The sequence below is a fragment of the Loxodonta africana genome, chromosome X (assembly GCF_030014295.1).
Source record: "Loxodonta africana isolate mLoxAfr1 chromosome X, mLoxAfr1.hap2, whole genome shotgun sequence".
NCBI classification, from domain to species: Eukaryota; Metazoa; Chordata; class Mammalia; order Proboscidea; family Elephantidae; genus Loxodonta; species Loxodonta africana.
Window position 1 is genome coordinate 151,490,372 of NC_087369.1, and position 108,531 is coordinate 151,598,902.

General features: G+C 38.9%; 1 protein-coding gene across 3 annotated transcripts; it reads right to left on the reverse strand.

Annotated features, from left to right (window-relative positions):
- Window positions 1–12,560: 12,560 nt before the first annotated feature.
- Window positions 12,561–81,822, reverse strand: SMARCA1 (SWI/SNF related, matrix associated, actin dependent regulator of chromatin, subfamily a, member 1). Of its 3 annotated transcripts, XM_064277565.1 has the most exons (25): window positions 81,557–81,822; window positions 76,570–76,656; window positions 74,337–74,503; window positions 73,944–74,044; window positions 73,727–73,827; window positions 71,001–71,180; window positions 67,125–67,280; window positions 65,815–65,946; window positions 64,788–64,856; window positions 61,090–61,199; window positions 59,572–59,798; window positions 58,440–58,561; window positions 55,683–55,718; window positions 54,613–54,765; window positions 50,740–50,872; window positions 49,355–49,503; window positions 47,518–47,637; window positions 41,471–41,581; window positions 40,921–41,034; window positions 31,367–31,489; window positions 27,089–27,221; window positions 25,353–25,471; window positions 25,025–25,237; window positions 14,092–14,202; window positions 12,561–13,024 (listed from the first exon to the last, which is right to left on the reverse strand). In XM_064277565.1, exons 1-25 carry the CDS (start codon window positions 81,725–81,727, stop codon window positions 12,953–12,955), a joined length of 3,210 nt encoding a protein of 1,069 aa, XP_064133635.1. In that variant the 5' UTR covers window positions 81,728–81,822; the 3' UTR covers window positions 12,561–12,952. The 3 variants fall into 3 exon arrangements, with proteins under 3 accessions (XP_064133635.1, XP_064133636.1, XP_064133637.1); XM_064277566.1 differs by lacking the exon at window positions 55,683–55,718; XM_064277567.1 differs by lacking the exons at window positions 54,613–54,765; window positions 55,683–55,718.
- Between the last annotated feature and the right edge of the window lie 26,709 nt (window positions 81,823–108,531).

Here is a 108,531-nt window from a genome sequence, read left to right on the forward strand (position 1 = left end):
GATAGAGTGCTAGAAGATAAGCCCTCTAGATTAGAAGGCTCTCGAAATACATAGTGGCCACAACAGTGAATCAAGCATACCAGTGATCGTGAAGATGAAGCAGGACTGAGCAAGGTTTAGTTCTGTTATACTTACGGTCACCGTGAGTCAGAGCCAACTTGCTGGCAACTAACAAAAACATTACCTCCCCCCTGCAAAAAAAAAAAAAAAAGTGGCCTGAAAGCCTGTTCTGAAGCAAACAGGATAGCAAAGGTGGAAGTTTTCAGTCTTGGGAGGGCTTGTCTAAGTTCTGGCCCAGTGCCAAGATAGGAGTAGCAGGACCAGCCCTTGGACCTCAGTAAATGTGTTAGACCTTGGAGCCTTCTCAGACAACACAGGTCATTTTGATTTCATTGCCTCTCTTGACCCTGCCATTTTGACCACAAGGATATTTCTGCTCTGCATTTTGCTCTTTCCTCCACCCAGAGTATAGGCCATTTTGGTTATAAAGTTTTGTCTTCAGTAGAAGTTTAATTTACTACCACTTCTTCAACGTAAATGGAACTTCTTTGAATCTATACGTAGGAATCTGGCTTTTGCACACCTTGAAAGCAGCTGAGCCCATGAGATGAAAGACATTGTGTACTGATCTCCCCAGTTACACAGGTGGCACATGTTGAATTAGGATCTCTTCTCATATCACTCCCGGTTTACCAGTTAGTAATAATAAAAACCTGAAGCAGCATGCCTAAGGGGGAAAAAAAGAGGCCCCTGAAATCGGAAAGCTGGCCTGGCGCTCACAGCTAGGCTGTGTTATTCTCCTATTGGACAGAAAGACTCTCATATAAAACCAACTTCAGACAAGGTTATTCTGAGACCGTGAGAATGTGAGACAAAACAAGGTCACCGTGCTCCCCACAAACTACCAAACACCTCCCCCCCAGCTACACTGGTGACTGCTACTTCTTTACAAATTATACCTTTATTCTGACTGTACCGTACAGTATCCATTGCCGTCAGCTGATCCAGACTCATAGCGACCCTATAGGACAGAGTAGAAATGCCCCTAGGGTTTCCAAGGAGTGGCTGGTGGATTCAAACTGCCAACCTTCTGGTTAGCAGCTGAGCTTCCAACCGCTACACCACCCGCGCTCCCTTTGGAAACCCTATGAGGCATTCTACTTTGTCCGATAGGGTCACTATGAGTCGGAATCCCCTTAAAGGAAATGGAGTTTTTGGGGGGGTAAAGTAGTAGTAACTGCAACTTTGACTTAGGAAAATTTGCAATACAGGAAAAAATCACTTGGAGAAAGACTGTAGTCAGAAGTATTGGGTGTGCAACAGCATAGAGTTATTGTGAAGACTGGGACAATTCTGGAACTCCTGAGGGGAAAAGCTAACAATTTCCTTGTGGAATCACCAAAAAGTTATTATCAACTTTCCAAATCATAATAAATATAACTGGTAGAACTAGTCAACACAAAATAAAATGGTCAATGTCTAAAACTGCACAAGGAAAAATTTATTGGAAACAAAAAACTGAAAAACTGCATGTCGTTTGTAACATTAGAAACTGGAAAAGCTGACCTGAGAAAGTTCACATTTGACAGAAATAACCACCATAGGGGGAAAAAATGGCAAGCGATGAAACTGCATACGATAAAAATTGTTATCAACTAAAATTTTACCAAAAAAAATCACACTTCCTTGAAAAACTTAGATATGTATAATTTGACCCAGGAACATAGACCTTGATAAAAATTATGTCCACAAATAAAAATTTACAATGGCAAAGTGAAATTTTAATATCAAAAACAATTTATTGGTAAATCAAATCCTTAAAGTTAAGATGGAAACTAATCAATCCCAATGAAAATACTTTCAGTAAAATACAAATATGGAAATGGTTCATCTGTACAGTTTAGAAAACTGATGAAGGACTTTAACTGGCTTAATGGAGTTCAATAAAAATTTGCTCAATAAAAATTCATCAATGTTGGTGTATCAGGATACAGCTGCATACACCAATGACAACCAAATTAACAACAGTGGTTTAAACAGAAAACTATTTCTGTCTCAAGAAAAAGAAGTCTGGAGGTGGAAGAAGTCCACGGCTGGTAAGGCAGTTCCGTAGTCATCAGGGACCCAGGCTCCTTCTATCCAGCTGCTCTACCATCCTTGGTACGCATCCACATAGTTCAAGATGGTTGCTTAAACAAACTTCAGTCCACATTCCAGCCAGCAGGAAATAGGAAAGGATGAAAGAAATCTTGCCTTTTAAAGATACATTCCAGAAGTTGCAATGTCATTTCTGTTTATAACTCATTGGCCAACTTAGTACATGGCCACATCTAGCTGCAAAGGAAGCTGTGTAATGCAGTCTAGCAACAAAGCGTGCAGCTGAAAATACATGTTCTTATTACTAAACCCTGGTGGCGCAACGGTAAGTGCTTGGCTGCTAACCAAAAAGTTGGCGATTTGAGCTAACCCCCAGTCCCGCAGGAGAAAGACCTGGCGATCTGCTTTTGTAAAGATTATAGCCAAGAAAACCCTATGGGGCAGTTCTACTCTGTCACCTGGTGTCACTATGAGTTGAAATCGAGTTGATGGCACCTAACAACAACACAATTACTAAAAAGTGAAAGATGTTTATTGGGAGGCAACTAGCAGTTTCTGCCTCTGTTGGCATAATTGTAATATTCTCAGAAACAGGGAGTGTAAACGTTCTTAGAGCCAAACAGACGGGGGAGCCAAGAGTCAGCCAACCCTCAGATCCAGAGTCACCCAGATGACCAGTAGTTGACCACAGAAACGAGTGAGCCAAGCGAAGGCCAGAAGAACCATTCACCTGAGCCCAACCCAAATTGCCAACCAACAGAATTGTAAGCTAAATAACTGGTTGTTTTATGTCAGTAAGTTTTAGGGTGGTTTAACATGCAGCAAAAGCTGACTAATATAGGCCCTAACTAAAATAAAGCCAAACCGAGCTTAGCTGTTGTCAAAGCCTGAAGCTGATGATTCTGAACACAACACTGAATTGTTTTCCTTCATCATACTAAATCCAAATCTCTGCACCATGGGATATACAATCACTAGTTAGGGTTCCATGAGGCTCAGACAGTGCAGCTTGTCACGCAACTGCACCTATCTAATATTGTTGAAGATCTCCACATGAGGAAAATTATGGCATGCAAATTATTCACACATAGTTTAACTGGCTTTTTTTTTAAACTACAAAGCAAATCTTTTAAAAACACAGTCCACTCGAATTCAAATTTCAGCAGGGGATGTGCATATGAAAGCATCCCTTTTTCTCCTAGTATCTTCATCAGCAGCAGTTGTCCTTTCCTGAATGAGAAGACTCAAAACACAGTGACACTGCTGGTTTCACTGCTCTCAAGGACACAAGTTTCACCAACAAAGAGCCTCACCAATAATCACAAAACACAGTAAATAAGAAATCACATCTAGGAAATATTATTCTCACAGAAGCCATCAAGTTCGCATCCTATATGGTACCTTTTTGTGATACCTTTTGTACTAGTCAATGTTTTAGCCAGATACCAACACATGATGAACCAGAGCCTGCAGGAAACTGGCCTGGCTACGGAAGCTGAGCATCTGAGCAGTCTAAGCACTGTCCCTATTGGCCTCCAGGAAAAGAGTTCGAAGCTCCGCCCTGGTCTTCTCCCCATCCACCTGCCTAAGTAATGGAGGAGTGCTGAACTGATGCTTAAGATTCCTGGGCACTCCTTGAACCACGTTTTCTAGTGGGTGGTGACTTGGGAATATAAATAATCCCGTATCGAAAAGCCTCTTTCTGGATTCAATCCCTCTGGAGCTGGTAGGTGTGACTTTTTCTCTCAATGAGATGGCAAATTCTGAGATTTGATTTTGGATTAAAGGGAAGCGGCGGCAAGATGGCGTAGGCAACCCAACGTCCCCACCCTCTTACAAGAACTACGGCAAAATAAAACCAATTCTAAAATAAGCAATGTGTTGGAATTATCGGACTCAGAACTCTGGAAACCCGTCAGACCGGCACAGCAGCTAACCGAAAATTGACCGAGGGGCAAACCGACAAGGTAGGAAAGTTCGGCTCTCTTCACCGCGCGCCCTTTTCCCCGCCGAACCCGACAGAGGCACCTCCAGGCCCGGCGGGCCGGATTTGCATCCCGCCACTTTTTTTTTTTTTTTAACCCGCAACCCTCGAACCGCGCCCCCTTTGGTCCGGGAGTGTGGGGGGCGGGGCGGGGGGAGACTTAGCTTTGGCCAGCGGGCCGTCGTCTCAGGTTCTCCTCATCTTTCGGGAGGCAGCCAGAAAAACTGAGGAGAACAAGGATCCTCGAGGAAAGACCAGCTCCCGGCTCCTGGCAAGACTGAGGAAAAGAATAACCCCATGCAAATATCTCCAGACACCAAACAACTGGGAGCAATTTACCTTAACGACTGTGAACATTAGACTTTCAAATGCTCAAATTTGGGAAAGAAAGGCCTGCGCGGGAAGGGGAAGAATTTACCATAAAAGGTAAAATTCAAAAAAAAAAAAAAACGCCACCAAAGCATCTACTGCCCCGAAAGAGTCCCCGGAACTACTTAGGGACCTTGAAGGGCATCGAACAATTACGGAAGTGCCATCTGAAGGGACAAGCAGCTGATCTTTCCTAGGGGTACCACATGTACCACCGCCTAGCAACCCCCATTCCGCAGCCCCGCCACGGGAGGTGGGGAAGGTGGCCCGTGTTCCCCAAATCAGATGACTGGTGACAGAGCGGACAGTGGGGACCTTTTCTTCCAAGATTTGGGGGTTTCACAGGTTACAAAGAAGGCGTGGTACTGGGAAGCTCTGAAAGTTCAAACTAGAGGCTTGGCCTTTACCTGGCGTTGTGTCATCGTTTGGAGCCCTGGTGGCGCCGGGGTTAAGACCTCGGCTGCTAACCAAAAGGTCGGCAGTTGGGTTCCACCGGCTGTTCCTTGGAAACCCTATGGGGCAGTTCTACTCTGTCACATAGGGTCTCTATGGGTCGCAACTGACTAGAGGGCGACGAGTTTGGTTTGTCTTTGGTGTAATCGTTGGTAGACTCAAAGGGTCAGAGCGCCCTCTAGTGGAGTCCGCCAGACTGATTGATTACAAAGATAACAGGATTGGAACTCACACCTTGTTAATAGTAGCTTGGAAAAGGTACTAAACAGTCAAATATAGCCTACATCAAGTATTAAGACCAATCCCTGAGGAGAGGGAGAACCAGATACTTCCTGTACTCTACTGTTTTTCTTCCTGAAATACAAGCATATCTTCTTTGAAACGTTAGAAAGACAAGGGTTTTGAAGCAGAGTCTTCAATATCCACACATTCAGGAGGGCAATCTCTACAACATGATTTTGGATTAATGGAAATGTTCAGTCATTCATCTTGCTTTGGTTCTGAGTTCCAAGCTGTCTCTAGCCTAAGCCTCCTTGTGGTATGGAGTCAGTGTCCCAGTTAATAATAAAATGTTAACTTTGCTTCCCTTTACCACTCTATGCACATGCGTCCCTTTCAGAACACCAGGGAGTAAGAGTTGTAGAGTCAAGACAAGATTTGAGTATTCCTATATCCCCTGGCTGTTTACCAGAAATATAGAAATATTTCTATCCCATACTACTACCTGAATCTCACCTCCACTCCTAACACTGACATGGTCTTGGCAGACAGCAAATATATGCCCTGAAAACTAATACTTGGGGAGTAAAGTCTGACAAAATGTGATTGCATTTCAGTTCTCAAACTAGAAGCACTGCTGCTGTAAGCCTAGTATAAAGTCTCCCATGTGTAGCAGGCAGGTTAGAGACAGCTTGGAACTCAGAACCAAAGCAAGATAGCCTTGTTCATGACTTCAAACTACAGGAACAGCAAAGCCCCACATGAGCTAGGTCTCCCCAAAATACGCGTAACTCTGATGTGTGACATTTTCATCTAGTGGATTGTTAGATCCAAATACTCCTACAGTCAATTAGGTGGCAGGCCCAGATTCTGTTCCTCTTGATCTTGTTCTTCTTCATCTTGATTGAACCCATATCCAGGAATAGAGAGAGAATTCTGGGATGTCAGCTACCTTCTCTAAAGTTTTCTCGAGTCCCTTCTCCACCATGGGTTCTCATATATTAATTCTGATTTGGACATTCTATAACCCTAATCTCAGGAATTTGTGAAGAAAGGATAGAGGGATACAGTAACAAAAAAATAACCCTAAGGGATTTACAAGGCCTAATCAGGAGACATTATCTTTCTCACAATTGCTTTCCTGATCACGAATCTTCAGGAAACACTGGCCAACTGTCTAATCATAGTTGTGGATTTCAGAGACCTCAGAGTATGGACACAATCTGAAGGGAGGCAGAGTTCACTAGTAAAAAGGAATGGGAGCCTTTATGACATGGGGAAAGTAGCTTCTTGGACTGAGGTGGTGAGAAAAACTTCAAGAAATTACAAGCCAGTAAGTCATTACATAATGCCTTTACCCAAAAATGCCTTAGCTTTGAGAATCAGGTTGGCCTGGAAACTGGGAAAGCTCTTGGTCAGAGTGAATATAGCATATTTTAGATGAACTAAAAACTCTTGACCAGGAGATAGTTTTTGCTTTAGAAGTGCTGAGAGGCAAACTAGGAGAGAATTGCAAAATGAAGGAAAAGAAGAAAGTTTGAGATCTTAGACGCTAGGCTAGACAAAAATGAAAGGAGAAAGAGGGCTGTGCCTATAATGATACAGCCAAACAAAGACCCTAACTGCAGTCAGCTCTCATAAGGGAGACTTCTAACATACACTGGGAAACAGGAGATGGAACACTACAGCAATCTCAGTAGAAAAGGGATAACATATTTCTGCACTCTGCAACGCTCCGATACAGCCAGTAGGAAACCCAAACAACTTTTCCAGACACAGGCTGACCTTACTGTGGGAACAAATGCTGTTAGCTATCAATTCCAATGGATGATGATGGCCAAATATCACATATTTTAGCAAAGAGAGAACCTTATGCAAAGATCCCTTCTGTCTTAGATATTGCAAATAGGCTTTGTCTCTACCCCTGAAGGAGATATGTTAGCTCAAAACTGTATTCATGATGGAAGGTAGAGTTGGACATGAATAGTACTCACCATCAACCTCCATAGATATATGGAGAACCTTAAAAATAGACCACACACCCAGACCTTCTGTTGGCCCAGGACAGCCCAGACCTTCCGTTGGCCCCTGACAGCCCAGACCTTCTGTTGGCCCCGGACAGCCCAGACCTTCTGTTGGCCCCGGACAGCCCAGACCTTCTGTTGGCCCCAGACAGCCCAGACCTTCTGTTGACCCCAGACAGCCCAGACCTTCTGTTGGCCCAGGACAGGAACCATTCCCGAAGCCAACTCTTCAGACATGGATTGGACTGAATAATGGGTTGGAGAGGGATGCTGGTGAGGAGTGAGCTTCTTGGATCAAGTGGACACTTGAGACTATGTTGGCATCTCCTGCCTGGAGGGGAGATGAGAGGGTGGAGGGGGTTAGAAGCTGGCGAAATGGACACGAAAAGAGGGGAGGGAGAGATCGGGCTGTCTCATTAGGGGGAGAGTAATTGGGAGTGGGTAGCAAGGTGTATATGGGTTTTTGTGTGGGAGACTGACTTGATTTGTAAACTTTCACTTAAAGCACAATAAAAATTATAAAAAAAATAGACCACACAATAGGGCAGTCTAATATATTAATGAATTTCAATGTCTCTATCAGAGGAAGATCAGAAATTACCCAAGCATGTCTTCGAAGCAATAAAGAAGGGAAACCAAGAAACCAAACCTGTTGCCATCAAGTCGATTCCGACTCATAGTGACCCTAGAGGAAGAGTAGAACTTCCCCATAGGGTTTCCAAGGAGTGCCTGGTGGATTTGAACTGCCCGACCTTTTGGTTAGCAGCTGTAGCTCTTAACCACTGGAAAGATATATCTTGGATATGACTACAGTGGCCTAGATGAAGTCTCCCCAGCAGGAAAGCAATGGATCAGGAAAGGGACAAATGATCTGGTCACTAGGCTAACAGGTGAAAAAAGCCTGGTGTCACAAAGCTTCTGTAATGGTCATGTGCCACAATACGGTGTGAAAGGCCAACAATTGGTCCAGTTACCTAAAAGGGACACTGGTACAGGGCAAGGGGCACCAACTAGCATGGAGAATACTTCAAGAAGCAATAGTCTGGGCACTAGCTTTGGCCTTACCAAACGCTTGAGAACCTTTTAACCTCTAAGTTGACAGTTTGAACTCATCTAGAGGCACCTCGGAAAACTGGCAATCTGCTTCTGAAAGGTCACAGCCTTGAAAACCCTATGAAGCTCAGTTCTATTCTGACACATACGGAGTCGCCATGAGTCAGAATCAACTGACAGCAAGTAACAACAGTATTAATTCCCAATTCCATAGTTTTTTTTTTTTTATAGTTATTGGTAGTGTGAGAACATCTTTGTTAATGGAGAGAAATCAACCCAGTACTTTGTACTAATGTAGAGTGTCCTGATCCTGCCATTCCACCCACTAACTGCTCAAATAGATGTAGATCTTGTTAAGAACAGATCGATGACTTGCTGTCTAGTCAAGATTCTCCTTCAGCACCCCATACCTTTTTATGAACTAAGAGCTAAGAAGAGTTATGTATACAAGGTGAGTGTGTTAATTTGGGTTCCCTCAGCAGCAGACTCTCAAAGACTCTATTGCAGGTAAAGTTTATTTAGGAGTTGATCTCAGGAAACGCCCATCACTGAAGTCTAATTGTGCAGGTAAGACTCTGGGGAACCAAATAAATTGATTATCTTAGAGTTATCTTGCTCAAGGAGTGAGAGAGCTGGGGTATTTATACACCAACTCCCATCAATTTTTGGTTGATAGCTGCTCCCAGAGGTGTTAACCCTCTAGCTATCCAGTCTGTCAGGCAAAGAGTAGAGACGCCTTCCAATGCCTCTGAAAAGACCTCAGACAGAAGATGCTGGCAGTTTTAAATCAGCTGGAGCACACTAAAATGGTAAGGCTGAGGGAGATGGACATGACAGCCAGTGTCAGCTAATGTATTTGAACCCTAGGAAAATTCTACCCCTCGTCTATCGGGGAGGGTAGCTTAGGCAGACTAAATAAAGGAGACACAGGATGGAATACTGATAGGAGTTTGAAATTTGATGGTAGCTTGAAGATTTCAGGAGTAGGTAAGGTTAGCATACCTGGAAAGAAAGCAATGTGGATACCTGCATTATCAAGGGCCTTGAAACTGGCCCAGAAATCTGAACTACCTGCCTTGGCTACAGCACCAGAGAGACATAATAGACCACAAGTGGGGACCTTTGTGAGTAACTGGAAAATAACAGCATTTTTGGTGACAGTGGATAGTTTCACCAGTTGGGTAGAGGCTTTTCTTACCAAACAATCAGCAGCTGAGAAAGCTGCAAAGACCCTAGTTCAATAGCTTCTCTCTTAACTGGAAGTTTTCAGACAATGGACCAAATTTGGAGGCATATTTCATGAAAGAATTGTGTAATCTGACAAGTACTCAGGTTGTCCACATAGCAGAACACTCAGGCCAAGGAGCCAGGGAAAAAGAAGGAATTCTGCAATAAAGACTGAAATACAGATGACTATGATGAAAACGAGAGATTATCGAGCTCACCACTTTCTTTTGATTCAAAGGAAATGAGGGTATCCCGGTTGCCATGAGTCAGAGCCAACTCAACAGTAACTAACAAGGAAATCTGAGTATCCAATGCATCAAGATACATGCTTTATGAAGGCCTCTGGAGAAGCCCTAGGGTTGGTGGAAAATTTATTGATCCCTTGTCTTCTGTAGTTACACAGAAGCCCTGAGTGGAGGGAAACTCAGGGTCCCTATTCCTCTACTCACTTCATTCCTTACACAGTCTCCAAACAAGGAATCAGGTGGTCAAATTACAAGACATTGATTAGGCCATTTTTACTGGTGGGCAGGGTCATCGTGGTCTTACAAAATTGCATTCATGGATGCAGCACTCCCTCCTGCTTCCTCTGGCCTCTAAGCAGCTGACACAGTAAGCTATCCTAGGTTTACTAGCCCATCACAGTCTAGCTAGTGTCTGAAATGGAACTTCTCTGTGGGGACTGTTAAAATCTATGGGACTTTAATTTCTCTGTGGCAATTTGACACTAAGAGGAGTTTCATATTCAGACTTGGGGCATTTTGTATTTCTAACACTGTATTATTTGGACTATCCTGTCATCTGGGGTTCCTTACATGGGCCTCCTTCGTAGACTAGGTTCAAAAATGTAGCACACATAATTTGAGTAATAAAATAGGGGGTGAATTTTTCACTAAATATATAGAGATCTTTAACTTAATGTCCTGAACAAAACCATTTCACAAGTTTCTGAAGATGACACCAGAGGCACTCATTAAATGTCTTTGGGAGCTGAATTTCACATCTCTTTGGTCCAAGAAAGAGCCGTAATATGGATCAAGGAAATGGCCCCATGAAAGGGCTAGAAGAACTTACCTGCAGATCTTCTCCCCTAAGGTAGACAGTCACATACAGCTCAGCTATTAACCCTTTCAGATTAACAGAGAAAGAACAAGAAGTAGAGATTGTAAAATTTCCATGAAAAGGGTTCAAAGACCCTAACTGTACCTGCTCCATCTTTATTCTTCCCTAAGAAAATAAATGCTGATTTGAATGATCAGAATCCAGGAGCCTCATTGGATTGTTTTCTAGTGCATGGAACTGTTGTGTGCTGTCGGTCGATTCTGACTCATAGTGACCCTACAGGACAGAGTAGAACTGCCCCATGGGGTTTCCTAGGCTGTCATCTTTACAAGAGCAGATCGCCAGGTTTTTTCTCCCACAGAGCAGCTGGTGGGTTCAAACCACCAACCTTTCAGTTCTCAGCCAAGCAGTTAACGGTTGTGCCACCAGGGCTCCTATGCATGGAACAAGGGTATCAAACAAGACCCTCTTAGGTATAATTTTCTCCAGCTCAGGTGACTGCGGCTTTTCATCTCATTGGAATCCAAAATTCCAGGATTGTGGGTTTAAGAGCTGTGTATTGGGGTTTGGAGCCAACGCCCCAGGTATTGAAGTATTACTTACTTTCACCTCCTGTGTGGGCCCTACAGAAAGACCAGCTAAGTTTTGGTATCTCTGGGTACCAGGATCTAATATCATCCTAACCCTGTCTCTTAATAGCATCCCAATTTCACCCCAACAGGGTACAAGGGTCTAAGTCCTATGCTGAAAACAGAGAAAGGAATCCAATACAGGGCACAGGAGTAAGAAACAGGAAATCTGGACAATGAATGAAGACTTGGAATAGTCCAACAGACAGTGGGCTGTCATTCGAGAAAATCTATTCCTACATGATAGAACTTCTATCAGAAGATTGAGGATGTGACCGATGTGGACCTGGGACAAAGGGGTGACCCAGAGTTTGCCAGTGATACACTAAATAGAGTCCGATACGAAATGTAAAAGACCTTCGTAGTGGAAGGGGCAACTCTTCAGTGTCGTAAAGCTTGTCTTCATAACTGACACCACTATCCTGTGTTCCCAGCTTTGCCTCTTTGCTGTTTGTTTCACACTAGATTCTGATCAGTTTTCCCATTCCTTTCCAACCTGACCTTGACTCTGATTAATCCCCCATGAACAGTTTTATGTGACAGACCCAGGTTCTTTCCTCTGACAGCCCCTGAGGCAAAGGCAGTAATATAAAATATTCCCTATATCTCTTATTTTTGCCAGCCCTCTTGCAGGTGCACAGGACCGTGTGACTAGTTTGGGACAATGAAACATAAGTGGATGTGACATGTGGCACTTCTGAGCTGAGGCAGTAAAAAGCCTACATGAGATTCTCCAGCCTCTCTTTATTTTTCCCTACAGCGGCAACTGAAAAGGCCACACGTCCCAGGTGGTGTGGTCAGCCTGGAACCTTGAGTGACCCTGTGGAGCAGATTCCCACCTCCCCACATCCTGCTGACCTGCAGGGACATGTAGTGTGAGTGAAAGAGAAGCTTTTGACGTGTAAAAACTGACACTTTGAGAATCTTTGTTACCTGAGCATAACCATATTCCTAAGAAATGCAGCCTTCTTCTACACACATAGCACTAATTTTATTCTCTTAAATTAGTTGCTAATAAAGCTACACGTTTCACCCAGACTTCTCTGCACTGGCTCTCTGGGACAGAAGATCACACACAAGTTGGCAAGCACAGCTTTAACATTCTTCCAAATACACAGTAGTGAGCAATGCAACTCAGCAAGCATGACTATTTTCTACTGCACAAAAAACAGGAAATAAATTTCTTATAGACATTTCTTTATTATATTTTCCCACTTGAATATTTAGAGAATAATTTAAATGTAATGCATACTGACAGCAAGCACAGTATCAAATATTAGGTGTTTTTTTTTTTAATATTTTTTTTCTTTTCTCACCCTTTATTCCTTTAGGAAAAAAATATTTAGATGACCTCAAAGAAACAATTATTATGCTAATCACAGTATGCAGTAACACATACAAGCCCATACTCAATAGAAAAGAAAGCAACAAAGAAGTGAAAAGTCTTTCTCCTCAAATCATTTTAATTCATTTTTCCACAGCCATATAAATTTCAAGTATGAAACAACAATAATACAGCTATAGAATCTAGGTTCTCTTTCAAAGCAGCGGCATATAAAACATAGAAAAGCTAAAACCTCAGCACAAGCTTCGAAAAGAACAAGGACTGAGAGGATTTGGATGAAGACGTGAAATGCACAAAAATACTAGAAAGCATAAAATACAAAGCTACACACTTCAGGTAGAAAGCATTGTAAAATATATCAAATATGCAAGAAATCAAAACCAAAGAGATTTTTTTAAGAGTACCATGAACACACTGGAACTGGCAATTAGCATTTGAAGATGGGAACAAGAAAAGAGCAGTTTCCCATTTAACACTTTATTTCTAGGCTTTAGGATTTCACCTTCTTGACATCCTTCTTTCCAGAGCTCTCAGTAGCTGACTCTGCTTTTCTTTTCTGTGACTAAAATGGAAACAGATTTAATGTTCTGCTCCAATATGCACATTTTTAAATGGCCCAACAATGTTAAATCTAGGATGTAAATGCATTAAAAAAAATTTTTAACATGAATATTCACTTAAATGTTATACTCACAGTCAATGTTCTAGATAGCCCAACAAACTATATAACCCAATGTAAAATAACCTTCAAAGATGTTTCTTTTTAAAAGACACAAAATACCCATCAAAAATAGCCACCAAGTGTCTTATACATGTCTTATACATGGCACTATAAATGTACTCTCATCTTAAAGAACTACTTAATACGTAAAGTTTTCTGGGCAAAGTTTTATTTATGAGTATATTATCTTTTAAAAACTTTCATATACTCTATGATGCACATTTCTTTCACATTTTAACATCTCTGAAATCAAGATGCATCTTATAATTGATGACAGCATTTTTTCTCAGTGGTACATAAAATAATGCTGTGTCTTACAACGGAAGGCATCTCAGATTTGACGACATACGGTAGTTTCTTTAACCATGCTCAAATAATCTCATCTATTAAAGAGTATTTTAAATTGTCACTATACAAGGCAACCTGGCTGGATTAAAATCCAGGTATCTTATCATTAAACACTTAACTTATTACCAAATAGAGTATCACTGGCTGCTCTAAGTTCCTATTTGCACTCATGGTTTCACAAAGATCAAAAAACTTACGTGATCAAATCAGAACTCCCAGTTTCAACCTTGGCCCCACCCCACCCATCCCCACCCCTCTCCTATCCCCAACAATATCTCTAGTCTCATTTTGAAGTATTTTGCTTGCATTACACCTCTACTTAAATTCAGGAGAAATTTTTTGTTAATACTGAGTCCTGTTACTAGGGAGTTCCTAAGCATATGTTCCACAAGCAAATAAGAAACATGTGGTTGCGTTCTTATTCTTTTTCTGTCGAACACAAATTAGCATTTCATAAAACCAGTCTTTATATCACTATGGCATTGAACATAATATAGGCATTTTAATTATGTAAAAAAATGGGATCTACCTAAAAGTTAGGAAAATGCTGAAAATTTTACCATTGGAGTTTTAGTTGCCCGTTTCTTCTTTTCTGCTCTCTCTCTTTCCTCAATTTCCATGTTTTCTTTCTCAATCAATGAAATCAGAGTATTACAGCGTCTCTGGAACTCCTAAACCAAACAGTAAAAAGGCTTAAACTATGTAGCCCTGTCATAGTCTTTTTTAAATGACAATTGTTTAATTGTATCATTTCTGTGGTACAGAACGTCCGAAACTGGTATTCTTCAGAACAGTATTTATACAGGGTATTAATAGATGCTGCTGAAGATAAGGGGGAGGAATAAATGCCATTCAATGGGTCAATAGTTAAACTGTAGTACATTCATACCATGGAGTACTACTCTGCAATAACAAGGAATAAACTATGGATACACACAACGACCTGGATGAAGCTCAAGAAAATTATGCTAAATGGAAGAAAAAACAATCACGAAATGGCTACATATCATTTGTGTAACATTGTTGAAATGACAAAATTATAGAAATGAAGAAAAAAGCAAATGGTTGTCAGGGGTTAAGGAAAGGCAGAAGGGGGACAGCGTGACTATTACAGGGATAATATGAGGGACACCTGTGGTGGTGAAGATTACATGAATCTACGTGTGTGATAAAATTGCATTGAAGGTACACACACACACACACACAAATGAGTGCATGTATAACTGACAAAATCTGAATAAGCTCTGTGGATTGTACCAATTCCAATTTCCTAGTTGCAATATTGTACTATAGTTGGGCAAGATGTTACCACTGGGGAAAACTGGGTGATGTGTGCATGAGACCTCTCTGGGCATGTCTTTGCAACATCTTGTGAATCTATAATTACTTCAAAATAAAAAGTTTACAAAAATCACATAATCAAAAGAATTTTAAAGGAGGTGTCCTATGATCAAAATACATTTTGGAAGTACTAGGTTTACAAAAGTTGGACAGATTTCTTTCCTGCAGGGCTTCTCAGAGCCTGTAAACTCCTGGTGAGCCCTGAGAACCAAGCTGTTTAACCAACAGAACTCTCTTCTTACAGGACACCTTGTGGGACCAGTGTTTTGAAGAGCAATTTCAGAAAACATTGTTGTACTGTTAATTCAGGGCAAACAATAACTGAAAAGATTTTGCATTAACCTTGCCACTACCTACATCCCCCTGCCAGCAAATCAATACATCCAAGCTATAATCAGTTTTTATGAATGTATGGTGAGCATTGAACACATGACGCATTAATATGGAAACTCATATATTATTAACTGTATACTCAGCTACATTTTTATCAAAGGGTAAATTAAAGACTAAAAATCATATATAATTCCTTTTCTGTGTAAGTAAAAAAGTCTGACAAAATAGCTAAAACACTCAAATGAAAATGTAGGTTTTTTGGCAGTTAAGAATCCCAACAAAAAAATGGTCAAAGCATAGAAATAGAAAAATTACCAAAAAATAAAAATACCCAAATATTAAAAAAAAAAGTTCCATTCAAACAAATGATCAAAGAAGAAATACAAAGGAAAGCAGTGCGCTCTTCATCAAATGATGATATGGTATGTGCGTGTGTCTCCAGTGTTGGCAATAAGTGAAATGAGAACTCTCATTCACTGAGGATGGCGTGTCAATTTTACTACATTTCTAGAAAGCTGTTTGGAAATATCAATGAAGCATCTGAAAAATGTTCATACCCTTTGACCTACCAATTCCACTCCTAAAAACTTAGATTAAGGAAACAATAAGAGATGTATACAGATATTTACAAAAGAATGTTGAGGGCAGTATTATTCTTAACAGGGAAATACTGGGAGCTAATTAAATTTGGGGTAATTTAGAAACAAGACACGCAGATACATTTTATTATTTACATATATGTACACAGAAACAGCTGAAAGAATACTGACTACAATGTTACTAGTGGTTAGCAGTAGCTATTTCTCTGAGTAGGACCAATGGTAATTTTAATTTTCTTTTTTATACTAGTCTGTATTTTCTAAATTTTTAAAGAGGCAGAAAACCCAAAGACAGTCTAGCCAGAAAAAAAAAATCATTAACAAATCATTGTTTACCTATTAAAAATAGCCTTCCACAACACTGGTGCATTTAAGTTTCTTGGGCATCCTCAGTTACTCAAGGCTAAATAATTTTTGGAAAAATAACACTGGAATTCTCCTTACTTATCCAAACAATGACGATATCTTTAATATGCAGACCAAATACTCCTCATAGCTTCATTCAATAACACACATACAAATTAAACAGCATGTTATTCAATTTATCTATTATAGAAAGGTCTAGGTTGACCCTGATGAGATTTGATCGTTGGTTTCTAGGGAAACCAGATACAGTCTTTATGTGAAGCTGATCCTTGAATCATTAAGCTATCCCCTCTGGCCATTATTATTCTCAATAAGTCATAGTTGCCTGTGACTGCAGATATCTTTAGATACATATTCATGGTTCATATGGGTGATTCAGGACAAAAGACTAATAGTTTTTAGAAAGCCTCATCCACAGGGAAGTAGCATATTTCAAAATGACTATAAATAGACTATACAGTAAGTTCTTACCTTCATCCCTTTTAACCTGTCACTAACTACTCCAGACAGAAAAATAATCTAACTCCCTAGAGAATGGCACCAAGGAATGGGGGAGTATGAATGCTACCTTCCTCGCACAGTAATGTCACTTTCTCCATAGATACCAACCCTATTTTTGATCCACATGCTTAAAGACTGCGTAACTAAACAGACGGTATCATAAACAGAACACTTAGCAAAAGCCAGAAGTTACAAGGGGGGAGGCCAGATTATCAATAAAACAGTGATTCACTTTTGGAATAACTAAATGACTGATGAGAAATTTCATGTCAAAAGCACTTTCATTTTGTATAATTTCTCCTTTTATATATTCTCCAAGATTCTTGTACCCCTTTGTCTTCCTATTTTCCAGGGCTGATAGGGAACGGTTCCTGGGATCTCCACAGTGCTGCCGTCTATTATCGTCTCTCAACATGCTCCACACTGGAGTTAGGAATGAAGTTGTGGAGAGGAAAACAGCACAGAAGAAAAAGAGAGGAGATGCTAAACAATAAAGACAACAGAAGAGAATAGGAAAGTGACAAATGGAAAATTGTTCTGCAGTGTTAAGAGCAGAAACAAAGGAGGCTTCACATTACATTTCCTATGTACTAAAATCCCTAGCTAAGCCTACTTAAGTCTGAATGCCAGAAGGTCTGGGCCAGTTAAGGGTAATAAGTCAAAAGCAGATGAATGAGCAAGGACAAAAGAAAAACGGCACTCCACATTTCTGCGACTGAATTTGGATGTAAAGTTCTAAAAAGTCAGAGGTTCTTGTTCTTCTACAGTTCTTTAGCAAAACAAGATGGGTGTTCTGTCCCCTTTGTTTTTATGCACGCCCTATACTTCTACGCACACCCTATACTCAAGAAATGTTTTTTAATCCACACCTTCAGTATACCTTCAGTATACTTCAGTATACCATGGCATATTTCCCAGGTTGCTAGTATTCTGACCCTCTTATGACTCGATGCCACTGGGTTTTTTATCTATACTAAAGGAGCCCTGGTGGCGTAGTGGTTGAGAGTTTGGCTACTAACCAAAACGTCGGCAGTTCAAATCCACTAGCTGCTCCTTGGAAACCCCGTGGGGCAGTTCCACTCTGTCCTATAGGGTCACTATGAGTCAGAATCAGCTCCATGACCACAGATTTGGTTTGGTTTGGTTTTTTGAGTTTTATCTATACTAACAAGAAGCAATGCCTTTCTATACCCGAATCTCAGGGCCCAAGCACAGTAGCAGTTAAAAAAGTGGGAGTTAATAGTCAAATAAATATATCCTACATTCCTCACACAAGTATCAAATGTCACAATGCTTTTATTTAACTGCTGCTACCTAAATATTGTTATATATAAAATATTGTCACCTCCTTACAAGACAACACATAAGGACAAATACCTAAAACTAGCTCCTGTTAGTGCATTTATAGTATTTCAGACTGTTAGACCAGTTCAGGGTCTTAAATCAAGTACTAGAGAGCCGCATAATGAAACACATGAAATTTACAACTGGCTATTCAAACTTATGAATAAGTAAAAGCTGCAGGGACGACAGCCAAATGAAGTCTATCATTAGAAAAAGGTAGATTAAAAAAAGAAATGAAATGAAATGAACCCAGGCTTGTTGGTACATTTCCTGACATTCTATCCAAATCTGATTCAACTTCAGGAGTCTACCGGGATAAAAGCAAACTGAATACACAAGTTTCGTGCATATTTAGTCACTGTATGCCGGTCACTTTAGAGATAACCAATTGCATATGAATGTTAAGAGAGCGGTAGTAAAAAAATGACTCAGGGCAGATGGTAACACATTAACCAAGGGAAGGAAAAAAAGATGAGAAACGGAATTAAAAGATACAGAGATAAATTTGGGAATTGTCAGCCTACTTGGCAGTTGAGGTAGACATTTGCCCATTTCCCACCAGAACAGCATTTTTAAAATGTGAATCTGATCGTGCCACTTTCCTGCTAAAAGCTTTCAACGACTCCTCATTTCCTATAGATAAATGACTAAAATCTTTAATACAGCATACAAGGCCCTCCATAATTTCACTACCTGCTACCTTTCCAGCTTCATCTTCCTGTACCTCCCTACTCACACAGTACCATACCAAGCTCCTTGCAGCTTCAGAATATGCTGTGCTTGTTTATACTTTTGCATCTGCTTTTTCCACAACCTGGAATGCAGTCCCATGGCCAACTCCTTCTACTCTTTCAAGACTCGGCTTCTGTGAAGCCATTCCTATGACCTGACCCTCAAGGCAAGGTTAAGCATGGCTTCCTCTGTACATGCCTCTATTATCAGACCATTTCAAAACGAAGACTGAAAACAGACATCTCAGTCTTTAAAAGTGCAGGAAGAAGTAACATAACCCTAGGTACACAAACACATTTGGCTTTTACCAGTTTAATTCTATAACCAAGAAGAACCCACCAATATATTTTACAGTAGCAATTTTACCAAAACTGTATTAATTCTTACTGTTCGCATTTCGTTAATAAGTAACGCTCTAAAATATGTTAGCTGTTACTATTCCAGTAAGTACCCAAAACGTACTAGCAGATACAAAATCAAAAAATCATCAGTAGCCTTCCTTCATTAAATTTCCTAGTTTTGTTTTATAAGCAACAAACAGAATTGTTACTGTGACTATGAAACAAGTTGTAAATTTGAATTTGTCTTTCATTTTTCTAAAATGTCTCTAAAGAAAATTCTTCTCACTGGACAGCTGATTTATAAATATCCTGTGCTAAACTAATAACCTAATTAACATTTATTACACACTGATCAACCTATAAAACAAGACATCAAGTTAATTAAAAGCCACAGCAATATTTTCTTTAAAATATATATATTTTTTCTCCTACAGCTCAAATGGGGAATGTCATTTTCTTAATTTTAATTGAGGAACACGTTCATTAATAACAGAACTGTGACTTGAAGACAGTGATAACATGAAATTTTTAGTACATTGTATACAATAGTGCCCGATTCTCTCTCTGAAATTCCATCAGAAAAATTCATTTAAACTACTACAAAAGACAGGTAATTGTAATAACTAATTATTACTTTGATTCAACTCTAATGTACATGGCCACAGGCCATACACACACAGCTTCTTGAGCTGCCGAGAAGAGGAAAGAAAAAAGTTCCCCAGAGGTTAAGAGGTACAAATTTTTTTTAATTAAACTTAAGAAAATGGGCCAATCACAGATGTCCAGTAAATGATTATATCAAGAACTGTCCTTTCAGAGAGTTTAAGTCTGCTTTTTCTCCTTAAGTACTTAAAAGGACCTAAGTAGGTCCAAGGAACGACCGATTGAACTTTGGGTCCTTTCCATATGTCCTTTCCAGTAAACTAAAGTGTTGGATTTTCTGGGCCTCTCAGGTTCTTCTCAAACTCCTCAGTCATGTTAGTCTGTCACTAAAATAAACGAACAGAGATAGGACTCTGACATTCATTCCCTAGAAGGAATGGCATGAAAATTAATGAGCTAATGTTAGTAAAGGGATTGACAAGTATTATATAAAAGTACTACATCAATACAGAGTATTAGCATTTCCTTCTAAAGTCATTGGTAAAGGTTTTTTTTTTATTCTGATACAGTTCTTGAATATCCTAAGACTAAGACCCCATTACTATAAGCTATTTTTCTGAGAAGGGAAATGCTGAAGACATTCACATGCTCTGGGCTTTAAAATGTAACAGTTGATCATATCCTTCCTACTTGTTTATGCAGTTCAATAGAGACTGATTACTTAAAGACCACACAAGTGCTCAGAGAAAGAAATCAAAATCTTTTTAACCCAGAGAAATGGAACTGAAACTCATTTTCTCCTTTGTAGAGCCAGCATTTTTAAATGGAAAAGAACCTCAAAGAAATCTTCAACCTTTAGGTGCGGGCTTTCAAAGTGAAGCATATTGAGAAGTAAAGGCTCATGCCTTTAAACCCTTTAAGACTGTTAGTTAAGTCAGAAGCCATGAATTCAGTACCCTAAGATCTCTGAATAAAATGTAACTACTAAGGTTTCATGTTTTTTCCTAAGAAGGGTTTCACACTATTTATTGGTGTCTCTGGGAAAGAAAATAAAGTCATCTTTGAGCAAGACTGTATTTTTATTAAATAGCTTCTTTTGTAAGCTAAGTTTAAGTTTAATAATCCTTAGTAAGATTTTAATTTGAATACACTGACAAACCCAAATAATGAATCAAATTATATCTGCTGTATTACTAAGATGAGATTTTATCAATGGAACAAATTATTTTTATTTCAGAAATCACAACTGCCTCTTTCAAAGGGATAGTTTCTCTTCCTAGACTGTGAAGCAATTAGCTATACAGGAAGGATTATTTCATTCCAGACAATTGATAATTATCATGAAATTCCAAATATACTCGTATTTTACAATATATTACCTATACTCTGAATCCAGAAATATAAACAAATATTATCCATTAACTAGGAGGGAAATCAAAACGAAAATGACAGGAAAATTAACAAAAATACTTTCAATTAAAATACTGAAATATGAAATGAACCACTATATGATAGGGGTGCTATGAGTCGGAACCGACTCCACAGCACCTAACAACAACAACGGTTTTAAAGATTCTTTTAAAAATCATAACTGCCACCTTACAGAAAGTAATCAAAACAGAGGTGTCTTTGTTTCTAACAGACAAAATAAAAGTTTCAATTTGCAATCACATATATAGTTTATATTTGCTCTTTGGAAAACATACATTAGAGATTTAAATTAAGTCTCTTGATAAAGAAAGAGTGCGCTGTATAAAGAAGATGGAGGAAAAACACATTCTTTATGAGGGTATTCAGAGACATCTAGTGGTTGTTGATAATACACACCTATAGTCATATCACAAATCGTTGATTTTCCTTGCAGGTTTGAATCAGTTTCATACTACTGCTTTAGTAGAATGACTACCAAAACCAAAAACAGCACTGAACTCTCAACCTTCTAAAAAATTAGTAAAATATCACTGAAATAAAACTCAAAATTCAATAAATGTTGCACTACATAGAAAGAAATGTATGATGTAAAATACGACTCGCCGACAAATGCAGGCAGGCATGTCTTTTACAAGTTGTTGGTGCTGCTCTGAATTATATCATTACACGGCCGAAAATTTGAAATGCCTGGCTTTTGAGAAGAGTTCTCTGCTAAACATGGTCACAGAGATATTGAGCTAAAAGGCACCGTAAAATGCCCATTAACTCATTGCCAAAGCCTCCAGAATCTCCGTTTCAAAGGCCAAAAGAAAAGCTATTCTGCATTCTTCTACCATAATCTATTTCAGTGATACAAACAACCCTGTCAGACCACTCTTCCCTACATCTAACCTCAGTCCTTATGCTACAGATTAACTTTCTTTTCTGCTTATTCTTTTAATTCTTCCTATTCTTTTGTACAAGTATATAATAGCACTTTAGTTTTTTTTCCCCCTATTAAATGTCACGTTGCTTGATTGACTCCAGTTGCTCTAGTTCCTTTTGGATCCTGGTTCAGTCCCAAGTATTTGCTAGCTCCTTCAGCATTATGTAATAATCCATAAACTTGATCCATGAACAAACACTCTTAAATTTTTCTTAATGTTTTAACAAATATCTGATCTTCTAAAGCATCCACCAACATTAATGTCTCCAGCTTAGCAACTCAGATTTTTTCTTTTTATTCAACTAGAACTGAAAATATAAAATGAGTCAAACAAAATATTCAACACTGTTTCATACCCCTATGAACTTTTGGCCAAGAATACATTTATGGTAGACAGCAACTAGTATTTAACAAAAACGTATCCTATTTTAAACTAGCCTCAAAATCATTGTTTAGATCGTTGGTTTTTCATTACTTTTAATTTTTAGGCTGTATAAATCTATTTTTGTCTTAACTACTTTGGCTGACAAAAGACTGACCATGCCAAAATTAAAAATGTGTTACACTTATTTCAACAGCATGAGAACCACTGTTAAGTAGTACTAGAATTTAACCGAAGCACAGTTCATATTAGAAAGTATGGAATAAATTGCATGAAGCGAAAATATATTATCTCTTCTGCTTAATTATTCTCCCTCACAATATTCTTAAAAAGATTCAACGTAGGCAACAATTTCCTTCTCATTAAAAATAAATACGAAGGGAACGACAATACTCAATACATGAAAGGTCAGCTCAACTGGACTGGACCAAAAGCAAAGAAGTTTCCGGGATAAAATGAATGCTTCAAAGGTCAGCGGAGCAAGGGCGGGGGTTTTGGGACCATGGTTTAAGGGGACTTCTAAGTCAACTGGCAAAATAATTCTATTATGAAAACATTCTGCACCCCACTTTGAAATGTGGCGTCTGGGGTCTTAAATGCTAACAAGCGGCCATCTAAGATGCATCAATTGGTCTCAACCCACCTGGAGCAAAGGAGAATGAAGAACACCAAGGCCACACGACAACTAAAAGCCCAAGAGACAGAAAGGGCCACATGAACCAGAGACCTACATCATCCTGAGACCAGAAGAACTAGTTGGTGCCCAGCCACAATTGAGGACTACAAGAACCCCTGAGGGAGCAGGAGATCAGTGGGATGCAGACCCCAAATTCGCATAAAAAGACCAGACTTAATGGCCTGACTGAGACTAGAGGAATCCCGGCGGTCATGGTCCCCAAACCTTCTGTTGGCACAGGACAGGAACCATCCCCGAAGACAACTCATCAGACATGAAAGGGGCTGGACAGTAGGTAGGAGAGAGATGCTGATGAAGAGTGAGCTAATTATATCAAGTGGTCACTTGAGACTGTGTTGGCATCTCCTGTCTGGAGGGGGGATGGGAGGATAGAGAGAGTTGGAAGCTGGCAATATTGTCACCAAAGGAGAGACTGGAAGGGCTGACTCATTAGGGGGAGAGCAAGTGGGAGTACGGAGTAAGCTGTATATAAACTTATATGTGACAGTTTGACTTGATTTGTAAACGTTCACTTGAAGCTCAATAAAAGTTAATAAAAATAAACAAATAAATAAATACGTTATTCACACAGTCTCATGTATTTCTTGCCTAATTACCAAGGCGAAAATGTACTTTTAAAGTGGGGAACTCTGGTGGTCACCCTATTTATCAAATGTTCAAACTTAGCGTCACCAGTAAGTGTCACAATCTGACATAATGTGCCTAATGTGATGCAATGAAAAGGACACAACATCACTTATGTAGCAGTTCTGCTAAAAATGTTTAACTTGAATCTAACAATGAGTAAACAATGAGGTAAAACCACAATGCAGGACGCTGTACAAGACAGCTGCCTGAACACATTAAAAACGTCACTGTCATGAAAAACAAAAAGTAGTGGCGGGACGAATCCAGGTTAAAAGAGACTGAAGAGATACAACCACCAAATGCACCTTGATTGGATCATCAACTAAAAAAATATAAATTAAAAAAACAGCTATAAAAGACAAACATTTTGGAACTGAAAATTGACATATATGAACTGTATCATTAGATGACGTTACTGAATGAATTTTAACATTTTTAGGTAGGTGGTGCTATGATGGTTATGTAGGAGAACATCTTTATTCTGAGGAAGTACATACTGAAGTATTAGAGGTAAACTCTCATGACATCTGCAACTGGTTCAGAAATACAGACATTTAAAGATTTATAAACTACAGGTATTCATTTCTAAATATAGAATATAAATAACCCACTGCCAATGAGTCAATTCTGACTCATAGCAACCCTACAGGACAGAACAGAATTGCCCTATAGGGTTTCCAAAGAACAGCTGGTGGACCTGAACTGCCTACCTTCTGGTTAGCAGCCAAAAGCTTAACCACTGCGCCACCAGGGCCCCATAGACTCTACGTGTGTGTGTGTGTGTGTGTGTGTGTGTGTGTGTGTGTGTGTGTGTGTATATATTTATATATGTTGTGTGCCGTCAAGTCAATTCTGACTCATAGCCACCCCATATGACAGAGAAGAACTGTCCCATAGGCTTTCCTAGGCTGTAGTCCTTACGCGAAAAGATCATCAAGTCTTTTCTCCTGCAGACCAGCTGGTAGGTCTGAACTGCCGACCTCTTGGTTAGCAGCAGAGCACCTGATGTACCACCAGGGCTCTATCTTTATACGTACACACATACATATATATATATATACATACGTACACACATAAGACAGAAACACCGGGACAGGAGGGAGGGGCACGGAAATAGACAGGGAGCAAATGTGGCAAGATGTTAACAACTAGAGAATCCAGGTAAAGAATATATAGTGTTTGTTGTATCATTCTTTCAACTTCTCTTTAGGTTTACAATTTTTCAATATAAAAAATTGGAGGAAATAAATCCTTAAGAAACAAATACATACCATGGCGGTTCTAGACTTGATAAACCAGTCAAATCTAAACTGGGGAGCATTCCGCACACACTGCCTTAATTCTTCATACACGTTTTCTCTATCAAAGCCCATTTTGTGTAACATACAAATCAAGAATCTATCTTCTTCCTCAGTATAGTTCTTTCCTTTGCTGGTTCCATACTGAATACGCAACTGGTGAAATGGGGCCTTGTATCTTGCAATCTGTGTATTTAAACCAAATAGTGGTTTTAACTGAATGTGCAATAATAATTCAAAGCTAATCACCGTACCAATTAAAACAACTGAATAATAACATGACAATTATGAAATATAGTACTTTGGCATCCAGAGCTTTCTTGATACTGATCCTTCGTTGAATTCTTGCTTCTCCACGTTCAATCTGAGCCATAGTTTTCTCAATATCCTGTAGTTCATTGCAGCGTTCCCAAAATACAGCTGAAAAACAGTTATTATCACTTTAAATTAGTATCATCTTAGGCTACCAAATCTAAGAAATTTTAGAATAAAGAATTAACAGGAAAGAGTATGGTGAACTTATACCTTTTAAAGATTCAGATTCATCTGTACATACACCGTGTTCAGTTAGTAAACATCCCTAAATTTTCATTTAAAAATAAGACTTTAACAAGGAAGTTTTCATGAAATACTATAGAATCTTTAATTACCCATCCCAAATGACTAGAATTTCAAAAGATGCCGCGCACACTGATTTAAGCTATGCTTTTATTCTACTTAAACATGATACAGAATGCACCAAACACATAAAAGGAAACGGGAAAGAGAGTGGCATTATATAAACTTAGAGAATACATCCTCCTACCAAGAAAAACAAAAATAAAACCACTGTCAACAGGCCGTTCAAAACTTTCCTATGAAACAGCAATTTCAACTGAAACTATTACTTTGCTTTTGGAACCACTCACTGATCTTACGGTATTTCCAATGTCCTACAGTTTGTTTTTAAACTGACTTGAATCAGCCTTTTCTCTTAAACTCGTGCACACACCAACTCAATGGGACTTGAAATTAGAGACAGAAGAATATTCAAACTATGGAGTCATCCAGCTCAATTTTATAAATGAGCCAAATAATCTGGCTGTTTTAATACGTTACATCTTATGACTTCAGTGAGGGCCTTTTAATGATATACTCTGCTTCCTTAAAGTTTGCATTTTTACAGCCTATCAAGAAATGTATGTTAGCACTTCCTGATTTTTGTAAGCACCTGTGTTCATTTATTTATTCACACACTTATTCATTTAACACATATTGAGATGCCTGCTACGTATAAAGTACTGCATACTTGTCGACAGCCAGTTTTACATGTTTCTTCTCTAATTGCAACCAATTACATAAGCCCATTCCAACCTGGTGGACAGCCATTAAGCTGTTCTGAGCTAGTCATGACACTTGGCCTGGTGTCCACTTTGAGAGAATATCTGACGTGATACCTTTTTGAATCATTTTCTGGAAACTTCACGCACATTTCTCCTGTCCTCCCCTCCCTCCTATCTTTTAAAGGAAATTCCACTTCAGAAAATCTCTCCACACATACCTTGTACACTCCTTTTGGCTGCTAACGTTTTTCTCTTACACCTGTTTCGTCCCTCTCTAGGCCCCCAAATGCTCTGAACTTACATTATTAACCTCAAGAGTAACAGTAGCATTTTTCAGGGATCAAGGGAGAGGAAATTCATAAATTTCATGTCACGAAATAAACACTCAATACAAGCAACCTCTAAACGCGCTGGTAATCACCAGAAAACCCTTTCAAATTTCCAAAAAAAGGTCTTCAGCTATTCTCTATTTAAACCTGGATCAGATAATATTGTTGTACTCGGCTCTATTAGCTAACTACTACAAAGTATGGAAGTCAGTCCGCTATGATAAATCTTGTAATCTCTTCACAGAAATACAAGTATATTTTATACCTTCACCTAAATTTTACTTCATAGAAGTTTAAAAGATCTCTGAACGATAGCACAATTAAACTGGCACTAAAGAAAAGAATAAGGTTAAAGTAAAACATCCTGTTCCAATATACATACAAACCTGAATACTCCAGGACCTCCTCAGGGGATTTACCCTCCACCTCTCGAGCTATATTATCAATGTCATCTCTCCCATACTTCTCATTAGCCTTAATAAATTGGTTAAAATCTCGCTTAGTCCAGTTTGTGAATCCCTGTGAACAAAATTAAGCATCATCAACAGAGGTTAAGTTAATAAATTCAATTACTGTTCTGTTTACTTCTATACAATGATGCATTAAAAACTGTTTAAAAGCCTTAAAATGTTTCTCCTTGTAAAATCTCAGATTTTTCAAATTGGAATCGGAAGGTAAGTGAGAGTTACTATAGAAATAACTGCTTTTCCATCATGAGGAGAATGTATCCCTGTCCAAGTACTAAAAACTGATTTATAGCTCTAAGATATTGTGTGGTTTTTAATTCTACATTTTATAGATGTCTACTACACTAAAATACAAACACATTAAAATAAAATGCTAATATAAGGGCTGAAGTCCTCATATCCCGGTACTACATACATGAAATCAAAATAAGTAAATAAAACCACTGAGGAATACTCAAAAGAGAATGAAAAAAATTATAACTCTTTATATCATTCCAAACAACTGCAAATAAATATTTTCTGTTCAAAATTGTATTCATAAATAGAATTTCTACAAACAGCATGTTAATGGGCCACTCAATTTCTTTACTAAAAGAGAGAAGACTTCTACCTTCAGTTGATCTAGCTTTCAGACGACCCACTTTTGTTCCTTTGTACTGCCATGATTTTTTTTAAAAGATTATTTATTTAGGGCACTTAAGAAAGATGATTTCAAATGACCTTCAATTCAACTATTAACCAAAACCAAACCCACTGCCATCAAGTCAACTGAGATGCATAGTGACCCTATAGGTCAGAGTAGAACTGCCCCACAGGGTTTCCAAGGAGCGCCTAGTAGATTTCAACTGCCAGCCTTTTGGTTAGCAACTGTAGCTCTTAACCACTACACCATCAGGGTTTCCAATTTAACTATCATGAGGGGCAGAAAAAAAAAGTTTATACTCCTAATACCAAACTAATTGCTGGGTTAAGACTACATATTCACAATACACTATACCTTCATAATATACTGCAAGCCAAGTAGCATTTGAAGACTGTGACTTTATTTTTATGTTTTTATGTTCAGGAAATAAACTTTGAAAATAAAACATGAATATTTAAATGTTTTATTTTATTCTGTGGTAAATGCTAATATTCAACCAACAGTCATTATATTTACAAGCTAAACTTTATGACTTCCAGGCATTTGGCTCAAAACACTACGTATGCAATTTTTAAAAATTCATTCAACCAAAATTAAATGTTATAACAAAGACCTATATAATAAATAACATATTAACACAAAAACTATATTTAAATAATTAACATGGAAAATTTCATAGCATTGTGCTTTGCACATTCCTCAAAAAATGCTAAATAAGTAAATCTTACTGGCAACTTTCTGTACTAAGGTGTCATACAGTATACATTTATCATTTGCAAGAGTCTTTTACACTGAAACTTTATCTTCTACAGTTTATTTTGGAAGTACGACATTCATAAACCTCATTAAAGCAACAATGACCTGAAGACATTAATATTTTGTTCAAATGGAAACAACATCTACTTAATAAAAAAATATATATATATATATTTCTAATTTAATAGCTATTAGTTTTTAATTATAGGTCCCTAAACCCAGTGCCGTAGAGTCGATTCTGACTCATAGCAACCCTATAGGACAGAGTAGAACTGCCCCATTGAGTTTCCAAGGAGCGCCGGGCAGATTTGAACTGCCGACCCTTGGGCTAGCAGCTGTAGCATTTAACCACTATGCCACCAGGGTTTCCTATAGGTCCCTAGGTGGCACAAATGGTTTGCGCTCAAGTGCTAATTTAAAGATTGGCAGTCCAAACCCAACCAGCAGCATCGCAGAAGACAGACCTGGCATCTGCTTCCATAAAGATTACAGCGTATGGAGCAGATCTACTCTGTAACACATGGGGTCACCGTGAGTCTGAATTGACCTGATGGCAACTAACAACTGCTTTTAATTATACCATGTTGTTGTTGTTAGGTGTCATCGAGTCAGTTCTGACTCATATCAACCCTATGTAAACCCTATGTAGAACAGGACAAAACACTGCCTGGTTCTCGCCATCCTCATCATCATTGTTATGCTCGAGCCCATTGTTCCAGGCCACTGTGTCAATCCATCTCGTTGAGGGTCTTTCTCTTTTTCACTGACCCACTTCTTTACCAAGCATGATGTCCTTCTCAAGAAACTGAGCCACCCTGATAACGTGTCCAAAGTATGTTGAGACAAAGTCTCACCATCCTTGCTTCTAAGGAGCGTTCTGGCTGTGATTCTTCCAAGACCGATTTGTTCGTTCTTCTGGCAGTCCATGTATATTCAATATTCTTTGCCAACACCATAATCCAAAGGCATCAATCCTTCTTTGGTCTTCCTTATTCATTGCCCAGCTTTCGCATGCGTATGAGGAGACTGAAAACACTGTCGCAAGTGCCAATTGGTGTGAAGCCCCTCACAGCTGTCCACGCCCCCTCCTGCCTCCCACCCCCAGCTCGACTTGGCTGTCCAGACCCTCCTCCCCCCTGGAGAGCTGCGGCCAAGCCCCAGCCAGACAGCTACCCCGAACATGGCCATTCTGGACCCCGCGCCGCCTGGCCACGGGCCTGCGGCCGGTGGGCATGCTGGCATGGCAGGACGGCGGGGCCAAGGTGGCCTCCTCTTCCCACAAGATCTCCTCCGTCCTGGACATCCTGGACCCGCAGAAATTCACCCGTGCTGCGCTGCCGGCTGTGCGCCCTGCGCCCCGGGAAGCCAACAAAAGTTTGGCGGAGGCCGAAGCAGGAAACGACGCCAGCCCCGGGGACCCAGCGTCAGGTGTACCTAAATCCTTAAAGTGACATCTTTGCTTTTTAACATCTTAAAGGGATCTTTTGCAGCAGATTTGTTCAATGCAATGCATTATTTCTTTCTTTCTTTTTATTGTGCTTTAAGTGAAAGTTTACAGTTCAAGTTAGTTTCTCATGCAAAAATTTTTACACGAAGTTATGTGACCGTAATTGCTCTCCCTATGATATCACAGCACACTCCTCCTTTCTACCCCAGATTTCCCGTTGTTTGACTTCCTGACTGATGCTTCTATGGGTGTTGATTGTGGATCCAAATAAATGAACTCCTTGACAACTTCAGTCTTTTCTCTGTTTATCATGATGTTGCTTATTGGTCCAGTTGTGAGGACTTTTGTTTTCTTTATGTTGAGGTGCAACCCATACTGAAGGCTGTGGTCTTTGATCTTCATCAGTAAGTGCTTCAAGTTTTCTTCACTTTCAGCAAGCAAGATTGTATCGTCTGCATATTACAGGTTGTTAATGAGTCTTCCTCCAATCCTGATGCTGCATCCTTCTTCATATAGTCCAGCTTCTTGGATTATTTGCTCAGCATACAGATTAAGTATGGTGAAAGGATACAACCCTGACATACACCTTTCCTGATTTTGAACCATACGGTATCTCCTTGTTCTGTTCGAACAACTGTATCTTGATATACGTACAGGTTCCTCACGAGCACAATTAAGTACTCTAGAATTCCTATTCTTGGCAACGTTATCCATAAATTGTTATGATCCACACAGTCGAATGCCTTTGCATAGTCAATCATATCATAATCACCTTAAAAAGCTTCAGAAATCTCTCATAGCTGTATTAAAAGTTCTTTCCACAAAGGATAAAGGCATTTTAAGAATTACAAAATTATACACCAAGATCAGTAGATTACAATTTCAGAGGACAGTTCACATAAATTGACAAAAGCAATTAAATTTTAAATTTCCAAGAATATGGTAGTAACTATTATCTACCAAGATTCAAATGTAGACTGACCATATTAAAATTGGTAAACAGTATGTTTTATTTCTATTAATTGATGCTTTTATTTTACATTTGTGTATTTTCCAGTATTTCCAAAAGAGCTTATTGGATAAAAGGGATAAACAATAGAGATTTGGTCTAAATATGTGTTTACAAAATAGCCCTGAGTTTTGCTGGAGTGTCAAATCAGGATACTAGGCTTATACATTTAAAAGTAAGTGTAACCTCTGAAGTATCCATGTAAAAATTACTGAATTGGCAAATGTTTTGTTATATATATATTTTATATTTAAAAATAAATATTTTAAAAGCTAAGTGTCATCTGTACTTCTCTTTTCTATCGGTTACCCAGATATACTTCAGCCAGTTAAAAGAGTTTACTTGTGTGAGAAGTTTTTCCTTTTCATCAGTCTCTTCTGCTGTAAGAGGTTCAGCTCCATCAATCTTTTTTTGCTCCTCTCTTTGAGCTAGAACTGGATTCGGGATGTCAGGATTCTTTGGGACCTATAAATCAATAGAGGAGTTATGAATGAATTGTTAAGAAATTTAATTATTAAAGCGTGTATATATACATCGATTTTCAGAGTTATTTCAACCTAAATATAAAGTCATAATAGAATGACACATGGTCCTCTCCACATTTCTGCTACCATAATGCCACCAAAATAAAACCCATTCTTAAATGGCCCATATAGTATTGTAGAATTAAACCTCATTAGTAAATGCCACACTATATCCTAGATTTGATTACACTGTGGAACAAAATATACCCCCCGTATACTATTATAATACATAGTAATAACTGAATAAATTATTCCCAATGCCAACATTATACAATAAAATTTCAAGCCCAGCATCAACAAACAAAAAGTTTGGCAGTAAACAAACGAAAAAGACCCTATCCACCCAGCAATATAGATGAGGGAAGACAAGCAGCAATGCGCCCAAAGATTACATCCAAATCTCCAATCAGTTCAACACGCAAAAAGAAAGGAGTGCTTTTGCTGCCTGCTGAGGTAAATAAAGAGTCAGCATCTTCATATGAAAAGTTGGAAGTCTGGAAGAAGTGACAGGATAATGAAGAAGCCAAATAATAACAGTAATATTAATAAGGAAATAAAACCAAAAAACCAAACCCACTGTCATTGAGTCAATTCCGACACATAGTGACCCTATAGGATAGGGTAGAACCACCCCACAGGGTTTCCAAGGTGCAGCTGATAAGGAAATAAAGACTATAAAGAGAGAATGTAAGAGGCAAGGGAGCAGTGGAGTACACGAACAGCTGTAATGGGATCAGCAGTCAAGGGAAAAACACACCAGTGACCAACAGAAGTGATAGTACAGAGCTATAATCACACTGACAACTGAGAAACAAAACCAAACCAAACCCATTTCCATTGAGTCAATTCTGACCCATAGGGACCCTAGAGGACAGACTACAACTGCTCCACAGGGTTTCCAAGAAGCAGCTGGTGCATTCGAACTGCCAACCTTTTGGATAGCAGCTGAGTTCTTAACCACTGTACCACCAGGGCCCCTGACAACTGAGAAGAGAACTAAAATTCAAAAGATTGAGAACAGAAGCTCAGCTCTCTAAGAAAGCAAGCAGTCACCTGTATCTCAAACCTGTTGCCCCAGAGGCCTCAGTGTCACAGTGAACATATACAACCAGCACAGAAGGGTATTCTACACTGGAGCAATACGAGCAAAAACATGAAGGCAGATGTGTACAGAAAGCAGCACATACAGCTTCAACTGAGAAGGGGTAAGAAATAAAGCCAGGTGGAGACAGATTTAGAGGCCCCTGAAACTACACAGTAGGCCCCAGCAAGCCACCATAGATTTTTGAACAAGGGAGCAACATGTCAAAAAGCAGTATTTTCACCTGTAAGTCTTATGCAGGATGGACTAACGTAGGAAAGTGACTAGAGGCAAGAGAAGCAGCTAAACTTTCGTAATCTAGAAATGAGGTAGGATCACCTGGCCTAGGATGGTGGCAAATGAAAACGGAAAAGAAGGATTAAGTTAAAAATAAAGTGTAGTCCAGTGTAAGCATAATGAAAAACAGCTTTTTTTCTGACAGATAAATTCAATTTTAAAATTATACACACACCAGCAATTCCATTCCTAGTTATTTACCCAAGGACATGAAAACATATCTATGCAAAGACTTTTCCAAGAATGTTCATAGCAGCTTTACTCATCGAAGCCAAAAACCAGGAAACAAAATCAGAATATTATAGCATCAGATTGTAAGATCCACTGCAAACCATTTTCTACAGCCACTAGTCATATTAACACAGTAAAACTTTAAAATGACTTGATCAATCTTACATCTACTATTTTAATTCTAGAAATTACTCAAACACACAGCTGCTAAAATTTTTAGAATCAGAAAAATTCTCAGTTTTTTTTACCTCCTGAGGGTCTCATCAGCATTAAGCTTCATAGAGTGAGTTCAAAGGGCTATGTAAGAACCAAGTAGATAAATTATAGACCAATAGTTGTTGTTGTTAGGTGCCGTCGAGTAGGTTTTGACTCATAGCAACTCTATGTGCAACAGAACGGAACACTGCCAGGTCCTGCACCATCCTCACAATCGTTGTTATGCTTGAGCGCACCATTGCAGCCACTGTGTCAATCCATCTCCATCTCGTTGAGCATCTTCCTCTTTTTCGCTGATCCTCTACTTTACCAAGCGTGATACCCTTCTGCAGGGACTGATCCCTCCTGATAACATGTCCAAACTAAGTGAGACACTTACAGACCAATACTACTCAACAGATATCCAGCAGATATCTCAGGTATTCCTACTGTATATCCTTAATATGGTCCTCAGAAGCACAGAATAAAGCCACAATACATAAAAAGCTAGCTTTCAAAAAGAAAAATCTCTATTATTTGGATTTCTGGTCAGGCCCTAAGCAATATATGATTAAGAGCTATGTTCCATAGAGAAGTGAAAACCTTTTTTCGGTCTTGTTTCTTAGATGGAGTTTTTCCAAGTGCTTCATAGAAATATGGAATACTGAATTAAATGTGGCGGCACACAAAATGAAAGTAGTAAGTTGAAATCAGCTCACCTCATTTTAGTTCTACCACTTTAAAATAGGTGGCCTACAATAATACATTACCAAAACTCAGAAAGATGATGCAACTTCTTCCATTTGTCAAACGTTTCTATCTGTCCCTGAAGAATTTTTTATCAAGGAAAAATGTCAGACTGTGCTACAGCCTTCTTCAGCTTCAAATACGGCACGTCTTAGATTCAATGGAACTGTTACATAGTCAAGGTTTTTGTTAATTCTGCAATTGAAATTTCAATTAAGTTATTCTCTTCCAGTGTAAAGATTTTCGTGAAGAACTCATTAAATGCATTAAACAGCAACTCGTTTTTCGTTTAAGTTGCAAGAGCAAGGAAGCTTCTGACTGTGTCTACATTCCAACAAGGCCAAAGTTTAGCTACGGGGAATAACTGGCATATATCACGCTGTTATCCACCAAGTGGTCAGGGCAAAACAAATGCTTCCCTCACTCTCAAAGAAAACAAAACCCATAAGACTACAGATCTTATCAGTAATGCTGCTGTGTCCTTGTGCTGAATATGGGGGAGGGGACAAAACAGAAAATAAAAAAGCAAATATGCAGGCCCTCAAGAAAAATGCTCTTTACTAACAGCTTCAAAACTACTGAGCCTCACAGTAGCCCCCACCCCAAGCACTTACAGAACAAGACTATAAGGACCCAAACAAAATGTTACCATATACTACAGTGTCCCCAGCTATAGCCAATGCCTCACTCCTTTTGACTAACAACCACTTAGCCAGAAAAGACGAAAAGAGTCCCTTTCTGAGAACCTGACTACGTGTATAGAATACAGGTAACTCCACTACAGCAGGTTTGTTGATCTGATAATAAACTATTGTTCCATTCACTTTCTGGGTCTGGTGAGTTTTCTGAAGGTACAGGCACACACAAAAAAAGTCAATGCTAAATATCCCTTGAGAAGATCAATCTAACGGATCTGTATCACATCATCCTTGAAAGCAAGCTCTGCAGATGCCATGCTGATCTGTCTATACTCTGGCCTCAAAAACCTTAGCTCAGGTCCATAGTTCCCGATAAAGAACGAAAGAGACAAGGTGCAGAAAGAACCAATAACCAGCAACACATTCTTATTTGTCTTGTAAATCCTCAGATAAATATGCATAGGAAGGATCAAGGCAAGTCTTAAGACAATACAGAGGCAATCCAGGATGGAGCTGAAAAGAGGACAAGGCTAGGAGTAGAGGTATAGGGAATCAGTTCTCTTTTCACTGCCATTAACACCATTGTCCAAGCCTCCACCATCCTCTCTCGCTCTGATACTTCAACATTCTCCTGGTTGGTTTCCCTGGATAAACACCTTCATTCTTTGTGTAGCAGACAGAGTGAACATAAATCTGATCATACTGTACTAAGTTCTATGACCTTGAGCAAAGTACCTGGGGCAAATCACTCCATCTCTCTGTGCCTCACTGTCCTCATCTGTAAAATAGGACGTCTATCATTCTAGGACTGTTAGAAGGATAATGAGTTAATACTTATAAAGAACTTAACAACTAAGGACTAAATAAGTAGCTGCTATTATTATCATTTCCCCACCCACCGACCCCTCTGCCTTAAAAACATGTCAATGCTTTTCCTTTGCTCATTAACGTAACCTGGAAAGGCTCTAAGGTCCTTGGGTGATGCACAGTTTGCACCTAACCAAAAGGTTGGTGGCACCCTAGAAGAAAGGCCTGGCAATCTGCTTCCATAAAGAAAACATTCTGCATCCCACTATGGAGAATGGCGTCTGGGGTCTTAAAACACTAGCAAGCGGCCATCAAAGATGCATCAATCGGTCTCAACCCACCTGGAGCAAAGGAGAATGAAGAACACCAAAGACACAAGGTAATTATGAGCCCAAGAGACAGAAAGGACCACATAAACCAGAGACTACATCAGCCTGAGACCAGAAGAACTAGATGGTGCCCAGCCACAACCAATGACTGCCCAAACAGGGAACACAACAGAGAACCTCTGAGGGAACAGGAGACATTTGGGATGCAGGCCCCAAATTCTCGTAAAAAGACCAGACTTAATGGTCAGGCTGGGGCTAGAAGGACCCCAGAGGCCATGGTCCCAAGACCTTCTGTTAGCCCAAGACAGGAACCATTCCCAAAGCCAACTCTTCAGACAGGAATTGGACTGGAATATGGGGTGGAAAATGATACTGGTGAAGAATGAGCTTCTTGAATCAAGTAGACAAGTGAGATTATGTTGGCATCTCCTGTCTGGAGAGGAGATGAGAGGGCAGAGGGGGCCAGAAGCTGCCTGAATGGACATGAGGAGACAGAGTGGAGGGAAGGACTGTGCTATCTCATTAGGGGGTAAGCAAGGTGTATGTAAATTTTTGTATGAAACACTGACCCGATTTTAAACTTACACTTAAAGCACAATAAAAATTAATTTAAAAAAATTACAGGCAAGAAAACTCTATGGAGCAGTTCTACTCTGTAACACATGGGGTTGCCATGAGTCGGAACTGACTTGATGGCAATGGGTTTGTTTTTTTTATAAAGGCTCTATGTGATCTGCCTCTACCTACTCACAAACCTCATCTCAAGCCACTGTTTTCCCGCACCACTGGCCTTTTCCTTCCCCAAGGGGCCCTCCTCCTTCCTACCTCAAGACCTTTGCACATGTGCTTTCTGCCTGGGCTTTGGTCTCCAATGTTTCAGTTGGCTGACTCCTACTCATCTCTGTGACCTCAGCTTAAACGACAGTTCCCTAGGGACACTTCTGTGATCTCCCAGTCCACATCAGACACCCAGGTTATACCCTCTCAGAGCATCCTTTGTCAATACTTAACCTCACTGTGGTATCTGTTTCATGTCTGTCTCCAGCATTAAAATGTTAAATTCCACAAGATGAGGGACCTTGTCTGTCTTATTCACTGCTGTATCTCTAGTACTTGGCACAGGATGTGGTACACAGGAGTGTTCAATCATCAAGTATTAGGGGAAAAAATATTCTTTCTCTCATTCTCCCTCTCTTGTCCCTCCTTTCTCAGAGGTGAGGAAGTGAAAACAGTAAGGTGCAATAGCAAGAAGTCCATGCCATCTTTCCTCTCCCCATTCATCCCCTTCCTCTCTTCTTACATCTTCTTCCTTCTCCCTTCTCTTCCTTCCTATCACCCTTCACAGCTGCCCCTTCATTCCTCCCTCTTTTGAGGTTTTCTCTCTATCTCCCTCCAGTTGGCCACCACCCAACCAGTCATTGTAAGATCTCACCCCTAACCACAAACTGCCTGTAATGAAAGGCACTGTGTACATTAAAACCAGAGCTGTGGCCAGGATGTGGTGGGCACTGTAATTATCACAGGGACAAAATCTCAGTACCTCCATTGAGGAAGGAAAAACAGTTATATCAGAGGTGATTTTTTTATTGCTGCTACTTGACTACCACTTGGCCCACCTCCCAAATGACATGTCATACCATTGTAAACACAGTCCTTATTTAGGACTGCAGAAAAAAGTAGGGTTATATCACATGCGGAAATAGCTCAGGATGTCTGAGTGGAAAGAGCGTGGCATTTGAATACTGAGAAACCCGGTTCAAGATCAGCACCCAAGGCAACCTTGTTAGCCTTGTGAGCTTCTACAAGTCACTGGACCTCTCTGAACTTGTTTCCTCACCTATTGTATGGAGGTGCTAATAATATCTACCTCACAGGGTTGTTAGGAATCAAATGGAGTATGTGTGAGAGCATTTCCCAAATTATAAAACATTAAACACAAATATTTGGTTTATTATCATCTGAGGTCTAACATTTCGATTAATTCTCTTTTCAAATCTCACTAAAACAATTAAAGTAACAGAAAAGAATGTTATAAACCTCAAATTATTACAAACCTTAATGAAATAATATATTTTTTGTATACCTCATGAAATCTTATTAACTATGTTATTATTAACTTTTTTCTTTTTATTTTGCAGTTTGAACCTATAATTTGCCTGCTTCTTCTGGTATACCGCTGTTTTCACTTTCTTTGAAACTGGTTTTATGCCTGGTCCAAATGTTCAACCATGGTTATATTACTCTTCTACAACTTCCTAAGAAGAAATTTTATCCAGGTCTATTGGTTTAAATACATTCAAATTTAATCACAGTTCCCTAACTAGACTATAACTAACCACTTATATTCACCTTAAGTTTCCTGTTCTGATTTATGTTTTTTAACTTTGATACATAAGCAGCAAGCAAGGCTCTTTGCTCCGTTTCAAACAGCAATGCTCCCATTCTGGACAAGTAGTATCAACACTCTAGATAACTACCCTAGTTGTAAAGTACACATGGATTATTACATATCTTACAAACAGGGAGCTTTTCTAGGCACATTACAGCTACTAAACAAAATGGCAACTGGTCATACAGAGTTCCAACTGTGATAAAGTTTCACAAAACAAATTTTTAAAAGTACAGCTTCCAATTCATAAAACAGAAAGCTTCATAAAATCACAAGTGTGTTAATATTCTCATAATTTTGCTTATATTACTGATTATCATACCACTGGTCATTTCTCCATTTCTCTTCATCCACTAGGAAGACAATTTCAACATATAGCAACAATTTGGTATGCTTAATATCTCCATGTGATAGATTCGGTATGACAAATATTAAATTTCACTCACTAACAAATGGGATCCTAGATACCTTAATAAAACAAGAATTCTAAATTCCAGAAGAGTATTTTAAAAATTACATAATTCATTATCATGTTTACCATTATCTTTAACACCTAAGTGACCACAATCTACATCCGCCAACAGGGCTTTCATCAACCTGTGAGCAATAAACACAATACTTCTTTCTCTCTCTCTCCCTCTTTTTTATTGTACATTAGGTAAGAGTTTGCAGAGCAAATTAGATTCCCAGTTGATGGTTTGTACATACAGTGTTTCATGACATTAGTTTCATTCCCTACAACGTGTCAGCACTCATCTCATTTCCGCTCTGAGTTCCCTGTTTCCTTTTGTTCAGATTTTCTACCCCTTCCTCCCTTCTCATCTTTGTTTTTGGGCAAATATTGCCCTTTTGATCTCATAAAATTGACTGTTCTAAGGACCACGTCCTCTTGGATGTTGTTATTTTATGGGCTTGTTTATTGTTTGACTGGAAGGTAGTCTCCGGGAATGGCTTCAACCCCAGGTCAGAAGGGTGTCTTAAGGCATAGTCTCGGGGGTTCCTCCAGTCTCTGTCAGACCAGTAAGCTTGGTCTTTCTTGTGAATTTGATTTTTTGTTCTACATTTTTCTCCCACTCTGTCTAGGACCCTCTGTTGTGATGCTAATCAGAGCGGTCAGTAGTGGTAGCTGGGCACCATCTAGTGCTTCTGGTCTCAGGATTGTTTAGACTGTGATTCATGTGGTCCATTAGTCCTTTAGACTAATTACTCCCTTGAGTCTTTGATTTTCTTCATTCTCCTTTGCTCCGGACAGGAAGAGGCCAATAATTGTATCTTAGATGGCCTCTGGCAAGCTTTTAAGACCCCAGATGCTACTCCCCAAAGTAGGATGCAGAACACTGTCTTTATGAACCATGGTGTGCCAGCTGACGTAGATGTCTCCTGAGTCTATGGTTCTTTGTCTTTGAGCCTAGGAACTTCACCCTGTGAGGTGTTCGGTTATATCGAAGATGTTTCCCTGACTGTGCCCCTTGTGTGCTCTATTGTCTATAATAATATGTGAGGAGCACCTACAGTCATGTATGTAGAAATACCCACCACCAAACCTGTATCTGCTGGTGGGTGTACTCCCTTACACCTTCCTACACCTCTTGGTGTATCTATCTACCTATGTATCCATTTGGAAATTACTGTTTGTTAATAGTACTGTTGTAGGATTATCTATGCTATAGTAGTTACCGTAGTTGCCCTTTATTCTTGTGTTCCTGTCAGTGTCCTCTCTTGACCTGGTCATGTTGTGCTGACTTCTCCCATATTGTGTATTCCTTTCCCTTCACCAATGTTAACATGTATCTTCTATCTACTTGATAGTTTTCCCTCCCTCCCCATCCCATCCCTGGCAACCATCAAAGAATGTTCTTTTCTTTCTTTTTTTCTGTGTGTAAACCTTGTGTTGTTTATAGTAGTGGTCTCACATTTTTCCTTTTGTGATTGACTTATTTCACTCAGCATAACGCCCTCTAAATTCATCCATGTTGTGAGATGTTTCATGGATTTATTCATTATTCTTTATCATTGGATAGTATTTCATTGTGTGTATGCACCAGTTTGTTAATGCATTCATCTGTTGATGGGCACTCGGGTTGTTTCCATCTTACTGTTGTTGTGAGCAATGAACATGGGTGTGCATAAGTCTAGTCATGTCACAGCTCTTATTTCTTTAGGATATATACCTAGGAGTGGGATTGCTGCATCATATGATATTTCTATGTCTAGCTTTCTGAGGACATGCCATACCTTTTTCCATAATGGTTGTACCATTTTACATTCCCACCAGCAGTGTATAAGAGTTCCAATCTCTCCAAAAATACTATTTCCTGGTCATATTAAAGAAAATGGTCAAAAATTTCCTATCATATGTCATAATTCACTTCTAATTAAACACATACTGATTTTTCTTCCTACATATACTTTGACTGTTCAAGCGCTATATTATTAAAGTAATATACATTATTGCTATTTTGAAGTACTGGATAATTCTACATTAATTCCATTTAGTGACATTCTATTGGTGACTCAGTAGTTTAATGCTTTACTTCTAGTCAAATCTCCTCTTTGGTTTTAAAAACACCACCATTTTGATTTACTCTTATGTTAAAATGAAACACATTCTAGCCTAGTTTAATATATTACATTAGTTTAAGTTTTATTATACATTACCTTATAGCCTATTGTCTTCCGATAATACAGAATTTCCTTCTCCAGGAGCTCGAATAAACGTGGCGGGAAAAATTGAAAATCCTGAACATTTGGTTGTTTTGGAGGTCGTGGGGCCTGTGGAAAAAAAAACGCATTACATACGCTTATTTGTTTTCAGTGCATGAAGTGAGTGTACTTAATATTTTATTATTTATTTTACACATGAAGAAATAAATAAAATGAAATCCACTTATATGGCTCTACTATCTCAAGTATTTTTCTATATTGTTATATTTTAGGGACTATCATTTGGCAAGGAGCCCTGGTGGCACAGTGGTTAAGAACTCAGGCTGCTAATCCAAAGGCTGGCAGTTTGAATCCACCAAGTGCTCCCTGGAAACCCTATGGGGCAGTGCTACTCTGGCCTATAGGGGCTATGAGTTGGAATCGACTCAATGGAAACTTTTTTTTTTTAATGATTTGGCAATAATAATACATAAACCTGAATCCCAGACCATGTTACAAGAAAATTCTATTGTAGGACATAAAAACTGGCCTCATACTGTTTTACCTTTGGGGCCTTTGGCTCACTGACACGTAAAGCCTCTCTAAAGTAGGCATCCACCGCATAGTTTGCTTTGCGTTCTCGTTTTGGAGGTTCAATCCATTCCACCATACCAAGCTACACGCAACAAACAAGAACAAAGGATTTAATTACTCTAAGCTGTTTCATAAAAGTAAAGCACATCAAGGTTTCAGAAATATGAAAAGACCAAAGCCACTAGAAAGAACAAAAACTTGCTTTATGGACGAAGTTATACCTCCAAAGTTCCAAAATTTCTGACTGTATACCAAAGTTTAGGTACAAAGATGGTTTTGTTTTTTGGAAGACAAGTTTAAAAATTAGTTCTTCCTTAGTAATTGAAAAGAATTTGCACAATCTGGTTAGTATTTTACACCAAATTAAAGAAACAAATGTTAGTTAATATAGAAGGAAGAGTGACATTGATTCTGGTGACTGTGGTAAAACTATGTAAATTACAAAATAGGTGAAAGAGGTAAATGAGAAATAGCAATCTGACAGAAATATGTTACCTATCCCTTTGAACCAAGAGAAATTTTTAAATGAGACCTTTTGGTAAGGTAGCTGTGGTATAGTGGGAAAAAGTCAGTAGAATCAGAAAGATCTGATTTTTAATCCTGGCCCTGCCACCTGAGCAGTTGTATAACTTTGGGAAAACTGTTTTCTCCATCTGTAAAAGAGGAATAATTATACCTATCTTGAGAATTAAACATGGTCATATGTGTAAAACCGTTAGGTAAATTGCCAAGAGTTAAACATAAGGTATTATTAAACATCCAAAGCTATACGAACAATGACTTGATAGCATTACAAAATTTTACCCCAATATCAGCTAGAAAATATAACAGTGAGCAGACAAAACTGGCAATACAAGGTTCTGGAGCCTACAGGTATGGTTTTCTAGTTCAGATAATTTTCTTGATTTCCCAGGGCTTCACCTAGTGCCTTTATATAAAATAGGTTCATAACAAATACTTGTAGGATGGGTGGGTAGGTGGATGGATGGATGGTGACAACTACATGAATTAGAAAAACTAACCTCGTTTTTTACATTTCAACCACTCAACTATCTATCGTATTTTTACACCAATAACGCCTATCTTCTACACTTTTTTGCCAACTGTTCCCTCCCCCTGAGAGATATTTCCATAAGCACACTATGCTAATTTTGTTTTTAGAACAATATGTAAAAAAAAATTTGGCATAGCAGCGCTTATGAAAATAACTCACGGGGGGAGGCCACAGTTGGCAAACAAACACAGAAGGCGTGCATTATTTGCATAAAAGTATGGTCTATAACAGAGTTCCAAAAGCATTTTACCACTAATATTCCAACTCTATTTGATCTTATCTAAGAGGTGATAAGATCAACCTTGGCATTATATTTTGAGTACATGATAAACTAGGATGATTAAGATGGTTACAGATCCACAAACTCTCACAGGGCCTAGAGAAGTAAAGACTTAGAGAGAGAGAATGATGGCATTTCCATACGCCAAAGTCTATCATATAGAAAAAGGAGCCCTCGGGGCACAATGACTAAGCACTTGGCTACTAACCAAAAGGTCGGCAGTTCAAACCCACCAATCACTCTGTGGGAGAAAGATGTGGCAGTCTGCTTCCGTAAAGATTTACAGGCTTGGAAACCCTGTGAGGCAGTTCTACCCTCTATTCTATAGAGTCGCTATGAGTTGTAATCGACTCAACAGCACACAACAACATCACATACAAAAAAAAAGAACACGGTTCTTTGCTGATCCATAAGATTAAGACCAGTGTGAAGAGTTACAGGAAAGCAGACTGCTACTCAATATAACGTTAACACATGTAGTATGTGCAAGTCAGCACCTGGGATACAATTACAAATAAAATAATTTCTCCCCTTAAGGAGTTCATAAGTCAAATAAGTTTTTTGAGAACCAGAGAATATAAAATAGTAAAGTATATTTTCTGAGAGGAGTAAGATTCCCAAAACCACAGTGTTCAGAGACTAGATAACTATCCTAGATGCTAATGATAAGATCTTTTTTTCCTTTTTTTAATTTTTATTGTGCTCTAAGTGGAAGTTTACAAATCAAGTTGGACTCTCAGACAAAAATTTATGAACACCTTGCTATATACTCCTAATTGCTGTCCCCCTAATGAGACAGCACACTCTTTCCCTCCACTGTCTAATTTCGTGTCCATTCAGCCAGCTTCTGACCCCCTCTACCCTCTCATCTCCCCTCCAGACAGGAGATGCCAACATAGTCTCATATGTCTACTTGATCCAAGCTCATTCTTGCCCAGTATAATGAAAGGAGTTTTAAAGTACAAGAAAGCTTAGAGTAAATGACCTTTAAAGTATCTTCTCTGTCTGAGACATGAATATTATAATGTGATGCTTAAGTAAAATGAGAAATACCCAGAGCAGTGAAACAATTTTTGCTTTTTTTTTTTTCAGATGGACTGACGTGAGATTATGGTGATGGAAAAGTGTTTTATATGTCACCAATGTTTTATCTGTCTTGAGTCGAGTAAAAGTAAAGTAGTAATAGTTTAACTTTCTAAAAGTAATGTATTTAGCCAATCAACGTATAGTATACTTGTTTGAAGGTCTAGGTATTCAAATTTGAAATAAGTGTTAAAGGCCAATTCCTGAACTTTGAAACACAGAAGAAATCACACTGACTAAGTTTGTTTTAGACAAAAGTGTATTAATACAAACAAGATATTCAGGATCAATGTCGGCCATGATGACTTAATTTACCTGGTATGGTTATAAAATAACAAACCTGGTAGGACAAATCTTATATGAAAATGTACCTCATTGTACAATTACATCCATGGCTTATATATGAGAACAATATTCTCTCAGGATTTCAATTCTCTTCAAAAGATAGTTTGAACCTATTTTGAGAACCCAGCTACAAAAGATGATAAACAGAAATAAAACATGATCTCAGCTCAGAATATTCACGAAAAAATCTGATTTTGGACAGAACAATTACTGACAAACATTCAACTCTAAAAATGCAAGTCATCATAATTATTCTTATTAAAACTTCTCTATATCCGTGCAACATCCGTGCAACATTATTTTAGTAGAATTAGAGGTACTTTAACAAAGGAAAATCTGTTTATATTTGAAATAGACAAGTATTTACTAAGTTGAATTTTCCTCTAAGACTGTTAAGCAGATTTGCTGATACTTAGACTCTTCATTGGTTAATATTTTTCCACTTTATAAAACACTCCTAGAACCAATAAGCCCTTAGGAATCACTGAAAAAATTAATAAAATTCATATCACATAATGAGATCTAAAAAGCATATTAGCAAGATAATTCCCACATGCAAGCCATCACCTACATCTCATCAGGATAAAATATAATCAGTCTGGATAAAGATTATAGATAGAACAACCAGATATAAGCCAAGAAACTAAAAACCATCAGAAGCATAACAATAACAAAGCATTATGAGCATACTAGTTTCAAGTGAGTCAGGAAAGGTATGGTTCAGGGTTTTAGCCTTTCACCATACCTATTCAATCTGTATGTTGAGCAAACAATCTGAGAAGCTGGACTATACAAACAAGAACGGGGTATCAGGATTGGGGGAAGGCTCATTAATAACCTGCGATATGCAGATGACACAGCCTTGCTTGCTGAAAGTGAAGAGGACTTGAAACACTTACTGATGAAAATCAAGAACTACAGTCTTCAGTATGAATTCCACCTCAACATAAAGAAAACAAAAATTCTCACAACTGGACCAACAAGCAACATCATGATAAACAGAGAAAAGATTGAAGTTGTCAAGGATTTTATTTCACTTGGATCCACAATCAATATCCATGGAAGCAACAGTCCAGAAATCCAAAGACAGATTGCACTGGGCAAATCTGCTGCAAAGGACCTCTTTAAAGTGTTGAAAAGCAAAGATGTCACTTTGAAGGCTAAGGTATGCCTGGCCCAAGCCATGGTATTTTCAATTGCATCACCGCTGTGTGAAAGCTGGACAATGAATAAGGAAGACGAAAGAAGAACTGATGCTTTTGAATTGTGGTTACTGGCGAAGAATACTGAATAAGCCATGGACTATCAAAAGAACAAACAAATCTGTCTTGGAAGAAGTACAACCAGAATGCTCCTTAGAAACAAGGATGGCAAAACTACGTCTCATGTACTTTGGACATGTTATCAGGAGGGATCAGTCCCTGCAGAAGGACGTTATGCTTGGTAAAGTAGAGGGTCAGCAAAAAAGAGGAAGACCCTCAACGAGATAGACTGACACATTGGTTGCAACAACTGGCTCAAGCATAACAACGATCGTGAGCGTGGCGCAGGACCGGGCAGTGTTTCGTTCTGTGGTACACAGGGTCACTGTGAGTTGGAACCACCTCGATGGCACCTAACAGTTGCAAATGGCTCACCTCTCATTTTCAGTAAAATCAACACCTAAGAATTAGCTTTTTTTATTTTAATAAAAATCATTTGGGTCAGTTCAAAAAATTAACAGCTTTATGGAATAACTGGGGCAACTAAATAAATGATAGACTTGAATTATAATTCAAAAATTAAAAAAATCCATGAGTCCATACTAATATAAATAACTGAAATAAATAAATAAATGAGAAGGGACAGCTCTTACAGAAAAAATTCCAATTAATAAATGTTGCTGAATGAGAGAAATACAAATTGCCATTAGGCAAAGACTACCCAAAGTATTGTAGGCAAGCTCCACCAAGAGGTACTAAAATCAGCAGGCGTAAGTTTGAGAAGTATCTCCTCCAAGATATTTATCAATTACAAAGGGAAAAATGGCACCTCTACAATAGAGAAACCCAGTAAATAACACCTCAACCAAGTGATCGAGGTTGACATCAGCAGTAATAAGACACATTAACATCACGGATATCCTGACAGCGTGTACCAAGAAGGACACAACATCCCTTCTGTGGAATCCTTGCAAAAAAAAAAAATGTATAATCTCAATCAAATCATAAGAAAACATCAGAAAAAGCCACACTGAGAGACAAATTACAAAATAACTGACCAGTCCTCTTCAAAAGTGTCAAGGTCATTAAAGACAAGGAAAGACTGAGGAACTAAGGATTGGAAGAGACTAAGGAGACACGACAGCAAAAATGCAACGTGGGATCCTGAATTGGGTCCCTGGAACAAAAAGAAAAGGACATTAAGGGAAAAACTGGCCTTAATTCTCTGGTTTTGATCACTATCCTTTGATTCCGTAGGTTAACACTAGAGGAAGCTGAGGGAAGGGTATAGATGAATTCTGTTACTAGTTCTGCAACTTTTCTCTAAGTTTAAGTCATTTCAAAATAAAAAGTTTTTAAAATTACAGCCTTAATTTCAGTTTAAATAAAAAAAAATAATGAACTCTTCATTTCTTCAATGGACCATTGTTGTCCATGCACGAACAAACATGTTAAAAAGACACCGTGGGGTAGAATTGGCAAAATCCCTTTGTCCATACGTAACAGCCTATAATAAAGCCCTTCTGGCATTTAAGTAACTATATGTTAATAATAATATTGTTATATTAACATACAATATTATTATTAAGCATTAACTTAATACTAAGTGTCAAGCATTGTTCTAATTACTTCGTATTAACTCATTTAATTCTAGAAGTAACTCCATGATCTTCAGCTACTACGAACTCCAACGACTCTAATCTCCATTTGATAGGTCAGAAAACTGAGTACTCGAAGTCACATACTTAGTGACAGAGTTGAGATTTCAGCTCCAGAGTCCAGGAACTCAACCATAATCCACTACTGCTTCTCAATAACAAGGTTAATAGTAGAAGCAGTAACACCAGCAGCAGCAGCAAAGATGATAACAACGAGAGTAATAATAATAATAATAAACCAGTAAAATACATTAATGACAGCATGAGAGCTTTTTGACGTAAATCAAATTTCACTCTATAGCAGAGTATTGTAATAGGTTAAGTACCAGTGTTATTTTATAATTGCTGTGGGGAGAAATGCTAATTTGAGCCTAATGGTTGAGGAGTAAAAGTTACCTTCTGTTTTTCTCTATAATCTTCTCCTTCAAATTTGTACAAACTTTGTTCAGTGTCCATTCTAAAATTTCTTAGAGAAGACTCTCCCATTTTCTGCAAGCGTTCATTCATCTCTGCAGTCTAGAGTTGAATGCATTGAAATTAGAAACTATCACTGAATAACTCATAAAAATCTGTGAATTCTCTACCTTTTTAAAGTCATTTTTTTAAATTGTGCTTTAGGTGAAAGTTTACAGCTTAAGTTAATTTCTCATACAAAAATTTATACACGTTGTTTTGTGACATTAACTGCCATTCCTACCTTGTGACAGCACACTCCCCCTTTCCAATCCTGGTTCCCTGTGTCCATTCGACCAGTTCCTGTCCCTTTCCTGCCTTCTCATTCAGCTTCTGGACAGGAACTGCCCATTTGGGCTCTTACATCTGATTGAATTAAGAAGCACTCTCCTCACGTATATTATTTTTGTTTTATAATCCTGTCTAATCTTTGAAGAGTGGGCTTCGGGATGGTTTCACTTCTGTGGGCCATAGTTTTGGGGGTTCCTCCAGTCTCTGTCAGACTACTAAGGCTGGTCTTTTTACATGAATCTGGGTTCTGCTCTACATTTTTCTCCTGCTCTGTGGGGACTGAAGAGTCAAGTTTTGACATGAAATATTCGGTCTGTTAATTCACAAGGTAAAAAAGCAATGCAAATAGCAAACTTGAATATAAATTTAAATTGTATCAAGTACTTTAAATACCTAAATGGTTCTTCCCAAGTATTGTCACTTAGGCTTTCAACCAATAAATTCAACCAATTTTCAGGAAATGTAGTGAATAAATGAACATGTTGAAATGTACCATGGGGATGAAATCAGCAAAATTCAGACTGTGGGCAACTCTAAAGGCAAACCAGCCAGTTTCTTCACCAAATAAATTACAAGGGAAAAAATACATAAATGGAGGGGAACCTACAGATGAAGACATTTTGATGACAGTATTAACCAACTGCAATGTACAGACCTTGTGTTAATTCTGATTTTTTTTAAGAAGTTTGTAAAAAAAAAAACACTATTCATCAGACAACTGGAAATTTGAATACTAACTGGATATTTGATGTTAAATAATTACTGGAGTTTTTTCAGGTGTGACAATGCTATAATGACATTTTTCTTAAGAGTCCTTACATTTTAAAGATACGTACTGAGATACTTACATCTGTAATGTTATGTGTGGAATGTGCTTCAAAATAATCCAGGAAAGAGGAAAATGAATTGGGGCTGTGGATGGGGCAGGATTGGGTGATGGCTGTCGGAACTACGTGATAACTACACGGAGGTACGTTACACTATTTTCCTTATGTTTGAAATTATCCAGAATAATTTCTGAACAAGGTAAATTGAACACAAAATCCCATGGATTCTGAAACAGCTTATTATACTTTGACAAACAATGCTTTGATATTTCACACCATGTTCACAAAAGATTTTTAGTTCAACAGTATGTATCAGTAGACGACTTCTAATCCAGGACAAAAACAGGTCATAAAAAATGCAGTTTTGATACATGTTGCTAAATACAAAGACTATTTGGCTTTTAAGTATAGTAAGTACTAACGATAGTTTCAATAAGCATGCGGTACAAGGTTACTCAATTTTAAACTGCTGATTCTTAGTCTTTCGCACTAAAAATTAAACCAAAAAACCTGAACCACCCCCTGAAAACTACATCTATAAATTCTTAGAACATGAGTCACCTGAAACACGTAGTTCAGTACGATGCCAAAATGATAAGTATGCTGAAGCATGTTAATTTTAAAGAAACCCATCATGGAAATTAAATGCCATGTTAACTAACCTTCTTTTCCCCTCTTTCCAGAATAGTTGTAATGTCTTCATCTGTCAGCTCACTTTCTTTAGAAGCAAAAACATGGGTGGCTCCATGCCGTATCATTTGTAACATTTCCTCTTTTGCCAGTTTGTTAGATTGTTGGTCAATGAGTCTCCCTAATAATAAAAATTTTAAAAACATATATATTCAATTTTACATTCTAAAGAAATCATAGCGTAATAGTTCTAATCAGACACTACCTTGTTTAACCATAAGCTTTATAAGAACAGAAAAGCAGTGAGCTTTAAAGTTATTTTTTAATGAGCAACTCTCCAGATTTTTTTTCTACCATACTTCTTATCTCACTATTAATTTCCTTCAATAAAATTCAGCTAAAACCCAAAAGGACAGAATGTTTTTCAGATCAAATTTCTCTATACAAAAAGGAATTCTTGCTATGAGTTGGGATCGACTTGACAGCAACAGGTTAATATATATTTAAAAAGTATTTAAACTAGACATTTCATCTGTTAAGTAATAGCAGGTACTTCAAAAGACAGACTGGGGGAGAGGCAATGTTTTATTTGGATATAATTTTAAATTCACAGAAAAAGTTGGAAGAATAAAACCAGGAACTCCCACACATTCTTTGTATTTTGTCACTTTTGCTCTATCATTCTCTCTGTCCTTCTCTGTCATTTTGATCCTTAAAACCACTTGCTGTCAAGTTGACTGACTATGGTGGCCCCACACGTGTCCAAGTAGAACTGTGCTCCACAGGGTTGTCAATGGCCGAGTTTTCGGAAGTAGACCACCAGGCCTTTCTTCCAAGGTACCTCTGGGTGGGCTCAGACCTCAAACCTGCTTTTGATTACCAGCTGAGCAAGTTAACTGTGTGTACCACCTAGGTACTCCTTACCCCTTTGAGAATAAGTTAAAGATATCATATCCTTTTACCCCTAAATACTTGAGTGGGTATTTCTTAAAAACAAGGATATTTTCTTACATAAACATGGTAATCAAATTTAACCTTGATTTAAAAAATTTTCTGATTCATAATCCACACTTCAAATTCTGCCCATTTTCCCAGTAATATCCTCTTCAGCTACCTCCTCCCCCACCCTCACTAGGTTGACAATCAAATCCAAGATTATGTATTGCATTTAACTGCAAAAGACATACCACTGACATTCAACTATAAGCTAGTGATGCTCAACTAGCTACTCAGTATATTGAATGCAAGGGTTTAAGTTAGGAAGCTTTAAATAATCAGCATTTTTTCAAAAAGGGCCTTCTCTTCTCGCTACATTTGCAAATTTGATCAACCATTATTAAAAGTAACGTCCTTTGAAAAAAGCTGTGTGCGTTTTTTTTTGTAAAAACCATCTCATTAAGCTTATACGTATAAATACCTTGTTGAATAACAATTGAGTCAAGTCTCAGTTTTATCTCAGCTCTTTCTACAATCCTTTCTTCAACAGTGTTATCAGTGATGAGACGGAATACACGCACTGGCTTCTTCTGACCAATACGATGTGCTCGATCCTGGTTAAAAAAAAAATCCTAATATATTGGATATTCTTGATAAAATTTATAGTATAGGCATGATATGCTATAAAAGTCTGAAAATAAAATTAGTTCCTTATCTACTTAGACCTGGCACTTTCAAAGAAAGATGATGAATATTAAGAATATCAAGAGACCCCTGGGAACAGAGAAATCTGCAAGTATTATACCATACCGTTAATGGGAAATTTCCAGAAGGACAAATGGCAAAGCCCCTTTAAGATGAGTAGAGGGAGTTGAAACCTTCTGGATTAAGTTACTAAGTAACTTATGCCACTAAATACAAGCATCTTCCAAACTAGCAAGGAGTTTTATGAGGGGCAAAGTAGTTAGCAAGGTTGCTACGGCGGTGGCAGAAGTCTGCTTTATCTCATCATCAAGCAGTTCCTTCTGCTTACTGAGGCAATTCAGAGATACATAGTAAAAAAAATAGTAAAGGGTCCTAAAAATTAATGAGATATGAATATTCTTACTAGATAGTGGTCTAGAACTGGTTCTACGGTTTATAGTTGGTAAAGGTGACAGGAGGCAACTTCTGATAATACAAAACAGCTGGGAGAATTTTTTTTTTATTGTGGTGAAAATATACACAACAAAACATACACCAATGCAACAATTTCTAGGTGTAAAATTCAGTGACACTGATTACATTCTTTAAGTTGTGCAAGCATTCTCACCATCCCTTTCCAAATAATTCTACCACCATTAACATAAACTCATTGCCCCCTAAGCAAAAACCCCCACTGCCTCCTGGTAACCACTAAGAATTTTTGGTTTCTATAATATTTGCTTGGAAACCCTGGTGGCGTAGTGGTTAAGTGCTATGGCTGCTAACCAAAGGGTCGGCAGTTCAAATCCGCCAGGCGCTCCTTGGAAGCTCTATGGGGCCGTTCTACTCTGTCCTTTGGGGTCAGTATGAGTTGGAATCGACTCGACAGCACTGGGTTTGGTTTTTTGGTATATATTTGCTTGCTTCATATAAGTGAGATCATACAGTATTTGTCCTTTTGTGACTGACAAATGTCACTCAGCATAATGTTTTCATGCTTCAAGATGCTAGAGCAAACAGGTGAGGGGGGGAAGATAGTAGAGAGAACAGATCAAAAAAACAAGGTTCGAAACAACCTTGTACTAAATATAAAAACACAAGAGCCCAGTTACAAAGTTTTAACACAGCCCATGCAAAGAGACTATTAACACACTATACATACTTGAAATTTCAAATTCAAACCAGTAAATTCTGAAAGATCAGATGTACTTTAAAAACACTTTTCAGCAACACTGTAACTCTAACACACTTTCAGCAACACTGTAACTTGCTGAGGCTTACTCCTATTTACTCATATGAAACAGGTAGTTTAACACCATGTCAAAGTAATAATAATTATGCCAAAGCATGTTGACTTAAAAATGTCCCAGTGCTCAATATTTTTCATTTCTCTATTATTAAAGAAAGGGAAGGAGTCCTAAATTATGCCTCGTTGGCATACAACTTTGATTCCGAAAAGACAAATGTCCCATTACATCTTTGCATCTTTTTACTTTTGAAATTATATTCTTTATCTTAAAATGTGAGTCACATTCTGAAAAGCTGTAGTTCTAGTTCAAGAAATGACACCAAATATCATGGGGGTAACCTGTCATGGTGAAAGTAAGAGAAACAGCTCCAAAGAAATTTTTTAAAAAGGGGAGGTAGGATAATTTCTGATGGTGTTCTTAAGTAGCAAACATTTTCCTAGAATACATTCCTTCCTTACCTTTTACCTCTTCTTCCCAACTGTTTTATTACAAAAGTTAAAATTCCTACCTCTCTCAATCTCAGCACAGGCAGTCCCTGGGTTACGATAGTCCAACTTGCGTACAACTGGTAGTTACAAACCAACCCCAGTAAAGCCAATTTTATTAAAAATTTGAGGTACAATTTTTTTTTAGTAACAACAGGTGTTTCTAATGCACATCAAAACATTATTATTATTACCATATTATTATGTTAAAGGTGTTTTAGTGTATCTGGAAGTGTTTCTTTAATGTTTTATGCATAGCAAGGTACACTATATGGCGTCTGGGGTCTTAAGTGCTAGCAAGCAGTCCTCTAAGATGCATCAGTTGGTCCCAACCCACCTGGATCAAAGGAGAATGAAGACCACCAAGAACACGAGGTAATTACAAGCCCAAGAGACAGAAGGGCCACATAAACCAGAGACACTACATCAGCCTGAGACCAAAAAAACTAGATGGTGCCCAGCTACAACAAATGACTGCCCTGACAGGGAACACAACAGAGAATACCTGAGGGAGCAGGAGAGCAGTGGGATGCAGACACCAAATTCTTATAAAAAGACCAGACTTAATGATCGGACTGAGACTAGAAGGACCCTGGAGGTCATGGCCCCTAGACCTTCTGTTGGTGCAGGACAGGAACCATTCCCAAAGCCAACTCTTCAGACAGGGATTGGACTGGACTATGGGATAGAAAGTGACACTGATGAAGAGTGAGCTTCCTGGATCAAGTAGACACATGAGACTATGTTGGCATCTCCTATCTGGAGGGGAGATGAGAGGGCAGAGGGGGTCAGAAGCTGGCCGGATGGACACGAAAAGAGAGAATGGAGGGAAGGAGTATACTGTCTCATTAGGGGGAGAGCAACTGGGAGTATGTAGCAAGGTGTATGTAAGTTTTTGTGTGAGAAGCTGACTTGATTTGTAAACTTTCACCTAAAGCAAAAAAAAAGTTTTAAAAAACTGAAAGTTAGAAAAATAAAGTGGTTTGTCTAAGAACAAAAAAAAAAAAGAAGGGTACGCTATATACTAAGACAAACATTTGACTAACTGACATTAGATATAAACTGTACCTATGTGTTCTGACTTATGTACAAATTCGACTTAAAGACAGACTTAGGAAAGGAACTCGTTCGTACTCTGAGGACTGCCTGTACTGAGCATTTTAAGATTTTTTTTTTTTGGTGGTTTCACAGATGTTCATTTTACTATTGTGCTTTATAACTTCCACATGTTACATACATTCTTTTCCATGCATCAAAATATCACATAATAATCTATACTGTTTAAAAGAAACTACCCAGCAAAACCCACTGCCGTCAAGTCGATTCTGACTCATAGCGACCCTACAGGACAGATTAGAGGTTTCCCACATTTTACCCACTCACCCTTTTGGGATTCTATAATTCCATTAGGTTGAGCCCTGTGAAACTGCCAAAATTCAACCTATTTCGGAGTGGTAATATACTTTTTTTTTTTTTTATTGTGCTTGAGGTGAGAGTTTACAATGCAACCCAGGTTCCCCATGTCCATTCATCCAGTTTTCCTGTCCCTTCTTGCTTCTCACAATTTTAAGATATTTGTTATATACAACAATAGAGACAGATTAACTTTTTCATTAAAACAAACGTATGTGCCCTCTTCACTCTTCAGGAAATGAGGGAAAAAATGGATGTTTCTATTTCACAATAAAAGGTGAAACCGACACCAGATGCCATAGTCGTCTTCAGGCTGTGGCTTTTCTGGGGGAAGGGTTCCATTTCATTTGTTTGTTTGTTTTTACGATTAGCACAGTAACTTTGTTTGCCAGGATCCTCTGTTACAATGACAACACAACTTCCCCAAATGGTTACCATTTTATCTGAAATTGCCTCTGTGCAGTGTAAATAGCAATCGTGTTCAGACCTAAGATAAATTGGACATCTTTAAAAGTTACTAACCATAGCTTGTAGATCAACCTGTGGATTCCAGTCTGAATCGTACAGTATAACCACATCAGCACTGGCCAAGTTAATTCCGAGACCTCCAGCCCTGGTACTCAGCATGAAGATGAATTTGCAACTATTAGGAGCATTAAAGGTCTCTATTGCCTCCTTTTTTGATTTGTCAAAGGGAACAGGACAAAAGTAGAGAAAAATCAAATTATATTACCAGAGTGCTTAAAAAAACCAATTAAAATTTTAACATGCACACACAAAACCCCACTGTATAATATTCTTCCATCTTCAAAAGTATTTAAGCATCTATTTATCTATATACTATACTATGTGACTACCAGTATAGTCCCAACGTTTAATCCCAACTTCTAAAAGTTTATTTCAATAGAAACGAACTTAGAACAATCACACAGATGGATTTAACTAAGTAAATTATAAATCACTGATTTTAAAACAGTAATAGTGAAAATATTTTAATTGAGTGAGAGCTAAAATATACTTGGGGGGGTAAGATGTCAGAAATCTCTACTTTATTCCCATTAGCTTACAGAGGATTAGTAAAGAAAGTGTAACATAGAAGATCGACCAAGAGAGAAAAAGGTTTAGGAAAGGGAAGAAGAGGAACAGATAAAAGGGAAGGTTTATTTCAGTATTGTGAAAAAAGGGGCAAACAGATAAGTAAGTAATGAGGAAAAATAGGAAGGCAATCCAGGAATATTTAGTAAAGAGTCTTGAAATTAATGGAATGTTGATACCCTTACTATATAGAGATCTCATACAAAATTAATGAGAAAAACCCTAACTCCAATAAAAAATGAGGAAAAAAAAAGACAATTGCACAGAACAAATACAAATGGCTAATAAACACAAGAACAATGCCCAAGGTCATTAGTAATCAAATTAAAACAACACAATACCATTTTTTAAAGATAAAAAAAATGATAATACTCAATGTTGACGAGAGGGCGGTGAGACGGGCACTCTCATACACTGCTGCAGGGAGTGTAAATTGGTACAACCTTTCTGGAAAGCAATTTGGCAATATGCATCAAGAGCCTTAAAAATGTTCATACCCTTTGACCCAGTAATTCCACTTCTAGGAATTTATCCTAAGGAAATAATCAGAGATGTGCAGAAAGATTTATGACAAGGACTTTCATTTTAGCATTATTATATTAGTGAAAAATTGGAAAACAACCTAAATCATCAACAATAGGGGGATAAATTACACATCCGTAGGATGAAATATTACACTAAAATTATTGCCACAAGGATTTCTTTTTACTGACAGAGGGAAATGCAACATACTAAGTAAAACGTAGCAGAATACTGAACTGCACAGATAGTATGATTATCAACTACTCAAGTATGAATACATGAAAAGACTGGCAGGAAATATTATTCTGTATCTTCAAAATTTCCTTCAGCAATCATATACCATTTTTATAATCACAAAATACAGTACTTTTTTTTTTTAATGAATGCAACGGCATGGTCCAAAGTCGCAGGCAGAGAAGATGACCCTCACTGCAGCAGTCAGTATAGCGCGTAGGGGGCAGTACAGAAAGCAGCATGGCGTAGTGAGAGGCGACTTGGTGCAGAGGAAAGAGTGAAACGGTTTTCAGCACAACCTGGGCTTAAATCACAACTCTACTGCTCATTACCTCTGTGATTCAGAGCAAACATTTAACCTCTATGTGCAGTTTCAAAGGGAGAAAACTATACCAACAACTGGGGCTGCTGGGAGAATTCAACTGAATTCAGTAAGTTGTCTAGCTCATAGTTAGGTGCTTGACAAATGCTAGTTCCTTTTTCTATAAAGGAGCAGAGGCCAGTTAAGAAAAGGTTACAGGAACTGAATCAGAGGATGACCAGAGACTTAACTATCTGAATTTACCTGTAATGAAGGGCAAATCTGCAAGCTACTGAGAAAGAATGGTTTATGAAGAGCTGGGAAGCAATTAGGGTAAGGAATCAAATGGGGTCTTCTCCTCACAGGAAGCACAGCTGAAATGATTGTCTGGACAATGACAATGGGAATGCTAGGCATTTCCAAGAAAAAATGAACAGCACTGATTTTGCCATATTTAAAGTCAACATATTTAACGCAGTCTCTGAAGGGAGAACATTATTTGAAGTTTTCAAAATCAGAATAATCCGGGCATAAGTAAAGTCCACAACATTCACGAGCAGAGAGATGAGTGAGAAATCCAAATTGGCTACTCAAGGTCAGAAAGCACCTACTGTTTGCCTCGATATCGTATGCATTCCGGGAAGAAGGATCACCTCAGATGGTACTATATGGCCTATGCTCAATGTGGCCTCAGAGAAACCCATTCTCAGGAATAAAGTAGCAAAAACCCAGCAAAGCTTAAAGTTACCATTTCAGAGAGAGTAAAAAACTATAGTGTAGGACATTTGTGTAAGCTCTGAAATGTCCCCGTATCTGTAATAATTGTTATCATAATTGTTTCCCCATAGTGGTTTAACAGTAAAAGCCTTAATATGAAAAGGGCCTGTGTGTTTGCTGCGAACACTATCCTATACTATAGCCAAGCCCCAGTAAAAAGTGCCACAAAGGACAGAGCGTCCATTGTAGCTAAGTAAGGAGAAGGACACATGCTGAGAGTCCTTGTAGCCTGAGAAAGAGCCCCAAAGCTGAAAGATAAAAGGCCCTGTGTGCAATTTCATGACATGCAGTACGTACTGTACTACAGAGTTTAAAAGTTGTATTCATACCTAACGTATTCAATGATCCTCATAACATTATCCAAAAAGTAGCCCCATAGAATTTCCAAGGAGCACCTGGTGGATTTGAACTGCCGACCCTTTGGTTAGCAGCCATAGCACTTAACCACTATGCCACCAGGTTTCCCATCAAAAAAAAAGTAGCATAGGTATTAATATTATCCTTATATACAGTTAAAGATACTGAAGCTCAGAGAATTAAATGGCTTGCATACGTTACAAAGTAATGGAGTTGGTGCTAAAATTCAGTTCTTCTAAAACCAAGTTCAGTGCACTTTCCACTATACCATAAAATTCTATGATCTTTGCCTAGAGCATAAATACAGACTTAAGACAGAAGCCAAAGACAGAGCCCTGAAAGATCACAGAAAATGGAAAGTAAACAGCAAAGCCTTCAAAAAACATAACAGTGTCTTAAATGGTTTAAAGTGCATTCGACCCATGACATTCATGAGAGAGAGTCTAAAGATCTGTAGGAATCCCCAAATTTGACAAAGATAACTGGGTGGTAAGTAGGCTTACTCACTAGCTTAGTGACTCACAACTGCACACTAACCTTTTAGTGTTTCAAAAACCAAATACATGGTAAACACCTATACCTACACTGGCTCATTTAATTTTTACAAAAACTCTGTAAGATCAAGATTATTCCCTTTACTACATTTTATGTGTCTTCAGAGTTGCCCATAAGCTGGGAAAATCTCAACTCTTAAACTGCACAAATGGCAAGGGTCTACTGTAGGAGGCAAACCAAGAAAAGAAAAGAATACAGAACCAGAGGTCACAGAGTAAGCTGAGAAACAATTAGTAATCCAAAAGGTCAGAGGTAGCAGTGGTTAGAGGAGATAGGGGTCTAAGTGTAGTGTCCTCTAGATAAGTGAGGATGCCTCTGAAGACCTTGGAAAGGATGATTTGTATAGAGTCGGTGGAATGGAAGCCAAATTGAAGATCTAAGAGAGAGAGAGATGGTAGTGAGAAACTCAATGCACCAAGCTAAGGAAAAGGCAAAAGTTCAAAACTACCTATGAACAACACTGCTTAACTGAACTTTGATTTTCGAAGTCTTATTTTCTCTTTCTCACCTCTCTTTCCTCATGCGGGGTTTGTCCATCCAGTCGACAATACTCATAACCACGCCACATGCAATAATCCTCCAAAATGTCCAGTAAACGAGTCATCTGGCTAAAAATGAGAACCCTTGAACCTGAAACATTTCCCCCCAAATAAAAAAAAATGTTATGCAACTTGTGTAAAACTAACGTGAAACTTACAAAAATATGAAAACATTATATGCAACATAAATACACAGCATGTGAGCACTCAACACACACACACACGCACACACCCCACCCTTGGAGGGATGCTAATATAGAATTATGCAGTTGTTGAAGTAGGCATTTTTAAGGTGTTCAACTCCCCCCCGCACATATTGAAATGATTTAAAGGTGGCCTTTACTCTGTCCTGAGGGTGAGTAATGAGTCTATACAATTTCTCAACAGACTACTGCAATAGTCTCAACCAGTCTCCTGTTTCTAGTCTCTCAACCTTAATCGATCCCCTAGACTGCTTCCAGAGTTCTCTTCCCAATGTACTGCTTCCAGAGTTCTCTTCTTAACATACAACTATGACAGTGTCACTTTCCACAGCCATCTTCAATGACTCCTGCCTCATCTTCTAAATTAAGTCCAAACTCCTTTAAGCTTGGCTTAAAAGGTCTTTTGTCATTTGGCCCCATCCCATCTTCCTAGATTCATCAACTGCCCCTCTACCCCAAATGCCACAGCTCCCTCATTCCCTTATTTACACCTCTGATTCTTTGCCCTGGAAAACCCTTTCCCTCCTTTTTCACAGTTTATTCCTACACATTGTCCAGTGCTCACCTCAAATGTCATTTCTGTACAGACTTCCCCAACTCCCAGTTTTTCAACATTTTGTGCATGCCTCTATCAGACCACTTTGCACAACGAACTGCAACTATTTTTTTACACATCTGTCCTCCTCACTACACTGTGAGCTTCTCCAAGGCAGAGGCTGTTGCCTTTTTCACCTGTTTTTTATACCCAGCCCGTAGGACAATTCCTGGCAATCAGTAAGTACTCAATAATGTCTGCTGAACCAGTGAATGAATGATGAATGAATAAGGACAATTTTACTCATACACAAGTCCTTAATATGAATTACATGCAAACGAAAAAAAGAAAGAAATCGCTCACCTTGTTCTTTGAGCCTGGCCAACAGTTTATCCAGAACTAGCATTTTACCACTGTTGATGACAATGTGTTCATCAGTGGTATAAGGTGGACCAGGTTCAGTACCATCAAACAGATATGGATGATTACAACACTTTCGAAGCTGCATCAGAATGTTTAAGAGTCGCATCTTGTCCATCTTGCCAGCAGAATTTAATACATCAATATCTTTCATCAGGATTTTTGTATACCTAAAATTTAAAACGATAATTAATCATCAATTATTAGAAAGGTCAATGCCATAGAGAAGTCTCCCTTTGGTGATCAGCTTAGATTCTCATTTAACGATAAATAGCAAGATTTGACCCGAGACTAACTTTATCAGCAAAAACAAGAAACTAGTAAAGATTTAAACATTTAACTTGGGTGTTGCCTGTAAACTTGTTTCCTCTAGCTTTACTGATTACTAGAAGTTGTTGTCGGCTAGTAATTATTCCATATACAACAACTCATGTTATTGGTTGATAGCTGGTATCCGTCTTTTCCGTCTTTTATTTGAGCTAAAAACAATCCCAATTTCTTATGCCTGTCTTCATAGGTCATTTTTTCTGATCCTGTAACATCATTTTCATTTTCTTTCCTATACCTTCACCCAGGCAAAAACTGACGTACATATACACCTGAATATTAATAATATTCAATTATAATAACAGCCAGCTTGTAATGAGTGCAAGGGCTTGGTATCGTGTCAAGTGCTTTACCTGATTCACCTCATTAAATCATAACAGGTATGTACTAATATTGTCCCCATTTTACAGATGGAAATTCAGGCAGATAAGTGAAGTTAAGCAACTTACTCAGGGCCACAGTAAGGGAAAATCCAGGATTAGATCTTATGTCTGAGTCCAAAGAATATACTCGACCTCTTCTCCGTACTGGCTTTTATTGTAGAGTAATCATTATATATTTTATATATGGTGTAATTTATATAAGCAGTATTTTGCTCCTTTTAGCAGCATTACTACATTACTGGCATGTCCAATTCATGATTCCTTGTGACTCCCCTTGTCAATTTCCTGCTTTGCATGTATTGATCAAACCATCCCAGCTTCTGTTTTTGTTAATATCCACACTAACAGTTTGAATTTTATTATTATAATTTTCATTGATGAAAAAAGCAAGAATAACTAATAAATGTGCCAGTCACATCATCCCCTTTAATCCTGACATCATCCTGTAAGGTAAGTATTATTACCCCTATTTTACAGAAAGGAAACTGAAGTTACACAACTTGCCCAAGCTAAAATGCTATTAAGAGGCAAAGCACAGTGTTCGCACACAGACCTATAAGACCCCACGGTCCACGTTCTTTCCCAAAGATTAAATATTTATCAATTTTCTATTAAAATATCTGAACTACTTAATTTGCATTTAAATATAAAATATATTTTTTGAACTAAACGCATAACTGAACCAGTACAAAGCTAATTTTTAATAAAGCCTTATACACAAATCAATTTTAATGGAAACGAAATAGCTCACCACTCTCGTTGCATCTTACTGAGTCCCAAGTAAATCTTTATTTCCTTTTTAGGAGGCAAGCTCTTCTCTACGTCAGTTTTTATGCGACGTAACAAAAATGGTTTTAAAACCTAAAAAGTGAGCATTTACATAAAAGTTTATAGAATATATAATATTATCAACCACATATTTACACCATAATGTAAAATTTACTTCCCATTACACAATCTGAAAAATGCTAACATCAGTTGCCAACTTTCTCAGTAGAGAAGAACCAAATAATGGCCTATTAGAAAATCAGAATAACAAACCAAACCAAATCCACTGCCATTGAGTCAATTCCAACTCATAGCAACCCTACAGGACAGAGCAGAACTGCCCCATAGGGTTTCCAAGGCTGTAAATCTTTACAGAAGCATACTGCCACGTCTTTCTCCCGAGGAGCAGCTCGTGGATTCAAACCACCCATCTTTCGGTTAGCAATTTAACCACTGCACCACAGGACTCCTCGAAAATCAGAATAGGAGACCTAAGTTAGATAGCCATGATTTGATGACACAAAATGGATTAAAAATCAAGCCAACAAGACTACTGACTATTGAATAAGCACAAAAGAGGCGCTAAAGGAAAAAAATCTGCTGTAATATAAGCTTTTTAAACCTTAGAGGATATCTGAAGTCAAGAGCACGGATCAGAAAGTCTCCAAAAGTGAAGCAGAAATTCAGACCATTTCAAAATGGTTAAGTATATGAATGAGGAGAAAGTGGTTCAGAGTTAAGGAAGATATGGATAAAGAGGGGGAAAAAAATGAAATGATCGGTGTATACCTGGAGGAAAGACTCTATCACAAGGAAATAATAGTGCTGCCATTTATAGAGTACCTATAATGTGCCAGACACTGCACTATGAACTTTACATACAGTACTGAATTCTGATAATAATCTTTGAAGGAAATGTGATTATTCTCATGTCAGTAACTGGACCAAGGTCACTTTGCTAATAAATAGTAAAAGTAGAATTCAAACCAGTAACTCTAAATTCTAAATTCAGCACAATCCCCAAATAGCTGTCAGGAACCTGGGTTGGTTCCTTAACTCTTCTGAGCCCACTTCCTCATTCATTCACCCAAAAAAAAAAAAATTATGGCTATGCCACGCATTTTAAAATGGGGATAGTGATACCTATTTCCAAGGCTACTGTGGGAATTTGTGGCAGTACACATGTCAAGCTTAAGCAAGGTAGACATTCAATAAACTGTAGCTATTATTATTAGAGACATATGGGAAGTAAGAAAAAGGGAAGAATAAGAGAAGGCTTCTGGTTTCGGCCTCTTCAATTTGTTTAAGAGAGATTCTTCAGAGTTTAAACCACTTTTTATACATTTAGGTAAAGTGACTCAGAAGACAGTGGGACATGTATGTCTAGATCTTAGGAGAGAGATTCGGATCTATCATTTTGGGAATTAGCAGTATATTACAGGTGGTCGCTGAAGCAATAGCAGTGGATACCGGGGATAGCATGATGAAAAAGAAAGCCATGCCCTATCACACACTAAACTGAAGGGACAAAGAAAGAGAAGCCCATAAAGTGGGCTGACAGGGAGAGTCAAAGAGGTAAAAGAAAATCTAAGAGAATGGTGTGAAGAAGGCAAGCAGGAAAGAGTTTCAAGCGGGAGGAGTGGTTAATGGTGCCGAATACTGCAGAGAAGTCAAGATACTGACCAAAAGTCTAGTTGTGTTCAGCAACCAGAAAGTCAGTGAAGACATTGTAAGATAAGTTTCAGTCATAAGGAATGGATAGAAGCCAGTCATCAACGGGCTCAAGGATGAATAGAAGATTAAGTTGTGCAGATCAAGAGGATCAACTATTCTTTCAAGAAGCTTAACTGTCAAGGGAAATAGAATCATAACTAGAGAAGGACACAGTGTTGAGGGAGTATTGTTTCCTATGTGTGGGTAGGGATGGGTATGGGTGTGGGTTTATATTTAAGAAGGGAACTATTTGAGCATGTTGAGGGAAAAGAACCAAAACAGAGGAAGAGGTAGAAAATTTAGTCAATAAAAAAATAATAATAATCAATTATGAGGAAAGGTCCATTAAGAAAATAGAAATAGAGGAAATCCAGGGTTTTCATGGAAAAATTAGCCACTAACAAGAGAAAGGCTGCCTCTTCCATCGAGACCAAAAGTAGCACAGACACAGATATCCTTGGAAGATGAGGCAGAAAACTGAAGGCGTTCCTTAAACACTATTTCCTCTTTGAAAAAGGAATGGTGTTATCTGCTGAGAGAGAAGGGCAGGGGATAACTGGGATTGGAGAGATTGGGGCAGGTCTGAAACAGCTGTTGTAGGAAACGAGAAAGTGTAGAAGGCCATGCTGAAGGACAACGAACACCATGAAGATAAGTTTAGTCAGAGACCATGAGCAGCCCCAGCGCAGAGAAGGTCACTCTGCTAGTAAATAGTAAAAAAGGAAAACTTAAACCCAGAAGACGGAAAGATCATTATATTATTCCATTTTATGGTTTTCCAGGGCAAGTATGGAAGATGGACAAGGGAACAGGGGAGTTGGGGAGTTAGGGAGTATTGGCGAAACAATGGTTCAAGTGATAGAAAATGGGCTCAAGGCTGGATACAGAAAAAATTAACAACAGAAATGGGCTGATGGATGGGGAGGAAAAAGAGGGGTCCAGGGACTGGAGATCTCTGTAAGGTAAAAGAATAGGTACAGAAGGAGTAACATGACTGAAGGAGCTAGAAGGATATAAAAACCAGTTGCCGTTGAGTCCACATCAACTCATGGCGACCCCCATGTGTGTCAGAGTGGAACTGTGCTCCACAGGGTTTTCAATGGCTGATTTTTCAGAAGTAGTTTGCCAGGCCTTTCTTCTGTGGTGCCCTCTAAGTGGACTCAAACCTCCAACCTTTAGGTTAGCAGCCAAGCACTTAACCATCTGCACCACCCGGGGACTCCAGAAGGGTATAAAAGGTTGTTATCAAAGAATGGAAAATTGGTGTTCAATGAATGTGAGGTAGTGTTGAGTAGATGATGGTGAAGATAATGGGCGCAGGGTGGACTTGCAAGATAGCTTGGGCCTCAAAAGAAGAGTTTTATGTATGACAGTGGAGAAGCAGTACTTCAGAATGGCACTGGGGTACTACAAGAATACTGACTCCATCTCGAGGGCCTGTGGGGCAAGGAGAATGGAGAGCCTCTACAGGAAGAGAATATCCATGGAGGAGGGGCAAGGTAACAACAACAACAAAAAATGCTGCCCGCATTCCTTGGCTCGTGGTCTTCTCCCATCTTCAAAGCCAGCAACAGCCGGTTGAGTCTTTCTCATATGACATCACTCTGAATCTGACTCGCCTGCCTCCCTCTTTCACTTATAAGGACCCTTGTGATTACACTAAGGAGCCCTGGTGGCACAGTGGTTAAGCACTGGGCTGCTAACAGAAAAGTCGGTAGTCTGAACCCACCAGTGGCTCCACAGGAGAAAGATGTAGCAGCCTGCTTCCGTAAAGATCACAGCCCTGGAAACTCGTCCTATATGATCGATATGAGTCAGAATTCAACTTGATGGCAGCGGGTTTGGTTTCTGGTTTTATACAGAGGCTGAGGATATAACAGTGATTCTATAGCTGTCTATTTTCTGGCTCAGTTATATATAATTGATTACTGAATTTTCTTGTTGACTATTTTTTTGTTTATTACTTACAGCGTGAAGTCTTTCCACAAGTTTTTGATCACCAAGACAATTCTTAGTATCAAACCAAGAATCAAAGTCCTGTGAAGGGAAGGGGGTGGAAATTCTGCAATAAGTGCACAGGCTTGTTAATGAACTTCGTACCTACAAATTTTTATACAACTAACCTTGAAAAAAATTCATTTTAAAGGAATTTTCAAAAATCATTGTGAGGGCCAATATTAGCTACTTTCAAAAATAGATAAAAAAAAAAACACTGGAGCAGGTAACAAAATGTTTTGAAATTCTCTCAGCCATTTTTTTTTCTTAAAGGGCATTTATTAGACTTCCCCGTACCATAATAACATTATATCTACTTAAAAAGATTAGGAGCAAGAATATAAAATTGAAGACATACAATGTTAATGAAAATATTAATCTTACTGATCAATAAAAACAAACAAAAGCAAGATAAGGTATACAAACCAACAGACAGCTGCATTTGGTATTTTTATTATTTCAATTAATAAGAGTAGTGGGGCAAAGCAATCTCCGAAGTCCTTATATCATTCAATGCAGTTAGCTATCCCAACATAACCTTGTGTTAACGACAGAAACAATATAAATCCTACATTTACAACATACTTTGTTCTGTGAATCAAATGTGAATGCCGACAATAAGCAAAGATCTTTTCAAAGACATTTAGCGCACCCGCCAAACTAGTGTTCAGTAATATATTTCAAATCTTGGCAAGACAATGAAACTGTTGAATGCACTGTTACTAACCTGGCCTATCTCATATCACAAGTTGTAGAAGCAATGTGATATGAGCAAGTTTAACAGACAGGCTAATCTCAAAGGAGAAAAAAAAAAAGATTTCTCTAAATAATCCCTATTTTTTAATTTTGTACTTTTAAGAACTCTTTCCTGAGCAAACCACAACGTACAAAGAGTTACAAATGAAAATGAACTATGAATTTCAATCTACATCATATGCTTTAAAAACAAGTGTCCGTGAACATTAGAAAATTATACTTAAAACATACAACTTAAACTTACATCTGCCGAATTAAAGACATCAGGCAACAAAAAGTTGAGTAATGCCCAGAGTTCATGCAGGTTATTCTGCAAAGGCGTTCCAGTTAGGAGCAAACGGTTAGTTGACTTGAACTCACGAACAATCTCTGAAAGCTAGAAAAAAATAGTTAGATATTAACATGCTCTTACTATTAGAACATTCAACATTTAGTTCGACTTTATCCAACCAACATTATTTTTTTCAAATAAAATAAAAACTTGAAAATTACTTTTATATGGAAAAACATCCCAATTCAGATTACATTGCTGCACTGAAGCACAACTATGCAAAATATTCTAGGCACTTCTACACTGAAAAAAAGATAGATCACATTCATACCTGAGACCCCGAGACCCTCCCGCCTTATCTCAAAAAATGGATTTTCTCCAACTTAGGTCTATCGAAAACAGTGCAGACCTTCTCCATGGAACCCAGGACAGTCACTTTATACGATAATGTTCCCTTCTCCCAACCAACCATGTTCATCTACATGCCTAGCCAAGTTCTAACTCGGCCTGGTCACAATTTTTAAGCACCAAAATTGAGCCCATTTTCCCCTATACCTTATATTAACTTCGGAAATATAAGACCACAAAAATTAAGATACCCAAAAAATCGTAAAATAGCAGCAATCTTATCAATAAAAATGCATTTGTATAATGCTTTTAAACAAGCAATTCTTTAACATGCGTCCTCTTATCAGGTATTAGTTCCAATTTGAAATTAGTATGATCCACCTGGTGGTTTTGCTCCAGTTCTGTCCCTGTTTCTCCCAAAGTAGCCCAGTGATCCAAAGAGAGGTTCATCATAATAATTGAAGCTTTTCCTACTGTCGATGGAGTTGAATGGCAAGAAATATTGATATTTTTCAATGTTAACACCACACTCTAATTCACACAAGTCAGATAATTCCAGAAAATCTTTTTTTCTAATCCATATGAATACACATAAGGCAGCTCCTCAATTAAAAAATAAGTCAGTGCAAATGATATTTGTGCACCAAATATGTAGAACAATATTAAAATACTATAGCATAAAAGAATTAGACTGTAGCAAGAGGTATAACAAATAAGCACCTAGGTTTCTCTACATTAGCAACTGTGCTCAATTTTTATTTGTCTTGTACTCAATAACTTAAAAGTTAAAACCATTTTAAAAACCGACTTTCATTCGTACTCCATGAATAAAATCACAACCTTCCATCACTTTATTATTCTGAATATACAGATGTGAAGAAGCAGACCCAGTAATGAAAAGAAAACTTTAATAAAGATGTTGAGAATTGGCTTACCTTAGATTTTTCATTCTTTATTCTGTGAGCTTCATCAATGACTAGATATCGCCAATGAAACTTTTTGAATACAGATTTTTCTTTAATCACCATCTCATAAGAAGTAACACAAACATCCCACTCTCCTGGCATCATTTCATCACGAATAAAAGCAGTCTAAGGCAAAATAAAGTTCCTTATGTTAGAAAAGGCTGGCAAGATGATCATGGAACTAAGTGTCAAGAGAATATTAACAGTTCTAAGAGACCTGGTGGCGCAATGGATGAAGAACTTGGCTGCTAACCAAAAGGTTGGCAGTTCAAATCCATCCACCAGCCGCTCTGCAGGAGAAAAATGTGGCAGGCAGTCTGCTTCCGTAAAGATATACAGCCTTGGAAATTCTACCCTGTCCTATAGGGTCACTATCAGTTGGAATCGATTTGATGGCAGCGGGTTTGGCTTTGTTTTGGGAAGAGACTGAGCATCATTTAGTTTCATCCATTTCAGAGATGAGAAAACTGAGGCCCAAAGATACCTTGGGTGTGGTGGCCAATTATCTGGATGACATGTTAATATGTTCATCAACAGAAGGGAAGCAAAGGATTCTTTTACATAAGTATAGCACATTCCATGAACTGAAAAAATGTTCGTATCACCAGAAGATCATGAAATTATGATGCTCTGTCTTCATACCACAAGGGGTCCAAAAGGACAATAGGCAAAGTAACTGCTTTCTGAATAACACTTTCTTACCAAGACCCAAACATTACCAACATAATATAGTTTCAACAACTAGAAGGTACTCAATGTATACATGAGTGATTACAACCCTTTGAAATTTCTTGTAAGTTCCTTCTCTTCATAGCAGGGATGAGTTATACACATTGTTAAGGGGTCAGGAAAGTCCATTCATGTTTCCGTGAAGTTTCTGGCATTATTATGAGGCTACAAATGGGGCTTGCTCTGTTTAGTACAGGAGGCTATTTAAAACTGGGTCATACTATTTAAAACTATTTTTTAAATCTTCACAGGCAGTGGACAACATGATAGCCAAAGCTGACAATGAACATTTTAACTTGCACAGACTGAATTCCAGGTGTTATGGGTCAAAATAAAACCATGAAAGTTACTGGGGAGCATCAAAATCTATATTGAAAAAGGGCTGATTAGTATGGTAAATCTAAAATTAAAATGCCTAAATAAAAGTTACTGTTCAAAGTCTTTTTTCATAAATTCACAGGTATGCAATCAAACATACTGTGGACTTACTCAACAAATATTAACTGACTGCCTACTATGTAAAAGAGGATCACCTGGACCAAAGTAGACACCAGAAAAAAGGCCTCTGTAGAGATCTCAGTTGTACCCTGGGAAGAGGTCGTATTTTAAAAAGTTACTTTAAGATATTAGAGACTAAGAGACAAAATAAAGAGAGCCAGGGTGCCAGACCCCACTTGGTCCTGTTAACACTTTATCCTTGTTTGATTGGGGAAATACTCAGTTTCATGGTTCCACCTACAAGTTTCATGAAGCATATGCATACTTTTTAATTTAAATTTGCTCTATTTTAAAATTTTTGTAACTACTTGATAGATTCAGAGTTAAATATCTTAACGGAACACTACCTTCCTGTTGCCATCGAGTCAATGCCGACTCATATCGACTCTACAGGACAGGGTCAAACCGCCCCAGAGGGTTTCCAGGACTGTAGTCGCCATAGAAGCAGACTGCCACGTCTTTCTCCCGAGGAGCAGCTGGTGGGTTGGAACCACCACACCTTTCAATTGGCAGCCAAGTGTTTTTACCACTGAACCACCAGGGTTCTCCTAACAGAACACTAAAGGTCACATAATCCAAAAGTTCTCATTTTATAGGTGTCAAAATTAAGGCCCTTTGAGACTCACTCAACATCAGTCTGTAGCAAAGCCAGAGCTAAACCCCAGATCTCCTAATTCCATGTCCACTATCTCTGAGCCCTCTGGGACAGAAAAGAAATGGACCATACGACCATGTTTGGGAATCACACCTCTGTATATTTTAGGACTACATTAGTATCAGATAGGCTCAAGAGTATCTTTAGTAATTTTCCAACTCAATTAAATATGTATCCTAGCCTACCTCAGATATTTTATTACTAAAATATTGACCTCATGAAATGTTTACAGAAGGCCAAGAAAATAGAAAGACCCACTATATCTATCCCATGTGGTGCCACGGTTCAAATTTATCCAAAACGATCTGGAATTTCTGTAAACATACCAACATCGATCTCTAAGTATTTAATATATTAATTATTTAAACCACCATGATACAATTTGGAACACTACATTTCAAACTTTTTGACCATGGCCCACAGTAAAAATACATTTAATATATTTTATGTTGCAATCCAGTGCATATAGAAATAGGTAACTTATAAGCTTCTCAAAATAGTACTTATTCTTATTACATATGAAATGCTCTGCTATTTTCAATTCTGTTCTATTTTATTGTTTTAAGCAATAATTATCACCATTCACTAAGCTGAATTCACAACCCATCAATGGGTGGCAACCCACAATCTGAAAAACACTGACTTTGAAGACTGGTTTTCAAATTTAATTTTCAAGCTGCCAGAATCCCACCCTCCCACATGATAAAGATAAGGTAGTCGCAAGCATATCCACTCTTTCTTTAAAACTCCCAGAGATACTTGATGAAGTCCTTGGATTCTATATGATACCATTAAAAGCCACAGATTTACCTTTTTATTGGGGCATTATGAAAACACAAGCCTAGATATTTTTCTGTTCATAATCTTAAGAAATAATTTTAGCAAAAGATCAATACTTTAAAAATGCCAAGTATTATGAGGAGTGATATTATATTAAACAACAGCAGTGACCAGAAAGAGTTCTAAGTGACTAACTTGCTACTGAGAAATACCAGGCATAGGAAGAATCAAGCCTGTAATTCTAAATTTATGAGTTCAGTATCTCAATATGGAAATTATTTATAAGTTAAATTTAAATAAATTTAAGTAATTTTTCTTCAAGCAAAATGAGGAGGATAAAATTACATAATTCATTATGTTACCATTCTTTAGAGGGTATTTTTTGAAAACCTATCTAAATATGTAAAAGAGAATAAATCTTTCAACTATGTTCTCTAGAAGCAAAATAAGGATGAAGTTTAATAATATGCCTTCTAAGCTGATTATTCATTTTGGTATTTTTGCATAATTTATTATTTTTAGATTAATTCTACAGTCCTAAAACAATTATAGCCTTTAAGAGACTAGGATTGACAAAAGCCTAGAGTTTCTAATATTATCTGAGAATGTATACAGACACGTATTTTTCCTTTCAAAGACCAAATCTGAAAGCTGTGACTATCTATGCACAAACAAAAAACACAAGGATCTCTGTACATACGGAAGAGGTTTCTTGTGTGTGTGTGTGCGCGCGCGCGCAAGTGCACAAGTGAAAGTCAAAAATTAAAAAAAAAATGTAGCCATGCAAATTTATATATTTTGGGCTTCAAAACAGCACAAATGACAGTGTCACCAATAAGCTATATTGTTCATAAGGCAATTTTTTAAAAATAAGAAGTCACTTAAAAGTGCAATTCAAAAATGCTTAGGTTAAATGAGCTAATTAAAAGTAAATGCGGATAAAAGCATAATAGCGGTTTGTCCGTTACTAATAGGGAACACATCTACCTCATAGGAAGGTTGTGAGAAGAAAATACATGCAAAGCACTCACAACGGAGCCTAGCATAAAGTAAGCACAACTTCAGTGTTATTTATCAGTAGTAGTAGTAATCAGCTTAAATGTATTTTATAGCAACAGTATGTTAATTTAAACAACTTCAGAAAACATTTCTTGAATAACTTGTTTAACTCATTTTGCACTTACTCTTGCATCCTTGTCTCCAACGAAACAGATAACACGGAGAGATGGGACCCACCGTTTAAACTCATTCATCCAGTTGTGTAAAGTAGACTTTGGAACCAAAACCATGTGAGGTCCAGGAATGTTTCGGTAGTGTTTCAGGTAACCAAGCAAAGCAATCGTTTGTAAAGTCTTACCAAGACCCTGCATTATCATCACAAAGGGGAAAATCCATACATGTTTATTCTTGAATGAAGCATTCTGTTAGTAACAACGTTCGTTACAAAAGATATTTGCCAACTAGCTCACATAGGGAATTATGTTCCTGCCAATGAACAGTTAAAAGGCCTTTTTTTTTTTTAACATGAATAGCCACTCCAATTCAATACAGACCGCCGAGCACAAAAAGAAACCAGGAACTATTGCAGACAGTTGCTCAACAAAGATATTTTTATTCCTGAAAGAGCCAGCAATCTACTATATAATTTTATCTACTAGTAGCAAAATGAAGAATTTTTTTGTGTGTATTTCACAATGACAGATTTCCTTTACCAAACTGCTTAGATATTGGTCTTTCTTTCCCATTGTCCCCAACAGTATTATAGCCCAGGCATTAAATATTTAGACTATGTGTCTCAAGGGGCTCGTGGCTCCATACTTGCACCTCATGCTCTTAAGGACCTAAGGAACCGTAAAAGAACAGGACTTTGCAGCCAGAAAGGGCCTAAGAGATCACCTAGTCCAGTGGACTTTTTTTTTTTAATAATATATTGGACACCCGTGAACCCACGACCTAACTCACAGGAAAGGGAACTATGTCCTATGCTTTCTGGTTTAATCTTTATGTATGAGCTAGATTTCCTTTCATAAACCTAAGCTCCAAGCTCTTTGTATTGGGTTTATTCTATTTCATATTCCCCTAAATGAGATGGTTTTTATAGACACTGTGCATCCAAAACCTGAAAACGTTCATACTCCTTAACCAAGTAATTTCACTTCTAGGAATCTTATGGAAATAATCTGAGCAGTGCATAAAAACTAAATGACAAATTTTTTCACAACAGCATTATTTACACATCAAGCAATCCAAAAAACTGGTGATAAGGGAAGGTGAATAAAATGATGATACCTCCCTAGGATTAGTTTTTATGCAACCATTATTTTCATAAAAATGTTTTTTAATTATGTGGAAAAGACGTATGGATGCGAAGAAATCAGAATACAAAATTACGTATATATACACACACAGTATAGTCTCACTATGTAAAATAAATACAGGGGGAAAAAGAGGAGGGGGTTAGAAGCTGGCGAAATGGACACGAAAAGAGAGAGTGGAGGGAGAGAGCGGGGCTGTCTCATTAGGGGGAGAGTAATTGGGAGTGTGTAGCAAGGTGTATATGGGTTTTTGTGTGAGACTGACTTAATTTGTAAACTTTCACTTAAAGAACAATAAAAATTATTTAAAAAAATAAAGAACAAGAAAAAATGTTAACTGTAGTTATTTCTAGGTAGAATTATAATTTGCTTTTAATTTTCTTTATTTTTTCTAAATTTTCTACAATCCTTAAAGTGTTTTTCCCTTTGTTTGTAATAAAAATACATCTGGTATGAGCATAAATTCAACCCTAAGAACCTTTAGTTCCTTCATGTTTAGACAGGCTACAGTCAAAAGGAGCTTGGGGCAAATAGCCCTGGTCCTTCTGTTGGCCAAGTAACCAAGCTACTGCCCCTCTGGGCTGATTGTAGGCTTCAACCGAGAATACACAGATATGAGGAGCTACAAACCCTTGATTTAAATGACACCCTGCCACACACCTGACAGTTGTTCAGCCAGGGATGAGTACTACCTATGGGACTGACTACCATACTAGATGATATAGGGCATATATAGTGATATGGCTCCAGAGGCACATGAATATGAATACCCCTAGGTTGTATGGATTGAGAGCTTCCCCTGCCCCTCTCTTCAATCCTATACTATTCATTTGGTCTTAAAATATCCATCTAGGCCTTCATATACTCCCCTTATCAGCTGAAGCAGTGTCTTATATGGCCTTACTTTTTGTTGTCTTTGGTCATTTTATTTACATGCCCATGATTCCTCAATTTACTTCCCAAACCCCACTTGGCACTCTACTGTATCCAGAGTCAATATTGTTCTTTACTTTTTTGTTCCTTATTCCATCTAATCACTTTGTGACTGTTCACAAAACCAGGTGTTATTTTCATTCATGCATTCCTTCATGCACTCATTCATTCATTCATTCATTGTTTGGTTTATATACCCCGCCTCATTCCCAAAATGATTTCAAGTAGCCTACAGTGAAAACATGGAACAGAAATTGATGGTAAAATAGAAATAAAGAGGGACTAAGGCAAGTAAGTAAGGCTAGAAAGAAAAGAACGGGAAAGAACACAATGGGCAGACCATTAAGGGTTACACAGATGCTCCATTTTGACATAATTTGGCTCTGAGCTCCCTGGAAGCCAAAGCATAAAGGAAAACAAAAATTCAAGGAGGTTTTGGGTATCATTTAAGGAAATCTCAATAAGAATTCTGTGGCCTGTAAAATTATACGTTCTAGAGGCTCCTAAACAATTCTAGACATTACAAATATCTTTTTCATTATAATAGCTAAATGAAACAACTTAGCCTCCAGGCATGGGGGGGCAGGTCAGCTCAGGCATCTCAAATTTACCTAAAAAATTACTGATAACTGAGAATGTGTTTTTAGCTACAATCTTCTTACCATTTCATCAGCCAAAATACCATTGACACCATTTTCATACAAAGAGATCAACCAGTTCAATCCCCGAATCTGATAATCTCTTAGCGGGCCTCCTTTCACATCTGGGGGGTAGAAAAAAATAAATCAAGTACGTCTCACACTATTGTTAATTCAATCAAGTAAAATTTTTCTAAAACCAAATTGAAAACAAAATCCCCACAAGTAATGAAATACTTACAAGAAGGCGACACCTCAAATCTAACACACACATTAGATGTTTTCCGACTCTCGGACAGTAGCTCTTCATCTTCTTCTTGCTCTGTGCGCCTGTGGCGGTAGCTGGAAGGAAAAAAGGAATACCTTCATACTCAATCCAAATGCTAAGGTGCTGAATGAGTTATCTAGGATCTTTCTTGGAATTTGGTAGAACCAGTCTACATTTTTACTCATTGGCTTCTAGTGAGAAAGAAATACTGTTGCTTCCAAAACATAGTTTCACTGACAGTGACTTATTTTTTTTTTAATATAAAGTTATACTGAACAAGTGAAGAGTGAAAGAGTCATGAGTGGAGGGGAAGAGAGGGAAGGGAGGGAAGGAGAGAAGAAAGGAGACAGAAAGATGCCAACATACTCTCCAGCAGAAATTAAGCTCTGCTTTTCATCTTTCTTCACTCGAGGACGCCCCAATTTCAAGTTCAGCGGAGATGTTGGAGATTTTTGTGCTGCAGGTTGAATGAAATGTGCAAAGAGTTCTGTCTGCTTCAGGAGAAATTCAAATCTCTTGGCTCGGTCTGCTTTCTAATGTGCAAAACAAAAAGTCAAAAAAATCACTCAGCATTTGCTTACAAATACTTTTGTTAAACAAGCACTTACTTCGTACTATGCACTGTTCTAAGCACCTTAAACATGCTAACTCAGTTAATTCTCTTAACAAACCTATGAGCTTGGTACTAGTATCACCCCCATTTTACAAAATGATAAAATTGAGGCACAGAGAGGGTAAGTAACTTGACCAAGGTCCTACAACTAGTAAGTAGCAGAATTTGAAAAGGGTGTTTTCAAATACTTTGAACAGAAGCCAAAGGACCTGACAGACTTAGCAAATGCCTCAATAAGAAATACCCTTCTTAAAGGGTTGGGGTCCAAAAGTAAATTCTCCTTCCATACCATGATGCTTTTCTTTTCTTAAATAGTAACAAAACTAAGCATCGAAAAATGTATCTTAAAAACAGAAATGAAAGTTATCGACTATGATACATACGTACCATAAACTAAGCTGAATCTAGAAGTCATTAAAATCTTAGACTACAGTGTCACCTTCTCTCCAAATATTTTCAATGTGATGCCACAATAATATAACAAACATTCCTCGCCTCAATTTTTAGATCACTGTAATTATATCTTAGGCTAAGTTTCTCCCCAAAGCGAGTGGGATTTGGGGAAAAGAAGTACACACATGCACATGCACACGTGTGTAGAGTTAATAATGAAGTAGTTAATATGATAATATAATATATTAACTACTAAAAGTGGACACATATTACAATTTCTCAGTAATTTTTAAAAGGGTATATAACTTATACCAGATAAGTTCAATGAAAATTTCTTCTTAACTGAAACATCTAGAAAGATCAACAGATACACATCATTCTAAATTAAGAGAAAAAATGAGGATGATCTTTTAACTCCATGTAACTTTCTGACCACAGGGTAGAGAAAATTTGATTGCAAATGAAAGATGCGTAATTAATAACACCAAGAACTTACAGAAGAGTTCGTTAACATAAATACGAGAGTTAGACAAATATATTCAGAACACTAGCTGGAAGGAGGACAAAAACTTTCCATTTTATGTTATCCTCACTGGAATGTTGTTTAAACGTTGTCCTCGTGTGCCTTTGAGTGAATTCTGATTCACAGCAACCCCATGTGACAAAGGAGAACTGCCCCATAGGGTTTTCTAGGCTGTTATGGGAGAGATTGCCAGATCTTTCTCCCACGGAGCCACTGGGTGGGTTCAATCTGTCAACCTTTAGGTTAGCAGCTTAGTGCTTAACTGTTGCAACACCAGGGTTCTTCAATGTCTACATCAGATGTGGCCTTGAACATTAAAGCATGGAATGTTGTAGAACAGTTACCAACAACCAAAAATTGTACTTCACCTCTACTTAATGTTTATGCTATTACTACAAAAACAACCTCAGGAAAAAAATCAGCTCCAACAAGCTGTAACTTCTCACTTGAGTTAATCAAGTTCACTGGTTTTGAAAGATCCCAGGGCATAAAAGTCTAGTTAAAATACAGATTCTTGTGACTAAAATTTAAATAATCAAATGTATAGCAAAGCAGTATGTATGCATAACTAAGGTTAAAAAAGGTTACACTGCTTAAATATGTAATATTTTCATGCACTGGGCAAATAGGCTTCCTTTAAGAAAGTGTACTGTCATATTACATGTTTTATAATGTGTAGTATTCAGTCAGATATTCATTCATATATCCAAAGCAAGAAGGAGAAAGGAAGCAGGTCACAAAGCAGGATTGATATTGCCACTGAAATTTTCACTTGGTGGATAAAATATTTCTAACACAAAACACCTTATTTTGGTTTAAAGAGCACTGAACTAAAAGACCTGGTTTCTAGTCCCAACTATTCCATATAGCTTTTCTGATCCTTTATTTCATCTGAAAATGAGGAGATTCATTTATTCAACAAAAATCTATGATGATGGATTATATAGTTACTTTCTAATTCTAAAATCTGCAACTCTATTACATTATACATACACATGTATTTTTTCATCTCTCACATCTCTATAAAACTTAACTACAGCATTCACTATTCTACCCAAGAATATATTTACCATTTTCTCTTCATATTCTGGGTCAATTTCCTTTTCAGATTTAGAAGCTTTAGCAGCAAGTTTGAGTTGAAATGGAGCAGCACTTTTCTACAAATCCAAAATAAATAAATTATCAAATTGCAAAGTCTAAAAAATGGTCAGCCTTCTCAATTGAAGAAAGTAAAAAGTATAGACACCCTTTTATCTCGGTACAGAAGTCACTCTTGAGGTTCACCCTTCAACCCTTCAGCCAAAGATTAGGCCCATAAAACCAAACGGGACTAAATGGGCATACCAACACAGGGGCAAGATTGAGAAGGCAGGAAGGGACAGAAAAACTGATAATGGGGAACCCAAGGTCACGAAGGGAGAGTGTTGACATGTCATGGGGTTGGCCATCAATGTCACAAAACAATATGTGTATTAATTGTTTAACAAGAAACTAATTTGCTCTATAAACCTCCATCGAAAGCACAATAAAAAAAATTGTTTTAAAAAGAAAGTAAAAAGTAATTAAAATTAAACGTGTGCCATGCATGGACCAATGATGAAAGCGTGTCACGAAACAGGGCCTATAATTAATCTAGTTCTGACACCCGAGGATCTATAAAAAAACGAACTGAAAAAAATCATGAAAACCAGTGAAATAACATTAATTAAAACAAAAACCAAAAGGTGAAAACACTGAGCCTTTCCACCTATTTTTGAATTTAAAGTGTAACAAATAAGAGATTTAAAATCTAGAATATGTTAATATTATCAACTACAAATCAATGAATTCCAAGAAAAGAAATATTAATTATCAGAAACATTTCTCAATATGGTAGGAACATGCTAGACTCTCAGAAGACTGTGGCTTCTATCCCTGAAAAAACTATTTTTTAATTGTGTTTGTATTTTATTTAGAATATTTAAACTATTTTTATTTAACACCATGTGATCATACATATTTAAGATAATGAAATAGTACAGTTTCAAACTGTACTTATGTTTTATTTTCAAACAACTTATGTTTATTTTCTCCAAACAGGGAAAATAACTGCTTTAAACTATCCACATTACATACATATTTTATAGAGGCAATTTATCAGGGCTGTTAACTATTAACCTTGGATATTTAAAAAGTTGTAATTTGCTGAAAACTAACATCAATCAATTACTTCAAAATACTGAAATTCTCTGGGAGGTAACACACGCGTTGTATCCTTTATAAAGACAAGTTTGTCGTTACAAAGATAAATAGGTATACAGCTTATGCTTCCTTCCCTGCAGGAAATCAAGATATAAAATAATTAAAACATAAATCTGCTCATCGCAAGGCAAAAGACAATTATGTTTGTGAAAACTGAAGAAAACATTTTGATTTTATCATAGCTTTTTTCAACCAGTTCCTGAACACTTAGGCCAAAACTCAACAACAGAATGTGACCTTTAGCATAAGAAAATCATGGCTCCAAAAGCTAGTATCTCTTTCAAGGTTTATTAAAATGTCTATTTGGAGGAAATCCAAATTAAGATAATGGAATTTGACCCTGGTTAGGGTCTATACTTTGGAGTGCTGATCAGATACTGTTCAGTTACTCTAACCCAAATAACAACCATCTTAATTTATAGCATCTCATATGTACACATCACCCATCAGGGATGTTTTCAGTGTAATCCTAGATGTATGGACTAGAAAATGTTAAAGATTCCCTTTAAACCCACACTTTCAAACTGTCATATTTACCATAAATCTATTATATTTTCAAAGTAACAAGAAAAATTGGGCAACAAAATATCCACCATTATCATTCCTTGAAAAGCTGTATGAAGTCTAGATCAAAACAGTGAAAATTATCTCACTTCCTATACACAAGTCTACATCTAATAATGCGGGAAGTAAGCTTCACTTACAAAAAATTAAAGCTTCAATCTTAGAGAAACATTTTACTCATTACCTTTTTGGCTTACTTTGGGTAGAATACCATAAAAAATTAATTTATATGCTAATTAAAATTCCAAATCTTGAACAGTGCTATTAAAAGCTGTGGGTAATTACTTAATTGGCACTATCTTCCAAGTAACAAATATTAAAATACCTAGCTTCTAAACCTTCTCATTTGTACGTGTATACATTATGTTTTAAAAATACTTTTCTCATACAAAAAAAAGATAAAAGGTGACTAAGATATTCTAATGAATTCCATGTGGATTTTTTCCTGGTATTCTTGATGCCATGAGAATACATTCTAAGGTCATCAAAATGCCTTGTCTTAAAGACCATGACCTTTTTCTTGACGTTTTAATTACCAAAAATACCATCTCCAATTTCTTTAGTCTTAGGTTATCCAACCACCATCACTTAAACCAAGTAAGTTCGAGAACCAGAAGGTAAGCAAATATACCTTTGGGCAGCTAAGTGTCATAAGTCAAACTACTAAATATCTACTGAATTCATCGTAAACGTGCTCTTATTCAGAGCCTAGTTTATTTGATACACAGTGAAACCTGTGAGAGCTGTAATGCAACGGGAGTGTTTCTTTTTCCAGGTCTTACAAGTTTTCCGCCTTTGACAGACTGCAGTGTTACCACTTTTCTATCACTATTAGTGGAAAATGTGTGCATTTTCCTTCTCTGACAGGTATCTGCTTACACAGATTCCGGCTTTCACAGGTTTCACCGTATAATTCTAGCAAATTTGATAATCTGGCTTCCCACACCACAGAGAATAAAGTAAGGAGCAGATGACACGGGAAAGACTTCTAGTAGCACACTGTTAACAGCAAGAAGAACACAGGACTAATACCTGTGTTCCACTACAACAGCATTCCTTATCCTTGGTGTTCAGGTATCATTATTTCCCTTTCTCTGCTTCATCATTTGTATTTTTGCATTTTACAGAGATTTCAAATCATTTTGTTACATTTATGTCCTTCCCTTCTGATGAAAGCAGATGAGGTGTTTAAAAAGTGGTAGCTGACAGCTTGACTCTTGAGGAAGGACACCGAAAAGGTATTTAAATAATTAACACAATACTGGAAGGGCCTGGGAAGTGGGTATTTACTTTAGGGGAAACCATCTCCTGGACCTCAACTGCCTTTGTGTCAGTGTTAGATATGATAATTGATGGTCAGGAGGAAAAGGATAACTTGTACTTTTAACACACCATTTGAGGAGGCAAGGGCATTTGCAATATACTTAGATTTTCAAGGGAAAAATTAAAAAAAAAAAAAAAGATGTAGTGACTAAAGTAGTAAACTTCAGTTATCCAGAAAGTTCCCACCATGCATTCCCATTTCCCCATGCTGAGTGGACAAATACAATTTCCGATGAGGCTACAGAGTTTATGAATCTATATATCTCATATGTATCAGGTCTGTTTTTTATGTGGTAGGGTTTTTTTAATTGATTCCCAGTCTTTTCAGAAATCGAAAAATTTATACAGCCTGGAAAATTCGACCACCTTGACCGCCACATGAAAAAAAGCTTTGCGCTTTACATTTGCCCAATCTGGTGAATAGAAGGCACCTTTAGAATAAACACATTTTTTAATCTCCCAACATTTATACTGAAGCTTGGTACTTGGCCCAGCTTTTTTATCTTACTGATCCGAGTACTGTCTACATCTAAATATCTGTATGTTTTCCACGGTTTTCACTCAGCACAATTGTCTGTTTAGTCAACCCTGTAACAGTAAAATGTCACTTAAGCAAGTCCTGAATTTAAAATTGACTCTTTTAATTCAAGACAAAAGGTGTTAATTTCCCTCAAAAGCTTTTCATTTGGTCGTATGCTATCATGTAATGATTCAGACAAAGCCACTTGAGATCGCTAAAGCATAATTTTAATTACCCACCATTTTTTAAATTGTGATATGTCTACTAATAAATAGAGAAAATCCACCCGCAAACGATCTGTTCTGCAACGTTATTAGATATCAAAAATCCATATGCCACATCCAATTTTTTTTAAACCTCAATTTTTCAGCGCGTTTCATAATTTCATTTGCATGTCTTGGTTCCACATGAAATATGCGTTATGGAAATAATACATATTTTCTGGGGTTGGCTTTAATAGGTGTCAAGTCCCTTATGTACATCAGCAGCAGCTCACCCTGGCGACGCTTGATTAAAAAAAAAAAAATCAAGAAAAGAAAAAACCTGCTTGTGTCCAGGAGCCAGCAGCGCCCACTAGGAGAGGGAGGCGGAAGCCTGGGAGGCGTGGGGCCGGATTGGGGGACCATTTGGGTGGCCCTGGAGTGAAACACTATACCGTCGGGGGCGGGGCGGGAGGGAGTGGGGGTGCATACGTTGGAAATTTTCCTAAGCCAAGGTCCACGGTTCCTCAGTTTGCGGCTGGGGGGCACGCCGCGGATAGCTCGCTTTCTCGGGGTGACACCCCCCACTTCAGCAGGCAGGGACAGAAAGAACAAGGAATGATTTTCTTCTGCCATCCAAAAGGCCGACATTGCCAAGCAAAGAAAGAAATGTCTTCCCTCTCATCCTGCGCCCCCCAACCACCAGCACCTTGAAACGCAAAGAAAAAACCAGCCGCAGCGAAGCCCCTGCGGCGCGAGGGTGGGATTGAAGGGCCCAGATTTCCCAAGCGGAGGCCGCCGGGAAGGGAGGGCGCGCGGAGAGGGAAAGGGAGCGGCGGCGGCGGCGGCGGCGGCGGCGGCGGCGGCGGCGGCGGCGGCGGCGGGTTCCTGCACCGCCCCACCTCCCCGCCGTCCCCCAGTTCCGGGAATGGGGAGGGGGCCGGGGCTGTCGCGGGGCTCCGCAGCCCCCGGCCCGGCTCCCGCGCCCTCCGGCCCGCGCCGCGCCCCGCCCCCGCCGGCTGGCGGCGACAGGAAGGGGGAGGGGAGGCCGGCTGGCCGCGCCACCGCCCCCCGCCCGCGCCCGCCGCCCCCAGCCCTGCGGCGCTGCCTCCGGAGGTACCTGTCGGCGCCGAAAGGTCAGGGTTGGGGCCCTCGGCGGGGTCAGGCCCGCGTTTGTCCGCCCCCCACACACACCCCCTTCCTCTCTACCTCGTTCTTCTCGCCCTTCTCCGTGGCCGCGGTGGCTTCGGTGCCCGCGGCGGCCGCTCCCTCCTGCTTCGAGGTGGACGGCCCCGGCTGCTCGTCCTCTAGGACCACGATTGTGGCGGTCGCATCAGCGGCTGCCACGGTGGCTGCCACTGCGGCGGTGTCCGGCTCCATGGCGTTGGAGCAGGGACGAGGAAGGGGACGAGGGCTCCGGGGCGGCGACAGTGGCTGCTCTGGAAAGAGCTAGATGGAGCCGGGGTGAGGAATCACTCCGCTTCCAACCCCTTCGCTCGGCCCCCCCTTCTTTAAATAACCCTCAACCCTGCCCCACTTCCGTCCACCCACCCTACGTCATGGCCTCCCCCCGTCGCCCTCCCCCCTGCCTCCACCCCCCCTCAACGATCGCGAGACTCCCCCTCCCCACCCAGAGCCCGGGCGGGCCCCGCGCGACCAACTGTTGCCTGGGTGTGGGGCGCGGACAGGGGTGGAAGCGGGAACCCACGGCCACGGCCCCCTACAAATCTTCTTCCCCACACGCCCCCAACAGTCAGCCGAGCTCCCCTCGCAGAAGTGTGCAGAAGGAATCCTCTTTGCCTGAAATCTGCTCTTTGTACCTCAGGGCGCTCTCCCCTCCTTGCACAAAGAACTTTTCCTCGGCTTCTAACTGTTCTGTAGCAGGTCATTCTTACCGTTTTCAAAACCCGGAACGCCTCTGGGGACTGACCTTTCCCAGGTCTCTAAGCGGGAATTGGTGGAGCTATACCTACCATCCTAAATTCTTCAAAAGGAGAAGCACTCCTTGCATCTCCTGATTGCAGCTGCAAACACTCACAAGGCAAAGCCTGGCTCTTGGGTTTTATGCATGTTTGCTCTTTTTTCCAACTCTGATACCTGTCAGAAGGCCCATCTGCAGAACCTTTCTTTTGCCTTAGCCACTGAATTTTAAAACTCCTGGGGGGCAAGGTCAAGGGTCCCAGAGAATCTGAGGTAGCATATGGTGGGTACCAAGTACGTGTGATTGGATTGAATCGCTGTGATTTTTTTAGTGCTCTTCCTATTCACACTCCCTTTGTTGTTATTTGGTAGTAATTGAGCACTGATGATATACATGATTATGGGTATGAAAGCACTTTGTAAAGGGTGCAACACTATGCAAAGGAACTATTAAATATTATTGTTACTATTTCTCCTCAACATTTATTTTGATCCATAATGAGAAGATTTACATCCAAGCTTTCAAATTTCAGTCATTAGGGACACAAGATAACAAAACATACAAAAAACAGCATAGCAAACAACAACCACAAAGTCTACAATTTCCAAAATGAAGCAAATACTTCCCAAAGTGAAAAAAAACAAATCATGGTTAATTTCCCTTGATGTTGTTAGGTGCCGTCGGGTCAGCTCTGACTCATAGCGACCCTATGGGACAGAATAGAACTGCGCCATAGGGTTTCCAAGGAGCATCTGGTGGATTCAAACTGCTGACCTTTTGGTCAGCCACCATAGCTCTTAACCACTGTGCCACCAGGGCTCAAATTCCCTTGATAGACCCTCCATACCCTCTTAATGGGTATGGGTTTATACCCTCCTAAATTACCAATCTTAAATGAGGTGTGTGTGATATCTGGAAACAGCAGGAAAGCGTTCCCTCCCCCCCCCCAAAAAAACCCTTTTCCCTGGGGATTATATTCTAAATTCCTTTCTGCTTTAAAAATGTGAATCCTTAATGCAAAAACCATGTGACCTTTTCAGCTATTATTGAATCATTTACACCTTAGTGCAAATGAGTGTATGATCCTATCTGGGAACTGACTTTGAGTGAGAAAAAAAAAAGAGGCTAAGAGCAGGACACTGGTGACTGAAGGGGTGTGCTGCTGAAAGCAGGGGCTGATAGTGCTGATTACTTTTATTATGTTCCTCTCACTTAGATTCCCACTGCCCCCGGCCCCCATGTTTCTTAGCCTGGAGTGCACATGTGTACTATCCAAGGGGAAATAGGGAGCCTCAGTAAAAAATGGCTCATATTTCTGGAGCATCAACTTTACTCAAAAAATGGCACAAAATTAAGCCTCTTAACTGATCATTTTAAACACAGTTTTTTTCTGTTAAAATGCGCAGATGTATTAAGGAGTGGACTGCAGAATTTGGAGTGTCTCCAAAGAAAAGCTTGAAACTTCCAGTTAGACATTCTCACCCTTTCCCACTCCCTGTTCAATCTTTAAAGGCCCTTTGGTGGGAAAGTTCAAAAAGGACCATAAGACACAATGCTGTAATTCATGCACCCACCTAACTTAAGAAGAGCCCTTCCAGATAATGGCAGTGGAGGATTTCTTTGTCACCAAGCTGTGAGTATGGGGGAAACCCTGGTGGTGTAGTGGTTAAGTGCTATGGCTGCTAACCAAAGGTCGGCAGTTCGAATCTGCCAGGCGCTCCTTGGAAGCTCTATAGGGCAGTTTTACTCTGTCCTATAGGGTTGCTATGAGTTGAAATCAACTCGATGGCAGCGGGTTTCGTTTTGGTATGGTGGGTATGGGAAGATAGGATCCCATTTCTTTTCCTGGGGCTTCAAAGGAGAAAGGCTCAAGAAATATTGGTTAAATGTAACCAGTGTCACTGAACAAATTGTGCAGAAATTGTTAAATGGGAACTGAATAAACTTTCACCAAAAACTCAATAAAATATTATTTTAAAAAAATAAATATTGTGTATTGATGTGCTCCTGTTTGCAAGGAAACTTTATTCCACTGTATTTCTCATGGCAAAATGTATAGCATACTCGTTATATTGTGGGTTCAATGCACTTTTGTGAGGAAATCTGAGAAACTCATCCCTTTATAACACCTTTTCTGCGGAAACGTGTTCCAAGTTCCAAAAAGAAAAAGAACTTAGAAATTAATTTGGGGGACAGAACATATGTGTACATTGAAGATTTTTCATGTATGTATAATATGATCCTCCATTTTCTAGAGGACACCACTGAAAATGCTCCCAAGTATATGAATTTGGCCGTAAAGATCGATGCTTGGTCAATAGTCCTTGCCACAGGATTCATGTAAACACTGCCCTTTGACTTGTGGCAGCAGCTGCTATTTACAGAGCATGTGCTACCCCTATTTGCAAATCTGTCTAAAATTCGTGATCTATAGACTTTGTTCAACAAGAGTTACCTCTCTTCTGATCTTATTCAGCACCTTGCTCTGTTACTGCTTTCTCCTGTTATGTGTCTTCATTCAAAATGGTCTTTAATTGCTCCACTCTCTTGGGGTTGGAGAACAAAGCGACATTTTTATAAAGAACTATGAGACCATATTTGGGAACCTCAAAGTGAATGCTAGTCTACTGGACAATGTGTCCATGTTGGTAGATTGTGAATGTTGTAGAGGTTGTCCAGTAGTCATTTTCACATAGCCCAACTTGTTTTGCTACCAGAATGCAGGTCCACTGGTGGTATTAAATGTTTTTGTAAAGTTCATAAAGGCAAGGTCAAGGGCTTGATGTTCCTTCTCTTATCCTGTGTCTGAAATTTATCATCAAAACCACAGTATGACTTAAAACCACATTGTTATCCCACTGGTGACTGTTCTTTAGAAGCTAGTACGAAAGATTCTGGCTGGTCACACTGTCTTGCTTAAAACTCTAGTAACCATGCTGTTCATATCAGTAAACTTTCTCACCATTATTCTTGAAGACACTTATGATGATGGCCTCTTTGAAAATGTGATATTTCTTTGCTGCCGTGTATGCTAAAGAAAAGGAAATAGTAACAGCTTTTTTTTTTTTTTTTTTAGTATATTGGGGTTTTTTTTGTGTTTTAGTGTACTTCTATTGTTTCTCGAGCACCCGCTGTTGTATCAGGACTGTGCTAGGTTCTTTCCATATGATGTGTAATAAAAAAAAAAAAAGTTTTTTTTTAATTGCCATGATAATTCCATGAAACAAATATTATTATCCCTATTTTCCAGATGAGAAAACTGAGAGTCAGAGAGGCTAAATAACTCATCTGAGGTTCCACAGCTAGTAAGTGACCAAAGCCAGATTCAAATCCTGGACTGTCTGGCTCCACACCTCATCTTTCCACTTCACCTTTATTAAGTTCTCTATTCTTCACAGGGCTTTCTCCTTGACAGTAGAAATCATATTGAGAAAATGGTGGAAAAATATGTCTGCCACCTGTTGCTAGCTTTATGAGGAAACATTGTCACTCTTACAGCTCTGGTAGTATGTACTTATCCAGATAACTTCTTTAGCTCTACATAAATGTGTAAGGTGTAAGGTGGAAATTGGAGAATAATTTGGGATTCTTGCATGTACCTAAAATATATTCTCAGAACAGTAATGGGACTTGGGACAATTAAGATACCAAAACCCATTTGCTGTCAAGTCAATTCCGATTCATAGAGACGCTATAGGACAGAGTAGAACTGCCCCCATGGGGTTTCCAAGGTTGTAACCTTTACAGAACCCTATGGGGACAGTTCTACTCTGTCCTATAAGGTCGCTATGAGTCAGAATCGACTCCACGGCAACAGGTTTGGGTTTTTTTGGGCGGGGGGAGTTAGTCTTTATGGGAGCAGACCGCCACATTTTTCTCCCCGCGGAGCAACTGGTAGGTTCAAACTGCTGACCTTCTGGTTAGCAGCTGAGAGCTTAACCACTGTGCCACCAGGGCTCCTTAATTAAAGGAGGGGGAAAACCTAATGGAAATAACTTAGATATCCAAGAGAGGATTTGCAAAACATTGTATAGTATATTCACAAATGGAATACTATGTGGCCATTAAGAATGATTACCTAAATATGTATCTGTTGACATGGAAAATATGTTCCTCATATATTAAGTGAAAAAAGGGCAGACAACAAAATAGAGTGATCCCATTAAAAAAATAAATAATCCATTTACATAAATATATTTCCATAAAACAAAAAGCCTGGAAGGTTCTACTCCAAATGTTAGCAGTAGTTATAGCAAGGTGGTGGAATTCTGAATGATTTTTTTCTTACATTTGCTTCTCTATTCTAATTTTTCTCAGTGAAGGTATATTACTTTTATAATAAATAACTAATGTTTTAAAAGGTAAGTCAAAAAACATCGCTTGAAACTGGACAGGTTGAAATAATCCTGGCAGAAGGAGTATGTACTAGTGGACAGGGTGAGTCAAAAAAAAAAGAAAAAGACGAATTTCGTACTGAAGACACAGTGCAGTTGTTTACTGTGTCATGTAATGCAATATATATTGTAGTGTTTACAAGAAGGTTACCTGGTTGAGGAAGTGTTCTTGACATTATGTTTTTAAGTTGTATGTAAAAGGATTTTTCTACTTTGAAAATAATCAAGCAAAACCTAGCTCAAGAAAAAGATATTGCAAATTTTTTGAAATGCTCTCTTCTGTGAAATTCTATCCACCAATACATGCCCTAGAACATGAAACAGATGCTAAATAATCCTAACTGAGTTTGCTATAGGCACAGTATTATCTCTGCTGAACGTTCTCAGAGGCCGCCTAGCACAGTAATTACCAGCTTGGGCTCTAGAGTCAGGGAGACCTAGAGTTGGAATTCTAGCAAATGATTTAACCTCCCTAAGCCTCAAATTTGCATCTATAAAATGGATATAAGGATACCTAACTCAAAGGAGTTTTATGAGGATTAAATGAAAAAGTGTATGTAAAACATTTAGCATGGTCTTGCCATGTAATATGCACTCAGTGGACGGTAGTTAACAAAAAGTCAAAAAAGGGGTGAGTGCTTTGAGCTTTAGACTGAGCCAAGGAGAAAGCCAGGATATGGGAGATTAAGTCTGAAGTCAGTCCTAAACCAAAGTGGGAATAATGCAGAACTGTTGTTTGCCAGGAGCCCTGGTGGCACAGTGATTAAGAGCTTGCCTGCAAACCAAAATGTTAGCAGTTCAAATCCACTAGCTGCTCCTTGGAAACCCTATGGGGCAGTTCTACTCTGTCCTATACGGTTGCTGTGAGTCAGAATCGACTCCACAGCAATGGGTTTGGTTTGGTTTTTGGGGGGTTGTTTGCCAAGTTAATTTTCTCCGTGTTCATTATCATTTACTAGGGTCAACAATTTGGCTCCATTGCACTTTCCCAAAGGTACCTTCTGAAGAATGGCAGTAAATAGGAGAGAAGGTCAGGACACTCCCCTGCATAGACTGTGTCCTCCTTGAGGATAGAAACCATATCTGACTCATCTTTGTTAAAGGAGTAAATGAAATGAGGTAGGAGGGAAGGGGGTCCAAGGGCTGGCTTCCTAGCCACACTGTGTCCTCCACCCTCCACATGTACCCTTCAAACTCTGTGTTGCTGCTGTGGTTTCTCTCATTTTTCCTCCTTCATCTTTGGCCCTAGGTGTCCATTTTTGCTAGATTTCACAAGCATAATAATATATTTATGTAACAGTTATCAAGGCTCTTGTATAGCTTATCCACTATGCACAGAACAAGATACCAGGACAGGGCTTCGAACAGGTTCATTCTGGTTCAAACCCCTGCTGAAAATTTGCATTTCTAACAAGTTAAGAGAAACAAGTTACCTGCTGAGAATTTCCAAATGTACTGAACCAGAATCTACATTTTTAACAAGATCCCCAGGTGATTCTTACATACAACTTCCTGGGACTTGTTAGAAGTAGTTCTCAAACTTTAGCATATCAGTATCACCTGGAGGACTTGTTCAAACACAGGTGGCTGGGTCTATCTCCAGAGTTTCTGAATCAGGTTTGGGGTGGAGTTAAGAATTTGCATTTCTAACAAGTTCCTAGGTGGTGCTGATGCTGCTGGCTGGAGACCACACTCTGAGAACCAGTGCCCTAGAACTAAAAAAAAAAAAAATTTTTTTTTTTTTTTTAAGGATTGGCAAATTTTTTCCGTAAAGGGCCAGGTAGTAAATATTGAGGCTTTGTGGGCCATAAGTGCTCTGTTGCAACTACTCAAATCTGCCATTGTAACATGAAAGCAGCCATAGACAATAGTGAAACAAATGAGTATGGCTGGGTTCCAATAAAACTTCATTTATGGCCACTGAAATTTGAATTTCATATAATGAAATGTTATTCTCCTTTTTATTTCTTCAACAATTTAAAAAAAAATGTAAAGGCCATTCTTAGCTCGAGGGCCATACAAAAAACAGACAGTGGGCTATGTTCGCCCACCCCTGTGTAAAAGAGACTTGGTATGGAAGGAAGGCAAAACAAACACAAGTGGGGAAAAAAAAACATAACAAAGCAATAAGCACACAAATAGGTGTTTAGCCTCAATAGTTGTTGTTTTTGTTGCTGCCCTTGGTTGCTGTTGAGTTGATTTCGACTCCTGGAGACCCCATGTGTGTCAGAGTAGAACTGCTCTATAGGGTTTTCACAGCTGTGACCTTCTGGAAGCATATCACCAGGCCTGTCTTCCAAGGTGCCTCTGAGTGGGTTCGAACTGCCAACCTTTCAGTTAGTAGTCGAGCACTTAAGCGTTTGTGCCACCCACCCAGGTTGGGTAGTCATCAGGGAAATGTAAGGTAAAACCACAATGAGCTACTACTACACATCCACTAGAATGGCTAAATTTTTTAAAGACTGACAATACCAAGAGTTGATGAGAATGGGGAGGAATAACTCATACAGTGCAGGTGGGAGTGTAAATTGTACAATTACTTTGAAAATCAGTTTAGCATTATTAACTAGAGTTGAACACCTGTGCACCGTATTGTAGACACAGAGATGTGCCACCCAGATTCTCTTTCAAGGAAGGACGTTCTGCCCAGATACGGAGAATACAATCAGCAGATAGCCTCTAGCTGTCAGCTCCTTGAGGGTCTACCTTAGATACAGAGAGCTGCTTTGCCCAAGGTCATGCCCTTCCTAAGGTGATTAAGCAAGGCAGGGGCGTAAAGGACCCTTTTCCATGGTTGTTGCAGAACACACTGATAGGTACTACTTGTTCCAAAGCTCCATGCCAGGGTGACTCAAGCCTTGCCCGATTTGTATCACAGTTCATCTTCTCCCTCTGCCCAATCTACTTGCTCCACCTTTCTTTCACGGTTGTTGATTCCTAATAAACATCTCGTACCCAACACTCCATCTCAGCTTCTGCTTCTGGAGACCCAAACCTTCGATACCTTTGACCTAGCAATTCCACCAGAATTATGTACCCTATAAGGAACCCTGGTATCACGACAGTTAAGCACTCAGCTGCTAACCAAAAGGTTGGCGGTTCAAACCCACCCAAAGGTTCTATGGGAGAAAGACCTGGTAATCTGCTTCCATAAAGATTATAGCCAAGAAAGCCCTATAGGGCAGTTCTACTCTGTCACATGGAATTGCTATGAGTTGGAGTCAACTCGACAGCATTCAATAACAAAACCCTAGAGAAAATCATTCATATGTGCCCTGAAAGACATGTACAAGAATGTTCATAGCAGCTTTTGTTTGTAATAGCTAACTACTGGAAACCACCTAAATGTCCATCAACAGGGGAATGAATGAATTGTGATATATTTATGCAACGGAATGTAATGCATCAGTGAAAATGAATGACAGTTATATGCAACAACATGCATTACATAATACTCAGTGAAATCAGCAGTATACAGAAGAGTACATAGGAGTCCCTGGGTGGCACAAATGGTTAGGCATTCAACTACCGGCCAAAAGGTTGGTGGTTTGAACCTACCCAGAAGTGCCTTGAAAGACAGGCCTGGCAATCTGCTTCCGAAAGGTGACAGCCTTGGAAACCCTGTGGGGCACAGTTCTACTCTGACAACAACAGCAGCAACAAAGGAGCATATACTGTAGTATGCCATTCATCTGAAGTTCAAAAACAGGTAAAAGTAAACTATATGGCTGCATTCATACGTGATAAAACTAAAGGAAAACAAGGAAATGATTATCATAGAAGTCAAAATAGTGATTATATCTAGGGATGATCTTCAAAATGTTTAATGACCAGTATGGTATCTATAAGTCGAAATCGACTCGATGGCAGTGGGTTTTTTTTATGGCATACAGGTTGATCAATCCAAAAAGACAGGAGCCTTAATGCCTCATCAGTGTATGCTGACTCAGTGTCAGCCCTGGTTTAATCCTGGCCAGGGGAAGAAGAGGTGATCAGAGAGGGACACCACGTTGAGGGGTGACTTCCAAAGTGCTAACAATGTTCAATTTCTTGACTTGGATAGAGGTTACATGGGCATTTGGCTTATAATTACGTGTTAAAGTGTATGTATATATTTTATGAGCATTAGAAGAAAGAAAAGCTAGGTGTACCATACCCAAACCAAACTCATCGCCATAGAGTAAAGCCTGACTCATAGTGACCCTATAGAACAAAGTAGAACTGCCCCCATAGGGTTTCCAAGACTGTAATCTTTACAGAAGCAGACTGGCACATCTTTCTCCCATGGAGCAGCTGGTGGGTTCGAACCACTGAACATTTGATTAATAGCCAAGCGCTTTAACCACTGTGCCACCAGGGCTCCCTTCAGATATACCATCCCATTGCCATCAAGTCAAATATGTAAATTAATGTTTTATAAATGGTCTTTTTAAAAAATGTGTCTATAAAGCACTGAGGATTTGGTGGGCAAGCAGAGATAAGAATGATCAGAGCTCATCATGCGCTTACTCATTCTGTAACAATATGATACAAAACAGACCTTGAAAAGTTCCAAGAAGTTCTATAAGAAGTACACAGAGACAGTGTTGTTCAGAAAAGGGAGCATTCCTTTCCTGTTGAAAGTGACAAGAGAAAAGCTTCAAAGGTGGAACACCATTTCAGGTGAGCATTGAAGAACAGAGAGAATTCCAGCAGGTATGACTGCAAATGAAGTCGTGGGGAAGACAAAGCATTAACAGTGAGATGGAAGTAAGAAGTGGTAGCATGTGATCAAGAAATCCAATAAGTCAAATTGATTAGAGCAGCATTTCCCAATTTGTTTTCATGCTTAACATCCTTAGGAAAAATTTAAATCATTCTTTATTCTCTGCCAGGGAGAGTTATATATTCCATAGATACCTGTAGAACAGCTACTGTGCTGGGTACTAGGTATACAACAATTAGCAAGACGGACAAGATTTTGGAGTTTAGACTGCCTATATCTCAACTTAAGTTCTTTCTAGAGGCACTATTCTTCTCTGAGAGCAGAAAACAATCTAGACTTATCTGGGTAAACTCAGTCAATTCAATGTTTTTTGTTTGTTTCTTTCTTTCTTTGTTCATTTGTTTTTTTTTAGTATTCCTTGTTTAAACTCAATCAGATTTAGGATTCAATCCTTCTTTCCTCCATGACCCTGGTGTTGATTTTGAACTCTAGGGTTTATGCAAGACCGAAAGCGTGATGGTGGGGAGGAAGTGCCCACTTCATGGGCTCTTCTTATATTCTGCACTGGCCTTCCCTGAGATGTACTGTCATCCTCTCATCTATCCTTGCTGCCACCCACTGAAGTGGCCAAGTCCCCATCAGGCCTCTAATGGCATCTTCCTACTGATACTCAATGCTGCTTCCCCTTGTTATGACCACACGACCCCATTTTCTAAGTTCTCTTCTTTTACTACTCGCCTCCTTCTCCTCAGCTTTGATCTATTGGAGGTGGGGGAAGGAGGTGAAGAACATAACATGGTCTTCTCAGTAGGTAGTCTTTCCAATCTTTGTGTCTTATATCCTGGACTGAGACTCAAAACACCATTCTAGAAACCAAGAATATATTCTCCAGTTCCTTCACGGCACCTGCACTGGGGGTGATACCAGCCTCATGTCTCAGTGTCTGCATTGAGGAGGGTCAGAGAGTTGAGGGAAGAAGGAAGCTCAGGTAATCTTCATTGATCATCCCACCTTATCCATCAGAGAGTAGTAACACTCACTGACTAGGCCTTGCAGCATTTGCAAATAGACAAAAGCTGCTTTCAAGATCTGATGCGTGGAATTCTTTTTTTTTTTTAAATCATTTTTTTAATTGTACTTTAGGTGAAGGTTTACAGAGCAAACTAGCTTGTCATTAAACAGTTAATACACATATTGTTTTGTGACATTGGTGGCCAACCCCATGACATGTCAACACTCTCCCCTTCTTGACCTTGGGTTCCCCATTATCAGCTTTCATGTCCGTTCCTGCCTTCTCATCCTTGCCCCTGGGACAAGGGGAGTTTCGTTTTATGGGCCTGTCTAAACTTTGGCTGAAGGGTGAACCTCAGGAATGACTTCATTACTGGCTAAAAGGTGTCCATGGGCCATACTCTCGGAATTTCTCCAGTCTCTGTCAGACCAGTAAGTCTGGTCTTTTTTTTTTTTTTTGACTTAGAATTTGTTCTACATTTTTCTCCAGCTCTGTCTGGTACTGATGTTTGGAATTCTTGAATTCTGTGCTTTAAGAAAATATTCACTTGTTTAGCATTTTTTGTTCTTTGTTTCTAAATGATGAGATTAGAGATACAGTTTTATTTTACAGATGTGGATAATTTGTATTCCCAATAAGTAAAAACCAAATTGAATTTAGCCATAACTATATTTTTTCTTATTTATATTTTTTCTTTTAGGGATTTTGAAGTACTATAAAAATCTTTATGTGCTGTATAGGAATTTGGATCAGATAAATTCAGCTTATGTGTCTGATGGGTATCATCTTGCAAATTCACAGAATTTTTTTTTTACCTAAAATTCTTCTTTATTTTTTTCTGAAGACCAGTGCCATTATTTATTTTTATCACAAGGAATGTTTGTTGTTGATCTTCAATGTCTTTAAGGCCTTTGAAAAAGTAAAACCAAAACCAGATCATTGCTTTTGAGTTGATTCCGACTCATGGTGACCCCATGTGTTACAGAGTAGAACTGCTCCATAGGGTTTTCTTGGCTGTAATTTTTAAGGAAGCAGATTGCCAGGCCTTTCTTACACAGTGCTGCAGGGCAGGTTCAAACCACCAACATTTAGGTAAGTATTGGAGAACAAGCTGTTTCTGCTACCCAGGAACTTTTGTATAAACGTAGATACTTATTTCCTCAATATTGTAGTAGTTCAATTTTTTTAAAATTTTTTTGTTTTGTAGTCCAGTCTAATCTTTGAAGAGTGGGCTTCGGGAATGGTTTTAGTTCAGGGTTAACAGAGCGTCCGGGGACCACGGCTTCGAGGGTTCCTCCTGTCTCAGTCAAACCATTAAGTCTGGTCTTTTTGCACTTTTCTCCCACTCTGTCAGGGACTCTGTATTGTGTTCCCTGTCAGGGTGGTCATTGGTGGTAGCCAGGCACCATCTAGTTCTTCTGGTCTCAGGCTGATGGAGTCTCTGGTTTATGTTGCCCCTTTGTCTCTTGGAAACTCTGGTGGTGTGGTCATTAAGAGCTATGGCTGCTAACCAAAAGGTCAGCAGTTCAAATTTACCAGGCACTCCTTGGAAACTCCATGGGGCAGTTCTACTCTGTCCTATAGGGTTGCTATGAGTCAGAATCAACTCAACAGCAATCGGTTTTGTCTCTTGGGCTAATATTTTCCTTGCGCCCTTGGTGTTCTTTATTCTCCTTTGCTCCAGTTGCATTGAGACCAACTGATGCACCTTAGATGACCACTCACAGCTTTTAAGACCCCAGATGCCACTCACCAAAGTGGGATGCAGAACATAGTCTTAATAAACTTTGTTGTGCCAATTGACCTAGATGTCCCCCAAAACCATGGTCCCCAGACCCCAGCTCCTGCTACTCTGTCTCTCAAAGTATTTGGTTGTATTTGGTTGTGTAGAATTATTTTATTTTATCATTTTTATCCTCTCTATATATATATTTTTATATTTTAGTATTAGCATCTCTTTGCTTCTCTGTGGATTTATATGATATGACCAATTTTTTTTAAGCTAACGCTATAAAGATTGAGACAAAGATGGTAAACTAGCAGCGTTCAGCTGGATGATCAGCTGAGTGCTCAAGTCATGAGCACAACCATCTGATTGTCTCTATCCACTGCGCATGCTCAGTTCCTGGGTAGAGCATAAGGTTTCTGAAGAGTAGTGATGGGAGATAACTGTGGAAACTTACATTCAGGACAGATGCTTGGGCCTTACGTGCCAGGCTAACTCCATATTCATTCAGTTTAGCATCTCCAGTTTTGGAGGGGTGGAAGAGAATAGGCCAGGGGAACGCCAGACCTGATTGTGGGATTCACTAAGCAGAAAGGAGGCCCTAGTTTAGGAGAGGGAGGGAGGTAGGGAAGGGGGTGGAGGGTGAAGGGAATTAAACTAAAGGGGTGGGAATAAAAAGTAGCAAAGGAAAGATGATGCTTAAAAGGGGAAAAAGAAAGCCTGGAGGGCCTCTCATGCCAAAGGAGGCCTGCTTCCGTCTGCTGTGCCTGTCACTGTCTCATCAGAAGTGTGGATGATAGGCTATGGCCCCAGATAATGAGCCTTTCTCAGCCCAAATTCCATAAGGAATGAAAAGTACAAATGGAAATACGTAACAATGAGCTCAAATAAAAATGAGCACTTCCTTGGTGGGAATGTAAAATGGTACAACCACTTTGGAAATCTATCTGGCTTTTTCTTAAAAAGTTAGAAATAGAACTACCATACAACCTAGAAATCCCACTCCTCGGAACATACCCTAGAGAAATAACAGCCTTTACACGAACAGATATATGCACACCCATGTTTATTGCAGCTCTGTTTACAATAGCAAAAAGCTGCAAGCAACCAAGGTGTCCATCAACGGATGAATAGTTAAATAAATTATGGTATATTCACACAGTGGAATACTATGCATCGATAAAGAACAGTGACAAATCTGTGAAACATTTTATAACATGGAGGAAACTGGAAGGCATTATGCTGAGTGAAATTAGTCAGAGTCAAAAGGACAAATATTGTATAAGACCACTATTATAAGATCTTGAGAAATAGTATAAACTGAGAAGAACACATACTTTTGTGGTTACGAGGAGGGGAGGGAGGGAGGGTGGGAGAGGGTTATTTACTGATTACTTAGTAGATAAGAACTACCTTAGGTGAAGGGAAGGACAATACTCAATACACAGAAGGTCAGCTCAACTGGACTGGACCAAAAGCAAAGAAGCTTCCGGAATAAACTGAATGCTTCGAAGGTCAGCGGAGCAAGGGCGGGGGTTTGGGGACTATGGCTTAAGGGGACTTATAAGTCAATTGGCAAAATAATTCTACTATGAAAACATTCTGCATCCCACTTTGAAGTGTGGCGTCTGGGGTCTTAAATGCTAACAAGCAGCCATCTGAGATGCATCAATCGGCCTCAACCCACCTGGATCAAAGGAGAATGAAGAACACCAAGGTCACATGATAACTATGAGCCCAAGAGACGGAAAGGGCCACATGAACCAGAGACTTACATCATCCCGAGACCAGAAGAACTAGTTGGTGCCTGGCCACAACCGATGACTGCCCTGACAGGGAGCACAACAGAGAACCCCTGAGGGAGCAGGAGATCAGTGGGATGCAGACCCCAAATTCTCATAAAAAGACCAGACATAATGGTCTGACTGAGACTAGAAGAATCCTGGCGGTCATGGTCCCCAAACCTTCTGTCGGCCCAGGACAGGAACCATTCCCGAAGACAACTCATCAGACATGAAAGGGACTGGACAGTGGGTAGGAGAGAGATGCTGATGAAGAGTGAGCTAATGATATCAGGTGGACACTTGAGACTGTGTTGGCATCTCCTGTCTGGAGGGGGGATGGGAGGATAGAGAGAGTTGGAGGCTGGCAAAGTTTTCACGAAAGAGAGACTGGAAGGGCTGACTCATTAGGGGGAGAGCAAGTGGGAGTACAGAGTAAGGTGTATATAAGCTTATATGTGACAGACTGACTTGACTTGTAAACTTTCACTTAAAGCACAATAAAAATGAAAAAAAAAATGAGCACTTCTTTATACTGCCCTGTATGGAAAGCAGTATCTATGTTGGATGTATATATATGAAAAGTGAGGTTTTTCAACTAGTAGTGATTTAAAAATCAATGAATCATTTATGCCTCTTCTCGGCCTGCCTTCCAGACTCTGGCTGCTGACTCACCTACGCAGAATCTTCCTTCCCAGCCTCATCTATGTCAGGCAGGCCAGTTTTCAGGCCTTTGCAGGCCCCAAGCACACTCACATGTGGAGGCCTCAGCCGGCATCATATTAAATATATTTAAATGAATCTACATGCTGCCAGAAAGATTTAGATTTTTGCTATAAGTTTTGAAAGAGTTTTTGTTAATTTTGCTTTTGAAATTATTTATCTGTGCATAACTAATTTATGATGGCTGCGATATTTCTCCATAATCATTGTGCATACGTGGGAATTCTTGGGAAGTGAGAAGATCCAAACTAAAAATCGTTTTCAAATATAATGGAATTTTTTAAATAAATGCAAAATTGAGCAATTAATGAACATGATATAATGTTATATTTTACAGTCATTCCATTAAATTGCTACTAATTTTCAGTTGGCCATTTTATTCTAAGTATTTTACAGCCATGTTTTTTAATAGTTTATTTTATTTTTGTTGTTGAAAATATACACAGCAAAACATAAACCAATTCAACAATTTCTACATGTACAATTCACTGACCTTGATCACATTCTTCAAGTTGTGCAGCCATTCTCACCCTCCTTTTTCAAATTGTTCCTCTGTCATTAGTATAAATGCACTGCCCCCTAAGCTTCCTATCTAACCTCTCAAGTTGCTGTTGTCAGTTTGATCTGGTATAGATAGTTCTTCAAAAGAGCACAGTGCTCAAGGCAGACATTTTTTCTAATTAAGTGAAATGATTGTGTGGTTTAAAAAAGACTTCAGGGGATATTTTTGGTTTAAGGTTTAAAGATTATCTCAGGGCAATAGTTTTGGGGGTTTATCCAGCCTCAATGACTCTAGAAATTCTGGATTCTATGAGAATTTTAAATTCCGTTCTGCATTTTTCCTCCCTTTTGATCAGGATTATTCTATAATACAGCCATGTTTTTTAAGATATCAATTTTTTATTTTGTCTGTAAAATGCTCATAAGTCCTAGACATTTGGTTATAGTTATCAAATGGATAAAAGACAAGCACTTAGTATCTGTTTAATTTTGTGTGTGTGTGTGCACGCGTGAGCATGTGTACACGGCAGTGGGACTCATCTTTCCTTGAAGCTAGAGTTTAATTTATTTGAACTTTGTTCAATGGCCATTTAAATCTTTGCGTTGAATTCGTCTGGTACACAAATGCAAGTATAGGGTGTATGACCTTTATTCGGTTTGGCAAAGTGCCATCTGATGATTAGTGAGAATGATCAGAGCTGTACATTAAGGAATTTACTAGAGAATTGACAAAACATATGAGTCATTGAATATCATAGGCAAGGGAGAGGCAGGGGTCATAGATAAGTTGAACAATGGTATCATTAACAACCCTAGGGAAGGCATAAGGCTGCTATGGATAAAATAATTATCTTAGCCAATTCACAAAAATTACTTAACACATAAAGAAGTACATAAGTAAATATCGCCCCTGAAGTGATCCTAGAAAAGGAAGCAGGGGTGGTGAGACTTAGTCTCATGTACTTTGTTTTGTTTGTTTGTTTTTTAATTGTACTTTAGATGGAAACCCTGGTGGCGTAGTGGTTAAGTGTTACGGCTGCTAACCAAAAGGTTGGCAGTTCAAATCCGCCAGGCCCTCCTTGGAAACTCTATGGGGCAGTTCTACTCTGTCCTATAGGGTCGCTATGAGTCGGAATCGACTCGACGGCACTGGGTTTAGTTTGGTTTTTTGGTACTTTAGATTAAGGTTTACAGAACGAACTAGTTTCTCATTAAATAGTACACACATTGTTCTATGACTTTGGTTAACAACCCCACTACATGTCAACACTCTCTGTTTTCAACCTTGGGTTCCCTATTACCGGCTTTCCTGTCCCTTCCTGCCTTCCAGTCCCTGCCCCAGGGCTGGTGTACTCCTTTAGTCTCATTTTGTTTTATGGGCCCGTCCAATCTTTGGCTGAAGGGTAAACCTCAGGAGTGACTTCATTACTGAGATGAAAGGGTGTCCAGGGGCCATACTCTCAGGGCTTCTCCAGTCTTTGTCAGGGCAGCACGTATGGTCTTTCTTTTTGAGTTAGAATTTTGTTCTACATTTTTCTCCAGCTCTGTCTGGGACCCTCTATTGTGATCCCTGTCAGAGCAGTCAGTGGTGGTAGCCAGGGACAATCTCATCGTACTGGGCTCAGTCTGGTGGGGGCCATGGTAGCTGTGGTCCATTAGTCCTTTGGACTAATATTTCCCTTGTATCTTTAGTTTTCTTCATTCTTCCTTGCTCCCTAAGGGGTGAGACCATTGGAGCATCCTAGATGGCCACTCACAGGCTTTTAAGACCCCAGACACTACTCACCAAAGTAGAATGTAGAACATTTTCTTTATAAACTATGTTATGCCAGTTGAGCTAGATGTTTCCTGAGACCATGGTCCCCACAGACTTCAGCCTAGCAAATTTGGTCCCTCAGGGAGCTTGGATGTGTCTATGAAACATCTATGACCTTGCCTTGTACAAGTTGTGCTGGTTTCCCCAGTATTGTGTACTGACTTACCCTTTACCAAAGTTACCACTTATCTATTGTCTAGTGTTTTTCCATCCCTACCACTCCCCTCCCTCGTAACCATCAAAGATGATTTCTTTTTGTGTGTAAACCTTTTCAGTACAGTAGTGGTCTCATACAATATTTGTCCTTTTGTGATTGATTTATTTCACTCAGCATGATGCCCTCCAGATTCATCCATGTTATGAAATGCTTCACAGATTCATCATTGTTCTTTATCATTGTATAAATACTCCACTGTGTGTATGTACCACAGTTTGTTTCTCCAGTCATCAATTGACGGGCATCTAGGCTGTTTTCATCTTTTTGCTCTCGGGTCTCACGTACTTTGGATATGTTATCAAGAAGGACCAGTCCCTGGAGGAGGACATCATGCTTGGTAAAGTAAAGGGTCAGTAACAAAGAGAAAGACCCTCAATAAGATGGATTGACACAGTGGCTACAGCAATGGGCTCAAGCATAGCAACAATTGTGAGGATGGCGCGGGATCCATCAGTGTTTCATTCTATTGTACATAGGGTTGCGATGAGTTGGAACCAACTCAATGGCTCCTAACAATGACAACCAACTTTGACTCTGTTTTTGGTAGCTTCCGTCCAGTCTACCCCCTACTCACGGTGACCCCATGCACAACAAAGGAAACACTGCCTGGTCCTGCACCATCCCCGTGATCCATTGCCGATTAGACCATTATGATCCATAGATAGGGTTTCTACTGGCTAATTTTTGAAAGTAGATTGTCAGGCCTTTCTTCCTAGTTCCTCTTAGCCTGGAAGCTCCGCTGAAACCTGTTTAGCATCGTAGCAACATGCAAGCCTCCACTGACAAACAAGTTGTTGCTGCACACGAGGTGCATCGGCTGGGAATCAAACCTGGGTGTCCTGCATGGAAGGCAAGAATTCTACCTCTGAACCCCCACTGGTTCACAACTTTGACTCTAACCCCACCCAGTTTCAGTGCACCCTAAACACCATTTTAGACTGTCCCACTGCATGACCTTCTGCTGGGCCTGCTATGCTAATTTCCAAGCCTGATGAGCTTTCTTGGTATGTTTTCTCTGCTCTTGCTTTCCATTTGCCAAGTATTGCCAGAGAAAGTTACAGACCTGCGCTGATTTGGCCCACTATATAAATTCATGCAATCTGCCTCCAACTGAGCTCTTTTCTGCTCTAAAAACCTTTATTAATTTGTCTGGATTCATCATTACTCTTCCAACAATGACATTTTCCTCCTCTTCTGTCCTATTCAAGTCCCCAACCCTCTACTCTCTTCTGCAATTTCACCAGATTAAATGTGATAACTCGGGTAAAGCAGTTAGCGTAGTGCCTGGCATGTGTTGTATTGTTAGCTGCCATCAAGTCAGCCCCAACTCATAGGGAACCCATGTGTGTCAGAGTAGAACTGTGCTCCATAGGGGTTTTAATGGCTGATTTTTCAGATTTAGATTGCCAGGCCTTTCTCCCGAGGTGCCTCTGAGTGGACTCAAACCTCTAAACTTTTGGTTAACAACCAAGCACGTTAACTCTTTGTACCGCCCAGGGAGTCCTCGCTTGGCACATACCCATTGCCATCAATTTGATTCTGACTCACACAGACCCCATAGTACAGAGTAGAACTGCCCCATAGGGTTTTCAAGGCTGTAAATCTTTACAGAAGCAGACTGCCACATCTTTCTCCAGCAGAGAGGCTGGTGGGTTCGAACACCAACCTTTCAGTTGTCAGCCGAGCACTTAACTGCTGTGCCACCAGGGCTCCTTCACATGTCATCAGTAAGAATTAAACGAAGTTATGTATGTAAAACTCCAAGCAGGGTTTCTGTCACGCAGTGAGTGTTCAACATTAAAAAAAACATTAGCTATCAGTATTATTACTGTCATTACTATTGCAACATCCACTTACTACTTTTTTTGAGAAAATCATTATTTCCCCTGTGAGATAACCTCATTTTGTAATGTCCTCACCTCAACACATTTCAATTCCTATACAACCTCTTATTCCTCACTAAACAACTATCTATTCAAATACCCACTATACACCATGCACTGTTCTAGATGCTGAGGATATATAGACTCAGCAAAATATCTTACTTTTTCTCTGAAGATGATCACCACCTTGGATCCTTCTTCTTCCCAATCACTGAGAGATTTTGCTTCCAACCTTCCTGCCTCCCTCTTCTAGCATCTGATATGTCCCCCTCTTAGCTGGCTCCTTCTCCTTTGCTTTAAAGTGGCTTCCAGCTTTGTCAAGAACCTATTTTGATCTAACTAATTTAGTTAAAATTGTATTTCACTCTTTTATTTCCAAACGTCTTCAATATGTGGCCCCTCCTCAATTCACTGTAATCTTGTTTCTACCCTTGCCATTTATTGCAACTACACATTCAGCAGTCCCCAGCAAACTCCTTGATCCATCTAAAGAAAGTCTCTCAATCCCCATTTTCCTTGTCCTGTTCTCAGCATGTGACACTGCTAACCCTTTCCCACATATTTTCCTTAGTTTTCATTTCCATTTATTGCAAACAATTTCAAACACAGGAAAGCACATGGAATAGCATAACCAATATATGTACCTACCACCTGGTTCTATCAAATCTTGCAACAGTAACTTTCAGATAGTGTTTAAAGACATAAATATTACAGATATAGTTGATATTCCCTGTGCACACCTCTCCAGTCTCAATCTTCTCCCTCCCTTCAATTTGGTGATGACCATGCCCTTTTAAGTTTTATATACTATTACTGCATATCCATGTAGCCATAAGCAACAGATAAATTTTTCAAACTTTATATAAATGGTATACTGTGTGTTTTGCAATTTGCTTTTTTTGCTCAATGTTATGTTTGCTTAGACTTAACTATGTTAATACATGTAGGTCTAGTTTAAAATAGTAATCAACTTCATGAATACCATGATTTATTTATTTATTTATTTATCCATTTACCTGCTGATGGGCAACAACAACAAGGTGTGCCTGACCCATGTCATGGTCTTTTTAATCGCCTCATATGGATGTGAAAGCTGGACAATGAAAAAGGAAGACAGAAGGAGAATTGATGCATATGAATTGTGGTATTGGTGAAGAATATTGAATATACTGTAAATTTCCAGAAGAACAAACAGATCAGTCTTAGAAGAAATATAACCAGAATGCTTCCTGGACACATCATCAGGAAAGACCAATTGCCAGAAAAGACCATCATGGTTAGTAGAGGGTCAATGAAAACAAACAAAACCCTTGATGAGATGGATTGACACAATAGCCAAAACAATGGACTCGAATATACCAACCATCGTGAAGATGATGTGGAACCAGGCAACATTTCATTCTGTACTGGGTATACATAAGGTCACCATGAGTCAGAACCAACTTGACAGAAACTAACAACACCACCACCTAGATAGAAGTGGAATTTCTGGATTGGAGTGTATTGCATATTCAACTTTTTCGTTGTTGTTGTTAGGTGCCGTCAAGTCGGCTCCGACTCATAGTGACCCTTTGTACAACAGAATGAAACACTGTGTGGTCCTGTGCCATCCACACAATCCTTGTTATGTTTGATTGAGCCCATTGCTGCAGTCACTGTGTCAATCCATGTGGTTGAGAAACTTCCTCTTTTTCGCTGACCCTCTACTTTACCAAGCATGATGTCCCGCTCTGGGGATTGATCCCTCCTGATAACGTGTATAAAGTATGTGAGACCTAGTCTCACCATCCTTGCTTCTAAGGAGCATTCTAGTTGTACTTTGTTCGTTCTTTTAACACATTTGTTCATTCTTTTAACAGTCCGTGGTATGTTTGATATTCTTCGACGACACCACAATGCAAGGGCATCAATTCTTATTAAGTCTTCCTCTTCACTGTCCAGCTTTCACATGCATATGAGGCGATTGAAAACACCATGGCTTGGGTTAGGTGCACCTTAGTTCTTAAAGTGACAGACACCTCTGCTTTTCAACATTTTAAAGAGGTCTTTTGCAGCAGATTTGCCCAAAGCAATGCATCTTTTGATTTCTTGACTGCTGCTTCCATGGGTGTTGATTGTAGATCCAAGTAAAATGAAATCCTTCACAACTTCAATCTTTCTTCCATTTATCATGGTGTTGCTTATTGGTCCAGTTGTGAGGATTTTTCTTTTGTTTATGTTGAGGCATAATCCATACTGAAAGCTGTGGTCTTTGATCTCCATCAGTAAATGCTTCAAGTCCTCTTCACTTTCAGCAAGCAAAGTTGTGTCATCTGCGTAACGCAGGTTGTGAATGAGTCTTCCCCCAATCCTGATGCTCTGTTCTTCTTCATATAGTCCAGTTTCTCAGACTATTTGCTCAGCATACAGATCGAATACCCAAACCAAACCAAACCCAGCGCCTTCGAGTCAATTCCAACTCATAGCAACCCTATACAACAGAGTAGAACTGCGCCATAGAGTTTCCAAGGACTGCCTGGCAGATTTGAACTGCTGACCCTTTGGTTAGCAGCCGTAGCACTTAACCACTATGCCACCAGGGTTTCCTACAGATTGAATAAGTATGATGAAAGAATACAACCCTGATGTACACCTTTCCTGACTTTAGACCACACAGTATCCCCTTGTTCTGTTCGAAACGACTGCTCTTGATCTATGTACGGTTTCCTCATGAGCACAATTAAGTGTTCTGGAACTCCCATTCTTTGCAGTGTTATCCATAATTTGTTATGATCCACACAGTCGAATGTTTTTGCATAGTCAGTAAAACACAGCTAATCATCTTTCTGGTGTTCTCTGCTTCCAGCCAGGACCCATCTGACATCAATAATGATATCCCTGGTTCCACATCCTCTTCTGAATCCAGCTTGAATTTCTGACAGTTCCCTGTTGATATACTGTTGCAACCACCTTTGAATGATGTTCAGCAAAATTTTACTTGCAGGTGATATTAATGATATTGTTCAATAATTTTTGCATTTGGTTGGCTCACCGTTCTTGGGAATAGGCACAAATATGGATCTCTTCTAGTCGGTTGGCCAAGAAACTGTCTTCCAAATTTCTTGGCATAGATGAGCGAGCACTTCCGTGCTGCATCTGTTTGTTGAAACGTCACAATTGGTATTCTGTCAATTCCTGGAGCCTTGTTTTTCACCAGTGCCTTCAGTGCAGCTTGGACTTCTTCCTTCAGTACCATCGGTTCCTGATCGTATGCCACCTCTTGAAATGGTTGAACGTCGACTTATTCTTTTTGGTATAATGAGTCTGTGTATTCCTTCTATCTTCTTTTGATGCTTCCTGCATTGTTTAATATTTTCCCTATAGAATCCTTCACCACTGCAAATCAAGACTTGAATTTTTTCTTCAGTTCTTTCAGCTTGAAAAATGCCGAGTGTGTTCTTCCCTTTTGGTTTTCTTTTTCCAGGTCTTTGTACATGTCATCATAATACTTTACTTTGTCTTCTGGAGCCACCCTTTGAAATCTTCTGTTCAGCTCTTTTACTTCATCATTTCTTCCATTTGCTTTAGCTACTTGACGTTCAAGAACAAGTTTCAGAGTCTCTTGCTTTCTTTTTTTCCTGTCTTTTTAATGACCCCTTGCTTTCTTCATATACGATGTCCTTGATGTCATTCCATAACTCCTCTGGTCTTTGGTCCTTAGTGTTCAACGCATCAAATCTATTCTTGAGATGGTCTCTAAATTCAGGTGGGATCTATTCAAGGTCATACTTTGGCTCTCCTGGGCTTATTCTAATTTTCTTCAGTTTCAACTTGAACTTGCTTATGAACAATTGGTGGTCTGTTCCACGGTCGGCCCCTGGCCTTGTTCTGACTGATGATACTGAGCTTTTCCATCGTCTCTTTCCACAGATGTAGTCGATTTGATTCCTGTGTATTCCATCAGGCAAGGTCCATGTATATAGTCGCTGCTTATGTTGGTTAAAAAAGGTATTTGCAATGAAGAGGTCATTGGTCTTGCAAAATTCTGTCATGTGATCTCCAACATTGTTTCTATTACCAAGGCCATATTTTCCAACTTTGGGTCCTTCTTCTTTGTTTCCGCTTTTGCATACCAATTGCCAGTAATTATCAATGCATCCTGATTGTATGTTTGATCAATTTCACACTGCAGACACTGGTAAAAATCTTTAGTTTCTTCATCTTTGCCCTGAGTGGTTGGTGCGTAAATTTGAACAACAGCCATATTAACTGGTCTTCCTTGTAGGTGTAAGGATATTATCCTATCACTGACATGTCTTGAAATGTTCTTTTTGATGATGAATGCAATACCATTCCTTTTCGAGTTGTCACTCCTGGCATGCTAGGCCGTATGATTGTCTGATTCAAAATGACCAGTACCAGTCCATTTCAGCTCACTAATGCCTAGGATATTGATGTTTATGTGTTCCATTTCATTTTTGATGATTTCCAATTTTCCTAGATTCATACTTCGTATGTTCCATGTTCTGAGTATTAATAGATGTTTGCAGCTGTTTCTTCCCATTTTGGGTCGTGCCACATCAGCAAATGAAGGTCCCAAAAGCTTTACTCCATCCATGTCGTTAAGGTTGACTCTACTTTGAGGAGGTAGCTCTTTCCCAGTCGTATTCTGAGTGCCTTCCAACTGGGGCGGCTCATCTTCCGGCACTATATCAGACAATGTTCCACTGCTATTCATAAGGTTTTCCCTGGCTGATCCTTTTCAGAAGTAGATCACCGGATCCTTCTTCCTAGTCTGTCTTAGTCTGGAAGCTCAGCTGAAACCTGTCCACATGGGTGACCCTGCTTGTGTTTGAATACTGGTGGCTTGGCTTCTAGCATCACAGCAACACACAAGCCCCCATAGTATTACAAACTGACAGATACGTGGAGATCGAGTTTATCAGACATTGTCAAATTGCTTTTCAAAGCAGTTCTACCAATTTACACTCGTAGCAGTGGATCAGAGTTCTATCTTTTCTACATCATCAATAGCACTTGGTGTTGTCTGATTTTTTAAATTTTTGCCAAACTGATGTTTGTGAAATAGTATCTCATGGTTTTAATTTGCATTTCCCTGAAAAGTTGCATATACTTTCATATCTTTAATGACTGTTTGGGTTTTCTTGTCTATGAATAGCTTGTTCATATATTTTTGTCAATTTTTCTACTAAGCTTCTTTCTTTTACTGATTTATAGAAGTTCTTCATATGTTCTGGATACTAATTCATTCATTCATTTAATCAGTATTTTTTGAGCATCTACTTTGTTGCAGGAAGGGCTTGACGCGCTGGAAATATAGCTATGAGCAAAACAGACAAAAATTTTTGCCCTCATGGAACTTACATTCTATAGGGAAAGATAAATGATAAACAAGTTTGATAAGTAAAATAGTATTTTTTTATATAATAAAATATAATAGATAGTAATAAATTCTCTGGAGAAAAATAAACAGGGAAGAGAAATAAGGAGCATGTTTACTTGAGGTGGAAGGATTGTTGAATTCTAATTTTAGATAAAGTAGTCTGGGAAGGCCTCATTGAGAAAGTTACATTTGAGCAAAGACGTGAAAGATATGAGGGTACAGCAGACGGAGCAGGAAGTAAAAAGGCCTTGAGGTAAGAGTGTGCCTGTCAAGTCCTAGGAACATCAAGGAGCCAGTGTGACTAAGATTAGTAGGAAAGAAAGTCAGAAATGTGATGATGGCCAAAAGTGTAGAGCCTCATAGGTCATCCTTTGTTTGTTTTATAAATTGAAAATGTCTTCTCCTAGTCTGTGGCTTGTCTTTTAACATGTTTTGAAGTACATACATTTTGAAATTTAATTAAGTTAAATGTATTGACCTATTCCTTATTGTTTATGCTTCCTAGTATCAAGTAATCATTCTTACTCCCTATTCCAAGGTCATAAAGATATTCTATTTTCTTCTGAATGTTGTAAAATTTTTCTTTTTTCACAATCAGATTTTTAATCTACCTGGAATTGATTTTTTTCCCTTTTCTGTGGTATGAGGTAGGGGTCTAATTTTATAATTTACACTTATGGGTAATCAATAGTCCCGGCACTTTTTGGTGGATAATCTGTTCTTTGCCCACTGATTTGAAATGTCACGTATGCTTAATATCAGCTTTCCATGTATGTGTGGGTCTGTTTTGGGGCTCTGTGTTCTATTGGTCTGTCTATCTCCATACCATACTGTCTTAGCTACTATAGCTTTAAAATCAGTCTTGGTATCTAATCCATTGTAGAGTCTGAGCAGATAAATAACACAATTTGCTATGGATTAAATTGTGCCACCCCGCAAAAAAAGTGTGTTGGAATCCTCACCCCATACCTGTGCATGTAATCTTGTTTGTAAATAGGGTTTTCTTTGTTACATTAATTATATAATATCTGAGTAGGATGAGTTCTAAATCTAATCCCTTCTGAGTTATAAAAAGAGCAGATTAGACACAGAGGAGTGCTTGGGTGGTATAAATGGTTAAGCACTGGACTAGTAACCAAAAGGTTGGCAATTTGAACCCACCCAGAGGCACCTTGGAAGAAAAGCCTGGCATTTGCTTCTGAAAGGTCATAACTGTGAAAACTCTGAAGCGCAGTTCTACTCTGCATGTATGGGGTTGCCATGAGTCGGAATCAGTTAGAAGGCAACTGGCTGGTTGGTTTGTTTTAAGACGCAGAGATAGGAATGCTTGCGGGTGGGAGGGGTTCACCCTGGACTACCTACACAGAATCACCATTGAGACCCTTATTTGTGCTTTTAGCCTCCAGAACTGTAAGAAAAAAAAATCTGTTCTTTAAAGCCATCCACTTATGATATTTGTGTTACAGCAACACTAGCTAACTAAGCACAGTTAAAACATTACTCTGGGAAGAATATTTTTATGACTGTGAACAAAGTAAAATGGTTAAAGGAGAGATTAAATCCAACCTGACTTATTTGGGGAAAATGCAGTAACCCAGATAGGCTATCACAAAGGCTTACAATAAAGTACTGGTGGAGAGAAAACAAGGAGTAAAAGTAATTGCGAAGAAAATATTAACAAAGCTTGTTGGCTGATTGGATTCAGAGAAATTAGGAGAGCGGAAGAAAGCACATGGCTTTGCAGTTTTAAGCCTAAATGTCTGGGTGAAATTATTATGAGTTTCGTTAGTGTTATGTTAACAATGGAATATATATTAGGTAAGAGTTCTGGGGAAACCCTGGTGGTGTAGTGGTTAAGTGCTACAGCTAGCTAACCAAGAGGTCGGCAGTTCGAATCCCCCAGGCGCTCCTTGGAAACTCTATGGGGCAGTTCTACTCTGTCCTATAGGATCACTATGAGTCGGCATCGACTCGACCGCACTGGGTTTGGTTTTGGGTTTTTAAGAGGTCTGGGCCAGGGATATAGATTTGGAGGTTGCCTGCTTAGAGTTGCTTTGGAAGGGGCGCAAAGGAGGAACAAGGCTCTAAGCTTTGGGGGATTTTCCTACTTAGGAATAGAAGA

Bases quoted from the DNA above. Each gene is read 5' to 3' on its own strand.
- SMARCA1 (XM_064277565.1), bottom strand. From the start codon at position 81,727: ATGGAGCCGGACACCGCCGCAGTGGCAGCCACCGTGGCAGCCGCTGAT. The intron at 64,857-65,814 runs GTAAGTTTAAGT...TTCCCTTCACAG, and splicing joins ATGTCTTTAATTCGGCAGAT to GACTTTGATTCTTGGTTTGA. The intron at 59,799-61,089 runs GTGAGCTATTTC...TTTAAATTTTAG, and splicing joins AGTAAGATGCAACGAGAGTG to GTATACAAAAATCCTGATGA.